Source organism: Opisthocomus hoazin, chromosome 22, assembly GCF_030867145.1.
Source record: "Opisthocomus hoazin isolate bOpiHoa1 chromosome 22, bOpiHoa1.hap1, whole genome shotgun sequence".
In the NCBI taxonomy this organism is placed as follows: domain Eukaryota; kingdom Metazoa; phylum Chordata; class Aves; order Opisthocomiformes; family Opisthocomidae; genus Opisthocomus; species Opisthocomus hoazin.
The window spans coordinates 9883351-9993864 of NC_134435.1; the positions used below are offsets into that span (position 1 = coordinate 9883351).

The following is a 110514-nucleotide window of genomic DNA, read 5'->3' on the forward strand; positions in this document are numbered from 1 at the left end:
AGCGCATCCAAGACTTGCATTTGCCTTTTTCATGGCTTGTCTCATCTCTGACCCGCTAATAAATGTAGAGTTTTCTTATCCTTTGTCGCTTCTGACTGACAAGCAGGAATTCTTGTTAATCACTGACTGTGTGATCTTGCACTGTTATTACATTTTATCTTGTTTCTGTTACTCCAGGCCTCAGTGCTATCCAATTAGTCCCGAGTGATCTGCTGATCCTCCTCTGCTGATACTGCCTCCCAGCTTTGCCTTCAGCAAATTTCACTTATGCTTCCATTTTTTTGTGGCAAAGTCATTAGGAAAAGCACTGAAACAGGATTATCCCCAAGACTGAGGCTTAAGGGGACCGCACAAGTCCCTGCTATAGCAGAAATCAAAAGGTAAGTGTTGGCAAGAGACTTTTTCCCCCCCCTTACAGAGCTTTTGCCAGCAAAAGCATTAGTGCACAGGGACACAGTGGATGTGGGGTGACAGGGTGAAGGTGGCGAATGGCAGCACCACGAGAACAAAGTCTCCAATGAGAAAAGCTAAAACTGAGCAACAGGTTCATGGAGACAGCACAGGGCTGAGCTCTCCTCTCAGAATACAATGCTGTCTTGAGTTTATCAGAGCTCAGAACTTTTCACCCAGACTTTTGCTTTTAACCTAATTAGCAGCCTCAGCAGCACTGGCTGCTCCAACCTTGAGCCAGGTTTCAGGACAGTGTAGCACAGCTGGTTTTTTATTCAGATGGGATTTGCCTGTCACTAGATCCACAGGTCAGAGGGATAGACCACAACGTTCAGGCACAAGTTGTTCACTTGGGAGATTTGAGAGTATGAACAAGAAATAAGGAGGGAAAGGAAAGTGGATCTCAGATTAAATCAGTAGAGACAGAGCAACTTAGTAGAATAATGTTGCCTTTTCTCCATCTTGCATGAAAACTCCGTAAGTTTTATATTGACTTACCTAATACTTTAATCTCACCTTATTGTTTCCTTGTCTGTTTACAGATAACTTCCGCCCATTCTCCCTTTTGCTGGAAGAGAAGCAAGATGAGAAAGTGAGCGTGAGGTTTTCCCTGCCACCGGCTGCGCGAGGGGGAGCGATCCTGTCCGCTGGCATTGGCAGCTGGGTCGCTCCAACAGCCGCTTTCTCAGTCTAACATAAAAGGCTCTTTTTTTTTTTTAGTTTCCCTCTACTCACAACTTCTCTGCACACATGATGCACTTATTGCTGTGTTGCTTCCCAGAGGAATCCCGGACAGGGTCATTTTCTCTGGTGCAGGTAAGTTTTCCTTTCTTGAAGAGATCCCAAAACTCTCGGCAGTCATCCTGTGGAAATGCCAAAACCATGGGTTGGCACAGATATGCTGACAGAGGGACGCGTCTCCCATAAATCCACAAAGAATTATCCACCCAATGAATTACATTTCAAACACTATTTCGTTTCCTTGAGGCGTAACTCCATTGAAAATCATAATTTGCCTGATGTGTTCTCTTAAACTACAGCACACAATATAAAACAAATAAATCCGTATGTTTAGATAAGCACATTTGTCTTTCACATTCAGGCAGTCTTATTTCTACTTCTAATAGTGAAGACATGCAAGAGCCTGCCCAGAGGACCTGGGTTCTGCTCTAAGAACGACAATTTCTTAGTGAATTTTGAATGAGAAAGTCAGTTTTCCCATCTCTCATGGGTGAACACACTACCAAGAATTTTAAAATCCATGAACAGTAAAAAGATGAAGCTGCAGGCATTAAAAAAAAAAAAAAAATCCTTTCACACCTCCTTTCCAGATATGATAGACGAAGAGGTGGGCATTTTTACCTTCCATTTGACATGACTTTATGCATTAATTGAAACACAGCACTCTTTCACAAAAAGCTTTTGTAGCAAAACTTGCTTAAGCATTTCAGTCTCATCTTTAATTTCCTCTGAACATCTTTCCTCTGACTTTCAGGATACATGAGCAGGTTTGCAGCATAAGAAACATGTTCCATGTGAACCTTTTAGGATCTGTTACGCAGAACTTCTAAGGTCATCTGCCATGTGATCTGCATTTTTTTCCCCACTCACACTGTGTAAAGGAGATTGTTTGATAACTTATCCCAGCTCTGCAGATGGGGAAGTCAAGCCCAGAAAATTGCTTACTACAAAAAGCCAGACAGAAAATCTCCAGCTGAACAAAGAAATTTAGTGTAGATCTCTTCCTGACACTGTAAAACTCTCTGTTTGCTTTCAGGACCACACTTGGGCAAGCCAGGTTTTTAAAAAGGGTCTCCCTTAGGACAGCTGTGCTTTACAAAGCCTTTAAATTGCCCAGACACACGACAGCTAGAAAGCTACCCTGCTTAACCACATGTAAAAAAAATAAAATAAAAACCAAACCACTGCAGCCAACACCATCTGACAGAAACCAATTCACTCCTATCTAGAATAAAAACCCAAAGCTCCAAAAGACAAGCCCCCCCACATAAAGACCTGCTATCTAGAAAAACAGCTATGGGTAAAAGAAACCAGCCAGGTGCATCAACAAGATAAACAAGTGACAATTAGAGCCGGCCTGCTCCCACACCCTGCCCTAGTCACAGCTCACGTGCACCATCACTGCTATTAATTATTTGTCAGATGTGCCTTATAAACAGGCAGGTCTCCTCATCAGACTGTACTCTGGGTCAGGCACAGACCGTGCCATGTTGTGTCGATAATTGCCCGACAGGGACTAGATTGCCCGGGAGGAGCTGCGAGCAGTTTTGGTTTCTTTTATGCTTGTGAATGGCAAAGCCTCACACTCTTTCGCACCCCCTTGCCCGGGCAGAACACATTTGCCCTGCTCCCATTGCAGGCGCGTTGCGGGGCCCTTCCCCATCAGCCAAGCCAGCACTCCCCACACCGCAGACGAGGAAATGCACTCAGCAAGTGGGTCAGAGGCAGAAGATGTAATGCCACCGCATCATCCTGCTGCCGGCATGCTGATAAAACTGGCTTCGGTAGCGATGTTTCACCTCACCTCTCCCAAGGAGTTCACATTCCTGTTGACCTCTCCACCACTCCCTTTGTTTCTTGAGTCTCTTTCCCTGCAAGAAAGGAAGGCATTGAGTGACAGAGCAGCATGCAGTGCTCAGATGTAGAACCAAAATAGCTAGTGATTAAAGGCTGGTCCTGCCAACCCCACCTCCCTGTTGCGCAAGGTGTTGGGATGGACCAGCACTGGGGCTCCAGCTCCATGAGACATGCCTGGGGTATTTAGCATCTCTGGACTTGGGGGCATTTTGCCATCTCTCTGCCTAACATCCAGGTGTTTCCACCCTATTAGACACGATCTATGGAGACAAGAAACTAAATCCACATGTTTTCACTCTGGGTTATCTCCTCACACCCTGTGGCATCTCCCCACAAAGCGATGAGCTGGAGAGCACTACTGGGTTCTCAGGTGTACTGAAGAGCTACAACCTGTCTAGCCCAGGACTACAATTTTACACCGCAAAGTAAGACAGAGCCTCCTGAGGGCAGGCTCATTGCTACAGGAGAGGACGCACTGGACACAGGCAGGACGGCCGCACAAACCGGTGGGTGACCAACACTCACAGCAGTCTTTGGCACATCAGGCACTTGTTGAGGTCTGCTTTGCCATCCGGGCTCCTGACAGGCTCCTTGTTGGTGGGACAGGAAAACTTCCCGCTGCGCAGAAGTGACCAAATTTTCATGCACTCATTCTGAAAAGCAGAGGAGGACAGTCAGTGAAGGCTCCCTCGAAGGCCACTGAGATCCTGAGAACAGTTCATTCACTTTTAAACATTTTGGGTGGGCTACATGCTCTCAACAGCAATGGTTTGTTCACACCAGGCCTGGGGCTACCCACGCTCCCCATCCCTCGCCACACACAACACACGGCACAGGCTGCACCCAGAGCCTCACTCATGGCTCACGAGGCAGAAAAGGCAACGTGAAAGTTTAAAACCCTTTTCAAAGGCCATTATTAATGGGAAAAGGAATATGTATTTAATTTGCATACAGCTGCAAATTGCTACCTACTGCAGGGGAGGAACTCCATAACATAGTCAAGAGCAGAAAATATAGCCCTAGAAGAGCCAGCAGAATGCAAGAGTAATGAATCAACCAGAGTGACTGAAGAGCGTTTCAGGTGCAACACCGAAGCACAGAAGAGCACAATCCTCTTAGGAAGCTGAGCAGTAATGTTGTGTAATGCCGCACCAACCAACTGCCTCTTCTGCTGGGTAACTGAAGTGCAGACCAGGGAGAATGAATGAACCATTTAGTTATTTTCGGCTACTATATGTTTTCCAAAGGGGTCTTTACTGAGAAGAGAAAAGCTTGTTTCATTAAAACATGAATGGAGGTGACTTGTCAGTCGTTGAATCAAATAATTTTCTGAGACTCAAAAGACTTGCCTTAATTCTTTCAGTTATAAAACTCTGGAATTTTCAGAAGCAGTGGTTTCTGCTGAATCAGAAGCAAAGTTCTGAAATATCATTAGAAATATAATTCATGGCATTTCTAACTTCATCTCATGAGAATTCCAGCACGGAGCTGTTTGGATATGTGCTCAGCACAGCACACCAAACATACACTGTCAGCTGGAGTCACTGCTGTGTTACAGGAGTATTGTCTCTAAACACAGAGAAATTCACTGCTTTTTTCACCACTGAAAAAGCATTATGATATCTAACTATACTCCATCTAAATGACTTTGCTTAGAGCATGCATTAAGCAGCGTAGTTGACAAAACAAAAGGAAAATCAGAGTAGAAAAGGTTGGACTCGCCTTAATCGAAGCTTGGCTGGCAACATCTGCGACAGAAAAAAACCAATGATGAAACTATATAAAAATCTTTGAAGGGAAATTTTAAATCAAAGGCATGTAATTAAAATACTTGATGCAGTTTCCTAATCCGCCCAAATAACTAGATAAAAGCTAATCCAACACATTATTGTACACTGACAGAAAGGACTAGGCATTAGAGTCTTTCTGAAACATAGCACTTTGCCATTCAAACGCAAAAGCACATCCTTTTTTTTTGCATTTTTGTCCCCTCCTTTACTGTGTTACTTTTCTCAGTCTTAAAATCCAAGGTCCAAGGATGACTCAGTGTTTCTCTATTACCCTACCAAGGAAGTGGGGTAGAATATCAACCTCACCCAAATGTTTTTAACCTTCCTCATCTTCGGTTAGAACTGGGGTACCAGGGCTAGCCCATAATATCATTGTTTGTCCAAATCTTCAAAATCCTTTTCAAGGCCCATTCCATTTGTAGTACTTCACACAAATTACCAAATTAATGAGTCACCAGGTGGGTAGCTGATACACACTTCTTTCTACTAAGCCCCTTAGAGCTGGTGTAATACGCTTCCTCCTTTTCTCTAACACCATCAGTGGCATCGTCGGGAACCATTAAGAAATCCCCCATTAGCTCTTTTTCAATAGAAATAGGCAGTAAAGCGAAAGACCATTGCGTCAAGCCTAAACTCCCGCTGAAGTCTCTCTTTTGTAGCCATACAAAAATACATTTTTTAGTAAATGTTGACAAGAAATCCTCATTTTTCTGAATTTACCAAACATTGTGTAACATTTTTGTTCAAAGTCCAGCTTTTTATGCAAAAATTCAGTCTGATTGGAAAATTGTATTCCTTCACTTAGGCGACTGGGGTTTTTTGTTTGTTCTTAAACAGTTACCTTTTCTAAAAAGAAATACTCTCACCTATCAGTGGAACTTGACCGTTTTCACGTGCAGGAGAAAAAGCCATTATCAAGAATGCTTTATCAAATCAATAAAAGTAGCATAGTAAAAAACAATGGTCTTCTGGTTATGCTGCTATGCTTTTCAAACAACACGGGTTCTCTAATCCTCTACCTCACAGTCTTTACAGGAGGTCCCAGGCTGTGTCCTCTGCCAGTCCCAGATTTCAGCACAGAGAACATCAGAAGTTACTAACCTGAGAAGAAGCAGAAAAATGCCAGAGCAAGGACCACCGAGGCACCTTCTATTTTCATGGTGAGGGTGGCAGCTGTTTGCCTACGTTGACTATATTAGTGCATTGCTCAATGAGACCCAAAGAAAGGGCTCAAGTCAGATCACATATATATAGATGACCAGATTCCCCGCCTTCATTGTGACATAACCTTCCCAAGAACCGTCATTAGCTGCAAAAACCAGTTTGATGACAACAGCTCTAAATTCTAATGATCCCATAAACACAATTAATTTCCATAAGGATGGGATGTATTTGAGTCACTCCCTGTATTGTATTAAGGTAGGAAAATTGTAAAAGGATCATTTCAGTTTCCCCACACGGCCGGAGGATTTCTTGCCATCTTTAGAGTGGTCCATAAGACAGAGGTACCCCATCAGCACACCCCTAACACCATTCATATCTCAACAAAAATATCTGAAAGGGTATTTTAATAACTTGGCTCCAGCAGACAACAGGAGAGCCAGGTCACTCAAAGACCTCTGGAAGTCAATCTGCTTTTATTAAAGCACCCCAGTATGAATCTAAACAGTCAGTGTTCAGGAAAGGCTGAAAAACATCAAGTTTGAGTCCTTGTTGAAACTCTTTGAGTTTGTTGCTACAGTTCAAGTAGCAGCTGCGATAATGAGAAAACCATACTGCCAAATCTTCATCCCTTCCCTGTCTGTTGTCTTCAGAAGAAATTGCAGTGTTATTAGTGAAAACCTTTTCTCAGCCCACATACGACCTGGCAGACCATACGGATATTGCTCTTCAAGCAGGTCAGTGGTCACAGACGTGTTATTAGTGCTAAAGGGTCCAGCAAAGTAGCCCTGCTCAGGTCTCCCCTGAAGAAGAGATAAAAATGAAGGTTGTCATCCTGTGCAGGGTTTCTCAGGAGAGGAAAATAAAGATGACATCAAAGTTTTGGAATGTGATTTACATGGGCAGAAGCTGTGTACCTTGTTCTCTAGTGGAACGAGGAGAATTGGGGAAGAAAAGTCATTTGCAAGGTTTGAGACAGGTAGATAAATAAGACAGTCAAGTATACCAGAGCAATGCAGAGCTTGAGCACAGACAAGCAGGCTGCAGCTGTGCAGAGAGGCAGGTCAGCACCATCTGAGGAAGGAAGAAAATGTACTTCTGCATGACATGTTTGACCAGACAGGCCAACACAGCTCAGTTCAGATATGAACTCTTACAATAAATTGCTGCCACATGTTTCTCAGATCAGAAGAGTTGTTAGTATGTACAACTGGAGCCAAAGCCAAGTACATAGAGTCCTAGTTTGGTGTATGGTCATCCTTAACATTTCTTTTCAACTCAAAGCAAAATTTTGTGCAGGTTCACTATGGAGAGTTTGGAACAGAAAAGTAAACTGCCTGAGGTCATACAGATGGTTCGTGACAGATCTGGAGAGCTGTGTGTTGCCCTGAATCATAAGATAATTTCTGTATACGTATTTGGGCATGGAATTAAGCAGGGAGGCCAACAGGAAGAGAAGAAAACTAACCTGATACAGCATGTCTCAGTAAGTCCTTGGGAGAGATTGTAAAAGACACACAATGGAATAAGCAAAAAGTGTATGGTAGTTTACTAGCGCGTAGATCTGGAAATGTATCTGAAGGTCAAAACCAAAAGATGTTCTTTGTCACTGAGGTGTCTTCCCGTGAGTCAGTCTTGAGGTGGTAGGTTTTGGGAAGGGGAGGGGAGGTGTATTTTTAAATGGGTTTTATTTTTTAAATTTTCTTTTCCTCCAAAAGCTGCATTCCTATAGAGAAGTGAAACTATTCCCTGATTTAAGCCAATTGGCTGACCACTCTATTCCTGAAGGAAGTAGAGTGGGTACCAGACCCAGCCAGACTGGCCAGGGGAGAGGAGCTCCCAGCTTGGCAGTGGAGACAAAGTCAAGGAAGAAGAGAGAGACACCCAGGTCCTGAGCCCAGACAGGCCCTGTGACCACTCCATCTCTCTCCCACTGTCCCACCACTGCGGCACCCTGTACACCAGGTATACCCATACCAACATGTGGGAGGTCAGAATGGTCCAAACACAGCTTGGTACCAAAACCAGAACCATGTTCAGTACCAAATTGAAAAAAAAAAATTAAAAAAAAAAAAAAATAAAAGAGAGAGAAGTATTTCCCTCCCAGTTATTACTGTCTAACTACAACCTCCTTAAAAAACACCAGAGGTATGAAATGTGATGTCAGGTATGGAGACAACCCTGCAAAGCCAGATGGTTTGAAGGATTTGCTCCTGTGTGCTTTAGTTACAAAAGGAAACCTGAGCAGAATAATGAGGGATGACAACAAGTATGTATTAAACATAAACCTTGCCTGACTCACTTGATCGCCTTTATTGACGGATTTACACAATAAAGTCTCAATCCTGAACTGGCATCCAGACAGCCCATTAATTTCCATAGGAGTTTGTACTGCAGGATCAGATCTGTAGGAGAGACGATCGTGATGCTTTAGCCATGGGTTCAGTACAACACCTTGCTAATCTTAAGTTTAAAATGATGCCTAACAGCTGAAGAGCAACATGCCACCGAGAAAAGCAGTTGAGGACAAGAAAAGATATTGCAAGGACCCTTTTGTTTATGCCTCCATTAAAATTTTGTGAAAGTAAACAGCATATAATGATGCTATGCTTGGCAGGACAGCTCTCACTGGGACTATTTTCCACCACATTCTGCTAGAAAAACAGGATAAAAATAATTGTGGAGGAGCAACTAGCAAAAGGCGTAGGAAAATGGGAGCATTAACATGAAATTTAGGCAAACTCTTGTCAGGTGGAAACCCAAGAGATTGTGAGGAGTCCTAGGGAGAAAGTCCTACAGCCATCAAACTGGGCAGGTCACAGTCACAGGAGACATTCACTTCTTCCCTCTTCAGGGTTCCGAGAATAGGGAAGGGAGTCCAATAAGCAGCCAGATGATTCACACCCCAGTTAGTGATGAACATGCTTACACTCCCTTTCTTATGATAATTCTCCCATTTTCTGATGTTCCCACGTTTCGCTCCTTCACAGGCTGTGCCTACACAAGGATGTATCTGTAGATATATAAAAATAACTGAGATGTCTTGTTCACTCAGAAAACTGTTTTTCTTCCCTTTAGTGACATGGCACTGTTATGCAGATGGGATCACCTCCTTTCTAATGGGTTTAGCATCACCTAGGGATGTTTTTGTCAAGGGAAAGCTTCCTGACACTAACTGTTTGGGGTTTTTTTTGGAGGGGGGGGGTGAGGCAGCCTTTGAGACTAGGTCCCATCCCATGCTCTCCTCTTCCAGGGAACTGAACTCCTTCATATCCAGTGGAAAGTAATATGAGTAGGAAAACTAGATCTCACTTATTTCTAATAAAAATAGAGTATTTCCTGTAATTCCTACCATAGTTGTCCTTTTCTGTCCTGACTGACACACTTTTTTACCTCCCCACCACCTCTTCCCCCTCACAGGAACGCCATCGTCACCACTGCTTAACACTTAATTTCTCTGAAATATCGAAACTTCACCCTCTTCCAACCCACCACTACACCCCTCTCACATCGCAGAGATCCTCAGGACTAAAAGAGAAGCAGCATAGTTGTTCAGCGTATTTAACAAAGGAAACCCAGAGTAGACGATGTTTGCTTCACAGGCAAAGCAGAGTCCAGAGCTCAGAACTTCATCAGTGTTTCATGAGCTACACCTCCAAAGAGAGACATTTCACAATGCAGGAACTTTAAAGACACCCATTTTTAATCAGTCTCTCAGCATTATTAACACTTTAGGTTCAGAGCAAGCAGTCCCTAAGATCCAGGGAAGACTATTATGCTGCCACAGTAACACTGCAAGTTAACATGGTCTTTTGGGCTTCACGTGCCTAGTGCTGCCCACAGAGAAGGTCTGTCCTACCTGTCTTGCCTAGTGCTTTGGAAATAGACTCATCAAAATAGACCACCACATCAAGATGGTTTCCTGCCCCCAGAGACACCCAGTTATACATCCACTCTGGGCTAGACTCTGCTGCAGGAATAGCTATGAGTCTCACTGATCTCCTCAGCACGGCTCGGAAGGCACCTCACCTGCATACGACCTGTGCAAGAACAAGGTTTATGACACTGGACAAAGCTCTTCTGCTTGCATGCACTTCTGTGACCAAAACCCAGTCGCTGATCAGCCAAGAAGTCAGTCAGTCCCACACTGATGGAAATGAGTTTGAGCTTCTAGACTGCGAAAGCCACACATCTCAGAGCTCCCATTTGCCCCTACTTCTGCTGCAGCTCTCAGGTGAGTGCTTCCCAGGTCTCCAAAGAAAGAATTCTTGGCCATCCTGAAATCCCACCTTCACTATAGACATCCAAGGTTTACACCACAGTCCTTTCCCTTCAGCCAGGAGGAGTTTCCTGAGGCCAAAGCAGAACTCCACCTGCCTGACCCAGTGAGAAGTCCTTCCCAAGTGGCTTATCATTTTCCACCGCTGTGTTGGGCATGCAGCCCAGCACAGCAGCGCAGCAGCTGACTCTCCGTACCACCTGGCTGCATCACTGCAAATGCAGCAGCAGAACGCGTTAACTCGCAGCATCCTGGAACCCTATTCCCTCTCTGGTGGCTCACCAAGGAGGGTGAGCTGCTAGAGGCCAGGAGAGGAATGATGGGAATTTCCTGACTTCATCCATCTGTGAGAATTAGGTGCAGTGAGTCCTGTGCATCCTAGAGTACATGGAGCCTCAGCAAAAGCTTTTCAGAAACATGTCCAGAGGACGGCAACAAGCTTCTCTGAATAATAAAACACACCCCAGGAGATCTGTCAAGTTGCCTCACTGCTTCAAAACGAAAGAACATGGATAAACTTAATTTGGATCAGTTACTTTGCAAACCTCCATGCACTGAGTGCATCTAACAACTTCCCCTAAATCCACCTTCTACTGCATCCTCCTCTGGACCCAGTGTCTCATGGGTCTTGCCCTTCCCTGTCACCATGTTTCCTTTCCTGCCCAAATCCACCATCTAGCTGTGATCTAAAAGTCGCAAAATGCATCTTGGGTTATGAATTGTCTCACATGCCATTTGTACACCGTCCAGCACAGAAAGGTCCTGGGTCTCCTTGTCCTATGTACAGTGCAACGGCAATGATTTCCAGCACTCAGTGTTTGAACTAGAGCATGGTTCATCTTTACAACCCTTCCCAGGCCAGGCGCCACCATGACATGTGGCTGACAGACCTGGACAAGCTTTTGCCACTGCTGACTTAGCTTGATGGTGCCAGGGAGGAGGGGGAAATGAATCAGGAAGTGAGCAACAGTGAGAGGTGTGTATCCAAAAGGCAGGGATGAGGCCAACTTTGGAAGATCACAATAACAGCATATAACACTTGCCATCTTCAAAGGCCTAATGAATCCCTACAAGGTTCCCCTGTTATTATTTGCATTTCACAGATGGGTACATCAAGATGCAGAAGGCCGCATTATCCTCTGGGTCACACCTATTTCAGTCTGTTCATCCCTGGTCTTATATTGGAACTCATCCCCATGGTGTGAGAACCTCCCACAAGTCAAAATAATGGTATCTCTCACGCTGGCCTGGTACAGGAATCACTAGTATCATCTATGGTCTGGTTTGCACAGCACACCGGACTGACTGGTCCTATTGATCTCTTCTGGCCTTGAAAACTGATTAATTTATCAATTCTTCTTCCCACCCATCAGGTTGAAGGGTACACAAAGCTCTGGCTCATTGCTGGATTGGATTTAAATATATATATATATATATTTATCTTTTTTTGTATGTGAAATACAAGGCAGAGGAATCCAGGGGAGAGATGTATCTGAGTGTAACACCATCCAGCCTCATTCCACCCAGAGGTCTCAGTATGGCCTGTAGAAAGGTCCCCCCTCCCAGCCAGGAGCCTCCCGACAGCTCAACAATGTTTATTCACAGAAGAATGAAGCTGCCCTGGGAAACTGCGCTTGCTAGGAGAGCAAAGTTGCTCCCCACACTATAACCAATGCCATGTGGTGTTGGGGATGCTGGAACTGATCTCTGCTTTCAGAAGGAGACCCAGCATCGAAGCAACAAGCTTTCCTTGCCAACCCTGGGGAAGCAGCCTGCCATTCCTACTGTCAACGCTTTCCAAGGCAGCATTTGTTCATTAAAATTTGTTAGGCTGGAGATGGTGGGAGTTGGGTTTTGATCTACAAGTCCTCAGCAAGTAACATCTGCAGAGTGAAAGGACTTCCCATGGCAATGCATCATGCCATCCCACGGAGCTGCAAAGGACTTGCAGCCTCAGAAGGCCACCAAGATCTGTGCTTTGATGGGCCTTACCAGAGCTAGCTGATTTCATGGCCGTTAACAGTATTTGTAGTTTAGATAAGGGTAATCAAAGTCTCATCATTCAGGGCGTAAACTGATCGCCTGCAGGGGTTAGAAAGGAATTTTACTTCACATGCAACTTGCATAACCACCTGGATTCATTGTGTGTATTTTCCAGTCTCTGCTGAGCACCAGACATGGACCACAGCTAGCAACAAAGCATGGCACACTGGCCGAAAAGCCAGAGTCATCATGCGAAAGAACACAGCCCCATTGTTTGGCAACAAAGTAGAAATTTTTCTGACTGGTTTCAGCTCACACATGGAAGTAAAAGACAATGACTGACACTGGGCTGCCGAAACAGAAGAATTTCAATAGAGAAAGAATAATCTGTCCTGAGATTATTTTCCTGTGGACAGCAAGAAAAGTGCCTAGAGAGCCATGAGCACAGTGCACAATGGATTACACAGCACAAAATGACCTGTTTGAATAACACTGCCCCATGCTGTGCTGCCAGCTGAACCCTGCAAGTGCCACTCCAATGAGGGGTCCCAATAACCTGCCGTCCAGCCAGGACTGAGCCCTTCCGTGTCATCCAACCGTCCTCATCACCAGCCATCCCCAGCTGAATGAGGGACAAGAACTTAATGTTTTTCTCTCTGCAAAATTATTATTTATGTTTTATCAGTAGTAAAGGCTCTATAATGTTGGAACTGGCTGCAGGGTGTGGTGGCCTAAGTGACAGTACCCATCGCAGGAGGCCAAAAGCACACCCCATTGGGTGCTGGTTGCTCTTAGATTATAGTATCACCACATCCCACTCCGCTAATTGCACCATGAAACTCTGATCTCTACCCTAGCCCAGAGCCACCTTGATGGTAGGTACCTTTAGCCATGCATGTGATCCATCACAGCACCAGCCGTTCCTCTGGAGGAACCTATGAGAAGACTGGACTCTGAATTTCTTTTCCCTCTAGAAGGTAAATGAGAATAACACATTTCTGTGCACTTATCTAAAAGAACACAACAGTGGCATTACTAGAGGTGTCTGCTGCCATGGATTCTGACTAGAGCCAAGAGGGATGATTTCCAGAGAAAAACATCAACTTTTCACTAATATGGATTTCAATCAACTGAAAGAGGAATAGGTTTGCATGAGAACTATGGTTTTCCCATAATCTTCTGTTTCTACTTCCATATACCCCAAATTTAGGCAAGGGCATACAACTGACATGAATATTTGCATTTGGCCGCTTTCTGTGAGATGTGAAAGGGTTTAAACACCTTTCCATGGGAAAGGGAGGCTCCATGTCAAAGAGCATCACTACCTTCAATAGCATCACTCCGGTTGCTAAAGGTATAGTTCAGCCTTACGAAAGCTAATGGCATAGCCCTTGACACTTCAGAGGGGAGAGGGATCACCAGAAATGCATCAGGATTTTGGGGAATCACTTTAGGTCTAATGCTTAAAGAAACTATCTCCACTCAAGTCCTCACCACTCAGCTGTCTCCACTCACACACCAAAACTCAAGTTTCATGCAGGCATTCAATGTGTAACCCTGTAGTCTGCTCCTCTGCACTGTGGTCAAATACTCCAGAGTGCAAGTCTGCGGTATTCAAATCCCTTGCAAGTTTGTACTGGATTTTCAGATAATAGGCTTGCTACTGAACCAATAATCCCCATGCTCTGCAGGGAGCATTTGCCAGGGCATTTCTGGCAACAGTACTAGGGCATCATGACAAATTCCAGCTAGCATGCCTTCCCTTACACACAAACATGAGACTTCTGACACGAGTGTCCCACAGCAAATCCCACAGTGTCTGACACCAGGACTTGGCTACACACCAGCAACTCTGCTTATCCTGAGAAGAGAAGATGTTGCTCTGGCCATGCTCTGAACTGCACAAAGGCTGAAGAAAGACCCCATTGAGCATCTGTGCCACATGGCCAGTGGCACACCATGCCCAAGAAGACATGCTCCAGGTCCTGCCCACCCCATGGGTCTCGCCTGCCTCTGGACTTCCCCACAGGTGTGGATCATGCTTCCCAAAAGGATTGCTAACACTCACCAAGATCTGCTGATCTAAAGGTGCCTTCCAGCATCTCCAGCAGACATGGGTGATTGCCACGGCAGTCTTGGTCTTTTTTTCAGCTCAGGTTTTTTTTCAGCTTTTCTTCCAGAGGAGAAAGCAGAGAGGAGTGAGCCATCTTCCTTCTCTACATCACCAGGGACTGCATCGATGCTGTTGGCTCCCCTTTTTGGTCTACACTTCTCCAGTCTCCCACTTACTCTCCATCAAAGAGTTGGAAAGAACCTATTCCAAAGAGTTTGTGGGTCTTTGGGGCTCTGTCATGCTGTTTGGTGCTGACGCAGTCCCTCAGCCACTGCAAGCCATCCTCAGAGTCATTTTGTCTACTTCTCCAGCACAGACACTTCATTGGAGTTCAGCACACGTTTAACCCAACCAGTTTCCCTGAGGACTGTTATAAACCATGTTTTTTCCATAGGCACTCAGCCACATGCAGAGCTCTCTTATCCCTGCAGCAGGAATGTGCTCACCATGGGAAGCCCTGAGGTTTACCTGATTACCTTTAACTACCTGTGGCTTTTCGCTTGCGTTTAATAACACTGTTTCATACAACACACCGGCCTGTGCACCCATATCCTACTTAATAAGCATCCTGTTGCAGCCAGGTCGCCAGTCCAGTGGTGGAGCAGATTAGCTAACGAATGTCTAATGACTGCAGTGGGAAGCAACAAGTTTGCCAGCAGTGGTTGATTACCAAATTGGCTAGTGGGAGTGGCATGTAGGAGACACCAACAGCATCCCAGAGATGAAACAAGGCCAGGGAAAGACCCCAATCAATGCTATTTCATTTTTTTTTGGAGGAATATCTAGATCACAGTCTGGCCCTTTTCATCACCAGTCAGTGCCTGTCAGAAGGCTAAAACCAATAAAACTTCAAATAGGCAATGTGCAGCAAAGGAGCCCAGCTCCCACTGGTGTTCACCTTGTCCTAAAATATCTGATGTCCTGGCTGAACATACTCCAAGTGTTTGTCCATGATGTTGCAAGGCCAACAGCAAAATTGTCTTTCCTGATGGACTACTAGAATCACAGAATCACACAGAATCACAGAATAGCAGGGGTTGGAAGGGACCTCTGTGGGTCATCTAGTCCAACCCCCCTGCCGAAGCAGGGTCTCCTACAGCAGGCTGCACAGGATCTTGTCCAGGCGGGTCTTGAATATCTCCAGAGAAGGAGACTCCACAACCTCCCTGGGCAGCCTGTTCCAGGGCTCCGTCACCCTCAGAGGGAAGAAGTTCTTCCTCATGTTCAGACGGAACTTCCTGTGCCTCAGTTTGTGCCCATTGCCCCTTGTCCTGTCACTGGGCACCACTGAAAAGAGCTTGGCCCCATCCTCCTGACACCCACCCTTCAGATATTTGTAGGCATTTATAAGGTCCCCTCGCAGCCTTCTCTTCTTCAGGCTGAACAAGCCCAGTTCCCTCAACCTCTCCTCGTAGTGGAGATGCTCCAGTCCCCTCACCATCCTTGTAGCCCTCCGCTGGACTCTCTCCAGTAGCTCTTCATCCTTCTTGAACTGGGGAGCCCAGAACTGGACACAGTACTCCAGATGAGGCCTCACCAGGGCAGTGTAGAGGGGAAAGAGAACCTCCCTTGTCCTGCTGGCCACACTCTGTGGAATGTCCCAGCCTGTGGTCTCTTCCAGGGCTGGGATTGTATTCACTCCGTTTCCTGACTGAAAATAAATCCATAATCCAATATTTGGGCTGCAGGAACAGAGCTTTCTGAATAGAATTTAGTAAGTTTGCATAAAGCTTTCATTTACACCTTTTGTGGGAGATGATGATGCCACATGCCAGCTGTTGCGTGTGAGTACATCTGTATGAATGTGGCTACGCTGTACATACAGTGTCAAGTAAAAAAGAGACCTCCCCTTTGCAGCACTGAAACTTGGAGCCCAGTGCTAGACAGAGCCCTGGGGCTGGGGAGCAGGGACCCAGCTGCTGCCTCAGGAATTCCCCCTTCATTTCAGTAAGTCTCTGCCTGTAGCAAGGTAGGTCTCCTGAATTTGCAGAGTCCTTTTCCTTTTTCTCCCTTCTGAATCTGTTACACATACACGCGACCTCTGTTGCTGTCTGTCCTACCATCCAGCTGACTTCATTGCAGAGGTTCATCCTTATGTGAGTTACTGCCCGTCCAGAAGGTCTGTCCATCCATCACCGACTCAGGGCCAGATGCAGCATACATCTCTATCAGTGTCCAAAAGTTGTTTTCTGCTTTGTATTCATCACCGTACGTGTTTGGTCACATGGGCCGTTTGCCTGGTGCGCTGACTTTAGGGGACATGCTTTGCCTTGTTAATCACAGTTGCTGGAGATGCCATGGAGCCTGCTTCTCAAGATGTAGGACAGATACACCCGTGATTCACTTTGGCATTAACACTGCGCTACCTCCATAGAGGACAGAAGTGGAAAGGACCTCCTGGGTCATCAGGTTCATCTGCCTGTCATCACCTAGTAACCACATCACTAGATCAATTAGGAGATGTTTGATTGGCCTATGACAGCTAATGGGCTCCTCAGTGTGGCAGAGGAATAACAGGATCCGAAGGCTAGAAGCCACAACTAGGCAACGTCAGGCTGGAAACAAGGGCTGACCATTTAACGGTGCCTGGGTCTGTACAGGGGAAGAGCGGTCCAGTGCATCCCATGTCACCAGCAAATTTTCAGTCTAGTCTGAATATTTTACCAAGACAATTTTTTCCAGTGGTTTTCCACCCCAAATCCATGAGTCTCTGGTCACTGCTGCTACGTGGTCTGTGAGCAGTAACAAAGAAAAGCAGTTTCCATCAGCTATGTAAGAACACACTTACTGGGAACTTTTTTTTTTCCCCAGAAATTGCACCTTCCCTCAGAGACATCCAGAAGAATTCACAAGCTGAAAGAAAGGGTTAAAAAAAACACTGCTCTGAGTGAAGCAAGAAAAATCCTCTGGCTGCAGCTAACTGGTTTAAATCCCATCCTAAGAGCTATACCCATCACCAGGTTTACAAATCAAGCAGTTAAATAGAATTTATTATTTGTTTTCAAGGTATGGCATCAAATACAATCAAAAAATACCATCTCCATATGCCCTAGGCTTTTTCCCACATGCTTTTGAAGATGGTCTCCTAGAGATTAGACTGACATCTAAGATAATTAACATATCTTCAGGATGGAGATTTAATTAATAACAAGCAAATAATAAATCTCTCATATTTACTAAGAAACCTAGGCAACTTCTATTGTAATATTTTCTCCTAACTGAACATGTATACACTGCACCATTATTATAGCAGTGCTAGTACCCACTTTCTGTTCACTACCAATTTCAGGAAAAAAACCAAACACACTGAAAAACAGAAGTTGAGGAGTTAAAATTTTCAGGCCGAATAAGATGTCTTGCTTCATTCTTGAGCTTTTCTAAACTCCACATTTCATATAAAATCAAAATATCTCTCTTAAATGATTCAAATCACTGTAAAAATGACTGCAAGTCACTGCAACATCCAAGACACATTCAGAATGAACCCTTGCATTGCACAGGGTTTCAGGCTTTTGTGGGATGCTTAGACTATGGGATTTAAGGGAATTGCCCAGAATTCACAGCACATTCTACACAAGGGATCCTGAATTTGTAGTGAGAACATAATGGAGGGGATTTTGAATCACTAAATGACAGGACATGAATTCAACTTGCCACTGAGCAACAGGACAAACAGCTAAGTTCTGCTCAAGAATGGAAGACATCCCTGGAGCTTCTTGCTGGATATTTGTAGGACCTCTCAAAAAGCAACAGCCTTGAAACAGTGCAAATATCCTTACATCTGATTACTGTACTGTTCAAGGAAATAATTTAGTCTATCCCTGTTCAGCAGATGTCTGAAGACCATTTTCAGATGCTCATCCCATTCAGTCTATCTCAATGGGTTCACAAGGCCTGAGCAGAGGATCCATACTGAGGATTTGAGCTGCATTACATTTGTTGCACATACACAGCTGGACAGCTTTGTGCTCAATTGTTAGGGCTGGTCTTGGGCAGATCACTCAGGTCTGCACATTGTAAAGGGTACCCATGGACCACAAAGACTCAGTGCCAAGTCTTGTAGCAAGAACAGCCAAACTGGAGATCTGCTGGGACCAGAAAACCATGAAACACTCATGCAGACCAGCAGCTCAGAAAAACTGTCTGAGCAGGAGGGAGGTGTATTCTTTCACACTAAGGATATCTCTCTGTAAACAGTGAATTCTGCCAATAGAATGAAAAAGGTCAGAGCAATGGAAACAGACAACTGAGGACCAGAATATCAATTGCCTGCTGGGTGCCAACAGGGTGGTCTCACATCTGGACTGGTCCCTACTCTGAGGTGGGGAAGAACTCATGGTGTGGTCCACATGGTCACCACCAACGCAGGATGGAAAGAACAATCTTGAAGGCAAGATTTATCTAGTAGCTACCAGGCTAAAGGACAGGACCAACTCAGTAACAGAGTCATAAATGCTTCCCACAGTGCCCTGTAATGAAATCCAGAGTCATTGCAATGTTTGGAGTATAGTACCTTGAAGACAGGCTTGAATAGGTAGAGCCTATACAGCAAAGATCCAAATACTAAATCCAAATGAAAATGGATCGAGGCTAGTGGCACATACAGAAGGTCTTTTAAACTAAATATTGTGGGAGAGCCAACAGTTTGACAAGACATGTGGTTTGGGAAAATGTGGTCTCCAGTGGAGAAGTAATGAAAATTTTGTATCCTTGAATAAAATAGGAGAGAAGCCAAAAACAGGTAGGAAACAGCAGACTGCAGCCCCAGTAGACCTGCAGAGAGAGGACAGGACAAGACCCCAAATATGCATTTCTATTCAATCACCAAGGGTTCAAAAAGCAAGGCAAGTGAACAGCAATGCCCTGATTTCAGATGGGGCTATTAACATAACCAGCACCTCAGAAACCCAGTGGAGGGAAGATAAGCAGGAGGACATGGTAATGAGTGGATACAAATTATACAGGAATGAAAGTAGGCTGTGCAGGTGGAGGAGCTGAGCATCAAGGAGCTGGGCATTAAGGTGAGCTTATCAAAGAGCACAACCCAGCTAACTGTATCAACAAGTGCCACAGAGTCCCTAGGACTGCAGCCCCATGCACAGACGTTACAGTCTTAAGAGTTACTCCACCAGAACAGGGCAACAACTGCAAAACCTGATGGGAGGTGACTGAGGCTGTGATGGATAGAAGAGAACACAAGCACAAACAAAAGAAGATGTCCAGCTCCCTGTACAGATGGGATAATTGACAGGAGGGAAGATGTCTACATTTAAGATGGGAATCGATTGCTCCCTCCAACAGCAATCTGACCTCTGAAGCAGTGCACCTCTTAAGCATGTCCTGAGCAGCACCCAGGAACCAGTGGGTTTGATTTCAAGTATATCGCCAGTGGCTCTTTGCACCTTAAAACTGACAGCCTTGAAGGCAGCCTTGCAAACCTGCGACTGTAAGCTTAACTTGAAGAGGCAGCTGCCTAAAAACAGACACTTGTTCAAAGAAAATTAAAAAGCAAAAGCCAGTAAGGCAACACACACCCAGGAGGTGGGAAGATCATTTGAAGAAGTCGTTAGAGTAAACATGCATCTGAAAGAAAAAAAATAGAAAAGATGAGCTAGCACGCACAATAAAGTGGGGCGATTAACGATAAAATGAGGTTTTCTAAGTAGAAGCATTGTCCAAATAATGAAAATGTAAAAATAAAGTCTAAAATGTAAAATCTGCAACTGTGCCAAAATCACCAGATTCTGAGCAGAATTTTCTAAGTCACAGGCACTAATGAAAAAACCACATTGAAGAGTCCATGATCATAGGGCTAAGGGAGCCTCCAAGGAAGATAACACTATAGTAGGAAAGCTAAATTAACTCTTATTCACAGTAAACTGATAAATCCCAGTAACACACAGCCACAGTCAGGGATTAAACCCCTCCAGCAGCACTGAAGGGGCTCAAGCTCAAACTCCATATCGCACGTTTGGGGGAAGGGGAGGAAAACTCACATAAACAGAGTGATGAAGTACGCAGAGAGAAGTGACAGACTGGGGAAGACTCATCACAGGTTTTGAGGAGTCAGTCCATTAGAGTCCCCCCAATGAACTTTTGTTTCTAATGAACCTATTCCAATGAACTTGACACAATGAACTTTTGTTTCTAATGAGCCTATTCCACAATTCCTCCTCTGAAGACTTCTGAAGAATGTAAGGTACTATAAAGTAAAGGAGCATCATCTTTGAGTTAAAAATGGTTAAAAATGAAAACAATAACAACAGCTCAGCTCTCCCAGTAGAGGTGAGACCCAACAGGAATCTCTGCAGCTCAGCATTTTATAAATGACTCTGAAAAGGCGATTAGCAAAGGGACAAATGAAATGATTCAGAAGAGTTCAAAGCTTCAAGTCAACTCAGAGAAAAGCATAAGTCATCATGACATAGTGGCCAGACAAGAATACTGACAAATTTCAGTATTGAAAAATGTAGACAGGAGAAGCAGCTAGCTATCCTACACCTGCATATTACAGCTCTACATTAGCAATTGCTATCGGAGGGTGTATTGTGGAGACATTGTGGGTAAGGTCAGAAATAAGTGTCACCTCTTTGTTGAGCAGCAATCAGAAAGGTCTAGCACCTGATAGGAACTGTTAAGAAACAGAGGATAAAACAAATAATTTCTATCATGCTGCTGTATGACTGCTGAGTCTGCCCAGCTGCATCATTCTGCACAGTTGTGGCATCGCGGCCTTCCTCATCATCATCACAACAAGGAGGTAGGGTGCTAGACGGGGCACAGAGAGCCTCTCTCCTGGCCATTGAGAGGAGCAGAAACAGGAAGGGCTCTTGTCTAAACTTGCAACAACTCCTGTGGTGCAAAACAGGCTACAGAGGGAGGTTATGGTTATGACAGGGTCTACAAAATCAGGAGTGACCCAGCAAAAATGAACAGTAGATGTTGTTTAGGATTACTCATAGCGCTAAAATTAAGGGATACTAAATGAACTATCATACAGTTGGTTTAAACAAACAAAAGGAAGTTTTGCCCCCCCATACAATCTAATTGCATTGTGGAACTCATCACCCTAGGATGTTATGGATGCCAGACACCAAGGGAGTCAAAAGTCAATTAAACAAATTAATGGACCGGTCCATCAGTGGCTATTGAACATGATGATGGAGATACAGCCTCTGGCTGGCCAGTCTCTAAGCCACATGAAGGTTTATCACCAGAAGAATTACTTTGTGCTTGCCCCGTTTATTCCCCTCTGGATCCACAGCCAATCATGGTCAGATCCAGAACCCAGGTACAGCCGTTATCCCAAGCTGGTGCAGGCTCTCAGAGTTGATGTGGACATTCTCAGGTCCCAGCACATGCCAGCTCTGGTCTAGAGATCTAGACTGCCTCTTTGTCTCTGTCCTGAAGTGACATTAAACCTTCTGAAAACAGGATGGATTGCCAACATCTTGAGCTAAAATTTTGGGCTTTAAATCTCGGGAGGTTCCTAGGACATGAAATCCAAAATCATACCCAGATGTCAGTCCTTTGTTTTGGATGTCAAGATTTATATTCTGAGTGATACTTCCTCTTCTGTCTCCCTAACAATGACAAAACAAAGAGCTATAAACAAATCCCAGATCCAGATGTTCTTTTGCCCTCATTAGCCACCAGCTTGGCTAATGCTATTTCATCAGCCCTTTGTTTCAGGATGGCAAGCCAACATCAGCAAGTCAAGGACACTTTGATGGGCTCCCCCCCTTGTGATATGACAAATTCCCAGGACACTCCTGCCCAACACTCACTACAATAACAAGCACGGGGCTGAATTACTGCCCTCGACAATGTTTGGTACGTGGAAAAACTTGTGCTTGCTAATTACCATGATTGCTCCATAAAAATCCCCCTCGGGCAGCCACGTGCAATCCCAGTGAGCTGCAGCCCTGCCCCTCGGCAGCCCACAGAAGCCCAGGTGGAGACGATGTTTCCTCTCTTTGAAGAGCCTCCCCAGCACTGGAGGTGTCCCACCCACTCACCAGATCTATTCCTAGACATATCAGTTTCTATTTATTTTCCCACTGACTGTTATGCCTGTGCAAAGAGACAAGGCTGAGAATCAGTCAGACCAGACACATAAGTAGGCTACAAAACAAAGATTTTCCTCTTGCTTTGAAGCCTACGATCCATTATTTTTGATAAGAGGTGCAGCAGATTTATTTCCCTGGTTTGAGCACTCCTAAGCCTCTTTGCTAAGCCTGACAGCGAGAACCTCAAAGCAGATGCCAAACCCTGCAATCTTTTTATGTGTGGTAGAAATAATCCTTTTGCATGGTGCCTGGCAGAGCTGAACCCAGACTTCCACACAAGCTGCTGATGGACTGGCACTCAGGAGCCAAAGCAGAGCCAGCGACAGGGGCTCTTCTTCCTGCAGAGCACCTTCTCTCGACAGCCAACTAGCAATCACATGCTTTGCTTTTATCTGAGCTTCAGCCACAGTCTCACACCAAGGTTGGAGATAGGCAGATCTGACCCCAAAGCCCATCACATCTCCCCATGCCAGGTCTCCACAGGGAGATCTGGGCAGTTTCCTCCCCTCAAAGGATCCTTTACTCTTCCTCCTCCTGTGACTTCACTCCTACCTTTAGATGCTTTATGAATTGAAGCATGAAGCCCAAAGAAACCCCTGTAAAAGGGCAATGCAGCTCCCAAAGCCACCCATGGTTCCAGATGAACACAGGCCAAGCTAACGAAGTCCTTTTGGTTAGCTGGCTGCCTTGAACTGATGAAGTCAAACTATATGAGTCACAACACCACAGCCAAATCCCCAGTACCAGCACAACTGCAGATGCTTTGAACTAGCACAAGCTGCAAGGGCAGAGAAACCCTAACTGCAAAAGGAATAAATCAAGGGGAAATACTTGGCACTTCACTTTTTGCAGGGAGGGGCTGATCAGCTTTCACTATGGAGGAATAAGCAGGAGTGAGAGAGGGAAGATCCACTTTTGCTTCACTCTCAGGATGCCCAAGGACTTTCACATCCCTGCACAGAGAACAGCTGTTGTAAGTCTTTACATCTCATAATGATAGATTCCTCGTTTAAAAATAAATCAGTGCAGCCTGGGATGCATGCCAACACATTTCCCCCAGTTTTCCCACGTCCTACATTTTAAAGGCAGCTGATGAGCTCCATCCTTGCTGATCCCTCATCCTTCCTTTAATAACTCCCTGTGTTCCTGTTAAAACCAGTGTATTGCCCTCCTCACCTTTAGATTTCCCCAGACCTGCAGCCCTCTGCTTTGGCCGCTCTTGTCTAGTTTTGCATCATATTGCATTACTGGTTCAACAGCACTAGCAATCTTTGAAGTTCTTTTGGTAACTTCTTCCACAGGGGTCACCACTGAACCCTTTGTGCACCAGGTCTGAAAAAACACCTCTACTGGCTTTGTCCATCTCCAAAAAATACAGGCAAATTAATAGTTCAGGGCCAGTTGGAACCAACACTGTTATTCTTCATATACTAATCTTGACCTTCAGGTTGATACTGTTCCCTCAAACTTATGAAAAGGGACTCAAGGTTTGCAAACAAGGTGCTTAAACATGATGTTGTGCAACATGCAGACTATCAAACCTGGGATCTCATTACACCCTCTGCCTCCCACTCTGGGTTGTGTTCCCTTGTTATATCTTGTTTCAAATTAGACTGAAAGCTCGTCGCGCCAGTGGCAGTGGCTCCCTATGGCACCACAGCAGCAAACAGAATTAATAAGCAAGTCTAAAGACAGCTCTCAAAAGCATCAAAAAACAAAGAGGAAACCAAAGAGATGTGGGAAAGTCCATGCCCCTGCCCTGAATAAAGAACAACTCTCAAGATGCTTGAATAACTTCAGGACATCAGTGAACTTGACTTCTCTATCATGAGTTACATTTTTCACTTCTAGCCTCAGCACTTCACAAATTAAGTGAACCTAAGTGAAAAGATGCTTTGCACAGTCTGAGATTTTTTATATTCTGTTTCATCAGCATAGCTCATAGATTTAACTAGTCCATTCAAACTGGGTCATTTGTGTTGCAGACAACAGGGCACACTCAGCAAGCAGGGAATATAAGGATTTTAGTAGGCAAGAAAATACGCAGTCTGTCCTTTGTCAGCAGCCTCCTCTGTCCTAGCCCCAAAGCATGGTTTTGCCACTACCTTACTCCCCTGACTTCTGCTTTAGGACTTACCTTTGGAATTAAGCTATCTCTTCCGCAATAACGGCTGGCTGGGGAGGCACTATCTGATCAACTTTCCACCCAATTACACCCAGAGCCCCAGGTGCTGCCCTTCCATTAGGGCATACAAAGACCTGCCATTTATGTAACTGGCCATCACCTCCTATGGGCTTTACACCAGCTAAATCACTTTTCCAGTAGCCTGAAGAGGCTGACCTGGGAGTAGTGTCTGTTGTTTATCAGCTGGCCTAGAAGAAAGGAGAGATTTGCCACTGGCCACTAAATGAGTCAGTGCTTAGGGGAAGATCCTCTTCGCCTTTCCTGGGGCTGAGCATGGGGTTCAGTCCACTGTCCCCCACCATTTCCCAAACTCACACTCATCTGCTGCTGAGGTCCACGGTAACAGCACTGAGGTCTGGGAGGTGAGGGAGAACTTGCATTGCATAGCTATTTCACCCTGCTGAAGCAGAGGCAGTTTCATCCCGCTTTACTGGACATGATTTCTGTAACAAGCAGCTTTCAGCGATAGAAATTCCCAGCCCAGAAAGTATAATTCTAATAGTTCAGGTGCATAACAGCAGACCAGATATCACTGCTTCCCAGGAGGCCTTAACTCTTTTCTCGCCCTGCCCACCGTCCCCAAGAGCATCATCTCTTCAGGTCCACCTCTCCCAGACCTAGCACATCACTACTGGATTTTGCTTTTACAGGACCTGATGACACCAAAAATAAAGCCCAAGAAGTGGTTCTGGTGATTTTCTCTGAGCAAGCGTACTGGGACTGCCCTAACAGCACCACTAATTTCAGAGCAGCATGTCCTTGGACAGCATTGCTGCAGCTGGCACCACGGACCTCCAGAGAAGAAGGCTTTCTGGGTTACAGAAGGAACATGCAGCTCCCACTCAGGTAAGCTCACCTGTTCACAGAAGACAACAGCACAGCTGTTGTTCCATGGGAAACCCCCAATTTCAAACAAGCTTAGTTTTCCTCTTTTAATCATATTTCATCCAACTGGTGCTCAGGACAAGAGGACTCGCAGGCAAAACTTTAACCTGCCCCTCTTGCCCTTGGCTTGCAGCAGTAGTTGCAAAGATCCACAAATGGGACTACTATATTCGCATGCTATTTAACCTGGCACTATAGTTTTCCTACCAGGAGGAAGGGTTCCTCTGGCTGGGTGGAGTGGGGCTGACCAGGAACAAAACATTTTTTTACAGAAAAGGAGGAAGTTAGTTATCTCCTGCCTCATCCCAGAGCTTTGGAGTGAAGGCACTTACGGCAACAGCTAACGAGTGCTCAACAGCACCACAGCAATGTGGTTTAAGCAAAAAAAACCAAAAAAACTTTCTTTCGCATGGAGCTAAGCAGGCCCCAGGCAGTAATGGGTACATGATGAATAATAAACCCATCTGAAGCAACAATCATGAGTCAACCCAGATGAAGAGTTCCTCACAGTTCCCCCTTCCCCCCCCCGCCTTTGGCTGTTCCTTGGAAAACCCATATGTGTTATGAGGGTGTCCATAAAACAAACATTTGGCTGCTTTCTTGAAGAAACCTTGGAGAGCCCAAAACTGGCTGTGTGGGCTGAGTCCTCAGCAGGGTATGGTAACTGAATCAAAAAGAAACCTCCTCAGGGGCTGCTATAGCGTTTGGGATGGGAGAAGTGGAGCAGAAATCTTTGTAGAAAAGCTATTTACATCTGTTTGACCCTTGTAAAACAGGTCCCCAGGCTCTTCCCCACTTGGAGGCATTTGGATGCCAGGCTGCAGCAGCAGTTTGATCCTGCCCAGGGGAAAGGAGCGGTGCAGAGCAGCCACGGGTAACCACCAAGCAGTATACGCAACCCGTGCTGAGGAGCGGGTGCAGGCAGAGCAGTCCCACCTGCTTTGAAAGCCAGGAGGGGGACCACAGCAGGCTCCCTGCAAGGACCAGGGTGCTGTCTGCAGTGCCACCTCTTCGCTCACAGTTCCACATTTGCAGGAGAAGCCTATGAAAGTGAAAGACACCTGCACTCTCCTCCAGACTCCACCTTGTCACCCCAGCCTTCCCCGACAGGCTGCTCCTCCCTAGGAGGCTACTTATGTTCTCCCACTCAAATCCCTTGATCTGCTTGCCAAAGCCTAGTCTGCTCCAGCAGGGTCTGGCTGCCCAGATACTGCTGGTTACTGCAAAACTGCAGTTCAGCTCTGGGCTACCACAGGGCCAGGTGTCTCCAGGTGTGGTCCTCCCTTACTTTGTCCTAAATGCCCACTGGAAGTCCACAAGTTCGCCCATCCCAGTACCACATGCTGGCCCCAGACCTTGGAAAGCCAATCCCATGAGATACAGAGAAGGGGGATCCCATGTACTAAGACTAAGAGAGTCCAAGACAAACACTCCTGCTGTTGCTGAAACTAGTGCGGGTGCACACAGGTGACCAACCCATCCAGCAGCCAGGCACAGCTCTGAGCAGCTCCAGCTGCTGGTTTAAAGCCAGGTTCACACAGCGCACTGCCCCAGCCTGCCTCCACGTTTGCTACCCCAAGCTTCCTTATCCAGAGGCCAGCACCATGTCCAGTTCTCCCTGCATCACGAGAGGGACAAAGCCAGAAGGATTGTGGAGGTGGTCTGCTTGCTAGGGACCATGAACAGAGTAGAAATGGGATGACGGAGGCCAGACTTGCATGGTCCTACATCCAGCAGTTCCCCAGCAACTTTGTGCCATGGGATGTAGACAACAGGGTCCACAAGAGGTAGCAGATAAATGCTAACCCACTTCCACATGCTCGGTCCTCCCAGACGGAAAGTTTCATATCTGGTCTCATTTAGGACAGCACTGGGTGTGACAGTCAGCTCTGCTGCTTGCTTCTGTCACTGCTCCTCACCCTGCAGTACAAAGTCTTGCCCTGTCCACTACTTCAGGAAGAAAGAAAAAGGTTTTTGACCCCCTCTTCTTCCAGCATGGATGCCCTGCACTACATGACAAGGTAGAATAATGCACAGCATGCAGAGGACTTGTCCTCGGGACCAGCACACAATGCCCAGGAGCCCTCTGCCCCAAACCCAGAGCATTGGCCACCCCATGGCATCAACCCTTTCCTGGGAATGTGACACCCCATTGTGTCCAGGGCTCCCCATGGGGCTCAACCCTCAAGCAGGCACCCAGCACCATGAGCAGCCAAGAAAACATTGCCTCCTCCTTCTTCAGCCTGTTGAGCAACCACCAGTGGGTGGACACACACCCAGGATAACACAGCTCCAGTACCACCATCCCCACCCGCTGTGGCTTATGCCCAGGTCACCAAACACATTCTTGCTTTGGGTGCACTAGTTCTCACGCTCCTCCCCAGGAGGGAGTCTGCATTGCTCAAACCCGCTCTAGCACCAATTTCCCCTACGCTGAACCTGGAAACAGATTTCGCTCCTCATGAAACATGCTGGCCCTCCTTGTCCCCACAGCTCTGTCCCAAGGATGAGAAGGATGCAATGCTGCCATCACTGCAGCAAGAGCTGGCTGCACTTTGCCAGTGAGCAGGGGTGTAGGCTGGCCCAGGACTTCATGGGGAGGGAAAGGTCTTGGTACTGCAATTGCCATTCTCTCTAATCCCTGTGTTTGACTGCCTCTGAGCACAGGTGAGCCTGTGAGGTGCCTGACATCTGAAGAACAGAAGGTTTAAGTCTCACAATGCCTCCTCAGCACAGCCTTTACCTCCACATGACACATCTAGCTTTTGCAATCAGGATTAGCACTCATCTGCCCTATTTCAACTTCAAAGCACTTCACAAACATTAACCAATTAATCCTCTCGCCACCCTCAGAGGGAGGTGAGCATCTTTATTTTTATCCATTTCCCCATCAGTGAGAAGGAGAGAGTTAAGTGCCTCTCCCAAGGCCATCCCTAGCTGACTCCCAGCTGACTGCACTTGACTCCCAGCCCCAGGCTGGGGCCATCACAGGCATGCACACCCGCGGTACATCTCAGACTGCGGAAACGCGCAGAAACAGTCACTGCCACCTAAGCGAAGGTGTCACCTAGCACCTTTGTTTATCTCCATGCCCTGTATGACTTGGCTTCTTGAGCACTTTCTGTTCATCATCAGTCAATGACCTGGAAGGAAAATGATCTGAGACTAAGCCGGTCACCGACACACAGCAACCAGGACCAGCTGGAGAGCCAGAGCACACACACACGTGTTTTTAGCAGGCCCATAAAAGGTCCTACATCTTGCAATAACAAGCAGAGGCCAATAGTGATGGTATCACAGTAGGGGAACAAACTTTGACATGACTGAAACTAGGCAGACAACCAAAACACAACAGGAGCTTCTGACAGTGCTTGCTTTTACTAAAAACTGGGGCAGAATATCCCAGCTCCTGCTGCACTTGAAATCACATTGATTTCCTCCAGCTTGGGCAGAGCTTGGTTTAGTGAACCCCACATCACTCTGAGGCATAAGTAAGGGGAGGGAGCTGGCCTTCAACTGGAAGACTGCAAAAAGTCAGCATGTGTCACACCAGTACGGTGGCCGCTCACTCAGGGCGGGACACGTGTCACCAGGAGCGATGGTCCTCCTCAGCTGTCCTTCACATCTGTCAGGACTTGCTCAAACACTGCCAAAAGGCAGCACAGCACCCATGTTCACCAGGTCCATCATACACCTCCAAGATGTAACCAGCCAAAAAAGTATTCTGCCACCTGAAATGACAGTTTCTTTCTTGAAGACACAGTCTGCACTCCTCCCTCCCCCAGCAGGCAGGTGGGCAGAGCTGCCATGCAAGGGCACCCAGGCATGCTCAGAAGGAGAGAAGGAAACACCCTGGTGCCTAAGCCCCAAGAGACAAGGAGCTATGGTGAGAGAAAGTGGGGTGCACACATGCACAAAGAGGGGTTGCACACCAGACCCCACCATCAGTGATGGCTGCATTTATTATAACCTTTTCATGGATGAAACTGTTGTTGAGGAGAAGGGATCGCCTGAGCAATAGGAGAGCTCCTGCTCTTCCCGTGACACCTTGGCACAGACCAGGCAGGGCTGGGAGGTTGCTTCCAGCTCCCTTTCACTTCAGCAGTGATTTCTGTCCCCCAGGCTCCTTGGAGCATGCAAGTGAAAGTCTCTCTGCTTTTGCAACACCGGTGACCCAGAGTGGGACTTCTGCTCCTCTGTCACTGCTCCGGTGGCAGGGAGAACCCACAATTGCAGGGTTTACAAGGAAGCACCAGTTCATTTTTCTCAGTGTTTCCAGTGGCTGTGGCTCAGCGCTAACTGCTGATGATTATTCATTACCATTCATCCTGAGGTCCCAAATGGCTCACTAAACCCTGTGAAGATGTAGCGATCTCAAAGCCTTTTGGATGGGCAGGAGCAGCCTTTAAACAACGCTCTGCAACATCAGATCAATACTGGAAAGAGCTGAAATCAGTCCAGTGTCTCACTGAAGCAGCAGGAGAATTTCAGGAAGATGAAATGCAATTCTGTAACTGCCGTTATTAGAAGCAGTGGGGGTAGAAGCCTCACTTCTATTACAGGTACAATACCATCCCAAGGGAAGACTTTTCTTAGCATCAAGAATCACTCTGAATACCTGTCTAAAATAGTACATACAATGTGCCTTAAATTTATTGCTAAGCATAGACCTTAAGACACAGTAGCACCTGAAAAAGCCAGACTTGCCCAACTATGCAGGGGGTGTCACATCTGCGTCTACAGCCTGGTTGCGAACGGGCCCCAGGGAGGGGAGGCAGAGCTGTGGTTCCCCAAGGTCCTGCTCCGGCAGGAGCACCTCAAGGTGCAGGGAGAACATGAGGCCAGCTCGCAGCAGACAGTGCCACCTGCTGACACCCGGTCCCCATCCCATCCCTCCCACCGGGGCCCCCGGGCACCTTCCCAGGTGATCAGTTATATCTCACATTCTAGTCAGAACCCAAAAGCAGCAGTAGTTCTGTGTAATGTTCGTGGCTGCTCGTTGGGCCATTCCTGTGTTCTGTGTGGTTGTGCAGGACAGACAATGAGCTGCTGGATGACCCACTCTCTGGCCACAACCATCAGTGTAGCATGGGATTTGACACCACATGGCAAGACTGTTCTTCAAGGCAAGGAGGAAAATACAGGTACCTGCACTGGGATATAGCAAGGAACAGTCTCTGGGTGTGCTTTTGTCTTCCTCCCGAACTGAAAACCCTTTTCATGGACAGCTTTCTTGAGCATCGCAGTCATCTGTTCCCCCTCTTGAACCTCTCGCGGCTTTTTGGGGCATGGAGAGGAGCACAAACTGCTTAGAAAAACCTTGGGAATGAGCAGGGAGATCACCCCACCCTATTCATACATCATGATTAGATGTACATTTGGATAGCGGAAGTAAACTTCATGCCCAAGGACCCCAAATGCCTTTGATAATAGTTGGTGGATATAGCTTAACCCTGTAGTGATGCAGCATCCTCACAAAACCGCTATGAACTCCTCCAAGCAGCATTTGCATCATGGCCCAAACCAGAATCAAAAATTAAAGCAAAGCCACCAAGCTCAGCAGGACTCTGGGGCCCTCAGGGACTGGGAAGGCCCTTACCATTCACTACAAGAAGTTTATTAATGAATGGGTAGATTCTTTATCATGCTCCCAAACTTAAACACCTTTAGCTTACTCTTCTTTTAGTTAAAAATGGCTGGAAGGTGGAATCCCCCTCCTCGAGAAATCTACTGTCTAAGCCTTTTTCAAGCTCAAATTTGCTTTTCCATTAACTGGCCAACAAGGTCACACCTTACTTCATTCCCTGACCAACATTAACCTTTATCTTCTGTGGCAAGTGAAAGAGAGGCCAAAGGTCTCACTAGGACAGATGCTTCAACCGATGTACAAAATGAAAGTTCAACTTAAAGGGGAAATCTCCAGAAATAAAGAGTGCTGGCACATCCTTTGAACTACCATTATTACTGATTATTTACCCTGCAGCAGTCAGTGCAGGCCCTAGTGCCATTGTGCCAAGCACTAGATAATACACACATGTTAAAAGGCAATATTATTTTCTGCAGAAACTGTAAAGAAAGAAAAGACAAAGGATGAGAGAGCATCGCTCTCATGTGGAAGCAAAACTAGAAATTAATTGACTAGCCTAAGTTATACCACGAATGGCAATACTGAACTGTGCACACCAATTTGTGTATAAAGCATGCTTATTAAATTTATTAAAGGCCGCAGGACACTGCCATCAGTCTGTACAAACAGCACCAGCCTGTACAAATCAATTCTCACTTATAAAGCACACCCCCAAATCTTGCCTCCTCCTGCCCTGCCTTCACCTTACAGACACTCTACTCTAATTTTAGACCTAATTAAATTAAACCTCTGACTCACCTCGGATCTCTGATTTAGCCTTACATGATCTTCGCTACAAGACCTTTCCATGCAGTTATTTGGCAGCACTCCCCCAGACATGCCCAGCTCTGCCTCTTCCACAGCCTGGCGATGATCAGCATCTCACAGGAACACGGGCAGGGCAAGAACTAAAATCCCCCCAAAAATCATCCACCACCCTGTACATCCACGGTTGGTTTATATACAGCACAGCAGCATTGTGCTGCCCCAAGGATTTAGTTAACATGCAGGTCTCACTCCAGAAACCACAAAGACAGCATCCAGACATTGCCACTGCTACCCAACCATCTAACATACAGCCAGAGACTGCAGCCAGGGTCTGAACGTGCCCCAGAAGGAACAAAGCCTCCAAACACTACAGAGATTTCCTATAGTCCATTTGCAAAAAGGGAACGGAGCTGTTCACCCGCAAAGCCCCTTCTCAAAATCCTTTCCTAACAGAAACTCCACCAATACAAAAAGAAATAATACTACCTATTTCTAAAGAGCCAACTCTGTCTCTCTTGCTGTGGGAGTTATTGGCAAGCACAGAAACCGGTGCAGGTGCCAGCACAGCAGGGCTCCTCAGGAACCTGGCACACACCAAAAAACCTGCCTGTCCACGAGCAAAGGCAGATACAGACACACCTCTGATGTCCTTGTTCCTCTGAGCTATCTGAGACAGGTCCACCCTAGAGGGGAACCACCTATTTAAAAGTCACCTTTGCTGCACGCACCTCCCAAACACTTGGTTTTGAAACCAAAAATACTATCATAGATCACACATCAGCCTTCAAATAAAGCCTTAGAGGAACCGGGCAATCCCTGAGAGATTACTTGGTCCCCTGGTATCCCAAGTCTCATCATTACATGGAAGTCAACTTAATTTAAGAACTCACATTCAGCATTTGGATCCCTCAAAGCCCAGTTACAGCAGGAACCACTTCTTCCCAGCACAGCACCCAAGGCACTTCCCCTCACAACCCCACTGCCACATGCCCTAACCAACCAGCCCCACTCCAGAGCAGACCCCCAAATGCAGGGGAGAATGTATTTATAACATCCGGGGGAGTCACATGCCTTGGGTCAGCTGAGCTTGTTTCCTAGTCTTTTTCTTTTTCTTTTCAATTTTCTTCCTTCAGTCAGAGTGCTAAATGGCACAGGAGAACCAAATTCAATTAACAGGATTAATAGCAATTAAGCCCCTATTGGAGTCAGGGTTGTGCTCTTTAGGCCTGGAAAGAAACTACATATCACTGCAGCAAGATAAGCAGCAGGTGATGCCAGAAGCTTTTTATTTCCAAGAAGAAAAATTGGTTGTCTTTCTGCAAGCCTCCTCCTCCTCCCTGATCAGAATTTGGCCCAGACAGAGCCAATTCCCTTCTAGCCTGCTCCTCCCTCAGCCCTGCTCTTGGCACATGGGAGAGCTCAGCTTCCTCCAAACACCAGTTATAGGCTCTGAACAAACCATCTCAAAGTAGCTCTCTTTTTCTATGCCTGTGTAAAAAAACTCCTGTCTCACAGCACCTATGGGAAAGAGCAGAGCATTTGGATGAGAAGCTGAAGTTCCCTTTAGTTTGCCTTGGCTGTGGGATTTGCTCATGACAGCCCAACCCCGGTGCGCGGGGAGGCTCTGCAAAGAGGACCAGTCCCAGCTACTGGTGCTCTAGGATGTTGCTGCTTCTGTCGCCATCCTTCCCCACCGCAGGATCCATCCTTGAAAGCAGGAAGGCAGTGTCACTCCAGCAATTTGTCCTCCGATCTCACTCTGTTATCACAGTGCCTCACAGTAGTTATTTTAGCTACAGAGCAGCTTTCTGGCTTCCTGTGTTGTCCCTTAGTGTTCTTCTTAATTGAGGGCTTTTAACACTAACAGCATTTAGCAGCTGTTCTTCTTCCTGCGCGGGGCCGGGGGGAGGGGGGGGGGGGAAGACATCAAATCTTTTATTTAAACTTCTTCTGTAAGAGTGGAAACATGACCTGCACCCTGAGCAGATGCCTCTCAAGTGACAAACCTTCCCCACTTTGCCAGGGGCTCCATTTAGCCACCAGTCCCCCGAATTCTTGAATTCACAAGTCCGTAGATCATCCCCAAGAAAGAACTAGGGATCTCTGGCTGAAAGTTTCCTCACAGGCCAGGCAAGGGGTTCCGTATAGTTTGGCAGGAGTTGGAGGCTCCCAGGTCCGGTCCTGGGCCATCAGTGTCCTCTCCCTGCTGGGTCACATGTGGGTGAGATGCTGGACAAGAGTGGATAGATTCGCCAGCAGCTCCTGGCAATGGAGGGGCAGAGCATATCTCCATCCAACGAGCAGAGCAGCAGCAGCTGGGAGCTGCGGGGTCTCACCTCAGTGGGTCTCGCTGCCTTGCACCAAGAGGAGCATGCTGTGTGCAGCAACCACCAAGCAAAATGGGACGGGAGGGTAGCCAGCAATTCCTCTCCAGCCAGGGTGGGATCTGCACAGCAAAAACTGCCTGGGTCCTCAGAGGAGGGCTAGGATTTACTTTTGTCAAGGACTTGAATGTTTTGAAGTCCAGAGACAGGCAAGAAGCAGCATGCTCCACCAGTGCCCTGGGGAAATTGCAACAGTCACCAGTTAAAAGCATTCAAAGATCACAAATCAGACCCAGATGATCATGAATCACATCTTGGAAACCGTGAATGGTTCTTAAGCCTCTTCAGAATACTGGCACTTACCAACAGGCTCGTTTGGGATGGTTCACATTTTCCAGCCTTATTCTGAACCCGAGAGAGAGAATAAAGCAAAAGCAGAGCTCCTCTTGCACTGCCAGCGCCCGGGAATTGGGGCGATACCCGGGAAATGTGGAGACATGTGGCACACGCAGTGGTGGTGCTGGGGCTGTGGGAAGGGCTGTGTGGGAGCTCTTGGTGCTGGTGAGGGTGGGCAAGGGGTGACACCTTGGCACGCTGAGCCCAGACAGGTTCATGACACCCCTCAGGGGTGCTGCGAGGTGGCAGTGATGGCTATGAAGGAGAGAAGAAGATCTCCAACCCGGTCCCCAGCTCCTTCCGGAGCTCGTCTGACCAGGGGCGCAGGTGAGGCCAGCCCCACACACATGGCTGGAAGTCCAAGGGATGTCAGAACAATGTTGTTTGAAAACGCTTCCCTGGCTTTTCAGCAAGGAACACACATAGGTGATGTAAAATGCACTAACACAGTAAAACACCGCGTATTCCTTGGGTCTAAGCGCATGGGTGATCCTAAGGCTTCAGTCAGAGCAGACCTACGTCCCAATAAAATAAATGTAGTAAAGCTCTTAGGTGTCATCAATGTTTTAATCCCTGATTTAAATATTAATATAATGAAAGAGCATAAAAGCCATATCCCTGAAAGCACAGGGTCGTTTAGTCCAGCACCCTGTCCTCAGAAGGGAGCCAGAGATGTCCTCCAGGTTTTTTACCTTTCCAGTCCACTGCTGACTTTCTGAGTCTCATATTAGTTCTAGTTTGTAATAATACAGCACCATAAATGCAAAGCTGGGCATCATGATAATTATTTATGACTTACACTTCTGACCGGCAGTGAGTGTTTCTGTAGGAGATTTAGTTATCATTTATGCATCTTTTTTCCATATCCATAAAAATCCCAGAGCTCTGTATGGCTGAAAGCTGAATTTATAGGATCCTGGAAACAACAGAGCCTGGATCCAATGAGAAAGGCTGCTCCTAACCACAAAAATGCCAGATTCAGTGAAAGGACACGAACGCCAGCAGGGCACAAAATGCAAAAAGGAGGCAACAGGTGACAGTCCCAGTGGTGGAACTGCAGTTCCCGGAGTAAAAGGGACTGGTGGCAGCTGTGTCTGTGCCCGATACGTGTCTGCACCTCGATGGAGATGACCGAGGAGAGGTTTCTGGATCTGAGGCCCCAACGGGGAAAGAGGCTGACACCACAAGAGTAGCAGCACAGATACTCGGGCTCAGGGACCTGGTGCACCTCCCTCTCTCCTGTGCTCCTCAGGGAAGCTGCACCTCTGGCTCCCCAGCCCCTTGCCAGCAGTGTCTGATCACCATCCATGTAATATTTGTGGATACTAATGCAGAGCATGACCTCTGGCCACCAGGCAGCTCTGAAGTTCAGCCTGAGCAGAGGAACAGCAAAGCACAAAGCTCAGGGATGTCTCAGCTAAAAAGGCAGACGCACAACCGCGTGATCAGCATCATCGGCTGCCTCCAGCGTGCCTGTCACTCTCTGCTCCTGGCAAGCATCTCAGCACTGGAATAGAGCTGCCCCAAGTCCAGGCACTGCGGGGCTGCTTAGAGCTTGGAAGCAGGCTGCATTTCTTCTTCCAAAAAACACAGACGGAAAAATTCAGGATGCAACATCTCTAAGTATTTCCTACAGAAACCACAGAATAACATGGGAACCTCAGCTGTTTTTTAGCAGGAAAACCAGGTTTCTTGCTAAGTGGGGCTTGAAACTATGAGCCAGGGGCTTCCAGAAGCTCAGAAAGCTGAAAGGAATGAAAAAAAGAGGATCTTGGCAGGGATAAATAAGGATAAGAAGGAAAAGCATACTGCAGGCAGCAGCCATGGGCTTTGGCAACCGCTTTCTTATGTAGAAGGAAAAAAATCAAGTTAAAAGCTGCTTGGGGAAAGGAGGTTCAGCAGTGGATTATTTCATCTCCATTACTGGAGCAAAAGGACTGCTCCTCATACCCCTGATGGGCTGAAGATGTTTCTTTCACTGCAAAGCTCCTCGCCTTCACAACCAGGCTGAAAACGCACAAGCCATTGAAAATAATGTCACATTTATTAGGGAAGCGATTCAAGTGCAAAGCTCACTGAGGGACACAGGGAGCTGACTACATGCAGAAATCCAAGAGAAACCCGTGATTGAAAGGAAATGTTTAGCTACTATGTTCAAAGGCTCCCTAAATCAAAGACAAAATCCTTCTTTAATCAAGGCCATTGACCGAGGTTGAAAGCACAGGGAGCCACCAATGCCTGCAGCATCACCTTTGGTGTCACGGCTGCAGGTGCCAATGCTCTTATACCCCAGTGTCTTTCCCCCAGTACCCCATATCTGTGTCCTGGGAGTAGCTCTCAGCACTCCAAGCACTGATTTGTAGGGACAATAAACATCCGTCATCAGCTAAGGTCCACAGTGTCCCTATTTTAGCTGCCTTAACCTTTCAGCCTCTGTCTTTGATCTTGAGCAGTCATTAGGAAAAGGAGCAAGAGTTAATTGGGCCTTATCTAATCTCAGCCCAACCCAAGGGTCAACAGCCGTTAGAAAAAGTTTATCAATCAGCAGTGTTTAACCGTTATTTATCAGCTTTGGGGAGTTTTTACTCAGACAGGTTTGTGGCATGCTGATGCACAGGCAGAGTCAGGGAGTACTGCTCTTCCACACCAGAGAGCAGGTACAAATGATTAACACAACGACAAGCGCACATTTATTGTGGCTAAAGCAACCAGAAGTAGCACTAGATGTTGGTAAGGTAAGAGCTCGCCAAATATAAAGTTCAAAATTATGAATGAACTTCTGAACTAACGTGGGTCTCATGGTGCCTCATGGCAGCACATCTTCGAGGAAAAGCCATCTCTAGAAACAGGCTCAGTGTTTCCAACCTCTGCTGAGCTTTGCTCTCCCCTTTTTGGTACGCTCAGAATCAGAGTCCAGCAACAAAAGCATTGTCACCAGCTCTAGCCCATGTCCACTACTTTTTTCTTTTTCCTCCCAAATTTTCATTTCTATCAATCTGTGAAAAGGTGTACTTCTCATTTAAAAATGTCTCCGTTGGTAACAGGAAGAAATGTTGTCAGAAATGAAAGCCTTATTTCATAGTTTCTATTACTTTGCCCTTGCTTTCCGAACCTTTCTATTTTTTTTAATAGCAACTTTTTTCCCATGGAGCTAAGCAAGCTGAGAGCTCTCTGCTCGAAAAGTCTCATCTCCTCTAATTGTCCGAAATGGTACAGTGAGACAGACCTAAGAGCTTCACCCTCCTCTAGCCACATATTTCATTGAAATCAGAAGTACAATAGTGTTTTTCTGAAGAGTCCTGGGCCAGGGAGCAAGCCGTGTATCAATAGCCACTAGCACTGCCAATGGAACTCACAGAAGTAGCTAGAAATGCCAGATATTTCTGGGGTTGTGATGAAAGTAATTCGCAATTATTGTTGTTGTTGTTTATCAACTGGCTTGCAAAGTGATGGAAAGTATTATAAAAACTTGACAAAAAATTTGACAAAGTGTTTTCAAGAAATTAAGAAAACATTAAAATATTCTGCATTTCAGACCTCCACTAAAAAAACCTCCCAGTCTTGGGGACATGGGGTTAGTTAAGGACCACAGTGGAGACAGCTGTTGCTTGTCTGCTGGTTTTTGAAAGCTTCTGTGGAAAATATCAGCTCGTTCAGTGGTGTTATGAACCTTTGCAAGCATGAGGACTCCACAGTCTTTTTGGTCCGACAACAGTGTTTTGCCACCCTCATGGGGAATGTTTTATTCCTACTATCCAGCTGGGATGACCCTTCCCATAACTTGTTTCCACTGCCTCCCATCCTTCTGTTGTGCAGCTCTGGGGGGGCTCTGGCTCCGTCTTCTCCCAGTGACCTTGCCAATTCTTAGCCTGCTTTGAAGGAGCTCTGCAGCCAAGCCTGTGCACCCAGATTTCACTTGGACTTCATCCAGCTTTTCTAGAGTCAGTTTTCAGGTATAATCACTTCAAACTCCCCTGGGGGAAATGGGACCCAAAGGCAACAATAGCTGCAGGCAGACGGGATCATTTATCCAAACAGGACAGGGCACTAGAGATCCAGGATCCATGTTGAGAGTGGCGAACATCAGAGCTCTTTGTTAAGTTACCCCACACACACTTCAGAGCAAGGTCGAGCCCTGGACAAGGGACGTGTGGTCCTCGAGAGCAGGGGCAGAGCTATGCAGAAGGTCGGATTAGACCAGGTCATCCTCCAGGAGTCTGTGACCCCGAGAGAAAGGTATACACCATATCTTTCCCATCCTGTTCAGCTGTGTGAACGAGGGAGTGGGCTGGGGGTGCTGCTTCTAGTTCAGAGAAAAGGGGGAGTGTCTTGCTAGAGGAGACTGAAAACTGTGTTTGCCCAATTATTGGCCACAGCACGTAATCACTCTGCCCTGGATCTTTCTGGCAGCCGCAGGGGCAGTCGGGTGTGGAGGCGGGAGGCAGATAGGATTTAATAAAGAAGCAATTTTATGAAGCAATTATTTGCTTTTGGCATTTGCTGTAGGAGTTGGAAAATGATGCTTTTTCTCCAATAATGCCAAGAAAAGCAAGAAGAGCAGAGCTCCATGTTTCAGCTCCTGGGTGACCAACCCCCCATGCTCCCACTGCCTCCACAGCCCATGGAGATCCCGCACAGAAGGTGAGGAGAGGGGCACAAGTGATCCAGGCAAGAAGTCTTGCCAGGAGCCAGCACCCCCTGCACTGTTCCTGACCCAGGATCGCTCCTGGGTGGACAGTGGCAGCAGCTGTCCTTATTGCAAGGGACAGAGCCCCAAGGCCACCGCTGTGAGCAGGGCTGACCACAGCCCAGCGGTATTCCCACTGACCATGTGCCATCACCCAGTAAGCCACAGCAGATGAGGAGCAGACTGAGCCTATGGGGTTTGGTGTCACTGCAGCGGTGGGAGAGTGCAGGCAAACAGGTCAGGATCTGGGCTGGGAATGAACCCCCACACCAGGGAGCTGCACAATTGGACCCCAGCCACTTTCAGCCAGTAATCCTTGCCGACACATCGCCTGTTCCCAGCACGTTCATCGTCTTCAGGAAGCATTTGACTGGCATTCAGGCATGGCCTCACTGGAACAACCCAACAAGCTATGATTTATGCGATGCCTTTGTCTTCAGACTCTGCTGTCAGCAACACCCATCCTCAGGCTAAGCCAAAGATGCCTGCAAATTTCCAAAGGTCACTATCATCGACACACTGCTCTTACTGAATGATAACAAGAGAAGCTTTAGTAAAAGTAGAAATGACCATTTGTTATTTTTTTCCTGTAGCTACGTTGAGCCCCCTCCCCAGAAACCAGAGGCCCCAGGAGCAATGTTTCCAGGAAAGAAGAGAAAACAAATTGATATACTGTCCTGGGCTCCAAACAATCTCCTGCACCTGGAGAAAAGAAGCGATGTTTTCACAGCAGCTACTCGCAGGATCCCTTTTCCTAAACTGTCAGAATGTTCAATATCTTCCACGCATCCAGAGCAACAAAATAGCTTTCTCAACATTAATGGGAAAGAGTCCAAGACAAAAATCACTGTGGACCGAATACCGGCTGTTTTTTTTCTGCAGGAAAAATCAGTGTTGCAGCAGTATGCCCCTGATACAAGAGCAGCCGATCACTGCACACTGGCTTGCTCTCACCTTGCTGATGCAAAATGGCTTGGTCTGTCTCCCACGCCTGAATGGATCCAGCTGCACCACTCTCCTTCCTCCTAGTGATTTGCAGATCTCACCATGGGGTCCTGCATGCACAGATGACCTCCTCCCCTCTGTGGGCACACTGCTGCATGGAGCTTGCTCTTCTGCACTGGCTGCACTGGCTGTTTTCAAACCCAGCTTGGACACCAGAGTCAAGGTCCCAGGTATACCTGTAAGCTCCAGGCCTGGGAAACCCACCAAGTTACAGAGCTTTAGGGGAGTTTAGCCTTTAAATTTAACAATACCAGCTCTTTGGACCCGAGAGAGCTTTGAGCATCATGGGAACTCTCTTTTGTGACACCCCTGGGCTTCCCATTTGCATCAGCCTTTCTCCAACCTCCACTCATTCCACCCATTGTAGGGCAGTAGAAAACCCCCTACCTGCTTTGGTGACCATCCTGAGCACTAAGGATCCTCCCACAGGTCCCCAAAAGATGCCTTCCCTTCCCTTATCCCAAGGAAGGACCAGGGCTCGGGATGCCACCAGCACAGGGCCATGGTGCAGGGAGCCCACACTCCCCAGCAGATGAGCTCTCATACGGCTCCAGCACGCCCAGCATGCATGAGCTTGTGCCCAGCATCACAACGTCTCCTTGTTGTCGCCCCTGTTCCCGGGCACCCGGGACTGCAAGAGGAGCTCTGCTTTTGCTTTAGCCTATTCTCTCTCTCAGGTTCAGAATAAGGCTGGAAAATGTGAGCCAGCCCAAACAAGCCTGTGGGTAAATACAATTATTTTGAAGAGGCTTTAAAACTGTTTGTGGCTTCTAAGCTGTGATTCATGATCATCCGGGTCTGGTTTGTGATCTTTGAATGCTTTTGACTGGTGACTCTGTTGCAATTTCCCCAGGGCACTGGTGGCTTTTCTCCATACATCAAGTCTTCACAAAAAGCAAATTCCAGTCCTGGTACAACAAGTGCTCCTCCAGCCTGTTGTGGATGGGCTGTTGCAGGGAAATAGGTAGGTTCCCAAGTTTTTCATTCCCATGCAATGGAATTTTTTATTCCTTTCCAAGAGTTGAGTATTCAAAAAAAGGTAACTTGAAAGTGCTCAGATTTGGCTGAAAAACAATGCAGACGCTCATCAAGCAGAAGGAAGATCACCTCTTCCTGCTGACCCATCTAGAGGCAGACCTGCCAGTTCAGCTTGCCTCTCACCTCCTCGCCCACAGCCTCTTCCCCGCATTCCTTCTGTGGCATCAATTTCCCATCCGAGAGCCTTCTGGAAGCCAGGAGAAGACAGCATCAGCATTTGCAGAGGTCCTCTGTCCTTAACCACGTATGGTGGCCATCACCCAACAAGGCAACCAAGGGGAAGCCATCCCACACCAGCACCTGCTTTGGAGCCTGCCTGTCCTCCCCATTTCTCCACAACGGGTGCCATGCTCGGCAAGTCACACAGCATGGCTGGCAGAGCCGCCTGACTCATTTTTCTCTACTCCTCCAGCTGATGTGTTTGGAGGAACATGCTGCTCTGACAAGGTGACACATCCTGAGAAAGCCCACACTGCTGAAGACATCTCCCTGCTCCTTCTACCAGGAGCACTCAGTGCAATAGCAGTTCGCAGCTCTTTTTCATTCGTCCCCAGTCAAATAAGCCCCAAGCATTTCTGTTTGATTATCCTGAGGGATATAGAGTAGATGTCAATCAATCAGGAGAGAGGAGCCCTGAAATCCCACACTTTTGAAGGCATGTCATAAACACGCAGATGTCAGTAGAGGCGTTTGGAAAGTGAGGGTAATTGCTAAAGGAGAACTGCATTAAAAACCTAGTGTGACTGCTGTTCGGCTGCAGCAGCGTTAGCAGCCTGTGTTGGATTCTTCTTTTGGCAGAGACAAATGCCCTTGAATCAGTTGGTTTGGCTCAACTCGTTGTAGAATAATGAGGTTCAGTCCATTGTATTGCATAATCTGGAGTTTCTTCAACCTGCTTTGGTAGTAAAGTACTTAATCTCATACAGCTCTGGGGGGGGTTCCGAACACAAAATTAAGTCAGCACAAACCTATCAGGAGCCTAAGCAATAAGAGGATGAAGAGAGAAGTGTCCAGGAGGCAAGAAGCGGTCAGCAGCCTATCTCTGCTTTGACGCCTCTGACTTGCAGAGGAAGGAAAGCAGAAAACAGTGGCATTAAACACACCTGAAATGTCCCAGGAGCCAACACAGTTCCCATCCGCAGAGCAGCTCTCGTGAACACTGAAGATTTACCCATCAAACTCAAGTTTGGAAATGTGCCCGGATGTTTCCAAGGAATCTGAGGAAAGATGTTTCTGTTTCTGGACAATCAAAACTATCACTTTTCCTGGCTACAGGAAGGATCTCTCAACTGAAAAATGTGCAAATGTGTTTTACCAGGAGTGGGCACATCCCAAACAAGGGTAATCAGAGAAACTCTTTTCAGCACTGCTCTATTTACATGTGTTACAGATGGAAGAGGAAAATCTTTTCCCCAGTTGCCCTGGCGTATAACCATAAATGCCTTTGCTATGTCTCCTTCCAGCTCTGGGAAGTTGGACCAAAGCATCTGTTGGCACCTATTGGCTTTACTCACGCTGCAAACCTGGCAGGTGTGTTAGAGGAGCAACAGGGGACAGCGTTGGATCGAGATGAACCTCTTTCAGCTATAAAAAATGATCATACCTCCCTCCCCTGCTCCTCAGAGGGTGATAACACCATGTGAATCCTCGTCCCAGGCTCACTAAAGGACGGTTGCTTGCTCACGGAGGCTCACCAACATCCAGCCCACCTATTCACAGCTGGTGAGTGGGTCATAAGCAAAGACAGCTTTACTTTCCAAGTTCATAAAATAACAGATGCTAATAAGAGCAGTTCTTTCAGCCTCATGTTGCAGGTCACCCCAGGGACAGCAGAGGGAAGCCCAAATGAGAGCAGGGAAAATCTCCATCACCACCAAAGCAAACTCATGAGGGATGCTTCTGGTGGGAAAAAGTGTCCTCCAGAGCCACGTTGGGACTGGGGTCTGACTTGGACAGTGGAGCAGCCACCAATTGAGCTGAGATTTCTGTCTCACAAACAGCTGCTTGAATTGTTCTTGGCATTGACTTTTTCCTGTTCAGCTAATTAAAAATCTGTCTTTTAGTCATAAGCCCCCATTAGTAATAATTTGCTTTGCACTTCTCCAGTGATTTATGGCTGAGATATCAAAGTGCTTTAGAAACATTAATTAATCCTTCTAATACCCAAGGGACTGATCCACTCTCCACAATGCACCATCGGTGGAGTAAACGTAGGAAATCCCCAGGGTTTACTCCAAACTGCAGGTAGAGAGAGGAGAAGGTAGCAGCATCCAGCCCAACGAGCTCGTTTCGGCTGCCTGCCTGCAATCACAGAGATGTGCAGTCAAAATAACAGCATTGCATGTGCAGCCACAAGTGAACTCAAGGCACTTCCCAGCTCCCTCCTCTCCAGCCGCAGTTCTTGCTGCTGTCCCTCTGTGTCCAGGCCGGGCAGGGGATCTGTGACATCCCAGCTCTGCACTGTAGATCATGCCAGGAAAGACGTGTGTGGACCAACACCATCTTCACGTAGAGCCCTGCAAGTGGTAGTGGCAGGGTCATTAACCAAAGCCACGCTACTCGTGCTAACGCAGGTATTTCCCTTGCTGTCCTGCCCGTTTCTCCAATCTGCTTCTTGTACAAAGTCGCTTTTTCCCAGCCTGCAGTGCAAACCCAAGGCTCTTTCCCACGCCTGAGATGCAGCTCCAGTCCTTGTCAGCGATAAGGATTGTTGCCTCCATTGGCTTCAGAGAGGCTTTTATCCTTGCACAAACCAATGAGCCATTTGCCACCTGGTGTTGTCCCCATGTTTTCAATGTTGTCATCACAAGACTGCGGGGTGGAGCTGGCCACACAGGGTGGTGCCAGGGATGGGGAAAGGTATAAAGGTCCCAGCATAGACTGCCAGAGACAGCTTCTCTGAAAGCCTGAGAGGTGTCCCATTTCCTCTTTGCTGTCCCCAGTAAAGTATCACCTTGACCATGAAGGCGACTGGTATTCTCCTGCTCCTATTCCTGGTTCTCTGCTGCTACCAAGGTGAGTGAAACATTTTGCTTAGGAGCCATTTTTTCTCCTTGCTAAGCTCGCAGGTCTGCCAGGTTGGAAGGTGAGCCTGAGAACAGGCCAGCTGGTGTTGGGACCTTGCTCCGGCCCTGGGCAGGGAAAGAGACCGATACCCAGTGAGCGCTGCAATGGCCAGCATGCGTTAAACCAGTGGTCTGTAAGCAAGCCTAAAGCAAAGGCTTTGAAAGGCTGCCTGGCACCTTCTCCCAAAAAAGAACAGACCTGCTGATCTGACACTCTCTGGGATTTGGCCTGGAGCTGGTGATTTCTAGGACACTGCAATTCTTTTAGAGTGAATAGGAGCTATTCTGGTTTTAGAAGCGCAAACCCAAGACATCAGAAAATGCATCTATGGGAGAGAAAATGCAGCGCTCACAACCAAAGTCAATGTTTATGCCAGCTGTGTTTTGAAAATCCCATAAGGTGCAGAGGGATGAGAATATGAGCTGTTGCTGCTCTTCAGGTCCTGCTTACCAGGGATTTCTGCATTCATGGGTTCATTCAGAACAGGAGGGTGCTTCTGAAACAAGTCCTCCATCATGCTATTCACTGAGCAGCCGTTGCCGTTGCAGAGCTGACTGGACACATAATCGGGACTCATTTCAGATGAACTGAGCATGTAGCGAGCTATAGCTTCTGGATTTGAACCAGTGCTTGTCCAAAATAAAATCCCTTAAACCCTAAACAGTGTGGCTATCAGGTCCTCAGTACCAAATCATTTCACTCCACAGACCCACTGCTATTGGGCCACACTGGTTGTTAATGAATACGTAGCCTAAATCCTCCATGTAGATGACTTCTGGATCTATAAGCAACACAAGGTCTTCTCAGTACTGCCTTTTGCTGAGCAAATTCAGGTTGTTTTTCAAAATGCACCCACCACATGTTCCACCCACATGATCCCAGATGTCAGTTCAGGGCCAGCTTCTCCATGGAGAAGCCCACTGAAGTCACAGCTTGCTCTCACCTTTGGTGGGAGACCTCAAGGTCCATCCATTTCTCCTTCTCATAGAGGCTTCAGCAACTTGTCTTTTGCTCTGCTTCCTTGTGGGACAAACACATTGACACCAGAAAAATCACCCTGGATTTACTCCAGCACCAGTCCAGAATCAGCAGGAGTTTCTCAGTTACCCATGAAAGAGTGATAAGAGATATCAAAAGCCACCTTTGCTCCCTGGCAGCTGGCAGTCACTAGAAGTGCATCTGGTCTTGACAGGGCCTTGCACCACCACGGTGTTTCTGCCAGGGGAAAGAGGCAGATGCAGCGGGGAGGGACACGTCTGCAAAATTGGGGAGATACAAGGGAAGAAATTGTTTGCTGGGACAAAGGTGTCTGAGTGAAGACATACAGTCCTCAGACTAAAGCATCTTTCATAGGTCTCCCTTGAAACCAGCCCAAGTGATGGGTGCTAAGGCATCTTCTCTCTCTCTCCTCTCTTTCTCTAGGAAATGCTGAGACGGATGGAGCTGCTGGCAAAGGAATGGAGGTGAAGGTCCTATTTTTGTGTAGCACAAGGGTGTGCCGAGTTTCGGTGAGACAGCACTAACCCATAAACCGGGGAGACAGAGTTGCTAAATACAGTGGAGTGAGCTGCTGGGTTGGCATCCCAAAGACGTTAGTGCCTGGGAACCTCCTTCCACCTGCTGTGCTACAGCAAAATTCCAGTAACGATATTGGCTTCCCACTGCATTTCCCCACATTCAGTGGAGGAAAATTGTTAATAATGAGCTGAATATTGCTGTTACCTGGCAAGAAGATCAGAGCTCCCCTTATTCTCTAGCTTGCAGGTGCGAGGGCAGGTATCATTGTGGCATAAAAATAAGAACCGGGAAGAACATTATCAGGCACTGCCCATGGAGTGTTACTCAATATTGTCACTCCTAAGAGTGTGTAGGAGTGCCTGGTGAAGTTCAGCTGGCCAAGGTACAGCATGGTGACACGCGGTCTCAGTGTTTCTGAGAGCTCATAGCAGAGCTCTGAGCAAGCAGGAATGGGTTATCCAGGTATACAAAATATGCACCTCCCTGTGAATGTGATGCTTCTTTGGTAAACCAAAAGCATGTGTAATATTTTGAGCATCACCCTTTTGTGTTTCCAGGCAGCTTGTGGCAACTACAACCTAGGAAAAGGTTGTACAAAGATCTTTGACCCCATCTGTGGCACGGACAACCTCCTATACAGCAATGAGTGTCTGCTGTGCGTTCAGAACCTGTGAGTATCTGGACCTCCCGCAATCCTAAATATCACACAGACGAGGGCTACTACATATGTCTGGGATTTCCTAGAAAGAAAGCTGTTTACATGCAGCTGGGTGGAGCGTGGGCAGTGAGCCCAGCACATCTGGCAGGAATCTGGCCTCCCGCGCAGATGCTGCACCCGCTGCTCCGAGCATGTGGACTCCGTCTGCGAAATCGGTCCTCCGCGTGCGGCTCGCAGCACACGAGCTGCCCACAAGCAGGGACCGCACGGCCAAAATCTCCCCAAACTCGCAGCTGCCAAGCTGCAGCGGTTGCTCAGACTGTGCTGGCAGGCATCCAGGAACGCAGGCAAATGGCAAAGTCCTCAAAGCCTTCCCAGATCTAGCATGCAGGCAGAAAAATATTTTTCCAGGTGACCTCAGATGTGTGGCGGCTGAGGAAAAACTACAGTTATTCATCCCAGCAATTTATAGCTGAGCTCTGCTTTCTGTCTTCTCTGCATATGAAAGGATACAATTTGCTCTGGGTATTTTTAAGAATGGGACTTTTATTTAATCTGTGCTGGTGCCAGATTGCTCTGTCTTAGCAGAAGGCCAGGTCCAAATGCTAGCGACGTCTCTGGCAAGACTTGATTCAATTCATCTGGCTTGGGGTCTAGATTATTTTGAGTATATTCATACATTGCAAGCACTCAGTGTCAGACAAGTGAAGGAATTACTTCCAACTCAGTACTATAGGGGTTTCGAAAAATCTCTGTTGGAAAGATTGAGTCTTATCTGTAACCAGACACCCCAGTCAGTGGGGCTAAGGCAGCTTCGCCCTTGACTTTACCTGGTGGAGGCAGGGATTTTCGGTCATCAGGCTCACCTGCCCATCTGCCACCAGCAAAGACATCTCTAACAGAAGCTCAAATTCCAGCTTTTCTGTCCCTGGATGAATGGGCTCGTGGAGCCAAATTCTGCTTTTAGGAGCACTACCTCCCAGCTAACTCTACAGTAACAAGGAACAAAGCCCAGATCACCAGTGAAAAGAGCCCGGATAAGCACCAATGGCTCTCCCCTGTTCCCTTCATTAACCCAAGCTGCTGCCCCGTAATCTGCTCCTGGCCTGCTCAGACGCTGGTTTTACATTTTAAGGCTAAAGACGATGCAGTCAGGCAGAGACGTGCTGAGCGGGATCTCCTGAACGAAGGCGCCACGGTTAATGACCCGGCGCGGCATGGCACGGTGGTAATGACCGTGCTGGAAGCCAGCATCCCAGCACCAGCTGTCGGTTGTATTGTGCAACAGATGGGGGTGGGAGGTTCGTCAGACACAACATCGTTAGGGCTTTGGCCATGAACCAAGAGCGGGGTAAAGAAAGAGAGGAAGGCTTTGAAGCCAGCTATGCAGGGAGCAAAGTGGCACTGAAGATGCCACGTCCCCCCGCTGCAGAGCACAGCTTTGGAGGGGTTGGGGGACCTCAGTCGTCACAGGAGGGAAAGTCTGGGGTACAAAAAACAAAAAAGATTGAGCTGGTGGCATGTCCAGATCCATCCAGGAGCCAGGGGAGGGAGGGGATGGATGAGGAGCTGGTGCCAGCGCCTGCCTTGTGTTGACAGGCACTGCATCCCTACATTTCTTCAAACTCCCATTTGTGCAAGCTCTCAGCAGCTGCAACTGGAAGTGTGCTGCTCCTGTGGGCCAAAGCCCAGCACACTGCAGCCTCCCTGTAGCGTTCCCCAGTGAGGTTTTGGGATTAGGAACAGCACCCATTTGGTCTCCCGGTCAGGGCAATCTGAGCCAGGCACCAGGTCTTGGAAGCTGCCTGGTGCCAAATGTCGCGGGGGAGAGATAAACGGAGCGTCCTCGTCTATAAAGCTTTGGTCTATGGGGAAAAGTCAGGTAGCCGAGAGGCAGGATGAAGTGTCATTTGCAGTTTTGTGTGTGCAGCCGGTCTGATAAGAGCTGGAAGCCTGCAAGGAGTCTGGGAATAACCACAGCGAGAGCATCTGGCGGGTCCCTGTGGCAGCGGTGTCTCACTTGTCGCCTTTGGTCACTTCACTGTGACCAGCATGCAAAATGCTTTTTGCAAAACGCAAAATAGCTTGAAAATCATTTTACCAGCATTTCTCTATGCACCTGAGAAATGGGTTTATCTTTCCAAAGAGAAGAACATCATGATTCCACGTGAAAACGGAACAATTCAGAGTAATTAGGTCCACTACTGGGCAAAAAATCATAACAATAATTTTTTGCAGGTGCCTTTTTAATATTTTCCTTGCTTTTGCTGCAGAAGCAACCAGGAGGGGGGGCTGGGAGCAGGCCCAAGCAAGACACAATGGCAGGCATTTGTCTGTAAAAACCCACAAAACAAAGTCATAACCTTTATCATCTGCAGCCAGACAGGCATTAGAGGTGTCTTAGTGCTCTCCTACAGCACAGAGGTGAATTATTCTGCCAGGAGGTGTCAGGAAGTGCCAGCTCTTGAGCTTATTGGAATTAATTAACACATGTCCATGGTAACCCTGAACTCCCTGTCAAGAATATGTGGCCTTACTTACAGTGAATAACACTTAAATGATGATTCAAGCTGTATTTTTCCTTTCTTTCTTCATCCTCTGAGCCAGGCTCTTCTGTGTATCAGGGACCTGAAGGCATCCTCTAGCATTTTCACTGTCCCTTCCAGGCAAAGAAACACTAATGTGCGCATCAAGAACAGGGGAATGTGCCAAAAGCCCTCTACACGCTCCGACTCTGCTCAAAACTAAAAGGCGCAGCCGTTCTGGATAAGAGAGCAAAAAGCTGTCCCTCACCTATACAAACTCCTAATAAAATGGAAGCACTGCCATGTCTTGCACTGGGATTTCTTACCCACACAGCAGACCCCTTTCCCTGATATTTAAAATATTTTCCTGAAAAAATATGCGGGTTTTGGTGATGTCCATAAAGATCTGTGAGTGAACTACTGTTGGAGCCCCAGGGACAAGGCTAGGACAGGCCTAAGGAGAGAGCCAGGCTCTGGCATAACCAGGAGGCTCTTTTTTGCATCAAGAATTTTCTTTTCCATTCTGAAACTTCCAGCATCCAAGCAATAGGAGATTTTCGCATTCTCACAACTTGCAATTACATTTGTTCAATACAGGGCATTAAAGCCCTTACTCCAGGGCCTTTGCCGGGAGGAAGGGTCCAACCAGTCATCTCCATGCTGACCCGCCTCCAGCCTTGCCCGCATGCCCCATCGCACGCTCCCCGCGCAGGGACAGCCGCCGGCGCCAGCCTTGCCCCGCAGGTCACAGCTACCCAGCGCCCGGCAAACCCGAAAAGCTCCCTTTTTCCAGGCCGAAGTTCTTTTGCCTCCGGCCCCCTGGGAGAGCTTTGCCGCTGGCCCCAGGGCTGCGGGCCGGCGGGAGCGGAGGTGCGGCGCCCAGCGCAGCGGGACGCGGGGTGCGGATCCCTGGGTGGAGAACGGGAGGAGGTTTCGGCACTGGAGGCCGCTGTTGCTCCGCTGGAACCGGGGCCGGAGCCGGGACCGAGCCCGCAGCCGGGACCGAGCCCGCAGCTGGAGCCCGCAGCTGGCGGGGAGGGAGCGGAGCTGGGCGCTCCGTGGATGCCGGGGCTGCTCCTTGCAGCCCCGCAACGGGGGTGAGAGCCGCGGAGTCCGGGCGCTCGGCCTCGCCGCGTCCCTGTCCCTCGCCCCGGGGACCAGCGGGCTGGGAGCTCACGCTTCGGCCGGGGGGGTTGGTGAGGACACGCGTGGCCCCAGAGGGTCTGCCCGCAGGTCGTGTGCCGGGGGGTTGCGTCTGCCTGGGGCTGGCACGGCCCTGCCAGCTCTTCCCCGGTGAGCCGGGCACTCCGCTGCGTGTGCCGGACTGCAGCAAGTCAACCCGAAACAGCCTGCGACAGAGCGGTCGGGGCCAGGGGCTGAAGCCTCTTGGGGTTCCCCCTGAATTACAGCCCCTGAGTAAGCAGCTATTTGTATTCTGGGGAAACCAAATGCTTTGTTCTTAGCAAATCCTGAACGTCACTGTGGTCAGAAAAATATGTTTGAGTTCTTTTTCTGTTCCTTGAAGCAGTGGCTGAAACACACACACGCAAAAAAAGCACAACCAAGCTGAGTGAAAGCTCTAGCGCTCACCTGAAATTTCAAATGCAACCAGATGCAACGTCACTTTGGTCAGAAAAAAAGTGCTTGAGCTCTCTTCCTATTCCTTGAAGCAGTGGCTGAAACACACACACACAAAAAAAAGCACGGCCAAGTTGAGTGAAAGCTCTAGCACTCGCCTGAAATTTCAAATGCAACCAGGTGCAGCTGGGGGGTGGGGGGCCAGCACAGGCTCCTCTTCCCAGATCTGCCAACAAGTCTGTCTGTGGTCGAGGGAGACATGAAAAATGACTCACTTTGCCCGTATGTAAAATTAATGCACAAAAGTTGGTAGCCCCAGATAGTCTTGGGACTGTAAACTGCTTCGACATCTTTGCGCAAAGGGGATTCTGGAAGTATGCCTCCTGCAGCTGGGATATCTCTGATTCTGCTGCATCACAAGAAACGGAGCACAGCCTTCACCTGGAGAGATGTCTGCAAGTGCAGCTGGCAGGAGGGGAGGCTGAGCCTCCTCACACTGTTCACTCGCCGCTCTTCAGCTTTGTGGCATGATTAAACCCAGCTAAGAATCAAACTCATCCAAGCTGGTTTCTTCCACCCAGACAACAATGGAGAAGTTGCACTGAGGCCAGTTTACGGCAAGAGGAACATCCTTGCTGCCCATGCAATTTCTGGGAATCTTCACCCGATATTAACCAAGAGCATTTCTTCGATGAGGTGAGGTGCTGACCGAGCTTGCAAACCAGCAGGCTGCATCGCCTGGATGGTTGAGCGCTGACTGCGTCTCCCCAGGCACTGTTCTGATGAGAACTAGCATTTCTGCTAAATGTCAGCCACATCCATTCCGCAGCAAGGTCCATATTAGGCTTGAGATTAGGGAAGCAGCAGGTCAAGGGACACTCCATAGGCACTGCAGAGCAGGAACACATCAGGCAGAACCTGTGGCAAGTTTCCAGCAGGAAGCAGTTCCTGTCCATATTCTAGTTTTGATTTGAAGAAGTGCAAATCTGAGGAAGCTTTAGCAAGTGCAAAGGTGTTTTACTGACCCTTAGACTGAGTTTAGTTTTATTTACAGGAGACTCATCCTCAAAAGCCACTCTCCTGCCCTCATAAAGGCTCTTCCCTGAAGCTGAGGAGGGAAGCGCTTCATCTCAGCTGCTCCTCTGCTATCTGGTCACCAGCAGAGCCTGGAGCCATCCTGCTGGCAGCCAGTGTGACTTTTCGAGACACCAGCTTGCTTCTCCATGTCTCTGTGATGCTGTTCCCAGCGCTGGCGAGCTGGCAGGGACAGGGCAAAAGGGAGAGTGATGGGAGAAAGGGTAACAGCTTCAATTCTTCTGGTTTTTTGTCTGTCTGCATAGCTGCAGCCTTTCAAGCCACCTTCCAAGGGCAGCTCTTCTGGCGGTGGGTGTTTGGGAGAGCTCCGAACGCATTTCAAATGATGCAACTGTGGAAAAACAGGACCTGTCAAAATATGGGAAGGGCTCAGCCATCCAGGTCCTTCCTCTTTCCCTTCTGGTGGCTCCCAGAGGGCTCAGCCAGGGCAGCGGCAAAGGCCAAGGGGTTCGCAGGCACATGGTGGGTGAAGAGACCCCAAAGGATGGTACAAAAGAAGGGTCTCAGCATTTACTGCCTGGGGAAGCACGGGCACGGAGCAACACGATTCTTGCCCCACCACCGCACTGCTCAGAATAAAGAACAAGTGTCTGAATGGCAAAGGGGAAACGCCAAAAGTAACCGCGCTGGTTGTGGCAGCTGGGGCTCCGCAGAGAGGGGGGGACCCGCATGGCCCAGCCCCGCCCCTGCTCCCAGCCTGCCCGTCCTGGGGACCACCAGCACACTGTGGCTGGCAATGCCCCCCCTCCTCTCCCCCCTCCTGCCATCCGAGGGGCATGTCTCCCGCCCTCCTTTGCCAGGATTTGCAGTTCAGGCAGAAGCTTTTCAAAGTGGGGTCACATCCTGCTCAGTGCCTCCAAAGTAGCCCCGGGTACTGCCAAGCCTTAGGAATGTCACAAGAGTGATGAAAACCAGACAGCTGAGGACAAACTGCCCAGGAGAGCATTTTCTGATCAGAAACCCGTGTTTCTTTGAAATTGAGACTTTTCTGCCAGTAAAAATTCTGGTAAAATTCAGATGGGGAAGTCCTTCCATCTCCATCTCCTGGAACACTTTACTGAAGCTCCCATGTGGGAGGGAATATCTATTTCCATTGCCAGTGGCATTTGACTTTATAATGTCATGTTAGCAAACTGCAAAGTCAGGATTAAAATGGGACCAAGGGACTTTAGCAACATGCAAGGCCGGAGCTGAGAACAAACTCTGAATTTCTGGTAGCTTCAAAACATTCCTGCTTTCAGGCCTGTTTGGAAGAGGCAGCATTGTCCCTGCCTTTGCCCACTGCAGCCTTCCTTGGCCTTTCCCTACTAAGAAGGCTTCTATCTTAGCCCCGTTTTCAACACCAGATTTGGTTTTCTAGCCTAGAAATAAGCAGAGCCTTCCTCGGATTTGCTGCAGCTGCTGGAGGTGTGTTCAGTTCCAGGAGACTTTTTTTGGGAGGAGCTGAACTAAACCCAGTTTGCCCAATTGGCAAAGAGAGGTCCTCTTTGCAGACACCCCATGGGAACCCTCCTCCTGCCGGTGAGAGGCTCTGTGGGCGCTGCGATGCTACCACGTGCCATCTCCGGGACCTGGCCTTTTGCAAAGGGTGCAGACAGCGGTGTCCCCGTGTCCAGTGCAGAGCAGAGGTCCGGAGCCTGCTCTCCTTGACAGGTCAGGTCTGCACACCAGACCTACATAACCACTCCAGCTATTGCTGTTGTGACAGCCTCAACAAGAGATGGCAGGAGTGCCAGGCAATGCAAACAGTTTTCTCGTCGTGGAGAGACGGTTGCCCGGCACGGCGCAGCAGCACCGCTGCGTTAGAGGGTTACGCTGCCAAGCTTGAGGCCGGGGAAGGAAATACCCACTGGTCCCACCCGAGTAGGAAATGACAGTGTTAGCTCTCTGCAAAGCAGAATTCTCACTGAAAAGGAAGGATGCTTTTAGACTGCAAATTTCTTTTCATCTGAACCGCAGCTCGGGCTACCTAGGGGAAAAGCTGTCCTTGGCAAATGTATGGGAATGAGCTGGAAGTGGCTCCGTACCGATACAGACAGACTGTCCGTGGGGCTGTAGCAGGATCATCGCTAAGTAAGAGAGTGGACACTTGTCACTGGCAGGCTGAAAGCAGCATGATAACCACAGACATGGAACAAATAGCCACAACTGGAGCTGCAAATTTGAAGTGTGATCTCAGATTTTGCTTTCAAATGTCTCTGAGCTCTTACAGACAAGTCGAATGACAGTAATAGTCTGTATTTATCAAAAGACAGCAAGCTTCCAGGAATCAGGAGCATCCAAAGTGCTCTGCAGCCAGCGCAGACAGCAAGGCAGCCCTGCCAATGTTTCCGCACTAGTTTTCTGACTTTCATCCTGCATCAGGAACACTCCACTTGCAGCAAGGGAAGTGCCTGAGCACAAAGCTGGATTCCTTGTGCTCCACATGCGTCAAAGACCTCCCAGCGCTGCATTCGGCATTAGCACTGCAGGTAGATTCGCTGCTGAGAAGTTCTGCTTCCTCCCAGCTAAGCAGCACAACTCCTGGAAAGCTCCCAGGCAGAGGTCCTGTCCTTCACCTACTCCAGAAGAATAACCTGTTGTTGTAGCACAGCTCAGCGGGGCTGGATTTCAGGCTCTTACCAAAAACTTAAGTGCTTTGCTAGCTGTAAAAGTATGCCACAAAGAGAAAGTCGTGTAAGCAGTTTAAAACCCAACAAGGGGTGCTGGCCTCTGGGAGAAGGTCGGGTCCTTCCTGGCAAACCCTGGCACGACAGCATCTGGTGATCCACCCCCACACCTGCTTCACGGGGTGGTGGGAAGCTCTCCTTTGCTGGCAGATGGTGCTAACATGGCTTGAAGCCACAAAGACTTCAGGTCAGTGCAAGTGTCCAGCTTGCAGGTCCATCCCTCTCAGAGACCAAGATCTGATGCATTAATCAGAGACGCCCTACCAGCCCTCTTTTCTCAAGTCAGCATCCACACAGGGGAAGGGAAGGACCCTTCCCTACACCCGCTATAGCACGCTCTGGGGCACTGTGTCCCCCACCGACGTCCTCACAGGTGCAGATGGTGTTTAACTCCAGCGGAAGGATGCCAAGTCCTGAAAGAAAAAGCCACCTGGAACAACTCAAGCTGGGCCCATCAGGGGCTGAAACAAGGTGGGGAAGAAGGAGCCAAGAAGCTGAGGCAGGACTGAAGCAGTAGACGAGGCATGACTGGGGCAGAGAACGACATCCCACAGCCCTTACACCGACAGCCACATGCTGGCTTGAAGGCAGGAGACAAGCTAATGCACATGGCAGTGAGATGGCACAAACGCCTGACTCAAAGTGGGCCAAAACCGGTGGGCATAGCGGGGCTTTGGATCCAGCCCCAGCAAGACACTAAACATAGCTGCAGCAGGATCGCTGCGGTTGCTGTTGGGCTGAAAGTGTTTCTGGCTGCCCCGGCACTTGGACAGGAGTCATTCCTCTTTCCTCACCCCACTCCTCGTCACAGGCACACAGGAATTTGTTAACCGTAGGGATTGTTCAATGAACATTGCCAAGGGGCTGGCCAGATGTGAGTCTCCTGGCCTTCGCTGGCCTTCTTGGCAGGTTTGGGATGCTACACCTGCATCGCTTCCAGCCAGCGGCAGCACAGTGATGAAGCAAAGCATCTGCACCGGGGCTGAGCACCCCTCCTCCAGCTAGCAGCAGAACCCGGGCGGTTGAAGTGCGGGGCCAAAGAGGAGCATAGTCTCACGCTGCCGTTGTGGGCAGGATGTTTTAGGGGACAGCAGGCTTGTTCACCCTATCTGGAAATCTCCAGGGAAAGTGCAGACTGGGGAATGGCATCTTAAAGCAAACAAAATAAAACCAGCCTGGGACAGAAACCCCCGTTTCTGCCCTCTAACCCTTCCCTGGCCACTGACCGCCCTGGTGCTCTCAGCTCAGCCACTCAGTGGCTTCTAATGTTGGTGCTCGGAAACAGTCACAACATGACTGAGCTTTCCAGTTTGCCTGACAGTGCAAGAGATGACTGTAGCAAATAAAGTAAGACAGAGTTCAAGGCCAAGATCTTTCACTGGAAAAACAGTTTGAAAGATTAAGCATAAACTGGTTCAGTCATAATGAGTACCCCATTATTTCTGCTGTTCCTTCCTACTTCAAAGCCACAAACATCCCCAAGTTCTTGGCAAAGAAAAGCTGCTATCTGGTTACAATTAACTTCCCAAAAAGGAATTAAGAAAAATTCAGTTCACCTCTACAGATACCAGGGCTTGACGAGCATCTTCTGGTTCCAGCTCTGATACAGGTTTTCTTTTTCGATCCAACTCCTTTTAAAGATAATTCCTGCCTTGGAGGCAGCTAATTGACTGCAAAGGCAGGTCCATGCACCTCCAAATCTTTCACAGTCAAAGTCCAGGCTTTGGCTTACATAGGACATCTGGAGAAGGAAACGTATATTTAGAGTTGCGTAGTTGAACTGCCATTCTCAGAAACAAGGCTCATGAGACCAAAGTCACCCCCAGTAACCAGTCCAGCAGAAGCACTTTCCCATGCAAACAAGTTCCCATTAGTGGGGGCAGCAGACGATATGCACAGCCTCCACAGGTGACATCATACATCACTTTCAGGATCTCATGGCTAATCTAAGCCCAGAATTCTTCCTTGCTCCTGGAAAAGACTGCCAGGATGATCCACTGAAACGCAAACAAAGACAACGAGCTCCAGAGCTGTGCCTTCAGGGACTGCAGCTGGAGACTGTATGTGCTGGAAACAGAGCGGCTGCTATTCTTAAACGTATGAAGGCTTCCTCATCCAAAATCCTGACCCATATAGATAATGGCATCTAATATACATGTAGTGGCCAGAAAGTTCCTAACCAAAGTGGAAGCTGGAAAATAGCACCTTTGTCACAATATCCTCGGATAACCCAGCAAACCTCCTGTCATACACCTGCGGGGTCATCGTACCAGCTTCCACACTCCCTCTCTGCTGCTGTCCAAAGTATTTGAGTTTGGGGAATCCTTCAAGCAAGCCCTTCACTCCAGGTCACCAGCCTGACACCTGCGCTCTGCGCAAAAGTGTCAGCACAACCCCATGTCCTCGCTTGCTTTGCGTGCGTTTGGCTGCACCATGAAAAATGAGCAGAAATCAGACTGGGGCACAAAGAGGAGCCGTGCAAGCTGTTTTGCTTCAGCCAAGATAAGGCTAGGGACAAAAAGGAACCTCAGAGGAAAACTAAAAATATCACTGCAAACTTGTAGCCTGGCAATATGCCTAATTGGGCCTTGCCCACATCAGGAGCAGATATTCCTGTGAAAACCTGATGCTGCGTAACTCACTGGCCAGCCTGTAGATGGGATCTGCCCCTGGCAGCAGCAGGAGGTGCATAAATCTAATTTTCTTTTTCTCTGATCGAACATGTTGAAGAATAGTTTGTCCATGTTGAGACAGAGTGTGAAAACCACGTTGTCAACACGATACAAATCATGACGTTGTTGCGCCAGACAGGGCAAGAAGTTTTATTTCTAGGCCATCAAGGGAGACATAATTCTTTAGAAAAATCAATCAAATTTAAATGAGGACATAGGAATGTTCTAGCCCCAAAGGTCCACCATGCCAAGCACTGTGTTTCCAGCACAATATGTCCTTCATCAGGAGAATGTAGTTGTGCAGTTTCCAGGGACACCACGAACACGAGACTGGAGATGTGAACTGCCACATGAGGGACTGCCACCCACCTGCCTCCACCCAATTCCCCCACCCGACCTCAAAGTTAGGCTGTTTGGGCAGTTCTGCTGATGTATCTGAGGGCCTGGCCACCCCCTGCACAGCCTCAGTTCAAGGTCCTGGCCAAGGACCCAGGGCAACCACATCCCCACTGGCAGAGCCAGGCAGGAGTTATCTTGGCATGGAGCTGCTGCCTGGTGGGGGAAGTCACATCCCCATCTGCATGGCTGGATGCAGAGACCCATCTGGATCACGTCAGCTGGGCCGGAGGCCTCGGTCACACTCTGCCACCCTTCTTGAACCCGGGAATTAGAAAATCTGTCTGTGCCCAGCCATGGGGAAACAGGTAAAGTGTCTGGTGTGCTCCTTCTCATCTACAAGGAACCTAATTAAATATCAAGAAATGCCTTTGTCTGTTCACAGCTTCTATTTTCTACTCAGCTCTTAGCCACCAAGGTCTGTGGTCTTGGCTCAAGACTTTGTCCTCGGAACTGGTTCTGACAGTGTCCAAATCTGCAGCTCTGGAGTTGAATGCCAAAATGCTATCAACAGCTGTGCTGTCTCTCTAATATCATGGTAATAACCGCAAATTAATGCACTCATAAAAAACAAAGCTTGAAGGAGCTTAAGGAGCTCAAAGCATAACCAGCTGTATCAGGTATTTTTCCAGTTTCTTTTCGAAGGCTTGTTCTGGAAGAAGAATGGAATTTCTGCAGCTTCCCCAGGAAACCATTTCCCAGCATCTGTGTCTTTCTGGTTTGGCTTGCACTCAGGACATCTTTTCCTAGCCATGAGAGACAGAGAGAAAAAAGCATTTTCTTCCTATTTTCTGTAGCTTTTTACACATTTGAAGAGCTTCACACTTATCCTGTTTCGCCTCAATCTTCAGTAAACAATTTTCTTTCCTTCCGTCTCTCCTATCAGGTCAGATTTTCTCTCCTTCTCCCTGTTCCTACTGCTGTCCTCTATTCTTACCCTAATCCAAACCTGAAATCTATGGCTGATGCTTCGGGTGAGCTCCATTGAGCCTTTTCCACCGTCCTTCTCATAGGAGACTTTGACCTGCAAAGACCATGCATTATTCAAAGCAGTTCTATGGCATTTCTGCTTCACTGACACACAACATAGCACTGATCATTTCACCTTTATAGCTCACAGCAAAGTCTGTCAAACCTTGGCCTTGCTACTCCTTTAACATCCTGAAAGCTTTCAGAGCTCCTCGAAGCCTCACGCTGAGACCTGGTGACTTCTTACTCTTCCAGCCCTAACAACGCACGCTTCGACTTCTAAGACTGGCAATATCTCTGCAAAGGAGACGTGAGAATTTGTTTGCCCTCCTGCTTTTTAATCGCTGTCCTTGCCCCCTGCAGATCCGCAAAGTCACCAGCCGTGATTAAATCCTCCATTTCTCCTGTTTGTAAATATTTTCTAAAATTCTATTTCCTTTTTAAGACTTTAAAATCTAGGCCAAAAAGAACAACTGGGATGTTTAAGAATCAAGTTTGCCTTTGGCTTTTTTGATCAAGAATGCTTTTAATGGGCTCAGCTGTCAACATCAGGACCGACTTAATAATAAATGTCTGACCTTTCAGTCATTGTTCAGAGTTTTTATCCTTCCCCTCCCTCCAGTGCCTGGCTGTTTACTGAGAGATTCACTCATGTCGGTGTTTCCACTGTGGGCCTGGGAGCTGAAACGGTAGCGGAGCTCCTCGTAAACACCCAGCACTCTCTCCCAGCCAACAAGTGACTCCAGAAAGTCAGACGGCAGCAAGAGCAGAGGAGGGGAGGATGCCCGGAGAGGGCAGTGCTATGGGAACCTGCTAATAGACCCAGCGCAGCAGTCACAGCTTGCTAAGGCCTGGGCTGGCTGCCACGCACAGATTAGTGCTAGCATGGTTCTCCATGGGAGGGAAGAGTGACAAGCTGGGTTTTGCTGGTGCAAGAGCCTGTGGCTTTTATCACTTTTGTGGGCTCCTAAGCCACCACACAGGTTGTTTACTGCTTCTTTTTGGCCAAAAGAGTGAACCTGCTCTACAGAAAAACTTGAGCTAAAGAAGAATAGTTGTCTGGCTTTTAGCAGAGCCTGGCCGGGCCAGCTTCCCCACAGGGATCCGCCGTTACTGCAGCATCACTCCGGAGTGAGCGGGGACAGCTACAGCCCCAGCACCTCTGCACTGCAGGTCATACTTGGGGGTGTCAAAACACATGGGAAGGGGCAGCCGGTGCTAGGCCATTGATTTTTGTAGAGCACATAATAAATGCCGGGGTTTTTTAAGCTTTCCTCTCTTATTAATAAGGCCCTGGCTCAATGCGTTCTGTGTTTTGGGGATTTTTTTCTTTTTACGTTGTATATGGCAGCCTAATTACAGTCATTACATTGCCTCAAACTATTTAAAAGAAGTTGCTACATATAATTATGTGCACGTAAGTGAGAATAATGCCATGTCTAATATTGAGGGACTCCATGTACACTGGAGGAAGGAGTCCATGCTCTCCCAGCAGCGATCTGAAAGGGTCACACCATGGCTTGCACCCAGGCCAAAATGCAAGTTTCCAGCAGCATTTATCAGATTATTTATAACTGATCATACTGATCAGCTGTCCGTCATCATAGGTATCGTGCCTTGGATATTGCTTGCTATGTTTAGCAACACTAGAACAAATTTTCCTGCAGCGTAGCTCTAGCAGGTAATTGCTTACCCCACCAAAGCCACTGCAGGCTGATTTCCAGCAGACCCGCAGCGTGCGCATTATCCATTCAAGAGACGGCGGAGGGCTGAATTCCTGGAAATGTTTATGACAATTGGCGCTTCTTGCCGATCTCACTGCAGCCTAACAGGCTCCCACCTTTCCTAATGAAAGCAAAATTCAATCACATATTGGTGTAGCTCCCACCCGGCTGCTTCCCGGGGGAGCCCACGTGGCTGGCAGCAGCGGGCATTTGCAGAGACACGTTTTCCCCAGGTCAGACCGTCACAGCTAGTTCGCTGTAACTTCAGCTTGTTTATTTGGCTGATTGAGATCTGAAAACACCATGTAAGGCTCTGGGTGTCCTGCAGTAATCACAGCATCGCATCAGGCACATAGGGGAGATGTGGGTCCTGGGAGGGATGCACAGCCTGTTGACATTTTCATGTCCACCTCCATCCATTTACCCCTGTGACCAAGATCTTTTTCTTCATGCTAGCAGCTCCGTCTCCAGCCAAGCTCAGATCCTATTTTCATGGCCATGAGCACTGTCCTGTCGTCTTCCCACTCTGCTTCTCCATCTATTGAACAAATCGCGGCAGGGACTCGCCGCCTGCTCAGCTGGTTTGCTGCTGTATGCCCTGCTGAAACTGTACGCCGTTTTGTTATGCAAAAGCTAGTACAAAGCGTCCTTTCCGTGCAGCAGCAAGCAACACAAACATTTCCTAAATGAGACTAGCCAGACCCAGAGGCAGATAGCGGTTCAATCTATAGGGAGACGCAAATTATTCCACTGCATGCTTGACTGCCAGGGGGACTTATGCAAATGCTTTAATGAAGTCTGGACTGCACCAAGGTGAAGATGTCAGAAATTAATTCCTGATAATCGCCAGTACGGAAGAAGCTCTTCATTCCTCTTTCCATCCAAGTTGCTTGGTTTTGCTTCTTTTGTCTTTAGGTATTAAGTGAATAAGTAATTACATGGGCAGAAACAAACCTATCAAAAAGAGATAACGAGAGAAAATGCCTCCAGCTGACTGGGGGAAGTTGAGGCAAGCAACGGCTGTAAGGAGGAGGCCGCCTCGCATGGCCAGGACTCCCAGGGCAGAGCTGGGTCAATTAGAGCTTTACCAGCAGCAGACTGATTTAACAAAAATACATAAACCAGCTGGCCCTGAAACTTCGATTTTCCTCATCTACCCATCACTGACAAACACCAGCCATTTTTACATAGCCTTGGGAAACTCATGCGCTGCAAATTATCAGTTTATGCAATTATGGTTTCTCTGTTGAATGTCATATGTGCAAAGGTCATTGCTGGAGACAGGAAAGGGACTTCTTTTCCCAGAAAAGGCAAGAAGACCTGTCATATTTGGCCAGAATAGGAGATATCCTTGTCCTTTTGCTGGCGGGACATGTGTCCTCCCACCCATCACCTGCCTCTAGCTGTCTGCTTTGCTGTGGTCCCTCTCCCAACAGCCACATGTCCTCTTGCTGGGGTTCACATGGGGACTTCAAGCGAGAAATGTGATGCTGTTTATAAAAGCTGCTTGCACCATATATCTGCACATCTGGAAGCTGTGACATCTCAGCTCCAGCGGCCTGAGTGTTAAATAGGAAAGACTGGAAATGAGCAGGTCACCTGGAAGCTTGAGGATCTTGGTAGCCTAGGCTGGGGCCAAAGGGTGAATGTACCTCCCTGGCTCTTTGATGACACTTACTCCAGCTTTGGATTAAAACAACTGAAAATCAGGACAAAGCTCCTGCTCTGGAAAAACACCAAAATCAACCAAGCAACCAATCAAAGATGAAAGTGTAATGACCAGTCTTTGGGATCATGTTTCTCTAGCTCACTGGAAGGGCAGGTGAGAACCCAGCTGGACTCCAGGCTCGGAGCACAGTGCCGAACCTTCCCTCTGTGCGGGGCACTGAACAGGATGAAGCCCAAGCCCAAACCCAACAGCCAGGGAAGCACCAAGCAGATACAGGTGCTTTAAAAGCTTTGTCTGGTACTATACTCGAAATCTGGTGCTGGCCCATTCCTTGGTGGCATGTTCCCACCAGGGCCATATGCCTTTTTCCTCTCATTTAGCACTGCCAATGCATCACAAGCCAGGTAAAAGTCTTCCTGCACTGAGTGATTCAAACAAGCTCTGCCTAATAAACCATCTAACTCATTGTTATTTGTTTTGGCATCTTTGACTGTTTTAAATCCTACTTTGAGCTGCCTAACAACCAAGATTATACCAGTCACAACTGCCTTACAAACATCTGTATTACTGTCTGTACACTGGAAACATGGAGATTTTTTCTCCCCCTTTCACTAATTCACAGATTGCACTGCGGTAGGAGGACGGGGTGTGACGGTAATTATGTTGTTCGAGTCCAAGGTGTGACACCAGTATTGCCTGCTGGTACTAGGCACTGTGGAAACCTGTGTAGGCTTGTAGCACACAGGCGTACAGAGCTGGATCCACAGGTGCCCAGTTTAATAGCTGTCACTCAGCACTGCCATCCAATTCTCCTCTGAATAATCAGACAGACTTGGCTGGTGCCAGGCAAAACAGACATCGCCTCTAATACCAGACCCTGCTGAGAGCAGCTCCAGAGGCGCCCAGCCTTCCTTCACAGGGACAGGATCCGAGGTAGGAAGCAGCGTCCGAAAGGATTTTGACAAAGTGACATTTAAACAATGGTTGAAAATTCATCCAGTCCACATCGCCTGGTTGCTGCCAGTCCCTGTCTGTTTCCAGTCTCCTGGATGCACGTACAAAGCTACCCCAAATCTCCAAAAGGGTAGGGAGGAGGTTTTGTGATGCAAAATTTAAGGCTGTGATTTTTGTCAGTTCAGTTGACATGTGCTATGCTTGCATCTCCTTCCAAGCATCGCTCTGCCTGCTTCTCACACCCCTTCCCAGGAACTCCCCAGCTGAACAGCTTTCCACAGAAACAGCTGCTTTGTGAAATGGAATTTTTCTATAGAAATGCTTTGATTATGATGATTTTTCCTGAAATTTCTAATTTTCTTCTACAGAAATTTGTTTGTAAAGATTAATTTTCCCCATCAGTTTTTCATTTCAAAATTATTCTGCCATATACTTCACCAATTCTATAAATTAAAAGATTTAGCTTAGATTTAGATTAAAAGATTTAAAACTCCAAAGAAAAGAACAAAACATCCCAGATTTCTTTAAAGGAAGCAGTTCCTTTGAATCAGCCAAGGGCTTCTAGGATTTCCTTTCAAGGAATTCCTAGGAACTTCTAAAATAAGACATTTCCTCCCATTCTACATCAGATGCACTTTGACATCCCCAACCTCCTACTAGAATGTGTTCCAGCTCCTCCACTGCTCTGCCACAATACACCCCTCACAATTGCTCTGTTTCTAAACATTTCAGGACACCCCTCACAGCACTTGCTCTGCACACACGAGGCAGCTCTTTGAGCACTCTGTCTGTCTATGCACAGCATTTCATGCTTCATGAACTTGCATCGAAGAAGGTGGAACGATGGGATAAGCCTAAAATCAGTTCTCGCAGCACTTGCTTGTCTGCATTGCTCCAGATTTGTGCGTTTTGGCCTTGTTTGCATTTCAAGAGCCTTCAAGCAAACATTAGCTGAGAGGAAAAACAGATGGTACAATTAAACACCAAAATTCTCCACCATGGGGTGCCCTGCCAAATCTCTCAAACCTTCCAAGGATGGCTGAACGGGGGAGGCTGGAGCAAGCAGGCTCTTTGCTGTCTTGATGCTGTGTGAGAAATCGGGTGAAGGACCATTTCTAAAGGTGCTAACAGTTTCCTTAAGGCAGATGATCTCAGAGTCCTAGAAAATCAAGGCAGAAGGGCCCAAAATGCCCATACAGAACCTTATAGGGTCTCAGAGTGGCAATCACAGACCAGCGCCTTCCTCTGTGCGCTACTTTCCCACAGCAGTGGCAAAAAGTTGAGCCAAACTGCTCCGGAGGTGATATGATGGAGGGCTTTGAGGGAGAAACGTTGGCTCGGTTGCTGCAGCACCTTGCATGCAGGGACAAAGCCAGATGGTATCCCATCTCTGTGGACCAGCCAGGGAACCCACAGGGATGCCTTGGAGAAGGCTGCCAGCAGCCATCCCACAACTGCCCTGGCCTCCACGCTGCGTGAGCCCTGAGGACCACTGAAGTGCTGTAGAAGAGACGCACGTGGGGCACGCACGCAAGCTGGATGAGAGCGGAGGGTGTTATCAACGGACAGAGAAGCGTCTTCCCCCAGGAGCTCCCGCTGGGCCTGGCTGGCCAGCGGTGGGGTCTCCTGGCTGCACTGATGGGATGGGTCCCGTGGCGCTCATTCGGGAGTTGTTCTAAACTGATCTGCTTTTTTCAAAAGACCTCCATGTAGGATCCCAAACATAATTTTTAATATTAGTTACATTGACGGGTCAGATATTCACCTCCAGCTTGTGCCAGCAGCATCTGGCCTAAAGCATACAACACACTGTTTTCCCAGGAACGTGTGAACCTGGCTCAAAAACCCCAGAAACAACCAGTTAAAGCCTTGATAGCTTTGCCTTTCCTGACAGCACAAGCCCAGACCGCAGGAGCCAGTACGTGGCTTACAGCACACCCAGGGCTCTTTTTTCTCCTTTAAAAAGCTTAATCTTTTTTGTGTCTCAACTTGCTCATTTTGCTTTGTGGGGGGTTTTTTCACCTGAAGTCAGTACAGCAATTCTATCAGTTGTGCTCCCAGCAGTTTCTTTTGTGTAAATACAGAAGTAAGCATTTGTTTTTCCAGACTAGTACAGCACAAAACACCTTCTTGGTTTCACGGCATGAGGTCAGGGCATTTTAGACCCCTCCGTGCTCCTGGGCACAAGGACCAAATGTCACAAAGTCCCCTGGGAGAGGCTGCCAGAAAAAAGCTGCCGAAACCTCATAGCCGGAAAGTGCATGCTCATTTCCCCAGCAGAGGCAGGGTTTGGGATGCAGAGGATTAGCAGTGAGCTCCGCACCTCCTCGAGCAGCAGGGAACCGCAGCCCCTCGGCACAGGATGGTGTCGGCACAGCTTCCAGAAAGTACGGGAAGCACTGACCAAGTTTCCGAATAGAGCCCATCCCTTCCAGGCACTGACGCACAGCGTTTGATGAGCGTCATGTGACTTTGGTACCGCCAAAAACCGCCACGGTTCACGAGCAGTTGGGAAGGGATATCGGGAATAACGAGCACTCATCTTCATTTCATTCAGCAGTGCTTATGACCAGCACGCAATCTTCCAGGAATTTCATAGTATTTCAAGGACTGTTTTTCCCTTGAGCCCGAAACAAGAAATTCAGCTTTCCTCTAGAAAGTGAAGTAACCCCAACGCTCCTAACCCCGCTGTTGCAGAGAAAAAGCTTATCCCATGTTAGTCCTAGATGTGACTGAATCCCTGCCCAAAAGCACTGTTCTCCTGGATGGGCAACTATCCCTCTCCTCTTTGCAAACCTCCCTTGGACCTTCAGAAACACATACCCCATTTGAATTCACTTGCACCCCAGAGAGATGTCAAAACTGAAATAGCACCATGGTCTTGCAGCCAGCCCAGCTCATGGGGACTGGAGCACCAGTCCTGCACCAAACCATAGCTGCCTGCCACCCTACTCTGCTCCACACACAAAAAGCTCAGCCCAGGGCCATTCGGCCTCCAGCACAGACCTGTAGCATCACTTAGGTAAAGAGAGTGATAACAGGTTCCCCAGCCCACCTTCCTCACCTCTAGCATCCAGCAACGACATGACTGCATCTCGACCAGCAAAGCGCAGCTCACCAGCCTCACACCGGCATCTTGCTGCGGTTTATTACCACTGAGGCCCCTAGATGCTCACCTCATCCTGCTCTACTTCCCCCACCTCAGCACCTGCTGACAAACACTGCAGCAAATGCTGTGGCCCACGCTCAAGTGCTTGTTTTTATGTGCAGTGCACTGGTTCCTTTCCCCAGACATTATCTGTAAGGAGATTGCACCCCTCAGCTCAGGACTCACACAGAACAAATACCTGCTTTGCAAGGACTGTCCAGGGCTGTGGGAGGGACAGTGTTTATTACTTTTCCCAGCTGTAGATGTTTGTCTTATTTCCATAAGAGGTTTCAATGAGAGCATCTCTCAAAAAGCTCTTTCTCCTACAAGAATTCAGCCTGCTCCTTGCTTTTATCTCTGTAAGAAGGAAACAAGATCTGCTAACACAATCACTGTGCTTACTTGCTTTTAAGTCCACCGAATCCGGGGACATATGCCTGCACACAATGCCAGCGCTGTGCAAGAGCCATTTCCAAGTCATCTGCTTGGGTGCTTTATTCCAAAGTATGTTTGGTTTGAGTTTTTTTTCTTTGTGGGGGCTTAGAGTAAAGAAGCTTTCAAAATATGCCCATGAATCCCTGTGGAAGAAGGCTGCACAGCAGGTTGTTCAGATGCATTATAGAAACTGTAATGGAAGGTGTAGGAGAAAGGAGCCAGAATTAGGATCATCAAGCCAAGAAAGAGCAGAGCCCCGCAGCATTGCTACATCAGTCTCAGAGCAGACTTCACAACCCACCTTGCTCTACGATGTGGTGAATGGTGTTTTCCATGATGCTGCTGTAGAACCTTGTGTAATTCTGCAGCTTAGGCCAGGTCACGTACATAAGAAACCCAGCAGCCATAAACAGAGGATCAGGATGAGAAAAGCAGCACACAATGCTCTGAGGCAAGGGCTGGAGCATCGTGGCGTGTTCCTGGCGACGTGACCCCCAGACCTGGACTGGGAGGACCCTTGAGTTCCTGTGCCCAGGCCCCACAGTGGCAGATAGCTGAGGAATAGATGATGAACAGTGATGGGTCCCTGGGCACCTGCTCTGCATAGCACCAGGCACCCCCTGTGCTTTCATGGGCAGGATCCTTGGCCAATAAAAAAAAGGAGCTTAAAAATCTCTTGTAACACAAGAAAGCTAAAGTCTTGACATGCAAGTTTCTCCTGCTGGAGGAAGTACTCAAGGGTAAAAAAAAAAAAAGGAAAATGAAAAAAAAATACAAACCAAACTACAATAAAACTTTCTTTTTTAACACGAGCTCCTTCTTCAAACCTTTTTATCACAGTTTATCTTGCCCATGTATTTGAAGAAACAACTTGCTGAGTCTTTCATAGCCAGGAAAGGTCCCAGCAGCAAAGACAAATAGCTCTTCAAAGCTGCATTTTCAATCTACCCCTGGTCTACCAAACTCCCAAATTATGCTTATTCCCAGCAACACACCAGCAAGACAAATGCATCATCTGCGCTTCAACTCAGTCTGGGCAGAAGCAGACGGCTGCCCTGAGAAACCCCTGCCAGACCCACTGCAAAAAAGCCAAGAGGAAAATGCAATTTTGCAGCTGGGACTCTCGACTGTCTCCCAAAGTAACATTAATCCACCTCACCTTCCTAAACTCCACCAGGAAATAGCTGCAAGGAAGGAGTGGAGGAGGAAAGAGAACCACTTATGAAGCATCAGCTGCAGTCTAATTAGAGCTATTAGCAAGCTCTTAGTGGTGTTTATTAGTCTTTACCCAATATTACTGAATGAAGCAATCCTGACATCAGCCTTCTGGCTTGGAAAGCTCTGCTCCAACCCCAGCTTGAAGAAGGGAAGTGTTTAGAGAGGTCAAGCTGGTTATAATCACAGCTGCAGCTCTTCTAGCCAGCTCTTAGCTTGTTTTAAGCTCATAGAAAGCAAAGTGCCAGAGAAGAGGACCCACCCTGCATGGGGGGAGGAATAAGAAGATCTTCTAGTCAGAGGAGGTCCTGATAGTCCTTCAGGGTATCTCTCTGAGCTGGAGGGCTTGTGCTCTGAGTTATGGCTATTGAGTCATTTTGAGTTGACGGCTTCATGCTGCCTTTACTCTTCTGATGGTTTGGGATTGCCAACCGCCTGTCCAGGTTATCGGGGCGACATGCACTCAGACAGCTAGGCAGCAAGCCCTGAGCCTGTCTTGGGACAAGCTGGCCATGAGTCGGGCGGGATTCAAATAAGATTTACAACTTGTGATGCATGACACATTCATCACTGGCTGCTATTGGAGATCTTCAGCCTGCGAACAGTTTGTCTGACATGAGGTGTTTCTCAAACATGTCATGCCTTTTGAAGGACATGCAGCCAAAAGCTGTGTGCCTCAAGCAGGGCTAATCTCCCTGGAGTCACTTACAATAACATATTTCAGGAGTGTTTATCACAGAGAAGGGACATTTAAAAATATACAAATGTATGTTGCAAATCACAGCCCCTGCTGGGAAGGAGCAGGAGGAAGAAAACTGTGTGATTTAACAAACTCTTAGAAATAACCCAATGATGTGGAGAAAATTTACTTGGAGGGATCTTGGCTGTGCATTTACCACAGCTAGTAATGGTTAGTACAGCGGGGCCAAAACCACATAATCAGGATGCCACAAATAATGAAAGCACTTGGCAAATTCAGAACATCCTTAACCAAAGGAAACACTGAACTCCTGTATATCTTTCGCAAGCATAGAAATATTTCTCATAGTCAGGTAAGATCTTCCATATCTCTGTGCTGGACAAGCTGCCTTGTTTTTGTGGTCTAGCTGCCACAGCTCGCAATCTGTACAACAATTTCCTTTTCAGATAAGCAGAAGCAGGTCTCTGTCCTCTCAATGGATGGGTTTGCCTGAGATGCCACAGATGGAGGAAACTCAGCGGAAAGCTTTACCTCTTAGGGCTGAGTGCCAGATGAGTACCTGGAAAGCTGAGCAGCCCTCTGGGCTCTGACTCGTTCCTAGTGAGTGTAACAACCGACTGCTGCGGTCACACAGCTTTGAAAGACAAAGACGTATCTTTCAAAGTTTGTGGTTACAAAGAATTGCAGTCTGCTTCTGAAATTGCTGTGCAGGACAGTGTCGGTGGAACCAGGTCCTACCTCTGGGACCTGGCTGATGTGACCACTGAATCTGCAGGCTGCTGGTTGAGTCATGCCTTAGCCACCCAAAACAGCAAAACTTGCAATGTTAGCAGCACGATTTCCCCTGTCGACGAGCAAATACTGTACATCGTGAAGGTGTTGCTGCAATCATAGCCACCTACAAGCAGCAGCAGCAGCAGCTCTTTTGGAAGACAAAATGTGATGAAAAGAAACTTTAATTTCATCCTCGTTACAGCTCAGACTCACGGCTTCCCAAAACTAGTCATGTTCAGCAGAGAAAGCCTATGTCCAAGCTTTACTCTCACCATCAGCGTTTTCTTGCACATCCTTCAGCCTCCCAGGTGCTGTGATACATTAGGCCACAGTGCTGGAAGGTGGATCCAGCTTGTGGCTTATGCTCACCAAGGAGCCCTGCCAAGTCAGCCTCCAGCTTGTGGGAGGGAGAAGCTGCTACCACGCTCCTGACCCATGGCCCTTCTGCTGATCCATCCTGAGCATCTTGGAGGGGAGATGCCACATTCCCCTCTCCAGGGACTGAACATCACAGAGATGCTGGGGGCAGTGAGCCAACAGGAAGGCAAGTGAGTTGTCCATGAGGAAATCTCACCCCACCGCCTTGGTTAGCACCGCAGAGGTCTCAGAGCACATCATCCCATCCATTCCTAGGAACAGCAGCTCTCTGCCCGCTACTGCTGCAGCCTTGTGTGAACCACCCTGCCCTGAAAGGAAACGCAGCTTGGTCTCAGGGATGCCTGCAGGTGACGATGTGAAGTGTGAATAAGGAAAGCCATTTGTGCAGAAAAGTAATGATCCCTGTGGGATTTTCCCCGTTTATATGCAATTACACCAAGCAGCTAAAAATGAGGAGTGCTCGGCAGAGGATGGAGGCGGATGATCCACCGGTGTAAAGCCCTGCAGCTCCCAGAAGCAGTAAGCAGTGTAAAGCAGAACTGGCATTTGAGGATGCACATGATCTTCTAGTTTACTTATGTCAGGACATCTGCTACTACGACCTCATACAGCTAAAACTACCTCTGTCTTCACCTGCGTCTGCTGATGAGCGTAGCGTAGAGTGACTCGCTGAGCTGAGCCTCACACAGGGCATTCCACTCCTTCATGCCAATTTATGGCCAATTCAGGATTTCAGTAACTATTATTTATCACCAGGGCTCCCTGCTAACCGTTACCACATCAGTGAGGAGTTATTCAAAATGAGTTTCCAAATTAGCAACTCTGCATTCATTTCTTTTATGTTCATTTCAGTTTATGAGGAGTGTCAGCAAATCATAGGATCCCACTCAGGGCAAATTACCTGGGGATTTTACGCATGAGCGTTCTGCTGAGTTGCAAAGGCAGCGTGGTGGTGAGCTCGTCATGCTGCTCACAGTGCCTAAGGCACCAGCGAGAAGGAGCCTAACTGCTTCCAATGGATGATCAGGCTGGAAAGATGCTTAAAACACCTTGCAAGTATGGATGAGGCTTCCCCGTGCCGACTAGAGCATGCCCAGGCCATACACCCAATCTCCCAACTCCTGCAATGTAATTCCCCTTTCCCCACACTTATCATTACTGAGAGAGAGATGAAATGACAGCCTGCTCTCTTTCTGCTTGATTTTATTCTCTGAGATAAGAGCTTTTCTCCCTGGCAGAAAGCAAACTAGGGTTGTTTTGTTTAGAAGCAAAGAAATAGCAGGTCTTGACTCCACGGATTTCTGGCAACAGTTATGCCTTGGAAAAATAGTTATGTTGGCAGCAAAGTGAAAGACTCTTGTCTGCTGGAGCAGTCTTTGGCCTCTGTGGATGTTTCTCCTGATCCCAGGCAGATGGAGGACGTCTCTTACCCTGCGGCACTCCAGCGATTTCTGCTCCAGGATCCCCGTGCCAAGTCAAACTGGCCTCAGCAACGGGGCAAGAGTCAAAGCCACCGGTTCCCACAAGGATGGCTGGGATCAGGAATTTATGTGCAGGCAGCAGAGTCAGAGATGCCTAGGGAGGTCACCTCTCTTTGCAGAGGTGGAGGAACAGGAGGGCCAGGGCAGCGACGCTGAGGACCAGCTGCTCCATTACATCAGAGTGGCACAAGTCACAAATTTCTCATGGTGCAACTTGACAGCAGTGGTCTCACGCAGCAGCGTGGGGGTATATTTAAGCTTGGCTTTGAAGGACAAGAGTTGTCTGGTGAGGTGAGAGACAATGCAGAGACACAAGGCAGAAAGACCAGAACTAGGAGTTTGTTCCAGGTGACATAGGCCAAAATGAAATTGTCCCTGGCCATGCCCAAAGCTGTAGTAGAGCCACAGGACATGGGAGGGAAGAAGTAGCTTTCCTTGCAATGTCTTCTGGCCAGGATCCAGTTTATCCCATGCAGATCCCTCCATTGCACTAAGTGGTTTAGCCTCCAGTACAGGAATGACGGCTGTCTCGCCCATCGTGAGCTGCCAACCAGGAGCCAGCAGGTAGCTGAGCAGAGCATTGCACAGCCGGGCACGAGCAGCCACCCTGTAGCAGCCTCCTTGACAGCCAAAGCGGAGGCAGCACGGGCACAGCCGGTGGGACGGCTCTGGCTGTAGGGCAGCAGGACAGTGCAGCTGGAGGAGCTCTGCAGCCCTGGTCCTTCCCAGGACACCAGGGCCAGGAGAGACACTAACAGACTGGGTAGGACACAGGTCTAAATCCCAGGGCTGGCCTTCCCATAACTGTGGTCGTTCTTGGACAAAAGCTTTGGTCTTTCTTTTGCTTATCCTTTTTCTTTATTCTTTTTTCCTCTTTTTTGGGGGGGCATGTGGCCAGATAAAACAGTGCTGCCCAGCTGCCTTCAGCCTTGCATTACCATACCTTCCCTAATAAATCTTCTGGGACCCGCAAACCCCAAATCCTGCACAGCTCTCATGCTCTCTTTCTGCCCTGCAAGATGGCCACAGCGGCTTTTCACTTCAAATTTCCCAGCTTGGAAACAAAGCAGCACGAGGAAGGGCAGGTGACATTTCTTTCCGTTTCCCTCTTCAATGTGAAAGCAGGGCAAAGCTTGCAGAGGGACCGGAGTAGAACAGCTGCCAAGCTGTGGCCTGGAACATCGCTTGGTACACAGTGGTGCCCCAGAAATAGAAGAGCACTAGATAAAAATAAACCGCAGGGACCATTTCTCATCTTGATCCTTGGGACCGAGGAATTTCCTTCCTTGCGGTCCTTCTTCCACCCCAATGCTGTTGCTGGGCCCCCTGGCCCCAGCCCAGCACCATGCTCCTGGCTGCCCTCCTGACGGACGCTGCCATGTATGCGTCCCTAAGCATAAAACCAGCTGGCCAGCAAGTCTGGGGGCTTGTACACAGACATGGCTTGGAGTCTCCTTTAGTGGTTTTTGCAACTTTGATCTCCGGAACATGTATTTCAAGCCCAGAAAGGGCTTTTGTGCTGGCCAAGGAAATAACTACTTAAAAGGACAGAGAGAGCTGATAAGGAATGGGGTAAAAGCATTGTGCTGCAAAGGAAAAAGGTTGCCTGCCCCTATGTCTTGAAACGCCCAAGACATCAAGTGAGAATCGGCAAAGGTCAGACTGAATTGGCTCTTGCAGAGGATGGTAAGAAAAATAAAAAGAAAAGTTTCAGCCATATACATCAGAGGAAAAGCAGGAAAGAAGAAATGGAGATGCTGTATAGAGAGGATGGGGTATAGATTAAAGTTAGTCCGAGAGTGATCCAAAATTAATGCATCCTCTTTCTAAAGTCCTGTTGGTGTGCAGAGGGCATGAGAATAACAGGAATGAAGAGATGGACGTGGAAATGTCACGTCCCTCCAGATCAAGAGTCAGAGGGCAGTGAGCTCATGTCATGGGCTGGCTGGTTCCTATCCTCCAGCGCTGAACACCTGATGCTGAATCCTGCCCATCAAAACTTTCACCGGGCATAGGGAAAGGAGAACAGAAAACACAGCACCTCAACTTAAGAGGGGGAAAAATGACACTCCACCAACTACAAACCATTCAGGTGTCCCATGCCACATGCCAGGTGTAGAGCAAAGTCCAAGGGAAGGGGGAGTTGGAGCTGGGAGCGTATCAGCCTGCTTTCCACTCCCCCAAGGGTGCCAGACAGCCTGATACTGCTCGAAGATAAGATATTGCCTCTGTAAATGGGAGGAATGGAGATCTAATCTACCACAACCTCAGCAAAGTGTTTGCTGGAGCACCATGCCACGAAGTCGCCAGTAGCCTGGGGGTATGGGGACCAGCCCGCAGGCTGAGAGGCAGATCAGTGCCAGCGCCCGGCTCCTGGGCTGGCAGGGCTATGGCAGGGGACTGGGGCAAGCTTGGGGCAGGTTTTTATGGAGGATCTCGGCCACAAACCAGGATTTGCAGTGTCCACAGGTCTGAAATGTCTCAGGTAGATGGAGGTCCAGGAGCAAGAGTCTTCGAGCATCACTGTGGGTGTATCCCAGCTTCATGAGTTGGGACCAGTGTTGGTCCTGGCCAAAAATACTGGGGGAACATCTTATTCCCTTCAGCTCCTGCCTGCCTGTGGCATACATGTGACTGCTAATTCTCCTTCCCATAACTGAAGCACTCAACTTGCCATCTGATTTCTAGACATTTCTAGGAAAATTCCCAGCTAAACAGAAAGTCAAGACTGCAACGTGCCTAATCAGCTATGCTAATATAATGCTGCCATGCAGAGCAAACGCAGCTCCCATTGCTAACAGGCTCTTGCTGCATAGCCCAGCAGTGTCAGTTTGTTTGTTTGTTTGGTGTGATTTACCTTTGAATTTCTCACACTCCTTCCAATCAGCCAGCACCCATAAACACGAATTGCCCCGTTGCACCTACCGGTGTGTCTCCAGGCTTTGGAGACGGCCAGGAAGAAGGCTGGGTCCGGGGGTGCTCAGCTTGCAGAGGGCCGCAGGGGAGTACTGGAACAACCACAGCTCTAATTCAATTTCTACCCATTTTCCCTTTTGCCTTCACTTCATTATAGATTATTATTTTTTAAACTGAAGCAAACAGAGTCGATTCTTCTTCCAAGTAAATTGCTCACAGGCTGGCTCCTCCGCTCCAGCCAGTGGATACAATCTTTACAGCAAGCTCCTTCTCCACGGACATGCAGTCTTCAGGGAGCAATGCCTCGTTTGGGGAGAGTCCCTCATCTTTTACAGAAAGCAGCATTTAATTTCCAGTTAGTGGCTTTTTCATGCAGCTTTTCCACTAGAGAAGAAATGGCATCCATGCACAGACTTTCCACTAGAGAAGAAATGGCATCCATGCACAGACTTAAAAGAGAGTAATTCCCAGCTTGAATTGGGACAAAAAGTTGTGATCTCGACATATTTTGCAAGTGAGGCATCCAGAGCAATGACAGAAAGGGTCATTTCACTGCCATTTCCAGCCTTTTCTACAGGCTAGCCTACTTGTTATGCTACAGATGAGCACAAATGTCTAAATAAGTTGTTTCAAAGCAAAAAATGAACCATTCTCCTTTGAAAAGTGTCAATGCAAGACTTCACAAAGATTTCTAAGTATAGATACTTCAAAAGAACAAGTGCAATAAGGAGACTGGTCAAAAGGTATCCTTTTCTTCACAGACTGGCAGCTTTGAAAAACCCGTATTTTCTGGTGAAAAGATTCTAAAGTGCAAATGTTCCCTGGGCAGGTCCCTGTGCTGCCGCAGCCCCGGCTCACCCAGCACCGGCAGCACGGCTGCTTGTCCCAGTGCAGGGAGCTGTGCCGGTCCCATCCCAGCACCAAGCAGGGAAGCCACTGCATGTGGGATGACAGCTTGATATCCTTTCCCAGGTCCATTGTGGCTCTCTTCCATTTTAAGCACCAACCTCCTCACGCTTTGGGGTCCCACTGTGGCGTACGCGTAGCTTGGGACAAGGGGAGTGCAGACGCTTCACTGGGCTGCAGAACTTGACTTGGCCGCCTGGTCAGGACCCCTCGCATCTCCACAGCAGTTGCCCCATGCTTTGTCCCATCTCTTGTATAACCTAAACTCGATGGGTCCTCATGAAGGGCAGCAGATCACAGCTCTGATCCCATCACCTCCTGAAAGGCTGAAAAGGTCTCTTTTGAGCTCTCCCAGACCCCAACCCCTGCCTCCCCTTGGACGTCCCACGCTGTGCTGGTGAGAGCCCTGCACCCAGGGATTCAGCGCCCGGGCAGCAATCAGCAACAGGGACAGTCCTGCCTTTCCTGAGCAAGTCCAGCTGAATATTGCTAAGGGATTTTGAAGTGGTTTTGTAATGATTTGAGCTGTTCTGGAGCACTCCCTGCAGACTCCAGCCGAGTTTTGGGGGGAGCGTGCTCTTCTGACAGAGCTGTTTCCTATTTTTGTCAGCACATGGAACATAGCCTCTAAATTAAAATCTTCTATTTCAAGTCTATTATTTTGATCATCTCTGCTTCCTTCAGTTTAACAGATACAATAAGAATAGATGAGCTCTTACAAATTAAAAGCCTCTCTTGCTTAACAAATTGTCTCTTTGCAATAATCAATTGTCTGGAGACGGATTCCAGCCCTATGTTTTTGGCCTCATTCCAGGCTGCATAAGGGGGAAAACCAAAAATGTATAGTTGGGAATTTGTTGCCTCACTGCGCCAGCTCTCGTGCTTCCCGTACAAGGTCGGTTATGTCTGACCAGTCCATCTGGGTTGAGCCCGACCTGGGCGCAGCAGTGTCTGCTCTCCTCCATCAGCACGGCTGTCACCGAGCTCCTGTCACAAGTCTCAGCTTCTGGTTTGCAGGGGGAAGGCTCCAGACACGTTTCACCGCCTGCCCTTATTTTTTTTCATAGGTGATTATTGTTAGACGGCAGGTCTTTCACTCTGAGCCACTATGGCCATTCCCATGTTGATGGTTCCCAGAAGCTCATGGTGTTTAGCGGTTGTATATGTGGAAGATGTGAAAGCAATGATGGGTGCTGGTGTAGTTGGTGTAGCTGCTGCTAGCAATGCCTCTTGCCAAGTGGTCCAACTCTGTGCTGACTGGGACTTTGTCCAACATAAACTTCCTCAAGAAACTCCTTCCAGTGCATAACTATCCCTATGAGTACCTCTCCTATGAGGACAGGCTGAGGCAGTTGGGGCTGTTCAGCCTGCAGAAAAGAAGGCTCCGGGGTGACCTTAGAGCAGCCTTCCAGTACCTGAAGGGGCCAGCAGGAAGGATGGAGAGGGGTTTGTGACAAGGGTGTGCAGTGATAGGACAAGGGGGAATGGCTCTAAACTAAAAGAGGGCAGATTAGATTGGACATTAGGAAGAAATTCTTCACCATGAGGGTGGTGAGGCCCTGGCCCAGGCTGCCCAGAGAAGCTGTGGCTGCCCCCTCCCTGGCAGTGCTCAAGACCAGGTTGGATGGAGCTCTGAGCAACCTGGTCTGGTGGAAGATGTCCCTGCTCATGGCAGGGGGTTGGAACCAGATGATCTTTAAGGTCCCTTCCAACCCAAACCATTCTATGATTCTACGATTCTATGATGAGTAAGTCTAGGTTAATCTTCCACTTTGCAGTCTAAGCACTTGGCTGCTACTTCTCCTCACAGGGGTGAGAGCTCCTACTCTCCTTCCCTGTGGCAAAACTTGAAATATATACAGGGTATGACATCTGGTCTTTCAAAATCTCATCAGTCTTTTCTCAGAGGACATGTTCTCCAGACTTCTATCAGCTGTGATCCTCATTCTTGGAGTTTTTCAGCCAGAAAATCCTCCGCGAAGAGGAAGGTTGTAGTTGGCTTTGCTCTCTCCAGCACACAGAAGACAAGGGGGAGGCTGGTATCAGCCAGGATCAACCCTAGGACTGTGAAAAGTCCCACCTGCAGCAAAGGACGTTCACACTGTGGGTCAGGACAGAAAGATCCTGTACTTCTTTACCCCCTCCCACGTGCGGCTGCAGCTCCATTGCAAACCAGAGAGCAGCATCCCACAGCCGCAGCCCCCATTTTTACAAAGTTACCTGCAGTGGGACATGGAATGGAGGTCACAGCAGTCTGGCACAGAAGAATGTCAGACATGTTGCAAGGGGGGTGTCACAGTCTCTGACCTGGCCGAGCTTGCCCACATCGCTGCAAGGAGCGACCGGCGAAGCGATGCTGTTCCCTCCCCGAGCAGCCCTCGCTGTTGGGGTCTCCATGCAGAGACCTGCTGATGTCACACGTTAGCACCAGTGCCCAGCTCCTCGCCTCACGGTGGGAGCAGCTCAGTGCTGCGTCGGCTTCACGGTCCCTCTGCAACCCTCGGTCCTTGCAGGGCCTCCCTGCGCCCCGTCTGCCCATGCTGGCAGCCCAGGCAGGGCACAGCAGGGTCCCAGCGCAGGGACCAGGCAGGGCGTGAGCTGGCAGCAGCGGCCGGCAGCCTGCCTGGGCAACGCCTGCGTCCAGGTCCATGCACCGAGCTCTGCTCTCCGTGCCAGCCCCATGGCGGTCCCGCTGCGGGGGAGCGTTTTGCTAATCCTTTCGTTCCTGCCCCGTGCCCAGCAGCACAACCTCCTGCCAGCTTTGCAGGAAAATGCTTCGGAAGGACCTAGGACTCAAGCAGGCAATTCTTCCCTGCAAAGCAATGGGGCAGGAGCCAGCTTTCAGCCCTGAGAGGTCCTAAACCACCCAAACAGTCTCAGAGCGTGTGCTTGTACACGCAGACCAGACTTCACCGGCCCCAAGCTGAAACCAGATAGCTCACTCCCACAGAAGTTAGCTGATCTTCCTGACAGAGGGCCCAAAAATGCTGGGAGAGGTCTAAGCAGGGCTGCAGCCTGGAGCATCCCATCCTCCCAGCCTGCTCCTGGACCGAGAGCAACCCGCACCTCAGCCTCCTCCACACCCGGAGAAGGCAACAGCTTTGCACAGCCCCAGATTAACCTGCTGTCACAAGACACACCCAGGCCATGATCTCAGCAGTGTTTGGAGGAGGATTAAATATTTCTTTGGAAAACAAGGACATGCACAATTGCATCTGGCAGGATGAGTGCTAAAGCCCACAAAAAACCCAGTTACCAGAGCCGTAGCCAGTTACTCCGGTCCTGGGGATGCCTCGTGCACACCAGCGGGTGGGTGTACGCTGTGCCAAGGCTCCCACTCTCCTCCCAGCCTTGTGGTCTGGGGGGGGACAGACTGCCACCTCCTCCTACAGACCTCAGCATTTCCTTTTTCTCTTTACAGTGCATCAGAGAGATGAAAAACCTTGTACTGGTGTCACACAAACTGCTTTCTCCCTAGCACAGTTTAGTTTATGAACAGCTGTGTTCGAGTGAATTGAGGACCCTTCTTGGCCCTTGGACACACTGGAAAATATGTGAGCCTTCAGCTGCCAGAAGGATGCTCCACACTAGTGTGAAGCCAGCCAGCACCCTCCAGTCCTCATTAGAGCTTGAAGAGCTTTGTATAACACAAATACACCAGCAACCTGGAAAAAAACCTCTAACATCCTCTCTCTTCACCAAGAGAAGCTTAAGAAATATATCACAGACTGTGTCTATAGTCTGACACTGTATCACCGCAGATGGGATCCTGCTAAGGCTCCTTGGGATCAGCATTGCAGAAACCAAGGGGATGGGAAAGGCCCAAACATCCTTTTCTTCCCCGCTATGTGTGTCCCGTTACAGGAAAGGTGCCTTTGGACAGGGAACAGCCAGGCTTTTTGGCTTGCCAAAAATATATACGTCAGCAGGATGTTGCTCTGGAGCTCAGCCACAGCCCAGCAAGGGACTCCCACCGCCGCGGAGAGATGCTTGGTCTGCAGGCAGGAGCAGTTCCTTGCACAGACACCAGGCCCCCTTGTCGGACTCACTGCAGCTCTTTCACACGTACTTTCCTTGCAATATTTATTTCCCACCAGTACGCTCTGGCTTACACAGCCCCCAGCAAGGAATATCAGAGATCTCTGTCATAATTTACCATTTTGTCCAGGACAGGATTTCAATGCAAAGTTGTTTGGTTTTTTTTAAATAAAAAAGCATATATTAACACATCGGGGAGGTGTCTGGCTTTTATTTTCATGATGTACACAATCCACTGGAAATCAAAGTCTTCAGATGATTCGAGTAAGCTACTGGCCTCTCCCATCTAGCCAGGAAGAGCAGCAGTCTGTGACAGGGTCAGGATTTTCCGTGGCTTTTTAGTTTTGATTTTTCCAGAGAAAACAACTCAGCACAAGTCCCATTTGCCTAACGCAGGATCTTTTGCCAGAGTTCACTTAAATGTCTCCGAAACCCAGCGGGACACCCTGCTGAATCCTCTCAGCCTGCGCTGCCTGAGGAGCTGCGCCGAAACCAGACGCTTTGTTTTCTAGGTATTTTCTATTCCGCTTCTCCCTCCTCCTTTGGCTTTTCCAAACCCAGCCCAGGCCGGGGAGAGCAGTGCAGAGCTGCACCTCCAAGACCTTCTCAGAGCTGCGCTGCCGTACGTGATCTCCCAGGTTGGCTGCCACCTCCCAGGCAGAACTTCACCATCTGAGGCTTTTCAGGAGCTCGCTTCCCTGTTCCTGGACTCCCAGACTTTTCCTGGCTTCTTTTGCACTTTTCCAGCTCCCAGCGTTGCTGTAGCCTTTAATAACTGCAGCTTTACACACACACATGCACAGAATGCGTCAGAAGACCTCTCCTTGCCATTTCCTGACTCACTCCTCACTCCACTGCTCAGCACAGCCCACTTGGGCAATGTCCCAGGGGGTTGCTGCCTGCTCCATGCAGCCTGGCAAGCCTGGGCAAGGTGGCTGTGCTGCCCGGGCACTTGCGTTGGGTTGGCGGTTGAGTTTGATGTGTCTCCAGTGCCTCCTTCCTTTTTGGAGCTTGCCACCATGGATTTGTTTTCCAGTCACAGCCTCTGCAGGTATTACATCTGCCACTTCCCAGGTTGCTTCTGCAGACGTGCAGGGCATGCAGCCCATACCAGTGGGAATGCCCCTGCATGGCTCCTTTCAGCTCTGGGTCCAGCTTCTTCCCCGCACCTCACTGCACGGTCCATGCAGGCTGTACTTCTCACATCGCCCGTGCTATGTTCTCCAATTAACTCAGATCTAGCATACCAGCCCATACGGCCCACCAGACCCTCCATAGTCACCCAGCCATTGCACAAGGTCAGACCCCGAGGATCCCCTGTGCTCAGGGGTTTGCAGAAGTGGTGGGTTTCTCCATGACCCAGACGGCCCTGCAAGCCTGAGGCCGCTCCGCCGCCGCACCCCAGCACCCTGCACGCCATATCGTTCTGCAGAGCTGGGACCGAGGGACCCAACCCAGGGACAGGCACAGCAGCCCGGCCCCAGCTCCAGGCACCAGCCCGGTCTCTGGCTGCGGGGTGGGACGGGGTGCTGGTCTGGGCGGCTGGGGTAGGCAGCACAGCAGGGACGGTGCAACCGTTCCTTCTCCGCTGGCTGCCCGCGGGGGCTGATGAATCAAGGTGAGAGTTTGAACCCTCGAAGCTCCCCAGAGGCTTTGGGAAGATGGAGCAGGCCAAGCTCAGAGCCTGTCCTGTGGGGCTGTCCTGTCCCCAGGCAGCTGGGACCTTTTACTGCAAGGGATTACGGCAAGGGGGCTGGAGAGGGGGTCCTGCCTCCATAGCCAGAGCCCTTTATCCCTACATGGTGCTTCCCAACCTGAGACTTCCAGATGAAAGATCTCTCCTAGAGCAGAGCCAGGCAACAGGCCCTGGAATAAATCAACACTCCAGCGACTTTAGCTGACACAGACATTCCTGAGCAGATTTGAATCTTGTTTTGCAGGAGGGATCCCTCTGCGGCCGCACGCGGCAAACACCAGCCACTTGAGAAGCTCCCGGCAGCCAGTCCACGATTCTGCTACCAAGGCACATCACAGGGCTGCTGATCAGTGGGAAAACTCTCCTGCTCCAGCAGATCATCAGCTTATTAAAGATAGATCTGTGCTTTGGTCTGCAGAGATAAACACATCAAAGGCATTTTGGTCCGTGTGCCAGTGCCGCCGGAGATGGGGTCTGGGATGTGCTCTCCATTCCCAGTGCAGGGCATTGGGGGAGCTCAGCCTGGCCGGGGGAGCAGCAGGATCCATCTCCTTCCAGCTTGGAGAGCCCAGGGCCACATCCAGACTGTAAAAAGTCAGTCCCTGGGTATTTGTTCGGGGGGGCTCAAAAGTGGCTGGTGGGGACTGAGGCACCTCACTCGCAGTGCATCGCTGCTGGCGCTGCTCTCCCCAGGCCATACGGAGCCAGGAGGGTGGCCAGGCTTTGCTGGAGCTCTGCTGACAGCCCAGGACCTGCTCAGCATAAAATGGAGAGCTAAAAAGGGAAACCGGTCCTCGTACAGCTGGTCCGGCAGTTGATTTTCGCGCAATGCTTTGAAACCCACAGATGAAAGATTTGAGCGACAAGAAAGGCTGTCACTGCCTGTTTGTCATTTGTTGTAGTTCCTCCCTCCCATCACACATGCAGGCGACAACTTTCAGCAGAAGCAAGTGCTGCCTTGCGGGAAAGATGCCCAGCCCAGAGCATCCCTGCCACTAACGTGGAGGACGAAGACCCCGCCACGGCACAGAACCCCCAGCACACTGGTGGGGACTCTTCCTGCCACCTTGAGTTGTACAAGGAGCAAATTTGCACCCCAGTATTGACTGGGCTTCAGTTTCCTCCTCCCAGTCTGCAGCTACCCTCCCCCCGCCTTTTTCCTTATCTCTCCCCAGTGCAACCCAAGAGCCGGGATCATCCCTGCGGCTCTGAGCCATCTCACACAGCCCAGCTCCAGGCTCAGCTGTGCTTGCTCTCGGAGGGCACACACCGATGCCAGAGCCAGGTTTGTGCTGGGAGCGAGTGACAGCGTCGTGCCCTCTGGCATTAGGCAAATGTGTGCCTGTAACAGAGAGACGCTCGGGAGGGAGCCTTTGCACATGGCAAGCAAGCAGCAAGGGCCCTGAAACCTGGACATTAGTGAGGCAGGTGATGATAGCACCCAAGGAAGCAGCAGCAGCAGGCAGCAGGCATTCCCCATCGCTCTGTGCCTGGCACGGCTCGGTGGAGCCCAATGCACCGCGTACCCGGAGCGCAGCTCACTTTCGGCGTTTCAAATTTGCCGGATGATAACCTCGGTGTCTGAGCTCTCAGCCCTGATCCCACCCACTTGTGGTCTGACTCATGTTGCAGCCACCGCGCTGCCTGGATATTGGTACGCGAGGAGGGAGAGAGGAGAGGAGAGGAGGCAGCCGCTGCTCGCAGCACACGCTTCTGCCTGCACAAACTGAGCCACGCACGCCGGGGGAAAGTTGGAGGCAGCGCAGCCAGCAAGTGCTCCCACCCATGCAGGTGCTGCAGGAAAGGAGCATCTTTCCCAGGTAAAGCTTTTGCCTTACTTTTCTCTTGGTTGTTACGCTGGTAAATCACTTCCTAGGTGAGATCGCAGAGGGGTTGGTGGGACCTCGCTGAGGTCGGGGTGTGCTGAGCACCCCACAACGGGCCACCCGTGTCAGAGCAAGAGGGTGTTGTTCAGAAGACCCTCGTGCCATCACTGTCCTGCTGTGCCTGGAGCAGAGACCAGTTTGGGAGCTTTTGCTGGATGTTGCTTGTGGGGACCGCTGGAACGGAGAACATCAGGGTCAGAGGGAGGACGTGGGTGGAGTGTGCCCAGGGCACAGAGGCAGATCCCTGCCCTACCTAAGCATCTGTGGGAACGGAGAGTCTGTGCCCAAGCAGCCTCTGGGTGCAGTTTGCTGCTCAGCCAACTTCTTGCACCGAGCTGCCCCAGCCCCGGCTCTGAGCACCCCAGCCCCTCCATCCAGCCCTCCATGCCATGGCACTCAGCAGGCGTCTGCTGGAGCAGGGGCTGCCCCGTCCGGGGGCACAGGCAGCTCTGTGGGGCTGGGCACCCTGAGCTGGGCTGTATCCCTGGCGCAGGAGGGGTGGGTTGTGCCCAGGGGGATGCAGTCCCCACTGTCCCCCAGCCGGAACGGGCTTCGGCAGAAAGCTGGGACTGTGCGGCTGGGACTTGTGCAGCTCCAAGCAAACCCATGAGCCCGGCGCCTGTTTTCAGTTTCACCTTTCCCCCGCCACCCTCTGCAGAAAAAACTTTCGAAACGCTGACTGCTCTGCTGGTTTCCGCATACCTCTTCGGGTCTTCTGCTTTCAGGGGTCCCAAACTCTCTCTTACCCACAGAGCCCTTTTCGTCCCAGGGAGCGCAATGGAGGGCTGCGGGCCATGATGAGGAGGGGGAATTGCATCCTGCCTCCCCCCTCTCCTCTGCTCACACTGGAAGCAGCAATTACCACTGTGTATCAGTCAGGGTTCAGGCTGGGATGGGGCAGAGAGAGCCCCAGGCTGCAGAGGAGACCAAGGAGTTGGGACAAAAGTGTCTGGTGACGCAGCCAGGCAGGACCTCGGTGTCCCGGCACAGCCCCAGCGGAGCAGAGAGGTTGCAAAGGGGCTCTGCAAAAATGAGACTGCAACTGCCTGTGTGCACCTGTAAGATCGCGGGGTGAGCTGTGCCTGCCCACCCGAATGAGGGCACAGGGTACCTTGGGTGGGTGAGCACCCACGAGCAGCATAGCCTGCAGCCCTGCCCTGGGGAGCAGAGGGGAGATGAGCAACTGCAAGTTAAGGGAGCAAGAGCTCCAGCGATGGGGCTCACCGAATGCAGGGGCAGAGGCGTGCTGGGGGATGCTATGGGGTGCAGCACCACGTGGGAGGCGTGGGGAGGAGCACAGCCCTTCCAGAAAGGCTGCTCATAAACCAGAAACAACCCCACAACCTCACCAAAGCCCTCTACAGACAGAAAGGCCAGCTAGTTTCTGCGCCACTCTCACATTTGTCCCCTCTCACACTGCCGTCAAGCCCCAACTCTGGCAAATTTGGTCTTGTCCCGTTGCGAGGCAGGCTCATGGCTCTGGCAGAGGATCAAAACAGCCCTTTGCCAGGGTCCCTGCAGCTCCCAGCACCGCCCATTCCCCAGCAACGAGCTTCAAACATCTTTTTTCAGACCAGCAGAAATCCCCTCCCTCCTGCCCATCACACAGCCTTAGCTGAAGTACCTCTCGCAGTATGCCCAGATGTTTAATCTCTGGAAGCACTTGAACATAATTTTAGAAAAATCCGTGACACTCTGCTGCAAGCTCTGCAGGGCAAAGAAATTTGCTTTGCTCTTAAGTGACTTCTGCTGGCACTTTGCTCAAAAAGAAGCTAACACGGGAGGCAGAGTGACATTTCAGGTCTGCCTGAAAGCAGAGTCACCCAGTCCCCAGAGCTAAACTGCTTCATGCAGATCTTCTCCTGAGCCCCCACCCATCACTGTCGATGCCCTTTCGGGTAGTGGGAAACGCTTCCCAAAGACAGGCTACCACTTTCAGGCACTCGCTGAGTGCTCCTTTCTGCCCATGTGTCCACTCACAGTGCCGATGAACCTAGGCTTTTAAGATATTTTATACATATCTATTATGCCAGAAGTAGAAGCACATGAACGGAGAGCAGCAAATGTATTACCTACACTGCCGGAGCGGGCATGGCATCCCATTAATCTTGCTGCAAAAGTGCACCAAGTGCTGGAATAAATGATGCTGAAGGAAAGGATGCTGAAAGATGGGGAGGAGGAATAAAAGGGTAAAATGCAACAGAAGTTTCCCATGGATAAATCACAGCCCCCTCCACAGAGGGGATAATTGCCATTTTAAATAAGAACAGAGTGGATCAAATGTAATGTGGGCTGCAACAGAGCAGAAAATATCTATTCAGGTAGGAGAAGGCAGGAATTACTATGAGAATTGTAAGGAGGCTAATGGGGAGACAATAGCACATTACAACGGGGGGATCATTAATGTTCCGGCAAAGGCTATTAATAGAGTTCCTTAAAGATCAGCCTACAGATAAATTCTGTTTAATGGTTTTCATTAGTGATCTTGGCTCAGAAAATGGGAGTTTCTCTGAGAAAATGCCCTGGTGAGAAACTCGGGAGAAGATTTGAACTGGACAAGGGACTATGTACTACAGGAGAAGAGCCAGAGGATCCGAAGATCGACAGAAACACAACCGGCTGGCACAAGTTCGTATGCTCAGAGAGTAACAGCAAAAATTGCAATGCTAAGCAGCTGAAAACACCGTAGGAAAAATATCTGGCTTTTAGGGAACCCCAAGACTACTACAACAAAACAAATGCAACCTGTTAAGTCTTCACAGCAGAGACAGTGTCCATCAGAGCACCGGCATCACTGGAAAAGGATGACCTAGAAGCGATGCCCTGCTCTGATCCCTCACTGTCAGGAGGGTGATTCTGAACCAGGAATAGGTCCAGGCTGTGATAATGAGGATAATCAGGTAAACGTAAAAGCTGCCCGGTGAGACAGGGCTGGGAGGGTATCATTTATTCAGGCTATTGCTAGAAAGGCTGCCAGGGGAAACAGCTGCTGTGCTCGTACATCAAGGAGGAAACGACTCACTCTGCCAAAACACAACAGGAGCAGAGGACACAGGACATGGAATTAAAGCTGTCTGCGAGTGACCTGGGCAGAAAACCAGGGGCAGAGGTGGAGTCCCAGAGCAGATGTGGAGTCCCAGAGGGACGACGGTCCAGGAGAGAGCCCTGAGCTGGGTGCATTGGCCCCGGGACTGTGCTCTGACAGCAGCAGGCTGAGCCCACAGCTCCCCGTCTACACCAGCCCTCCAGCCCACTTTTCCTGCAAAGCCATGTCTGGAGGCCGTGATCACTCGGGGGAATGTTTCCATGAGATAAGTTGGCTGAGGGATACGGGAAAGTCTCTCACACCCCCACCACAGTTAGGGCTGCAACATCCTGCATCCGAGCTGGCAGTTCCTTCCCCGTCCCGTGGAGGAACAAAGTCCCAAGGGTTTGCAGGCAGCCAAGCCCCGCAGCCCACACACGCAGGGAGGGTGCCCATGGCCTCAGAGCCACAGAGAGCCCAGCTCTACCTGGGCTCCTCTGCAGGGGTAGGGACACCTCTGTCCCCTTCATTTGGAGACCCCTGCTCCTTCCTTCCACAGCTCACCCCAGACGACCTATATCTCACTTGGAAATACATTCTGCTCCCTGCCTGAGGGGAAAAAAAAGAATAGTGCCCATTTCTTGCCCTGAGCTAATTAGAAAAAGCAGTAAGAAAGCAAACTACTTCTGCCCAGGTCTGCGGCTGCACCAGGGCTGCCATGTGGCCCTGCCTGCACCGCGGCAGGGGCCGAGCACCGATGCGCCCGGAGCTGGGACCCACTCGGAGCTGGGAGCCACCGGCAGAGCCCGGGCTGAGCTGCGAGAGCCGGTGGCAGGAGCAGGTTGTTGATGCGTGGTGAAGCAGCCACGTAGGAGGCTGCGATCCACCCACAGCGTTTTCTAAGTGTGCTACTCCCCCTATAATTTATCCTGCCATTTCCACATGTTGGGAGCAATGAAAAAACATCCCTTTCACTTGGAAATACCCTTCTCTGAGAACAACCTGTTCTCGTCACTGCCGTCAGCGGGCAGGCAGCGCTCAGCTTGTTCCACGTTCCTTTTGTGCAGGAACAAAGAGCTTTCCATGGCAAGAGCCTGCGCTGCAGCAGGAGATGAGGAACCACTCCACACGCTGCGCTGCCGCTGAAAGCATCGCGTCCCTCTCCTGACAGCCTTAATCCCAGCACCCAAATTCAGAGAACTCCCTGTCTGGCAGTGAGTTTGTTCCGCTCACCAGAAGGTTTCCCGCGGGCTGGTTCATCACTTCTCATTCACTTTTAATTCCCTTAGAAAGAGCAGGGCTGCAGGTATCACCTCTAATCTCACCGGCCCAGCCCCCATCTCTCCACCGCACGGCTCCTGGCAATCAGTGGTTATTTACTCGTGCATTCTCCCCAGTATACTCCCTCCCTTGGCCCCCATGCCTTTCACCTTGAATCAAAGGCATAAATTACCTGAAGATCATTTCAACCTGCTCCACATCGTTATCTTGTTCTTGCAGGGTGAGTTTAAGATCTCACCTCTGTCCCCTGCCAAGGCTGGACCTTTTCCTTTGCTGGAGTTTCTTCTGCTAGCTCCACCTCTGCAACCTGTTGCACCCTGCAAAGAATCAGCTCTACCTTCCTGCACAAACCTGGGCACCACCAGGGAGGGCTTCACTGCTGCTCTGTGGGCTGCAGAGAGCCTGGGGAGCTGGGTCCCGCACCACCCATGGGGACCGGCACAGCTCTCCCCTGCCAGCACATTGGGGAGGAGGGGGAGACCCATCAGCTCACCTGGAGGAAACTGCAGCTGCAGCACAGGCAGCTCCATGGGGGTTCCAGCACAGGGAGTTGGGCTCCTCAGCCCACTCCCAGCCCCCTCTCTTGGGTCCCTGCAATGCCTCAGTTTCCCTTTAGGCACTTTCCCGACATGGGTGTTACTTGCAGTCACACAGGAACCAAGGCCGGTTGAATCTAGTAGCAGCATGGCCCTAGAGACCACCGTAACCAGCAGCTAAAAGCTCTTCTGGAGGCTAGAGGGGTTTGCTGTGCAGCTTCTGCCCTCACAAAACACAGCTTTTTGTTATTTATATCCAGACAGAAAATAGTCATAAAAAGTAAGTCTACAAGAGATGTTTCTCCACTCTGTGCCCCTGTCCCACAGCAGAAGCAGCTCCATCCAAACTCTCCCTGATAAACAAACCTGCGTGCTGCCCTGCAGCTCCTGGGAACAGGACTGCTGAAGCTGTCAGAGCCCTTCCCAGCCACCTCCTCCCCAGGACATTTCACCACTGACAAATCAGTTCCTGTTTCCTCCCAGGGCCCAGAGCGCAGAGCGAGGATTTCATCTCCGGGCTGCAGGAGCCCGTGCGGTCGCTGATGGCAGGGACCAACACAAGGCATGGGCTGCTGCAAAGTGCAGATACGAACGCAAGGTTTAATGAGACTTACAGCCACAGAAGAGCTTCAGAAATTACATAGTGGTGACTAATTTTGCTAGACTGTGTAAGAAGAGCACACTGCTTTCTCAGGAAAGCTCTTTCCTCATAACCTTCCAGTCCTCATTTTTATCGTAAGCCTGTGGGAACAGAGTGCCTCTAGAATTCCTGCCTTTCTCTCAACATTCCTACCTTAGTGGGCAACCCTGGGGCTGGGGGAGGCCAGCTGGCAGGGACACACGTGCCTGGCCTCCAAGGGACCTTCCAGTTCAGGTTTAAGTGGGCTGAAGCTCCAAGGGAGGTGCAGAAGCTCCATTGCGGGAGGGGATTGAAAGGCAGCTCAAAGGACCTTTGCCCACTGCAGCTCTGAGTTGGTGCTTTCTTTGCAGGTTGTCCTCGAGAGGTGGCAAAACTCTGTCCATACCGGAGCACTGCTGACTGCTGCCGCCAACCAAACACGCAGAGCATGTGAGACCCCACAGGACCCAACACTATGGTTGCTCAGAGAAAAGGAGAAGGCCGTAGAGGAAAAGGGAGCAGTTGAGACCCACCAGAGCAGCTGCCACAGGGAACTGGCTCCAGCACTGAGCTCCCTGGTGAGGCCAACAGGCACAAGCAAGTCACAGGGCTACGTCCTTCCCTAGACCGTGTCATTCATAACATACAAAGTGGAACACGTGAAGTGACTCTGCAGTGTTTTCCAAGGTCGCTGTAGGCTGAAGGTCGCTTTGCAAAGGGCTCTGGGGCTGCTGGCTGCCTGGTAGAAGCTTACTCCAAGCAGCTTTAGATCTGGTGGGAGCAGGACTGCTCCATGCATGCGACCACACTATGGATCCGTGTTACAACCATACAAGCTCTCAAGAAAGGATGGACTTCACCCTGCAGCTGCTGGTCGGGTCCTGCCTTGCCATCCTCATCATGATCACTCTCTGCGGTAACATCATCGTCTGCCTGGCTGTCACCCTTGACCGCCGGCTCCGCAGCTTGACAAACTGCATCATCGTCTCCTTGGCCATCACCGACCTGCTGCTGGGCCTCCTGGTGCTGCCGTTCTCTGCATTCTATGAACTTGCCAAAGAGTGGCCCTTTGGCAGCACTTTGTGCAATATCTACACCAGCCTGGATGTCATGCTGTGCACGGCTTCCATCCTCAATCTCTTCCTGATCAGCCTGGACCGCTATTTTGCTGTCACCACCCCACTCCGCTACAGCCAGCTGGTCACTCCCTTCCGGGTGACTGTTGGTTTGGTTGTTATTTGGACCGTTTCGCTGATGGTCTCCTTCCTACCCATCCACCTGGGCTGGAACACCAACGGGACAGCAGTCCAAAACACAGTCCCCAGCTGCAACACGGAGTGCACGCTGGAGGTGAACCCTATGTATGGGCTAGTGGACGCCTTGCTCACCTTCTACATCCCCTTGGTCATCATGTGCATCACCTACTACCGGATATTCAAGATAGCGAGGGAGCAAGCCAAGAGGATAAACCACACATGGTGCTGCAGCAGCAACACCCCCATGCCACCCATGGTGAAAGAGCACAAAGCCACCGTGACACTGGCGGTGGTCCTGGGAGCATTCACTGTGTGCTGGTTCCCCTATTTCACAGTGTTCACGTACCGGGGGATGTGGGGGGACAGCAGGGTGAAAGGCACACCCATGTCCATCGTCCTCTGGCTGGGCTATGCCAACTCAGCCCTGAACCCCATTCTCTACGGGACGCTCAACAGGGATTTCCGTCTGGCATACCAACACTTGCTGCACTGCTGGAGGACTGGGGGCCCCAGGAGCTCCCACCTGCCTCCCCTCCAGAAGACCCAGCCCAGGGGAAGGAGCTGCAGGCAGAGTCAGGGCAGGCAGGAGGGTAAACGCCTGAAACTGGAGATGAAGAACGGGAAGGGGATCTTGCTGACCGGTGGAGCCCTCAAGAGGTAAGAGCTTTCTTACACGATGGGCTTTGATGGTAGGTCCCTTCCCAGAGAGGAAGGCAGATGTGGGGACCCCACGTTGTCCGTGAACTTTCAAGCAACAATCTGAATGCCCCAGCAGGAGATCCTTGCCCAGGCAACTCTTGCTCTTTGCAGCCACCCAGAAATTCATCACCACCAGCGGGGACACAGCTCACGTTCCTCTGTGCTGGCAGCACAGGTCCAGCTGCTCCAGCCTCACACACGGCTGGCCACCCCTGCAATCGCCACCCATTCACAGGGAACACCAAATGTCCCTGGGCTTCGCTGAGTAATGGTGACAGTTTTGCCATCAGACTCTGCGGTACAGAACAGCGGGCAGCCATTAGCTGCGGCTGCTCCCAAAAAGTGGCCGTGTCCGCTCTCCGGTGGCAGGCGGCCAGCAAAGCCTGGGCACACAGCAGAGCTGCCGGGGGCTTGGGAAAGGTGACCGCCCGTCAATGGACGAGCAAGAGGGTGTTAGCCCTGGGGCACAGAGTCGGGGCACCTGCGGTCGGGCTGCAAGCCCCTGCAGGAGCCAAGATCTGGGTGCCCAGCTCCCTGCAGAGCAGCTCAGCAGTTTCCCTTCCCCACCCAGCCACGCGCCCTCAGCATTTCGGCTGTCAGTTTGCATCAGCAGCGAATTCAGCCAACAGCAAGCTCCATTGCCATCTCTGGAAAGGAGGAAGAATAGCCAAAATTAGGTTGGAAAATTTTTTTAGAAATACAAATACCCATGTAAAGCTACAGAAAAAATTCCCTCAGTGTCATCCAGGCATGTTATGGGGGTCAGGCCCCTCGGAGGGGTGTGGGTGCAGCAAGGGAGCTGGATGGGTGCAAGAGAGGTGAACTCTGTACCGGGCTGTGGCATCAGTCCCCTCCCTGGACACCTATGTCCCCACGGGGCTGGGCCACCCACACACTGCCTTGACCAAATTGTGGGCAAATCTTACCAAAACCTTACCCACCTGAGCATAAGGAGAACAGAGAAGTGTGCTGTCTGCTGCCAAATGCTGCTCCCAAGACTTTAATTTAACTTCTAGGCAGCGCCTGATAAGCAGCCCAGAAACTTTCCATCCCGTAGATAAGGAGTCCTTTGACTCCCCGTTCCCAGCATGCCAGGAAAGAAGCAGCGCTCGTGCTCTCCTGCGGCACGTGCCCTTGATCCTGTCCCAGGATCACGGTCTCAGGCCACTGAAAGGAGAATGTAGGGAGGGGAACCAAAGGGCAGAGCCATCCAAAAGGCCCAGCCGTGATGTTACCCAAGGCAGAGGGGCAGCTTGGGGCAGGGGAGTCTGCCCCGGGAAACACAGAGGGATGGATGAGTGCAAATACAAGATGGCAGCTCCTGGGGCTTCCTTTTCAGCTTCCGAGGAACTAAGGAGGAGTGCAAGGTATAACATTTGGTAAACGTAGTTGCAGGTGTATATAAAAATATATGGAGAGCACGTGTCTGGCGTAGACATGCTTCTGCAAACATAGAGACACAGAAAGAGCTGTGCTGTTTACTCACACGAAAGTGCAGCTCCTGAGCAAACTGGGAACTTGTGCACTGGGGCTCTGCAGCTGGAAGGGCAGAGCCGGTGATGGGAAACAGACTGGCGGGGCCTTCCTCCGCAGCCGAGAGGGAGAAGAGACAAAAAACATCAATGACGTCTCACAGTGCTGCCTTACCACAAAGGGACAATAATGAGATAGAAGAAAAGAAAAGGGGAAGAAAAATGGGTTTCTGTTCCCTGGGCAGATGTCAGGGTCACTGAGAGCTTTCCCAGGTGGACAACTTCCTTCCCCTGGTTCCCCGGCAGGCCTGATCCTGCTGCAGGAGTTGCATCCAAAGCCCACACTGAGAGCAACGGCAGCCAGGGGACCTCCATCCCCAAACTCTGTGTGCAAGTGCCTGGTGCTGGCAAAAATCCCAGCGCGGGGACCCAGCACGTGGCTCCAGACTGTCCTCACCCCTGCAGGGTAAAGTTCCCCCACCGCTAAAACCAACCCAAAGCAGTCTCCCAGCTGGTTTTGCTCCCAAGGGTGCAGGAGGCTTGACGGTGAGCGGCTGCCGGTGCCATAACAGTGCCCACACACACACGAGCTACAGGAGCCGTGGGGAAGTGAGAGAAGACGACTCAAGCACGGGATGTTTCTTGACCTTTCTAAATCCAGCGATCTCCCTCCTGTCCTGCGCAGCACCACCGCTGTGGTTTCTGCTCGCAATCAGATAAGAGTTGCTCGAGCACCAAATGATCGGTTATTGCTTTTACTTTCTCTACTTCTCTTAGCCCGCTCACTCGTGCAGAAACAATGCGCCAAGGATCGCATGGGGCCCCTTCCAAGCCTTTTTTCCATAGTCAGATAGATAAACATCTGCTGGTGGCAGATGATCTGGATCAAATAACACCACACGAGACAGATGGGCACAGGATTTACCTGGCCGCCAGTTTCACCCCAAGCACAAACCCAGCTGGTTCCTCTCCCTCCTTCCCTCTGCGCAGTCCTCCCAGTCACCTGCCCTGGCCACGTTAACAGGAAAAGACTAATACGTATCACTCCACAAACTTGTAACCCCCCACATAAGAAGGGCCAGAGCTCAGCAGAGCTCTGCTCAGAGCAGCTCCACAGAGTCACCCAGGGGAAAGTGCAACCGGCAGTGTTTTGAACTGTTGCCCTTAATAAAAATGTTCTTTCCTATTATGAGGCACAGCAAAGATAAGCAAAAGGCAGTAGGAAGACTGGAGACCTGCAGCTGGTCTCAGCGGTATTAGGAGCGGGGATAGGGAGTGAGAGCCATCATTTCTTTGGAAATCAAAAGACCATGGGAGCACCACAGCCGTTCAAGGGCTGGAAGCATTTCCACGGGTGAGGACCAGACAGGGTGGAGAGTGCAGGACCAAGCAGGGATGAAAGGGAAGCCAGGTGCTTCTGTCTCCCCACCAGGCACCAAAGAGGCAAGGCAATTCCTGCAGAACCAGCAAAGGAGAGCACTAGTTGCGTGCACACCAACTGATGGACCTCAGGAACCTGCTTTGCTGCAGTGGGACGGGACTCTGAAGAGGAGCATGCCAGTTGCAAGACCCATCACTGAGGTCCAGAGAGATTAAAAGCCTGAGAGAAGGAATGTTCAGCACTGACGGGGAAGTATCAGGCAGAAAATGCCAGAGCAGAGCGAGCAGCTCTGTATTCCCCTCTTGCACACATCAGCTGTGCTCAGGGCAACTTGGGGCAGGGCCACGGCCACAACACATGCGCAGAGAGAAAGCAGTTCCTGTAGGAAAGGATCACTGTCCCAGTCATGACACGCCTGCCCACCCCAGTGAGGAGAGGCCAGGCAGGCAGTACCTGGTGCTCTGTAGAGCGAAGCCGATCTCAACTAGGCTGGCACTGACCGACCGACCTCTTCTTTTTCCCCTCTCTTCTTTCTGTCTTCCTGTGCAATTTAACCCTTTCCAGCACTGGAGCTTTCCCGTGAGTCTCAGCCTGCCCGCTGCCCTAGAACCCCGCATCTCCCAGCCTTCAACTCCTGGCTGCCCTCTTCCAAAATCCTGTGAGGCTGAAAGGACAACACGCGATTTTCCTCAGGGAGAAATTCAACGGCAGAGGCGAGGGCTGCAGGGTGAGTACAGGGCTGGGGTCGCTGGGTGCGAACGAGCAGAAGGCGCAGCTCTCCCTGCGGTGGCACCCACTGCATTTTCCCTGGTCCAGCCATCCCATGTCGATGGTACCTGGTGCAGAGGGCGATACCATCAGAGATGCATCCTCACTCCTCTTCCCAGCACCATTTGCTCCACAAACCCAGCCCCAGCCTCAGAGGAGGTGCACAGAGCTGTGCACCCCCCGGCTGCCCTGGGGCTGTGGGCTTTACGCAGCCGCCCTGCGATGCGCTGTAAGATGCCTGCATCCTGCCTGTCCCTCCGCACGCTGCAGAGCCAGCTGCGTTCAGACCGCAGATTTCCAGCACACTTCATTTTCATGCAAGCCTGCATCAACTTCACATAAATTGCCATCAGCTTTCACAGCGATGCTGGCAGGGCTCCCGGGGTGAGGGGCTGATGCTGTACCAGGCGTCGCTGCGCTCTCCCAGCAGTGGTGGGCTGGAGGATGTGGCTGCCATGCACGGGAATGCCTCTCAGCTCCACGGAGCCACTTTGTGCAGCCCTTCTCGGGAAGAGCCAGTCAAGGTCACCCTGACCTCCAACGCTGCATGCTGATAACCTGGGCTCTCCTGTATTGACTGTGCCCTAGGGAGGGAAATACGGTCACCCACGTGCTGGAAGCTAGGTACACTTGTCCCTGCTGCACGCTGAGCACTGCTGACCTTAGCCAAGGTCACGGTGATGGCGAGAGCCAGTGCTGCTGGCTCACACATGCGGCTGGGACATAGCTGGGGCTCCTGCAGGAGAGCGCAGGGCCCCCCGCCCTGGGGCACAGCAGCAGCTTGCACCTTTCCGAGGGAGTCCCTGTGAGTCACCCTGGAAATGCCATTGCCTGTCAGCAGGAGAAGCAGAGGCTTGGAGAGCAAGGTGACAGGGCACCAACGTCCCCGTGCCCCTGGCAGGCCCCTCAGTGCGACATACCAAGGCACAAGCATCGCTCAGCAGCAATGTCACAGTGCAGAGGCATCAAGGGCCCTAGCACTGCCCCGCGGGAGGGAGCAGGGTGAAACCCCAAGCCTGGAGGGCACCACAGCTCCAGGTGAACGTCCCTGGGGCAGACACAAGGCAGAATCATCTCTGTAGCTGTCATTGCCCGGCAGCGGGGGCAGAGGGGACGCCACTTCCAGCTCTTCTGCTTCATGCTTTCCCTCTGTGCCGCACACATCTTCTGAAACACATTAAGTTTCCATGAGGTAAAGGCAAAATACCAGCCATCCCCCAAGAGGCTGCTAATCTAAAGAGCAGAATGAAGAAAAGTCGGTCTGAGGGAGAGGTTTGCAGGAGATCTGAGGTCCTGATGTGGCCACAGATTTCCTCTCTGCACCATGGGGGCGGGGGCAGGAAACATCACCTCGCATGGGGCACCTGCCCAACAGAGTCCCCGACATGAAAAAGTCCCCAGCCCACATGCAGTGGGCAGGGAGAGGGACCATGGGCGAAGGAGCACCCAGGAGCAGAGCACCGCTGACCCCAGGACACCTACTCTTATTGAGCTGTTTGCAGAAGCGACAGCCCCGCCGCTGCTGGCTGGCCCAAGTGGGTGTGAAGAGGAGGCAGAGAAAGCCACAAAGCAAAGCGATGTTACTCAGAGGGATGTCGGATGATGGGTCCTGAGGTGACGTGAGCCTGCTCAGCTCTGCCCAAGAGTCAGCGCTCAGCATATAGCCAAACTCTGCTGAGAGCATCCCCCCAGCATCACACCACTATCCCTCCCAGGCACAGCAGGTACTTAATGCAGCATCCCTTATGCTGGGAAGAAGGAAAGAGGGAGAAAGGGACCCACCTGCACCCTGCAAAGCCATTGAACCTCCTGTCTGTTCCCCTGCAGGATCCCTGCTCTGGCAGGCAGCATTTGCTGCATCCCCAGACACTGTTGGAGAGGCCTTTGCCTGCCCAAGTTTCTTCCCAGGAGGGTGGTGTGTTTGAAGAGCCCTCGGAGGAGCTGCAGAAGAGCCTCTGCCCTGCCTCATCAGGGCTGTGACACCTCCAGCATTGAGCCCTGCGCCGGGAGGCAGCAGTGCCTGAGGAGCTGGGTCTGGAGCCAGCGCGTGCCCCCAGCAGGGCTGGGGTGGGGGTGCCCTACCCAGGCAGAGAGGGCACAGGGCAGGGGGAAAGGGGCTGCGGTTGAGCTCTCGGTGCCAGACAGATCAGCCTAGTATGGAAAAGGAGAGCACAGGCACTACCCTCCTTGGTGCCCTGTCCAGTGGCTGTACCCACCTGTTGGAGGGGGCAGGGGTCCTGGCAGAGAGGTGGGCAACGCGGCAGCAGCAGGGCTAGACGCAGCAGATGTCAGCAGCCACGAGTGCCAGATGTCCACACACGGGACGCCCAGTCCTGCAGCATCCATGCCAGGGCAAGCCTGGTCCTCGTGTTAAAGAAGTTTTGGCATCATGGGGGCTGTGTCTGCTTCTCACCCCCTGTCCCAGCCCCACCGCTGGGGAAGAGGCCCCGGAGCCTGCTGGGCCGTGGGGAGACACTAAGCAGCCGGGGTTCGTACCCGGGCTCTGCCCTCCTCTGCAGCTCGACACTAAGACTGCCAAAACAGGACATTTCTGCACTGAGCCTGTGCAAAAGTCATCAATGGTATAAAAATCGATCTAACACAGCAGGAAAATGAGATGCTTGATTTCTCTGGGCATGCTTTGCCCTGGGAAGAGCATCCCTGTCCCCTGCTGTCCCATGCCCATCCCTCTGCTGGGACAGAGCCTGGACACACACGGCACAAGCCCCCAGGACATGGGTTACAGCTGCCCTGGGCAGGGCTGGAACCCAGAGAGCACCTCGCCCCGTGGGACCAGCTAGACGGTCCCCTCCCGGTCCCTGAGCTGGTGGGAAGAAGGGGGCCGCAGGCAGCAAGGACCAGGTAAGACAGGAACGAGCAAGGATCCCTTACTGTGAAGCAAGAGTTTTCCTCCTGGAAGAAGCCTGACCCGCCTCACCCCCGGGCACAGCGTGCCCGTTCTGCACCCCACAGCATCCCCAGGGCACAGCGGGGGACAGGCAGACCCCTCTTCTCAGCATCCCCGCGGGGAGGGAGGGTGCTGAGCCCCCAGCCCAGCTGGTTTCGTGTGTGCCAGGGCTCTGCTGACCCCCCCGCCCCGAGCTTCGGGGGTCTCCCAGCGGGAGGGGGGTGCCCGGAAGGGGGTCCCCGCACGGGGCCAGGCCGGGGGAGCGGTGCCGTCCCGGGCACCCCCCAAGCCCCCCCACAGCGGAGCCGGGCCCGGCGCGGCGGCAGCGCAGGCTCGGAGCTCCCCCTGCTTGCTGCCGGGGACCGACCCGCCCGGGACCACCCCCCCCGGGCCCCGCCACCGGGCTTCACCCGCGAACGCGGCGGGCTGGGGGTCCCGGAACACGCGCGGCTCGGGCAGGGCTCCCCGTCCCCATCCCCCCCCCGGCGCGGGCACGGCGTCTGGGCCCAGCAGCGCTGTGGGTTTGGCCTTTCTGCTGGCAATTAGCGATTGCAAAGAGCAAACGGCTTCCAGAGAGCACGGGGGGGTGGGGATGGGGGGGGGGTGTGAAGCCCTGGTGCCCCACAGCACCCAGCCCAGGCAGCGCCGAGCCCCAGCAGAGCATCAGCGGGGAGGTGCCCCTGCCAGGCAATGTCCCCTCCGCGGTCCTGTCTGACATGGCCTGGGGTCTGGGAGCTATGAGCCCCCCAGGTGGGCCCCCCACCGCAGAAGGAGACCTCGCCTCGCCAGCACCTTGCTTTGCGGAGGCAAGAAGCGAGTCCCCGCAGCCACGCGCACGGAGGACTCGTCCTCTGCGGACGAACCAGGCCTCGAATCGCCTCCAGCATCAGCGCTTTGCGCCAGCTCGGGGAGGAAGAACTGGCAAACACACACCCAAACCCCTGCCACCTATGATAACAATTAGAGACTTATCTAATTGCAAAAATAATTGCAATTGAAGTGTTTAATTACCATACTAAGCAGGAAGAGCCGCTTCCGACTGTTCCAGTAGCACTCCCGATCCATCAAACAAGGTTTGGGGCTTGTTTGGGTGTTGGGTTTTTTTTTGATTATTAGATTGCAGCCCCGGGGGATGAAGAGATTTGCTAATTAGGGTCTTGGAGAACAGCTACCAATTCACAAACACTTGCTTTTAATTTCAATACTAACGAGGCTGGAAGGGCGAGAAATCCAAAATGCAGAACATCTGTGGCAGTTGCTGTCTGCAGCTCTGCTGCCCCAAGCCCCTCACTGGGCTGGCAGAGGCCCGACACCGCCCGGTGCACGGATCGCTCCGGAGGCCGTGAGGATGGGTTAGCGCAGTGCAGGCACAGGCAGGGCGAAGCTGCCGCTCCAGGTCACTGCTGTCACCGCAGCCATCGTACAAACTAATCCCAACATCGATCATCAATCCAATCCCCCTGGGGACCGTCGACAACGCGGCTCTCTCCGTGACAGGCTGATCCCGGTCCTGGGGCAGCGGTGCCAGCCCCTGGGGTGCAACAGCAGGAACTTCTCCAGGTGACATTTGGCCTTGTTCTCCCCTAAACTGACAACAAAAGAAAATTTAATTCTCTCTCCAAGCAGCAATTCTAGTAGGGAAGAGAAACTGCTTAGGAAGCTCCTAACCAACATCTGCTTTCTCAGATAGGAGATATCCCCCTGCCAGCGGTGGGAGCGCGGACAGGGACAGCTGCCAAGTGCACGGGGATGCCCCCATCCGCTGTCCCTGCGGGGGACAGGGGAGCTCATGCTGCCCTGATATATCGAATTCAATCCTCACCCTGCTCCACCAGCCCATCGCCCAGGGACCCGCAGTGCCTGGCTGGGCTTCTCCCACCAAACCACCTTTTCCGTCCTTGCTGCAGCTCTGGGTAGGGTCCAAAAACACGCACAGAGGAGACACATGCGGGAGGCAGGAGCAGCCGCAGGGCATCCAGACGTCCGGTCCCCAAGGAGCGCAGCTGAGAAGCGGTGGCTGCTGTGGGCCGGAGGCTAAGGAGCGTTTTATTTCTTTTAGATAAAAGAGAAACATCAGTAGAATGAGAAAAAAGGGTGTTGGGTATATTTCAGGCTGTCATGTGATTAAACACAGGAGACAGAAAGGTAGCAAACAGCCCCAAGCAGTCAAAAAAATGAGAAACTTTGTGTTACAAATCTCAAGATTTGATTTTGTGGAATAAAATGCATTTTGGGGTCCCTCACCCAACAGTTTTGGCTGGGTATTCAAGGCTCTGGAAAGGTTTTGGGATCCATTGCCTCCTCCTAGATCCAAAAATTACATTTCCATGCCAAACCATGTTGAAACCAAGGAGAAGCACTCCCTTCCAGCCTGAAGAAGATGACCGTGGGGATGGCATCGTGCAGTGCCAAGGTGCCTGCTTGGCTGGACCCAAGCCCTTCTCGCCTGGCATTTTCCCACCACCCATGAATGCCAAGGCTGGCAGTGCCAGAGGCACAGGACTAGGCTGACCCCCGCCGCCACGGGAAGGTGGCCATGGGACCAGGACCGTGGTGGTGGCACTGGGATGGTGGCCATGGGACCAGGGAGGGGACGAAGCCACTAGAGGGCACGAGTATGACAGAAGCATGTTCCCACATCACCGGACCTCAGGCTCCCCCAGGGCAGCGGTCCCAAAGGTCCCCAAGACCCCCGATCACCCCCATCTCCCAGGAGTCCACTCATAGCTGAGCTCCTGCTGGCTTTGGTGTCCCCCAGGCACTGGGGAGGCCCTGCTGCACCTGGAGCTGCCCACACTGCGTAACAGGGACATGTCCGTCTGTCCAGCCATGGACACCCCGTGTCCTGGCCTTGCTGGGAGAGCATCACCCCAGACAGCCCAAGACCCACAGCCCAGGATGGTGACAGCCTGTGCAGCACACAGGCAGCACCTCCAGCTTGCTGCCCTCCGGTTTGGGGGCTGCACGGCCCCACAACATCCACCCAGAACCAGCCTGACCCTGCACACCAGCCAGCGCCTTCTCGCACCCGGGAAACAGGCTGATGGGGACCCCCAGACCCTGTCCCCCACCAGCAACGCACCTTCTCCTGGTGGCCTGAGACCCTATCGTGCAGGGCTGGCTGCGGAGAGCCGGATGCCCCCGGACGCAGGTCCTGCCAAGGAGCCATCTGGCCATCGCCAAGGGCTGTGTCCAACGTCCTTTTGTCCTTTTCTTTTCCTTTTTCTCCCAGAGCGTCGTTCAGGCGGGCGCTCCCCTCCCCGCGCCCGCAGCGGGCACCGCTTTCATTAAGGCTCTACCACCAAACCAAACCCCGTTTGTCAGGGAGACGGATGCCAGAGGCAGCTCTGCTGGAACAGATGCCCCCATGGTCCCCCCGGCAAACAAACGCTGCAGCGTCCGCCTTCCCGGCGTGCCGCACAGCTGCACACGCACACACACGCGTGTGCCCGCTGCCCGTCTGGGTTTGCTGTCCTCAGTGCAGGATGGGGTGCTGGGTCACAGGCCACCATCTCCCGAGCTACATTCCTTCTCCCAGTCCGACGGGCACCCTGGGGACTCCCCACCGCAGGCGTTTGAGCCGCTCCCAGCAGCGGGCTGCCCTGCCACAGCCCAGCCACCCACCCACCCCGGGCAGGGCTGGCCGGGTGCTGCCGCCCCGGTGGTGTTTGCACAGCTGCCGGGGCTGCGTGCTCCCGGCCTGATCTGCTCTCCCTGCTTCCAGCTCCCATTCCAGCGGCAGCAGCAGCTCTCCTCCCCACCAGCAGGAACCTGGAGCTGCGGGAGGCAGAGGAAGCAACGCCCTCCGACCTCAGGCACTCAGGGACTGATGCTGATTAAACGCACGCCAGCACTGATAATTAATTTCTGGGAGGATGAATTACTTGGGAAAGCTCCTGCGCGAATGTTGTCCTTTCTTCCATACACCCGTTTCATCTACTTGGGCTTTAAAAAAAAACAACAGCAAAGGGGGAGGAAAGCGCACCCCCTGATGAACACCCGCAGCTGTGCTTGGGGTCTTGGGGTTGGGGTCCCTGCTGGGGTCAGGGTCTCTGCTGGGGGCTGTTCCCTGGGGCCTTGCAGATGCAGGCGGGATGAGAGGATGTGCTGGGACTGACCACGGGCTTTGGCTGAACCCCTTCGAGGGGCTTCTTGTGCCCCTGACTCAGTCCATGCCAGGGGGATCCCAGGAGCTCGCAGGGATCTATGTGGAAGGCATCCACCCGCCCGCTCCCTGGGCACTGCCCATCGTCAGTGGGGTGGGTGACGGATGCGGCTGTCCCCAGCCCAGAGCTGCGGGGCTGGGAGCTCATCCTCCCCGGTCCCCGTCTCCCGCAGCAGCACGCAGCACGTCTCGCTGTAGCACGGCTCCCTCCGGGCGCTGGCACGAGGCCACATTGGATGCAAATACGGAGCGAGAAGCCCCTGCAGACAGCACTATTACGCAGGGCTCTCCATCCCTTTTGCTTAATGGGAGGCATTTTTCTGTTTCATTTCCCTTACCCTTGGAGCTGAAACCGCCTTTCTGCAGCAAATTGCACCAAGCCAAATAAATCCTTTTCCCTTTCCAGCTCACAAACTCCCCTCTCCCCTCGCCACCAGAAATGCCCACCGCACAGGCTGCCCCTTCCCCGGGGCACGTCATACTGCCTGAGGGACAAAACGGTCCCCATCCTGCGTCCCTCCTGCTGGTGCCACGTCCCTGGACTGCGCTGATTCTGGGCTGCTTTTGGGTCATTCACCCTCATTCTCCAGGCTGAGACGTGCAGCCGTCCTGCGGGGGAGCCGGGCACCCCGTAACCCCCGAGCCGCGTTTTTGTTCTCTCCATGTGTAGATCTTGCAGATATTGACAAGTACCGCAGCAGGCAAAGCGTGCCCTCAGCTCGCCTCCCCCGTCCCTCCCAGAGGGCACTTCACTCGCTTGGCCTGCTTCAAGGTTGAGGTAAGTCCACCGTTCGTTATTGGGTAATTAAGCTCTTAATCAACGGGCCAGTTTCCCCTCAGAGCCCTGCCAGCATCTCTCGGTCCCTCCAGCAGCCGCTCTCCGTGGGGCGGATGCTGCGGGGCTGGGGGAGCGCTCACCTCCCCGGGACTGCTCCGAGGTGTTTCCCACACCTCCTCCGCGCTCTCTCCTGCCAGCCGGGCTGCCGGGCACCGTGACCCAGCCTGGACAAGGGACCCTGCTCCGAAAAGGCACCCGCGGTACAAGCAAGGCTGACACATGTCTGGGCTCAGTGTGGTACTCTGGGAGCCAGGGCCAAACTGGGGGGAGACAGCCTCCCCGTGAGTGATGCTTAAGACTAAAAACTCCAAGCCTAGAAAATATTCCAGCTTATAAGCATTAAAAAAAAATCAATATTCAAGATATTCCTGCCTAAAGAAAAAATATCTTGGCAACCACCACTGCCAGCAGGTCCCCTCTGCCCCTTTCTCCCTGCTTTGGGACTGAGCAGGGGAAGGAGGCAGAAGTGTTGTGCCCCGAGCTGGCTGGACCATAGAGGACAACACGGGGACCCTGCCCCAGGCTCCCCACCAGCCTCCAAACCAGAGAGAACCGCAGCAAGCCAGCCGTGATGAGCCGCTGTCCTCGGCGAGATGGCGGGGGCTGCCCTGCAGCACTCCGGCTTTCGTGCATTCGTCACGCGTCGGTTCCCCTTAACCATGAAGAGAGGGTTATCCTCCCCCCGGGGCAGAGCCGCTCCTGGGGGGTCTGGGGACACGGGACGTTGGCGGTCCCCATCCCACTGCCGGGCTGGGGTGGCTGGGTGGGAGGAGAGAGGCGAGTTTGGCTAATCCGGGTGGAAGCTAATTGTGTTTCATTGAGGTTTTATCTCTGCAACTGGCAACGCGCTCCTTCAGGAGGTTTAGTGGGAAGTTGTCTGGTCCCTGCCAAGAAGGCTGGTTTTTTTTTAGAGAAAGCACATTATGCATCAAAGTTGAAATTCAAATCCCCTTTCCTCCATTCCTAGAGTGTATTTGTGAGGCTCCAGATACTGCTCGGCACGTCGTGGTTTGCGGGAAGCCCCCAGCCTGCCCTGTGACACCGCTGCAGGAGCCTGGCACCAGCTCAGAGAACCGGCTGAACTTTTTCTTCATGATTATTTTCCTCTTTGGTTAAACCGTTGCTGGGTGAGTGGGGGTCGGGGACAGGCAGGTCAGCTGCAGGCAGGGAAGGAGCCACTAGCTCTGGGCTGGTGAGACGCCCCCTCGCCAACACTCCCAAGGCTTTCCCACCCAGGGCTGCTCCTCTCCATCCCAGCCCTACTGCAGTTTATGCACCTCCCCCAGCCCCCCCGCCCCCCCCCCCCCCCCCCAAAACCCAGCTCCAGTCTGATGTCTGCAGGCACATCCTGGACGGGGTTGGCAGCAAAGCAAGAGTTTTTTCCTGAAGATGCTCTAACTCTCCTCCCTTTCGGGGAGATTTAGCAGGTTGCAAGCACAGCCATGCCAGGAGGTGAATCAGCCCAGCCTGGAGCCTGCACCCCCGGGTGGGGGGGAAGCACAAGGTGGGGACCACCTATGGGAGTGGGGAGGGGGCAACACAGGACCACGGCCCTCTCTCAGCCAAACCTTTTGGGGTGTAAACCCAGCTGGTTTGCTGCAGCAGGCCGGGAGGGGGGCAGGTGGGGGGCTCCTTCCCCCCGCCAGCCCGTCTCAATGCGTCAGGACAGGCCCAGCATCTGCAGTCGATGGAAAATCACGCTCCATTTCCAAAAGGGAAAGCAAAGTGTAAATCTCTCTCTCAGACACACATTTGTTCCTCTGCAGCAAGAAAAGTGGCGAAAGCCTTAATTTCCGAGCTGGGAGGGAGAGACAATGATACATCAGCAGCACCCCGGGCGCAGAGGAAGAAAACATCAATTCTGGGATTACACCAGCGGCCACCGAGATTTCTCCCTCCCTGGCTGTAACCCAGAAATACTGCAGGTTTCCCTGCCAGCCCCATGGCTCTTACCTCTTCGCCATGTTTAGGGGAAATTCAGATGCCTTCGTGGTGATGAGGATGGTGATCGCCTGAGTGTTTGCCCAAAAGTGCTGGGATGGTGGGGGGAGGCAGCGATTCCTCCCCCTCCAGCTGGATTTTGGATTCAGAGCTAGCCGGCCGCAGCGCTCGGCTCTCCCTGGAGGTTCACTTCATAAAAGGGAGCAAATTCCACTTATCTATCGAGGGGAGATTTGCATTTTAAATATCCCAACTCCAAATGTCACCCAGTTTGATCCCCTAAGCTGAACAAACGCACCGGAGCGGGGAGGGGGCCGGGGGCGGCTCGCTGGCGTGGACCACTGGGAGGAAAGGAAAAATCCAAGGTTAAAAGCATGCACGGATGTTTAATCCGGGCTGAGGTCGAGGATGGGAGCAAACACGGCAGTGACCTTCCCCTTCTTCCAGCCTCTGTCAGGCAGGACAAGGGGGAACAGGTACAGGAGGCTTCAGCCATTATGGATTAGGGATTTCGTGTTTGAGATTTTGTTTACACAATAAGACTTAAGTGATTGCTGCATGGAGTGTAGGTGGATTCTCCCGGATGCCTGCAGAGGGATTAGTGCCTATAAGGCAGCCAGAATGAGCTCAAAATTGGAGACATCAAAGTGCAGAAAGAGGAATCCCACGTTCTCAGTGATGGGAGGGGAGGGGAGAAAGAGGCCAGTGGTCCAACCTGAGAGCGTTGCAGCTGCTGGCCCCGGAGAGCCTGGGAAAAGGCGTGGAGCGTTCCTCACCCTGCAGCTGCGGGGATGCCAGGAGGCATCTCAGGAAGCAGCCAGACCCCTGGTGTTTTCCATCCTCTCCTGGGGCTGCAAAACCTCCCTGGCCAGCTCTAGCCCCCAGGAGAGTGATGACCCCAGCCCTGCCCGAGCTCCCTGCTGCCATGGGGCCACCTCTAGAGAGCACGGCAGAGGAGGGGTGTCCAGCCCGGACCCCCCACTGCAGCTCTGGGGCACAGGGAGAAGCTCACCGCCGTGCCATGCAGGGAGGGGACCCTGGTCCCACTACACCTACCGGGTCCCCCACGACCAAAGTGACACTGCCCCATGTCAGTCCATGCCACACAAGGAGGGGACACGCTCACCTGGTCCCGGGGGCCTCTGCCAAAGCCCCAGTCCTGCAGCACCCAGTCTGCCCTCCCTGCTTGCCTCCACCACCCAGCCCAGCAAATGAGCTTTCTCCTCTCCACCTCATCAAAGCCATGAGCTGATTTGATTAAAACGGGGCACCAACCCTCATCCCCAGAAGGTGAATGGGATGAATGTTTGAGGCATGAAGCTGTCTCACCCCCTGCACCTCGTCAGCCCCTCCAGCCCCCCTGCGCACAGGGCACTGCCTCCTGCCAGCTCCCTCCCTGCCATGCACGGCAGCTGCCAGCACCTAGGAGCAGGTAACTGCACCCAGGGTGGGAGCGTGGCGCGTCTGCCAGCCCTGCACTGCTGCGTCTTGACCCCAGAGACCAAGAGCCCAGCAGGGCCACACACGTGGAAAACCAGCCCAGGCAGGGCAGGCTCAGAGCTGTCTCCGGTGCAGGCAGCTTGGGGTGGTCTTTAGCTGCGGAAGCCCACAGCAGCAGGGCTCACCTACCTGCAGGCAGCCCCTTTTCCTCCTCGACATCTGCAGTGACCGAGTTTGCTCCATCTATCAGTTTTTTGAGAGGCAGAGCGTGCGTGCCCCCACCCGCGCAGCCGTCCCGCATCCCCGAGCCTCTCCCGCTCTCAGGCACGGGACACAAGTTTTATCCTCACCCCCGTCTCGAAAGCCGCAGGCAGGCAGGCACTCCTTCGCCACAAATGAGTTTGAAATGGTTCACAGAAGGACTAATTCCCTCCCTCCTTAATGCATGGAAGCTTCTTACGCTAAATCTATACAGACACAATTAGCATTATTCATATTCCATATGCTCTGCTCCCTTGTGATGAATATTAATCTGTTTCCCACTCCCAGGCATTAGAGATAACGACGCTGCACCGTGCTGCGCTGCGGTGGCAGAGACGGTCTCAAGGAGCGATGCTGCAGGTGGAGGCAGTTTCACTGCCGCATGGGGAAGGGGAGAATTTGCTTCTGGTGGGGGGGGGTGGTTTTGCAGCTGCAGGGCTGGGTTGAAGCAGGGCATCCTTTCTGCTCCCGTTCCCAGCTGAACTGGTCGCCCCAGGGCTGTCCCAGTCCTCCCAGGGCAGTGGGGTCAGGCAGCACAAAGCCCCAACTTCCCAGTGGGTTTTGGAGGTGGGATAGGACTCCGTCAGCCCACATTTTCCAGATTTTCCGAGGCCGAGAAGAGGTCATGGGTGTTGCAGGAGCTCAGTCGCTGCCCCTTGGTGTTCTCCAGAGCAGCAGCTGCTCGGCCAGCAGCCCGGGGCATCCTCCCTGCAGCGCCCGGCCATGCCCCCGAGGCCAGCACAGTGGGGTGGCAGCGGCACCGGGGTCCCCGTCCCAGCCCTGCTCCCGTCTCTCTGCGCAGCAGCTCTCCCACAAAAGGGGCAGCAGCACCCGCAAAAGGAGCGCAAGAAGCGGGCAGAGGGAACGACGCAGCGAATGCAGCTCATCCGCGCAGCTGCCGCTGCCTTGCAGTGAAGCGGAGGGGATTTACGATGCGAGGAGTTTTTGCGCACCAGGAGCCATCCCGCCCGCGGGCAGGGCTGCGCTGACCATCCCCAGCCCTGCGTCCGTCCGTCCGTCTTCGCCCTCCGTGTGTGGCTCCAGGCCAGGCCGGGGGTGCTGCGAGTGGGGGGGCCTGGGGGCTGCGAATTGAAACGCCATACGCGTGGTGGGGGTGGAAAGGAGACAGGCCAAGAGGCACCACGTCGCTATACATCCATTTGCATGCTTAATCCGCTGCTGGGGAGTATAGCGTCAGGTCCCCCATCTGCTCCGCATCTCGCATCATTAGCTGGCTGGTTTCCGAGGCGCCTCTGAGCAGAGGTGGGAGTTGAGCGGAGAGGGGAGAAGGGAGGCTGGTCCCAGCCCCACGCGCCATCGCTTGTCGGCAGCCTAGGGGGATCCCGCTCCGTGCTGGAGCTGGTGGGCAGCACGCGGGGGGCCGTGGCGGGGGGCAGGTGGAGGGGGGTTGGTCCCTGTGGCTCCTTGGGGTGATGCCATCCTCTGAGCTCCCCGCGAGTCAGTGGTCCCACAGCAGCAGGTCCCATGTGGGCTGTGCGAGGGGGACAGGGCATCTCCTCACCTCTGACGGATGCTGCCCACACTCCAGCTCTGCCCAGGGGGGTGCCTGGAGCAGCGACAGTCCCCATGGCTGGTTCCTCTCCATGGGCAAGCAGGGAAGCACCCACAGCCACCAGCCCACACACAAAGGAGAGCTCAGCTCCGCAGCAAGGATCCAGCCACATCAACCATCCCTGCTGTCACTAACCCAGGGCAATGGCAGTGGGACGCAGCCCCGTTAAATCCCTGCACTCACGGACCGGGCTGGGACACCTTAAAGGGAAAAATAAGGCAAAGAAATTATTTTCTTCTCGCCGGAAAGCCTGGAGAGCTGCCCGTTCCTCAGCAGCACGCTGCCAGCCCTCCCACACACCGCACGGCAGAGGACTGCAGAGGCCAGCATGGGCTGGGGGATGCCGGGGGGGCACAGGACGTAGCAAGGCCCCCCATGCTGGACACCCTGCTCGCTGGGGTGCCACAGGGGCTGCAGGACCCGCGAGGCCCCTCTTGCCCTGGGGTCCATGGCACATCCCTCCGCTCCGTTATCTGCCCCATTCTCCGGGCGTACTCCCTGTCTCTGAGCTCTGTAAGGGCTCAAACTCACTCAAAATCCCTACTGAACCCCCCAGGTCGGGGCCAAAAGGAGCTACCCCAGCCAGCTGTGCTGAGCAAATTGGGGTTTCTCAGCTAGCAGCAATGAAGAAGTGGTCGGAGGGATGGAGGGGCTGGGGGACCGGGGGGGCTGGGGAGGGGAAGCCCTGCACCCCTCCAAGGTCTCTCTCCCCCTCCGCTTTCACGCCCAGCTGGGTTCCTTCATTACTTACCCAAGCTGTAAATTGTCTAATTTGGAGCACACCATTTATCCCTGATGTGCACTTGAGCAGCCAGATTTTGTTTTCAGGTGTGTAATTAATTTTTTTTAACGTGATTTCTCTCCTAGGAAACTGCAAACAAACAGTTCTGGCTTTCAGGGCTGGGCGGCTCGGGCAAGCGTCAGGGCAGGGAAAGGGCAGGCGAGCAGTGCAGGCCGGATCCTGGAGGATGTGAGGAGCTGGGGTTCTGCGGCATCTCCCCGTGCTCCTGCTTCCCAGCCGGAGCCATGCACTTCGGCACAGCCTTCTGCCTCCTCCGACACAGCCACGTTCCCCGCGGGCTTGCAAGGGGAAGCGACAACTGCTTTCCCTGTTCCCAACTCAATCTACTGGGAATTACCATTTTTATTAAGACCTAACACGTCCTCAGCTGCTGGGAATGTGATTTGCTCCTGGAATGAGATTACAGCAGTTCCTGAGGAGCCCGTATCAGCATCCACCTCACCGTGATGATGCTCCCGTCCCCAGTCAGAGGAGCTTCTACCGCTGGATGCTCTCGGGCATCTCCGCTGCAGGGAGAGTCTGCACTCGGGCACAGCACGGAGGGGACCCACGCGGACGGATCACCCTGACTTCTTTCCCCTGGGCTGGGGTGTTTGCTGTTCAAGGATGATGCCGGGCTGTATTTGCATTGCCCATCACCTCTCACAGGGCAGGCACGAGGGAGGATGGACAAGAAGCAGTCACCTAGGGTGGGTAACTTCTGCCCTCGCTGCACACCCCTGTGCCTGGCTGGGTGTGGGTGGGGGGCATGGGGGGCACCCGGGCGATCCTCCTCCAACTTGCAGCACAAAGAATCACCTGCTGCGAACGTGCAAGCACATCTCTTCACCTCTCCCGCAGCCAGGGAAAGTTGTTATATGATTTTTTACCGGTGGTTTTCCAGATGAAAGGAGGTGAAAATCACCTCCATTAGCTGGGCAGAGGCAGACGGCAGGATCTGTGGAGGGAGTGCTCCTTGCTTCGTGAGACCCCCGGGCATGGGGTGGCAGTTTGGGGGGCACACGAGATGCTGCTGTGCCACCCCGACATGGGGACTTGGACGGGGGACGACGCTGCAGGAGTTTGGGGGCGGCTGGTGCAGAGCCGCCCCCAAACTCCTGCAGCATCGTCCCCAAGGATGCTCTGCTCTGTGCAGGCTCAGCCAGCAGCAAGGCTGGGGGGGGCTACAGCTGGTGACACCCCTGGGATGTGTCCCCTGCACTTCTCTTCTCTCCCACCAGCGCAGCAGGTCCGACCAGTGGCAGCTGCCTGCAAAATAAAACCACTGCTGCAGCCCCCCCCCAAAAAAAATGATCCTTCAGGAGTGGGTCTGGCAGCGCTGCAGATGCCACCACAGCCACCGCGACACACGCGAGGACCTCCCAAAGCGGGGTGCCACTGCCCGGACTCCCACGACCACATGGCCGAACTCCCTTGGGGATTTTTTTCCTGTAGGTTTAATGCTCTGTTGTGGCTTTTGGGAAGGGATTGCATGGTCCCTGGGGGCCATGGGAGGGGGCTGAGTGCTCTGCTCCCGCATCCCGCTGCCCTTTGTGCTTTGAAACTCCCTTCCAAGGAGCTGCTTAGCATTCGGAGCAGGTGCCCATGCCGTTTAAAGGCAAAAACTCCCGTTTGCCTTCGAAAACACATCGATCTTGTGCAGTCTGCCATGAAGGGCAGCACCTGCCCTCCAGAACATGGACAGTGGGCACATGGGGGCCAGGCCTGGCTTTGCCAAGCGCAGCTGGGACGAAGGGACGCTGCTCCATGCTGTATTCCACAGCAGCACCCTGCTGTCACACCACAGCCCCTCGCCCGTCACCGCCCGGCTCTGCAAGACCACAGGTTCAAAGGGAAAGGCATCAAAGCCCTGATTTCTTTGATTTCCCTTTGCTCTCTTTTTGTCCCCCTCCTCCCCCGGAGGAGTTCATCTCCCAGGTCCTGCCTGTGCAGGAGCAGGAATGAAAATCCCTGGGAATGGCAGCTGTCCCTGGGAAATTCCTGGCAGGGGTCCCGGCAGCCGAGGTGATGCCAGAGGCGTTTGGCCGCTGGCGAGACCATGGGCAGGCTCCCATCCCGGCTGCCCCCCAGCATCCCCCGAACCAGCACCTTCTCCTACAAGGTCTGGTGCCACAGGAGTGTTATAAGCTCACCTGCCTAACGGGAATGGCAAATTTATCTGCCTTCCCTCTCCTGATAAGGGCCTGGCTGCAGGCTTGCCAGGCGGAGGAGGTAATATTTAAATAGCTTCTTTTCTTATACTTCACGTAGGGATTATTATGCCTGACTTCAGTCCCCCCTCTGCTGCCAGCACGGGAAAAATCCCCGCAGTGGCACCATCAGCAGCACTGCCACCGGGCAGGATGGGACCACGTTCCCTGGCACCACAGCCCGGCCCCTGGCACCAGCTCTGCGGGCTTCCCTCTCCCACCCGTGCACCGTGGGCACGTCCTCCCGGGCACCCGCGGTGGCACAGGCAGAGCCGTGGAGCAGCGTATCTCCTCCAGCGTTGCACGCACCGACACAGCCACCGCCGGCTGCTCTGAAGGGTGAAACCTGTTCACAGCAGGCAGAAAATTTCCTTCGCTCCACAAGCCCGGGGACCTTTGCTCCGAAGGGTTTGCTGAGGAGTGATCGCGGTTACTCCAGCCAAGGACCGGTGTCAGCTGTCCCTGCGGCCTTGGCAGAGCCGCCAGTCCCCGCTGCCCAGTTGCAAAGCTCCAGGATGCGGCACACACCGCAGCTCTCGGAGATCATCATCCTTCAAAACCAAAGGAGAAGCAGGACCCGCTCCAGCCTGCCCATGACCCGCTCCTCGCCGCAGCTCCAGGGAGAGGACAGGGCTGGTGGCTGCCATCAGCAGGGCGAAGGCTGGGGAGAAGAACAGCTATTGATCGCTCCTGTGAGTTCAGCAGTGAGGCACACACAGCGCACGGCTGCGATCGATAGTGCCTGGGAGGCATCTGCTCCTGCTCTGGCTGTGGTTTGTGTCTCCATCTGGGGCTCCGGGGGGAAGCCTGTGCCACACCATCATCCAGCATGGCTCCTGCATGGGTTCATCCTCCGCTGGGCTCTCTGAGCTGGTGTTTCCAGCTGTAGGAGGCAGGAGAGCAGGGATGCTCACTCGTGCACGGCAGGGGTGAGCAG

The 110514-nt window shown here is 51.1% G+C and overlaps 3 protein-coding genes across 3 annotated transcripts; 2 read left to right on the forward strand and 1 right to left on the reverse strand.

Annotated features, from left to right (window-relative positions):
* Positions 1 to 295: 295 nt before the first annotated feature.
* On the reverse strand, positions 296 to 103520 carry LOC142363947 (serine protease inhibitor Kazal-type 5-like). Its single transcript, XM_075441631.1, has 6 exons — positions 103325 to 103520; positions 3574 to 3701; positions 2996 to 3062; positions 1186 to 1313; positions 967 to 1018; positions 296 to 307 (listed from the first exon to the last, which is right to left on the reverse strand). The coding sequence occupies exons 2-6, from the start codon at positions 3690 to 3692 to the stop codon at positions 296 to 298; spliced, it is 378 nt and encodes a 125-aa protein (XP_075297746.1). The 5' UTR covers positions 3693 to 3701; positions 103325 to 103520.
* On the forward strand, positions 44318 to 49347 carry LOC142363982 (pancreatic secretory trypsin inhibitor-like). The gene is made up of 4 exons (XM_075441886.1): positions 44318 to 44372; positions 45846 to 45886; positions 46499 to 46611; positions 49266 to 49347. The coding sequence occupies exons 1-4, from the start codon at positions 44318 to 44320 to the stop codon at positions 49345 to 49347; spliced, it is 291 nt and encodes a 96-aa protein (XP_075298001.1).
* On the forward strand, positions 82210 to 95436 carry HRH2 (histamine receptor H2). Its single transcript, XM_009942630.2, has 4 exons — positions 82210 to 82357; positions 88256 to 89797; positions 93257 to 93419; positions 95288 to 95436. Exons 2-3 carry the CDS (start codon positions 88695 to 88697, stop codon positions 93273 to 93275), a joined length of 1122 nt encoding a protein of 373 aa, XP_009940932.2. The 5' UTR covers positions 82210 to 82357; positions 88256 to 88694; the 3' UTR covers positions 93276 to 93419; positions 95288 to 95436.
* Positions 103521 to 110514: the final 6994 nt, after the last annotated feature.

What these genes read in the sequence shown, in the direction of transcription:
- LOC142363947 (XM_075441631.1), bottom strand. Translation starts at nt 3,692, where the DNA reads ATGAAAATTTGGTCACTTCTGCGCAGCGGGAAGTTTTCCTGTCCCACC. An exon ending in ATGTGAACTCCTTGGGAGAG is followed by an intron (nt 1,314 to 2,995) that starts GTGAGGTGAAAC and finishes GCATTTCCACAG; the next exon opens with GATGACTGCCGAGAGTTTTG. An exon ending in ATCATGTGTGCAGAGAAGTT is followed by an intron (nt 1,019 to 1,185) that starts GTGAGTAGAGGG and finishes CTTCTCTTCCAG; the next exon opens with CAAAAGGGAGAATGGGCGGA.
- LOC142363982 (XM_075441886.1), top strand. Translation starts at nt 44,318, where the DNA reads ATGAAGGCGACTGGTATTCTCCTGCTCCTATTCCTGGTTCTCTGCTGC. An exon ending in GGTTCTCTGCTGCTACCAAG is followed by an intron (nt 44,373 to 45,845) that starts GTGAGTGAAACA and finishes CTCTTTCTCTAG; the next exon opens with GAAATGCTGAGACGGATGGA. An exon ending in CTGCTGGCAAAGGAATGGAG is followed by an intron (nt 45,887 to 46,498) that starts GTGAAGGTCCTA and finishes TTGTGTTTCCAG; the next exon opens with GCAGCTTGTGGCAACTACAA.
- HRH2 (XM_009942630.2), top strand. Translation starts at nt 88,695, where the DNA reads ATGGATCCGTGTTACAACCATACAAGCTCTCAAGAAAGGATGGACTTC.